General features: G+C 43.1%; 1 protein-coding gene across 1 annotated transcript; it reads left to right on the forward strand.

Moving 5' to 3' along the window:
- Positions 1–14,518: 14,518 nt before the first annotated feature.
- Positions 14,519–115,847, forward strand: CLIC5 (chloride intracellular channel 5; the record flags this gene model as incomplete). The annotated part of the gene is made up of 6 exons (XM_084258955.1): positions 14,519–14,581; positions 71,854–71,963; positions 76,906–77,031; positions 84,955–85,061; positions 109,535–109,719; positions 115,680–115,847. 6 exons carry the CDS (start codon positions 14,519–14,521, stop codon positions 115,845–115,847), a joined length of 759 nt encoding a protein of 252 aa, XP_084115081.1.
- Positions 115,848–144,179: the final 28,332 nt, after the last annotated feature.

The following is a 144,179-nucleotide window of genomic DNA, read 5'->3' on the forward strand; positions in this document are numbered from 1 at the left end:
AAGGAATTAAAATTGTGGGCTTGGCTTCTAGTTTGGGTGACTTGACAAATGATGGGAATAACTGCGGAAAATACAGGATAAGGAGAGGATTTGGAAAAAATTATTAATGTGTTTGGAAATGTTGACTTTGAGGAAACTGGGAGACTCAAGGGATATACTCAGCAAATAATTATATATTATTAGAATAAGGCTCTCGGGAAAGTGAGAGAATGAATATTAAGATCTGAGAATGAATGAATGAATTCAGGATAGCATTGGATTTCAAGACAGACCTTTATCAGCCTCACCCCTATCCAGGCTTAACTTCATTGTCCCTTTAAGGATCCACCACAATTGCAGATATGGAATGAATTTTAGTCTAAATCCTTAACTTGGTTCTTTTGATCCCTAACAGAAGCAGGGGATGCTCAGCAGTAGAGTCCACTGTTATTGAATGAGAATGAGCTAACTCCAATCAGTTGTTAAGGTTCTTGCCCCAGAAATCAATTCCACAGTCCAGAAGTAGTTTGCTTGTGCTAAAAAGAAAATTGGATTCCCTGATACGAGCTGCATGTTCTAAGCCAAGGACACTCTTCTTTGTAGAAAATGGGCTCCCTTGAATAACAAGATTGGGAAGTGGGATCCATTCAGCCCTCGCCTATCTCTGTATCAGCATAAATTAGTTTCATGTTTAATTATTTTCAGATTGATCATTTAGAATGACCCAGAACTTGATTGTAGGGGAAACATGGACAAGATAAAGGCCTCAGGATATATTCGGGAGGCTCTGGTGGCTCTGCTACTTTCCAGCTCGAGAATCTGTACATGTTTTTTACTTCACTGAGTTTTTTGAGCTTGTCAAAATGCAGATTACAAGAGAAATATTTGCTTTCCTATGTTTCATGGCTTCTGTTATAATAAAACAAGAAATAATTTTGAAGTCCCTTGAAAATATTGTTTGAATGTGACTGGCAGAGCTTGCACTAAGGAGACCTCAGAAAAAGTTGTCAAATAAAATGTACATGGACTACACTCATTCACTTGTTCATTTATTCAACAAATGCTCATTGAGTACCTACTCTGTGTGAGGCCCTGTTCTCAATGCTAAGCATCCAAAAAAGTGGATCCCATGAGAAGACATGGAGGAATGTTAAGTACATATTGTTTCATGAAAGAAGTCAACTGAAACAGGCTACACACTATATGATTCCAACTGTATGACCTTCTGGAAAAGACAAAACTATGGAGACAATAAGAGGAATGGTGGTTCTCAAAAGCTTTGGGAGGCAGGAATGAACAGACAGAGCACAGAGGGCAATGAGACTACTTTGTATGATACTGTCATGGTGAATATAAATCATTATCCACTTAGCAAAACTCACAGGGAGGCAGGGATGAACAGGCAGAGCACAGAGGGCAGTGAGACTACTTTGTATGATACTGTCATGGTGAATATAAATCATTATACACTTAGCAAAACTCACAGAATGTACAACACCAAGGATTAACCTTAAATGGGTGAATGGAGGAATTTTGGAGGATAATGAGTTGTCAGTGTGACGTCACTGAGTTTAATAAACATATCTCTCTGAAGCAGGATCTCAAGAATTGGGGGAGGTTGTATAAGTGTGGGGGCACAAAGTATATGGGAACTCTTATTTTCTGCTCAGTTTTTTTGTGCACCAAAAGCTTTTCTAAAAATAGTGTACTTGAAAAGAATAGAAGGGAGAGATAAATATTGAGAATGGATTGTGTATGCCTTATCAGCCTTTACAGCTTAATAGTAAGAAAGGAATGTGGCCAGATATTCAAATAGTGATCAATGGGAGGTGTAACCACACATACAGAGTGTGGGCAAGCTCCTTCCCCTTCTTTTTGTTCTGCTATTTTATAATCATTTGTGGCAGGTGCATATGGAGAGTCAGTACTGTTTGTTGTTCAGACAGGATCCCCTTATCCTTTATTCACTGCAGGGTAAATGGTCATCCAGTGGTGAGCAGCTGTGACCACCTGTGGCCTCTCAGAAGGGACAAAGGATGCTATCCAGTCAGCATCCACATGGCCAGGTGCACAGTACCCCTGTGACCAGAGGGAAGGAGCAGAGGAGTTGGCATTGACTGGTGAAGTTGGCCAGTTCACTTTGGTGTGGCTGTTTTGCATCCATCTGCCCTTTAATTTAATGACTTCCTGCAGGGAGCCTGGAGTATGTGAGTAAGGCAGAGCTTAGATCAGCAGTTACTTTGGCCTTAATGTTGGGAGGCTTCATTATGAGTATTAAGGCTGCTGTCTACTGATGCAGTTGCCCTGGACTGTGTTAATGGGAGATAAATGAATGGATCTATATTCAGCACTATTCATCTTGGGAGTTAATTTTATGAGAGAGGAAAAATTGACAGTGGTTGGAGTTACAAGATACAAAAAGAGCAATGTAAAAATAATGAATTTCAATGCAATTATTTATTTATTTTAAAGATTTATTTATTTATGCATATACAAGAGCTGGGGTACAGGCCAGAGGTGTGGGGGGTAAGAGGATTCACTGAGACAGAGTGGGGAACAGAACAGGAAGATTGACTGAAATACACTGCAGAGGGGAGAAGAAGGAGAGACAGGAGAGGTCTGCTGAGCTATGTGGGTCACCTCCCCTTGGTGCTGCAATGGCTGCGGATAGATTCACAGTGCTGCGACTTAAACCCTTGTGCCACCAGGGAGGTCCCTCAATGCAATTCTTTAAACAGAAAATCACTTAGATAAAAATATCAGCCCCTGGGAATAAATTTTGCCATTCCGCGCATGTCCTCCTCTACTGTAGGTGCGCCAATGAGCAAAACCAGGTTTAAGGTGCCTTGAGGTGAAATTGTACATTACAAAGGAGTCTTAGGCTAATGTCTGTCATTTGTATAGGGATGCATTGCAAACCTTGCCAAAATGCATTTCACTGGAGAAGTTATGAATAGTTGTAGAGCAATATAGAAGGTGATTTGCAACAAACCCAACATACGTTCAACAGTACCGACATTGGTTCTTTATGCTAGTAATTTTTGCTGAACGAAAACCCCTGAAGATCTCCAATGATGTAATGAAATTACAAAGACCCATAGTGTAGTTACATAAGAAATGGTAAAAATAGGATCCCACAATGTAGGCTTAATTGGGATATTATGGAGAAACTCAAGCTAGATTTACAATTGCTCAAGCATAAAGCACTTTGTCCTACCTCAGTGCCCTTACACATTCTGTTCCCAACTCTCTTCCATTCAGTCTTCAAATGACTGGTCACTTTTTATCTTTCAGGTCTGAACTTAAATGTCACCTCTCAGAGAGGCTTTCTCCATGGACACCCTATAAAGGAATTTCCCTCACCGTGCACTATAATTCTTTAGCATTGTATCCCAGATTCTTAAATACTATCACATTTTAGAATTATGCATCTCTTTGTTTACATGTTTGTTCTCTCTTCCACAATGGATAGCATATCCCATCAGGCAAGGGCTGTTCCCACCATTTTATTCCTTATGGTAATCAAGTGTCTCCAAGTGTGTTTGGTGTATAATAGGCGGTAGTAGATAAGTGAAGGTGAAAATGATGAACTAACTCTGGCCATCATTGTCCTGGTGGAAGAGAAAACTTTTGTGAAGCAACTAACATAGAACTAAGTACTATCCCATCTTCTGGGCATGGAAACATAGACAATGAACATCTGTTTCAGTACTTTGAGCTTTATTTCAGTACTATTTCCCTAAAAGCACATTGTATTTTCTCAGTTAGAAATTAGGTGAAGTGGGGAATATGTGTTTTGCTTACTGTGAACTTCTCGTGGCAGGAGCTGGATCTTAGTCACATATTTATCCTTGGCATTGAGTAACAGCTCTCCAAGGTAGGTGTGCTGAATTTAACCAAAATGAGATATTTCAAGTGCTTTCTACTTTTTCCTGAAGGAAATTGAAGCAATTTAAGGTAACACTCTGATTGTCTGTCCACCAAGAATTGTAAGAGTTGGGTTAATCTTCCTGGAAGACCATAAAAGATTGCACAGTTAGAGATAATATATGACAAAAATAGAGTGAAACTTCCTCCCTGAATATTAAGAGCACCAGTTATTACAGTGCTACTGAAATAAATCTCTCTTGATCTACCTAGTTATGACTAGGTGAGCATGTATAGAACTATTTTATTCTTTTTCTATGAGAGACTGAACTGGAGAGAGAGAGCTATTCAAGGAATATATGGGAGGGAAAAAAATCTCAAATACAAACATGTTCCTGGACTTCTGGGAGAAGAAAAGACTTACAATACATTTGCTACCCCAATGTTTAGGGTAGATTTTTAAAACATAATAATACAATTCCGGCTACATCAACTCTGTCTATTTCTAAGAAATAATTTCTAAATTTCCTCAATATTCCATGCCTTTCAGGAAGTAATTCTGCATGTAGCTCAGGGAACTCCAGCTATGAAAGGGAGACAGCCAGGTACAGATGGAGATCACCAGTGTTCTTGGTCATAGAGGATCATGTACTCCATTCCTCACAACTTACTCAAATGGTCCAGTAGATGAGCTTCAGCCTTCACTTCCAGGCTGAGCCTTTATTATCTCTATTCATTAATTTAATTTTCTATTCATTTAAGTGCATTCATCCTAAATAATACAAACCATTGCTCACTGATTGAGATCTTTAAAAGCAGACATTTGGAAGTCAAACAGTCCTGGATTCAAACCCCAGCTGTAGAACTTTCTGGTTATTTATCCCTACTGACTAATTTGTATGTTTCAATTTCCTCATCTGCAAAACGGTGTAATGAAAGTAGCTTATATGTAGGATTGCAGTGAGGGATTAAGTGAGAAACCGTCTGTGAAAGGCTTTGCACCTTTCTGTATTTGTCTTTATGGACCATTGATTGTCTTCAATGCATTGTGTATGTTTAATATTTTTTAAACTTTACATGACCTTCAGGAAAAGTACTATTATCCCCACTTTATGAGTAAAGACAATGAGGCTCAGAGAGGTGGTAACCTTGACTAGGTTACAAGATAGAAAGTGTCAGGAACCAAATCTTAAATACGATACTTCTAGAGCCAAACCTAGTGCTATTTTCACTATGCTATAAGGGCATGCTTTCTGGGGAGAAAATCAGTTCTTGGAGATATTGTTGTATGACTTTTCATTTTATTCTGTAGCTAGGTAACCATCTTTAAATCACCACAGATAGCATTTCCCTGCAACTTTGTCAATTTCTGAAATTTTTAAACTTACATTTTCTATATTAGTTCATGAGCCTGAAAAGACTATACAATATTTATATAAGGGTATGGAACTTTAGAAACAATGTTTTTTATTCATCTCAGGACATGACCACCTTTTTAAAGTATATCACTGTGTTGTGGACACATGTCCACCTTACAGTAGTCCTGTGATAGATTTTCTATCAGATGGAGCATCTTTTGCCTATGATTCTTTGTTCAGTGGCAGTTCTAACTATAGTGGACCTGAATCTCCAGTTGCAGACATCAGAAAACCTGACTCAAGGTAGTCTGACCCAAAAAGGGATTTTACTGACCATTTGGACAGGAAATTCTAGGGGCATCAAGCTTCAAAAACCAAGAGACCTTGTTCCTCAGACAATACATCAGAACTTGGGCTTCCTCTCTCCATATCTTGGCCTTCGTTTACTCTCTGTTGGCTTTACTCTCAAGCATGCTCTCTCTACTGATGACAGATACTGCAAGCATCTCAGGATCATATCCTAGTTTCTCCATAAATCCAGAAGAAGGAAAATCATCTCTAAACATATTGCTAACAAAATTCCCAAAATTGAATCTCATTGGATCCAAATTGATCTTTTGTCCATTTTGAACCAATCACTGTCAGAGGGATTTGGTACTCTTATTGGCCAACACAGGCCACCTCCCCACCCCCAAATTGCCATTTGAAATCAGTAGGCTATGAATAGAGAAAGCATTGATTCTCAAGGAAAGGTGGGAACCCTTCAACAGAAGGGAGAATGATTCTAGTTGTTGATCACTGTAACACTTCATTTGTCATTTCAGAAGTTAATCTGCTAGGTCATGGGTATTTGTCCATTTTATTCAAAACTTTCTGCATCCTGCTTCTGCCTGTATAGAATGCTGATTTCCCATCCCCAGTGATCTTCACTTTGCTTCTCCCCTATCCTGGTTCTCTTTAACACCATGCCTTATTTTGTCTTATTTTGGATTTTTTTAAATTAAAAAATTACATTAATTTCACAACCCTTTTTGAATTATTAAAGGCCATCTGTGGTCATTTGGTAAGATGAGCCTGTTGGCTAAGAGAAAATCAGATGTGTGGATAAAAGTAATATGGGTCAACAGTTTTGGAATTTTGTTACATGCATTTATCTTGGACCCTGTTCAAGGTTTTTAAAAATATATTTGTGTATAGCTGTACTTTTATGTGATCTTTCTGTGATTAAAGTATGAGTTTTGCCATTAGTAAGGGCAATCACTAGAGCAGTAAATGCTGCCAAAAATGCATGGTGATGCAACAGAACATGACTTCAGATCACTTCTTTCTTCCATAGTTTTCTTTTCTCCAGGGGCTGGTAATTTTTATATTTTTGTGTGTCACCTCTTGGTTTCTTTTCTCAACTCAACTCTGGTGTCTCTTAACTAAATAAAGGAGCATCCCAGATTCCCCAGTCCAGCCGTTCCTTATCCAAGACCAGTCATTCACTGATTGCACCAGTTCGATAAGCTATCAGCATTCCAACTTCCTTAAACCTCATGCTGCTTCACACACACAGTAAAACATAGTGGCTAGCAGATGGGCTTTAACAATGGGAAGACGTGGTATTGTTTATAATTACCCAAGCAAATTTGGACAAGTTACTTAACCTGTTTAAGCCTTTGCTCCCTCATTTGTGAAATGGTACTAACAGCACTTGCCTCATTGGGTTATTACGGAGATAAAGCAAGCTAAAATTGATTAAAAGTTCTTGACATACAGCAGGCTCCTAGTAGATGTTAGCTATTGTTGCATAACCCTTTCCTATGTTTTAGTTAAGAATCTTTATAAAACCCCACACTCAGCCTATGAGTAATGTAAAGGCAGAATCCCTCATTGAGGTGAAGGCTGTAAATAAAAGAGGTGCCAGTTATTCGTGAACTGATTCCATCAACAGTTATTTATTGAGCATGTGCACTGTACTAAGAGTACTGTTGATTTAAATGTTTGTGTACATTTGATAGCTAGGGACTTACATTTTATGCATCATTCAAAAGAGACACAAAACTGTATGCTATCCTCAAGAAACTTAGTCTTGTGGGAAAGATGTGACTAAACCCATGAAGGAATAACACTTGAGCCAGGGCTGCTCATCACCAGGAGTTCTCAGAGGGTTCTAACAAGAGCATAAGCAGTGACCAGCACACAGTAGGTACCCTCAACTTGTTGGCTGAAAGAAACAGTAATGGGTGAATCAATGGAATGAATGATCATTGTTGACAAGCACTTGTGGCTTCAATTCAGTCCACTCCCAAGACCTCTCCCATTGCTAAGCACAAGTAGGCAGAATGCAGTGGGGACAAAGATCACTGGTAATGTTGGACACACCCAAAGACACTTTATAAAAATATAAGTATAGGCAGAACTAGCAACCCACTAAAACCCCCTTGCAGCACAACCTGTGACCTCGTATTGGTGTGAACCATCCAGGGCTCACTTCCCTCTATCTGCATCCACTTGGTTCTCCCACAGAGACACAACATGACTGGTGTCTCTGGGGCTATCATAAATATCTGCCAGTCCCCTCAGCTTGAACCTATAGCCCTTAGTGTTATCCAAGAGATCATCTGTAGAGAATGTCAGAACAGAACAGCCTAATTCCCATAGAAATAGCTGCCATTCTGGGCAGAGTGAGTGGGTTCAACTAAATATCATTAGGGATATAAAGGTTGGAGCTTGTAATTAATGATACGCTTATACTCCAGGACTGGGTAAGATGAACATTTCTGGGTGATCCCCCTCTAAGGATAATGATTATTTAACAATAAATATCCTTTTGTCATGTATACCCACCACACTCTTTTTCAGTCTAAATATGCTAATTTTGCTTTTTTGTTTGTTTGTTTCAATAACAATTTGTTCTACCTTATTGACTGGCTATACTTAGGTGCAGGATGGCTTGAGGAATAGTAATCTGGTTTATATTTCTGAAGTTAATGGCAAAATGAGATCTGATGTTAAGGGTCTAAAGCAAAATTTGGAAAGGGAATGTGGAAACAGAACTTAGTGACTTTACATTTTTTGAAGTTTATCAAGCATCTTGATCATTAAAAAAATTATATACAGAAAATTTACCTTTTTTGCTATATAATTCTAACAGAGAAACATTGTAACCACCTCACAAGCAGGATGCAGAATAATTCTACTGTCTATAAAAATTCCTTTGTTCTACATTCTGTAGTCAAGTCCCCTCCTACCCCAACATGTGGTATCCATGCCTATAATTTTGCCTTTGCAGAATGTCAGAAAAATGAAACCACACAGTATATAATCTTTGAGACTGACTTCTTTCACCTACTGTAGTTCATTTGAGAGTCATTTGTGTTTTGTACCTATTAATAGTTCCCCTTTGTATTACTAAGACATATAACAATATATGGATGTACTATAGTTTGTTTCTTCATTTGCCTATTGAGGGACATTTGGGTTGGTTCCAACTTGGGCAAATTATGAATTCTGATGCTATAAATTCTAATGTACAGAATTTTTGTCGGAACCTAAAATTTCATTTCTCTCTGGTAAAACCCAGGTGATAGAAATGGCTAATATGATAAGTGTGTAATCAACTTAATATGAAATTGCCTATTTTTTCCAGAATGTACAGTTTTGTATTCCTACCGGCTATGTTTGGGAGTTTTATTTGTTCTGCATTCTTGGTAGTATATGGGATTGTCATATATGGTATCTCTTTTAATTTACATTTTTCTATTTGATAATGCTGATCATCTTTTCATGTGCATATTCACTGTCAGTATGTCTTTTTTGTTAATGTCTGTCCAGATTTTCTGCCTGTTTTTTAAAATTGGGTTGTTTTCTTATTTTTGAGTTTGAAAAATCTTTACAAAAATCCTTACTTTCCTCTGCCTCTCATTTCTGGAAGAGAAGGCAGGGAATTGGTATTATTTCTCTCAAGTATTTGATGAAATTTATTAATGAAAACATCTGGGTTTGGAATGCAACTATGAATTCAGTATCTTTAATAGACATGGAGTGTTCACGTTACCTGCTTTTCTTTTTTTACTTTTCATCTTTCAAGACTTGATTAATTTTATCTAAGTTTCTAATTTATATGCAGAACATATAAATTCTTGTTATATTCCCCTATTGTTCTTTTTTTTCTCTGTAAAGTTTGTAGTGTTTTCCCATTTTTCATTCCTAATATTCTTAGTATGTATCTCTTCTCTCTTTTCTCTTGGAAAATATACCTATAAATTTACCAATTTTATTGATCCTTTATAAGAATCAGCTTCTGGCTCCATTGAGTTTTCTCAATTGTTTTGTCTTTCTTTAAAATTTATTAGTTTTGTTCTTATATTTATTATTTTACTCCTTTTTCTTGATTTGTGTTCAGATGGCTAATCTTTTTCCTTTTTCTAGTTTCTTAAGGTGGAAGCTTATTTATTGATTTGAGACCTTTACTATTTCCTAAAAAGAGAATTTCACATATAAATTTGTTTCTAGGAACTATTTTACTGCACCCCCCAAATTTTGATATATTGTATATTCATTTACAGTCAGTTCAAAACATTTTCTAATTATCCCAGAAATTGGAGGTAAAGAAATTTCTTTACCAATGAATTTTCCTTTCTTTACCAATGAATTCTAAAAGTATGCTGCTTAAATTTCAAATATTTAGAGGCTTTCCAGATACATTTTTATTGATCCAAATGGCTTATATCATGTTTAGAAAACATTATTTCATAAATGTATGGAATGAATTATTTCATTATTTTTAAATTCTTTTGTGACCCAGAATGTGATTTATTGTGGTGAATGTTCCAGGTATACTTGAAAAATAGTATGTTTTCCATTGGTATTTGGGTAGTGTATTCTATAAATGTTCAATGGGTCAAGTTGATTGATAGCATTAAGTATTCTATATTGATGATTTTTTGCATACTTGCGTTATCAGTTACTGGAGTGTTGTATTCTCCAACTATAATTTTGTATTTGTTGCTTTCTCCTTTCAGTTCTATCAGCCTTCGCTTCATGTATTTTAAAATTGCTCTTCTTAGGTACATACACATTTAGAATTATTATATCTTCTTTTCATGTTGACATTTTTTCTTATTATTATGCAATATCACTCCTTATCCTTGATAATTACTGGAGTCTATTTTTTTCTGATAGTAATTTGCTAGTAACTGTATTTTTATTAGAGTTTGCACAGTATTTCTTTTCCTATCATTTTACATTTTATTTATCTATATCATTCATTATTTGAAATGAGAATCTGTAATAACATGTTTGGAGCTTGCTTGTTTTAATGATTTTATCATATTCAGCAATCTCCAGCTTTTAATTGATGTATTTAGGTCATTTATATTTAGTGTAAGTACCAACATGGTTGGATTTAAATTTGTCATTTTATTATTAGTTTTCTCTTTGTTCTCTTCTCCATCCATTATTCTTTTCTGATTACTTGAATATTTCTTGTTATTACATTTTAATTTATCTTTGACTTTTTACTTTATCTCTTAGTATATATTTTATAGATGTTGTTTAGGAGGGCTATAATATATGCATCTGTCTTTTTACAATCTGCTTAGAGTTCATAGTTTACCATGTCAAATGAGGTAACAAAATGTTAAACTACCTAAATCTCTTTATCTTCACCTTTTTATGCTATGTAATTGAAACAATCCCAGACAGGTTGTTATTACCACACACATGTTGTAATTTTTTTAACAGCCATATAAAAGCATGGATATTATATAGATTTGTGTGTAATCCTTTTATTAGAACTATGTTAATATTTTCTGTATTGTCCCAAGTTTAGTATGTGTGCTCTCAAGTACTAAATATGTTTCTGAAATACCTTCCCGGTAAATATTTACCTAAAACTTGTTCCAAACTTGTGAAATGATGATTATTAAAAGTATAATAATGAACAAGATAGTATTTTTCTCTGGACAAAGTTAGAAGTGATTCTAGCTAATTATACTTTGACATTAGAGGACATAAAATGAAGTCTTTTTTCTTAAACTAGAAAAATGCACAGAAATGTTTTGTCACCAAAACAGACTACTTTCAACTTGAAGGTTTATAATATCTAAACTATCAGTTATCTGCAATGGTGTTCAAATGGGAGCTATTATCTAGAAATTGAAAAGGAAGTTTCATTTTCCAGTAAACAGTAGATAAAATGAAAACTAACTCTGCTAGGTGTAGACTAAAGAAAATTGAGATCATTGTTTTAAATCATAGCTAAGAAAATGATCACAAGTGTAAAGCATTTTTCATTTTTCATAAAAGGCATATGTATATAATTTTCTTTATCTCTGCTACACTGATATCATAAATATTATCCACACTTTATAGCAGGGAAGTGATGAGTCTGTGCAGCATGTGGTAAAGGTACCAGTCTCCCTCTGTAACCTTGTCCTTCCCAGAATATGTAGTCATTGGCTCGGAATGTGCAGCTGTGAAGGTGACTGTTTCTCTGAAGGCTTTGGTGATGTAAGCCCAAAACTAAGGAGGAGAGGGGGAGAGTAATTGTGCCTCACTTTGATTAACCTATGGTGTGCCATAATGGTTGCAAGTTGGATTGGTGACTTTTTTTCACAGTGAAAAGGAGACATTTGCATTTGGGGGTTGTGGGGAAACAACAAAAGGTAGCCAGAATACCTTGTCTTATCTGCTTATCAGCTTCCTAAACATTTGGGAAGATTCAGCTGAAGCACCTTCTTCTGCTTTAGCAGGCCTTTTCCTCTACCTACTCCAAATGTGGTGAATAATGTCTCTCCACACTAACTTATATATCCCCTTCCTCTCCCCAATTCATAGTGTTCCTTTCATGTGAGTATTATCCTGAAATGATTTTAATCTCTATAAAGACTAGAGCAGGGTCTTTATTTCCCTAAACTGACTTACCCAGTGTGTATTAAGTTTGAGAGAGGCACTTAGTGGAGTAATTGAGAGCAGAGGCTCAGTCTGTTTGGGCTCAAATCTTGACTCCACCATTTCCTAGCTGAATGACTAAGGGCAAGTTATTTAAATACTTTATGTCCCAGTTTCCTCAGTTATATGATAACACTATTTTTGCAATCTTCATATATTAAACAAGTTAGGGCATGTAGAATGGGTAGCATTTTTACTTGATACATAATAAATATTTTTATTGTTAAGTGTTTTATTATTTTTTGTAAAGCTGTGAAACAAATATGTATTTGCAAGTAAGGTAAAACAGAACACAAATATAATTAGCTAAAAAGAAGCCAAAAACAAACAGAAATTGTCCAGAATCTAGAGGCAAAAGATTTATTGCCTATTTTTGAAAGTAGTGAAAGTTGGAAATCTAGATTGGTAGAATCACTTTGGAAAATCCTTTACCTGCCAGTGTTAACTCCAGAAGACAATTCTCATACTTTGTAACCTAACAATTACATTCCTGAGCCTATAGTCCACATTAAAATGTCCACAAAATACCAAAGGATGTATAAAAGATAGAATGTTCATAGCAGCAGTATCCATGGTAGTCTTTAACTGAAAACTATACACATGTTCAAGAGAAAAATGGATAAATATATCATGGTAGTGAAAATAGATGATTTACAACTACACAGAAGAATGGATAAATGTCACAAACCCTAACGGTCAACCAAAGTGGCTAGAAGCCAAGGAATATAAACTGTATTTACTCTAAGATTTCAAGCAAAACTAACTTGTGCTATTACAAGTAGGGGTAAAGGTTATTCTGGTCTAGGAGAGTGATGCTAGTGAAAGGAGATAGAAACGAGTGACCAGGAGTAGTTTCTGTGACCAGGATGTAGCTAACGTTTTATTTCCTTATCTGGTGCTGGTTTCATAGGTGGGTTCAGTTTGTAAAAATTCATTCAACTACCTAGGTGCGTATTTTTTTTTCTGTGTGTATTATGCTTCACTAGAAACCAAAGAGAAGGATAGACGTGAAATAATAAGACAGAAAAGAAAAGTAAGCAAAAGGAAAAAAGCAGAGAAAAATGACAGAAGGGTAAGGCCGGGGGGTTGGGGGGGGGAGAATCCAGATGATTTCTATAAGTGGAATATAGAGAAACCAAAAAGAAAGTTCAGAAAAATATGAACCTTGAAAACTGACCTTAGATATGAGGCATCCAGGAGGGGATGGGAGAGGGTAAAAACAGCAGGGGGAGGAGCACATTGGACTATGAGTAAGGCGACCAGAGTGGGCATATGGTAGGGTGGGAGCAAAGGGGCCAGGGGGTCTAATGGAGGATTCCTGGGGCTTCAGTGGTGGGTGTGGTGAAATAACACAGGTGTGTAGAGGTATAAACCTATACCCCTAAGACATATACCGTGATGTAAAACAACATTACCTCAATAAATAGAACTTAACAACAAAAATCTGAACTATTCTGAATTTAGAACTGACAAGCAAACAAAAACAAACCCAGAAGTTTAAAAGACAAGGTCCTTTGCTTTGGGGTGCATCTGACCTGGTTGGTTCACCCCTCTACCTTACTGACCACTCCAGCTTCCCCCTGCCCTGTTTAAGGGTCCTTTCTTCCACTCCCCAGCTCCCCACAGCGCCTCTCCACTCTGAGCATTGCTAAAGCAGGATGGAGCTTTCCCAGTGGGAAATGCTGGTAGTAGAGCAACTTGGAGGAGCCAAAGATTCGTTAATGAAACATAAGACCTAAAGTCATCTCTCCCTCTTGACCTCTCCCTTTGCCTGTGCACCTCTCCCTCAACTCCCTCCTCCTTCCCTCTTCTCTTTCCCTTTCCCTTTTCCCCTCCCCTGCCCCTCCCCACCTTTCCCAGGACACCCTCTCTTCCTGAGTGGCTGTACCTGGCCGGTTGGGGTCGGCGCCTCCCGCCCGCCAGGATCACACGGGGCGGGGGCCCCGGCCACAGCCTTGCAGGGTGCTCGCGGGGTGCCCCTCCCGACCCAGCCTGGGCTGACCCCGCCCCACGGCCTCTGGCTATTTTGGGCGCGTTGGCGGAGGCTGCGGGATCGCGGACAGGATCCTGTGACACCTCCCCGCAGCCCGGCACTTGTTGCTCCCGGGACCGGCTGCCATCCCCGAACCCACCTTGCCCCCGCGTCCCCTGTCCCCAGCTGGCTTCTGTCCTTTCCATGCGATCACCCGGGACGCCGATCTCTTAGACGCCGCTGTCCCCGGCTCGAGAAACAGATTTAAATAAATAAATAAATAAATAAGCGCCTCGCTGGGTAGGGGCCCCGCTGGGTAGGAGCAGGAGCGCGGAGCGCTGGCCCGGGAGCCGCAGAGGTGGCGCCTCCACGGACCGGAACGGTGGCCCCGGGCGCCGACGGCATGACGGACGCGGCGATGGCTAACGGGGACGGCAGGGACCCGGAGATAGAACTCTTCGTGAAGGTAGGTCGGCACCCTGGCGCCCGCGCACTGCACCTGCTGCGCCTGCAGCGCGGCTCCGGGAGGCTCGAGCTCACGTGCTCCGGTGCGGATCGCGCTGGGACGCTGGACGCTCCCCAGGGAGGGCGGCTCAGCCCTGCAGTCCCCTGGGTGGCCGTCTGCAAGGCAGGGCCTCGCTCGGGGGCTCCCGGGCAGGAGGGAGGCAGGTGAAATCTGGCAGGTGTCTGTGTGTTTGGAGAGTTGGTGGGCAGTTCGTCGAACCCGCGGCAGGACAGGCAGTCCCGGTGGCGGATGTCTAAGCGGCTCCTCGGCACTTTGGCCTTGTCGTAAAGGGCATTTTCAGGTGTAGGGACCTGGGAAGAACCTGGCTGGACCCTCGAACCCTTTCTTCGGAAATGGGCTGGACAGGGAGCAGGGGGCTTGGTAGGGGAGAAGAGAGAAGGGGGAGAAAAGGGAATCTTCAGACAAATTTCATTGGCAAAGCAAAAATAACAATTGTTAAATCCCCTTTGCCTGGCTTTAATTCAGAGCTACTAAAAGAAAAAGCAAAGGAAACAAAGATGTTTTCTTGCATTGTGATCTGAAAAGCAGAAACAAACACTTTGTTCAGACATTATTACTATTGTCAAAACCTGGATCCAGCAGGGTAGTATCTGGAAATGCTAACTGTTGCCACAGGGAAAAATTGGTTCACCTGGGACAGACTGGGATGAAGGGGAACAGTGCAAAATTAAATGAAGTGGCCTTGCTTCTGGGGGTGCAGGAACAGTCTATTGTCAAAGCTGCTGCCCTTCATTTCTAACCTGTAGGAGGAAGGATGGAGGTAAGGCAGCATTTCCTGGTAGGTCCTCTGGTGTAACAAGAAAGAAACATTTGATCAGTCCTCTTCTGCTTCAGACACCACAGAGGCAGAGAAACCTGAGGCGTCAGGAGAATTGCCTCCAGGGCCATGCAGAAAGAGTGGCCAGGACTTGGGGGAGGGGAGCTCTCAGGCTGCCCCAGCACCCAGACCTTTCACAAAGGGGGGAAGAAGGGGAAGAACCTCAGAATGCAATTTCCCTAGAAATATGCAGGTAACTGGGAGGATTGAGTCCTTCATGGACCTTGTGGCTGAATTTAAAAGGCAGATATGTTCCCTGGAATGGGAAAGTTGTTGTTTTGTCCCCTTAATTATCTACGAGCTAATTAAATAGAGAGATTTTTGAAAAAAAAAATTAAGATCTATATATGCCTTGATAATAGCCTTTTGGCTTTGGTACCTGCTGATGTCTAAAAATTAATAAATTAATTGTGACTTCTTTTATACCTGGGAAGTAATCTGTCCCAATTGGCCCATCCTGCCACAAGGTTTGTTAAATTTCTTCATCTGAGTGTCATGTTCTTTGTGTTACTTTTTCCAAATTATCCATAGAAATGACATGTGTCATTTAGTGACACTGGTTTTCCTTTGTCTGGTTTTCTCTTCTCAAATGTGGTTTTTGTCACCCTCAGGCAGGATTTCCAAGTCCTTTGACAGGCCCAGGTAATGCAAGAGGTCATGTCTCCCTGTCACCCAGACCCAGGCTGTGCAGTGTTGAAAGGAGGGCCAGGAAGGGGGTTCCCTGAAGCTCAGCATCCAGGCCTGCAGTCCAGGGAATGAATAGGGAGAGCTTTAACAAAGCCTTAAGTCTTCTGCTCTCCTTGAAGAAAGCTATTCTAGGACTTTCTCAGATTCCCTGAGAGCAGGTAGTTTCACAGTGTCAAGTTCCTTAAAGATATTTGAAACAAATCAACCCTTTGGAGCCAAAGGAGCCCTTTGCCCCACTCTTAGGCATGGACAACATTCTACCTGCACCTTTGGAATTTGATGTTGGCAGCTTTGAAAGTTTTCTCCATTTGCACAAAAGCTCACTGCACAGCCCCCAATCCCCTCAAAGAATTCTAAAGTGGCTGTACTGTCATTTGTTTTTTCCCTAAAGTAAAGCAATCCATGAGAGCCAGATAGGCATCCATGGTTAACTCAGAAACTAGATTGATGGGGGAAGAAAAATCAGAGATAGCAAAGCTCTTTGATTCCCTTGCTCCCTTTTGTGTTTCTGGTTAGTAGTCATCATTTACAGGAACAAGTCAAGGCTGAAAATATTCTGAAATAAAGATGTTGCCGAGCCTTTGAACTATTTATGTTTTATGGAAGCAATGTCCTGATTTACAGAATCAGGCATTTCCAAAGTTTGTCATTTCATTATGTGATTCCCTGAAAAGGAACTGCCTTCTTGGTGGTGGTGTCAGGTAACTGAGGTGCTTTCTGCAAGGCAAGGGGTTGGTTCGTAGAAAGCCTTCCCTTCAGGCTGGGATCCACCCAGTAAGAAGTAAAGATTGGGCCTCCCCTGGTGGTGCAGCCTCTGCAGCTCTGGTTTGATCCCCAACCGCTGGGGAGGGTCCTACATGGCACGCAGACCTCTCCTGCAGTTCCCGCTGCGCCCCTCAGCAGTGTACTTCATCGGTCTGCCTGTTCTGTTCCCTGCTCTGGCTCTGGTGAATTCTCTCACCCTCCCGTGCTTCTGACTGTACCCAGTGCTTATATAAATAAATAAATCAATCAAAGAAAAAAAGAAGAAGTAAAGATTGTCCACTCCCACAAAAGGACCCCTTCCCAACACAGGCTGTCTACTGGGGGTGTCATTCAAACCCTTGGTTCCCCAGGGAGTTTCAAGGACATGATGATTCTGTCTACATCTACTGATAATCATTTCTGTTGCTACTGCCGCTACTAGTAAAAATAATAAATGGCAGTATTTCAGGACTTAGGAAGCACAACCCAATACCATCCCATTTGCTTCATAGTATTCTTGCTCCTGAGCCTTGGTTCACTCATGTGACAAATGAAGGAAATAAATAAATGACTCACCGGGATCTGATGCCTCTTGTTGCTGTCAGAACACTCCATGAGCTGTAGGTTGCTCTTCTTTAACCACCCAGGGGAGTGAGAATGATGATTAATCCCATTCTCTGACTGAACAACACTTGTGCTCAGAGAAGGTATGTGAAATATCCTCAAGTGGACTGTATGCAACATTCAGGTCCAGTCCTCAAATCTATCAGTCTAGTCTAAATTTCTCACTCTTTCTCAAAAGCCCATATGTCAGCCCTTGTACCTTCTTTTGTCTAGTTAGGCTCTCCAGTGCTATCAAAGATGACAAATATTGATAACTTATAATCCATTCCACTGTGTTCCTACGATGCTCTGCATTCCAAAGACCCTTCCAGGGAACATTTTAATAGTGACTTTTATGCACCTTTAATTTCTTTATCTGGAATAAGAAAGATTTGAGTTTATCAGTTCTGATTCTAATGTTCCATGATAACGTGGAGTGGGCAGAGCTTTGCAAACACAGGGCCTCAGTTCAATTCTCGCTTTTGTCTCTAATTAGATGAATGATTGAATAAATTAACTTCTGTGATCCTCAACTGCTGACAAAAGTGGTCAATTGGCTGGTGGTGGATGCTAACTAGACCTTTGGTGGTGGGTATGATGTGGTAGTGACAGCTGTCAAAGTGGGAAGTCCTACTCCTCAAGCTTATACAATGTTGTAAACTAATGTTACCTCAATGAAAAATTAAATTTAAAAAATCCCAAGAGCAGAGCATGGTTATAGATAGGGTGACCTTGTAATTTGTTGTCCAAATTAAAGCATTTGGTGTGAAAGAGGAAGGGAGTGCCAGCCATCATTAAGCTGGGACAGGTATCACCTGGGTTGACTGGGGACAAATCAGGAAGTGTGGCCACCCTGGTAAGGGAAATCCTGTCACCATAGACTTGCTGGGAGGAGGCCACAGGAGCCAACAGGTGAAAAGCACTTGGTCAGCTGAAAATTGCTCTAAACACATTGGCTTCAATAATGATATGGATTCTGTGGCAAGGACCTTTCTGTATCTGTAGGGGTCTGATTTGCCTTAAGGAGCAAAGGCCTTCTTCACTGAAAATGAGATCATGTGTGGTTTGGACTTTGCTCACAAAGGGAGGACAGCAGGTTAGAGAACTGATAGTGGTTGTGAGTGATGTTTATTGAAAGAAAAAAGAGCAGTGCAGTAAAAGCCAAAGGGGAAGTGATTTGGAAAGACCAATACAGGAAGTGTGAGGACATTAGATTAAGGTATTCCTTTCACTTGTGTTGGCTTCCCCAGCCCCGCCCTTAGCCCCAGGCAGAAAGCCACCAAAATGATGTAATGGTGGTGGATCAATTTGTTACCACTGTCTCTTGGGGACCTAGGCATGGGTTTCGGCAGAAACAAGTGGTTCTCCACCCTGGCTACATAGCCAGATCATTTGGAGAGATTTTAAAAGTCCTGATGTCAGGCTGATCCCCAGGCCACTTATATCAAAGTCTCTGTGGTGTGGCCCAGAAACAGTATTTTTACTCTCCTCTCCCAGGTGACTCCAGCTGGTGGCTCTGGGGGAGAGTCACTGAGTCATAATCAGAGGCAGGTCTCCTGGCAGGCAGATCTGCCATTGCTGAAAAAAGTGACCTGGCTTGTGCAGATTAAAGTCCAGAACTTAATATATATACATATACATACATATACACATATACATATACAAATGAATCAGTCACTGCCCTAAACAGATTATAACTGTTAGGCCAGTTAACCCGCATCAACCCTGGGAGGCAGAGATACTCAGTATCTTTGTTTTATATGTAAGAGAATTGAGGGTTTTTGTTGTTTTTTTTTTAAATATTTATTTATTTATGCATACAAAAAGTGGGGTACAGGTCAGAGGTGTGGAGGGGGGGTGAGAGGATTCACCAGAGACAGAGTGGGGAACAGAACAGGCAGATCCGCTGAAATACACTGCTGAGGGGAGCAGCGGGCGAGACAGGAGAGGTGAGTTGCTCCCTGGCTGGGGGTCAAACTCATGCTGCAGTGGCTGTGGATAGCTTTATAGTGCTATGTCTTAACCCCTTGAGCCACCAGGGAGGCCCCAAGAACTGAGGTTTTCAGAATTATTTCTAGCGTATCAGATTTTCTGATGTTAATGGTGCCGAAAGGGAGAGAGAATGCTATAAGGTATACAAATGGAAAAACTCCATCTCCCTCCTGTTTCTCTTGTACTGCTTGCACAGCACATTTAATTTTTGGTACTTCTAGTCTCTTCCAGGGAACTAGAAGTGGGTAGTTTCCCACTAGAAGTGGGTAGTATTCCCATCCACTTCAAATGCCAAGAGGAAGTGGCAGGTCCCAGGCTAACCCACCACTTCCTGAGGACTTGGTTACATATTGGAGGTTCCATGAGCCTAGGGCTCAATTATTTGCTCGAATAGCTCATAGAACTCAGGGAAACACTTACTTAACGTTTACGAGGTAATCAAAGGATATGATCATGGATACAGATGAACAACCAAATGAGGACATCTATAGGGTCTAGAAGGCTCCTGAGAGTCGGTACTTTGGTCCCCATGAAGTTGGGTGTGTCCCTCTCCCCTGTAGGTGAATGTGTTCACCACTCTGGAAGCTCTTGGGACCAAATGGTATTGGGTTTTTTTATAGAAGCTTCCTTATGTAGTCACCCTCAATTACTAACTCCATTTCCTGTCCCTTTTTCTCTCTTAAGGATGATGGGCGGGGGGTGTGAAACAGAAAATTCCAAATGTCTAACCCTCACTCTTTTCAGTGACTAGCCCTCCTCCAGGAGCCTTCCAGGAACTCACCCAGAGTCACTTCATTAGGACAAGATGACCCTAGTGCTCTTATCATGTAGGAATTTACAAGGGTTTTGGTATCTCCATGTCTGGAATGGGGGTGGGAGTCAGAGAAAGTGTGTGAAAAATAAATAAAGCCCAGAACACGAAGCACCTCCAGGCATCACGATCAGGAATGTTATCACTAGAGTTTGCATCCAGCCTGTCCTCAGTGAACAGATGCTGACAGACTATAAAACCTTGTCTATGGGACTCCAGAACAATCAGGGCATGGAGTCAGTCTAGTCAAATAATCATCAGTTCAGTGCTGGAAAATGGAGTCCTGCTGATTGTCTGATGGAAGTGACTAGTTTCATTTACTGAGTGGCACAGAAGGCTCTGCCAGTGGTGCAGGGCACAGTCAGTCATGGGGGCCTAGGGTGTGGCCATCTGACTTCCAGAACAAACAGGATCCAATCTCATGGTGCTCCCTCTCCTATCCATTTGTCCACTGGCTTCCTGCTCACCCTGGGCTGCTCAAAACCATGGAATCATAGGTTTTGTTCTCTTCAACACATTAAGCAACAGTTTCTCTGAATCCAATAAACAATTTCAGCGACCTTGTTAGGTTAGTGAGTATGTATTTCCTGCTGACAAGGCCTTGGAACTGCTAGGGTCACAGGTGGCTGATGCACATCTAAGGAACCGTGGCAGCCAGTGGAGTGCGGACAGAGGGTGTGCAGCGCCTGAGATCCACTCTAGCGTGACTGCCTGTCTTCCTGCCCTGTTTCTCTTAGTATTTATTGGCATTCTCCACCCAGATGGCAGAGTCCTTCCATTTAGTCAGTCAGATCAAAAGCTTTTCACTTTTGGTTTCTTTGAATTGCCAGGTCCTGGGGGCCATGTTGGCAGTGGCAGGAGGGGCAGCAGAAGAATGTGGGTTTGGGTGCCAATCGTGTGGACTAAAGCAGGATGCTTGGCCACTGTGAGCCATAGTTTTCTTATAGTGCAATGCTGATAATGATTCAGTGTTGGTGTAAACCCTGAAGTTGCTGTGTGTAAAGTTGGGTATAAGTATAGCCTCCTCTGTAGGCTCCGGATAGTCCAAGTAGTGAGAAACCAAAGTTCTTGTATTTCCCTGTAACTCTGACCCTTAGATGAGAAAGAAGTTTGTGGAGTCCAGATTCCTTAGTTCAAGCGAATCCATGGGCTCCCTATGACAAAATTTCCCACTCCATTCCCAGCAACTTCCCAGCTCTGTCTTGCCATCAAAAGATAACACATCTACATGTATTATCTATCTCGATTATATGAAAAACATAATAGACTTTTGATGCTTGGTATCTTTTAAAACTCTCACCCAGGGGACATTATCAGCTGTCTTTGGCAAGAAGGCTGGATGACTGGAATGAGCAAAAAAACAAAGTGGTCAAGTATGAGTTTCCTGAAGATGTGTCTGTAAAAGGGCTCTCTCCTCCCCAGGGCATCTGCGATCTGACCCTGCTTCCATTGTGAGGAGTCAGTTCCAACTGTTGGGGAAAAGTCTCTGCCAGCATCTTGAGTGAAAATCTACTTTGGAAATGCACATATTTATTCAAGGAGTATTTTAGTTTTGAAGTTCTTTCAGGATTAATGAGATAGTCTTCTGTCAGAATTGAAATGAATCCTTTCTGGGAAGAAGAGAGGAAGGTGTTAACCTCTAGGACTCCCTTCTAGTTCTGCTGCTGGTCTGGGAAGATTCTTTGGATTGTAATTATTGCCACACTCATGATGAATAATGACTAGGCCAGCCAGTGGCGCCTAGTCCTTGGTGCTTGTAAAAGTCACAGCAGAGTTTCTTCATGTGGATTTGTTTGTGCCCTGTCCCCAGAGATTCAGATTCAGGAGCTCAGGGTGAGGTGTTGATATCTGTGACTGTAGCCTTAAAAACTACCACTGGATTTTGAGAATTCACCAAAGATAGGACCATGGGTGCAAACCCTGGGTAAATAGGGTTGAGCTACTCAGTGGGGCATCCACAGGGCAAGATGCAGTCCAGTTGCTACTTGCAGCAGGCATCACATAGGCTGGCAGAGGCTGGGGGAAATGTGATTGCTAGTGTGACTCACCCCAGGCCGATCAGATATAAGCCAGGAAAGGAGGTGAGAAATTTTCTTGACCTTTCTCTTATGACTTAATTCTTTGTACTTTTAAAATTGATAGAGAAGTAAGGAGTATTTTTAAAAGCTAGACACGAAGGAGATACTCGTAAGATAAATTGGGTACAAGGGGTCAATGTATGATGACCAGATTTTAGTGGTGAATTTATAATGGAGAAGATATACCATATAAAGATGTTGATTTATAATGCTGGACAGCTAAAGCCTGTGCAATGTTGTAAACCAATGTTACTTCAATAACTTTTTTTCAGAAATAAATAGGTTAAAAAAAAACTCTTAAGGAGTCAAGGAATTGAAAACAATCTATCAACAATGAATGAATGAATATATTTATGGAGCCATCTGCTCTGTGCCAGGCTTGGTGGAGGTTGAAGAAGGGGGGCTGGAGATCAGAGAAGCTGGGGTCCCAATAGTCCATGAACTTGAAGTAAAAAATGCAAACAAGCATCTGTGCTGCCTGGATATAAGAAATGGAATGGAGTGCAGTTAAAGGGACTGATATGACCCAAATAGGTCTTCTGCCGTAATCTGAGGGGGACTGGGAACTAAGTTATGACTTGAAGAATGGAAAAGATTCACAGAGCACCTCGGAATGGGAATAATTGTGTCATCCAGAAACAGTGTGGACTGGAGATGTTCAGGTGGCGGAAATCCAGGCTGACTGGAGAGAATGACCTGTCAAGGGTCAATGTTGGAAATAAGACAGAAAAAAAAATGCAATAAAAACAGTAAGAAGGGGGCCTCCCTGGTGGTGCAAGGGTTTAAGACACAGTGCTATCAAGCTCTTGGCAGCCACTGCAACGTAAGTTTGATCCCCAGCCAGGTAGCTGACCCACATGGTGCAGCAGACCTCTCCTGTCTTGTTCACTGCTCCCCTCCGCAGTATATTTCAGTAGATCCATCTGTTCTGTTCCTCATTCTGTCTTTGGTGAGTTCTCTCACTCCCCGCACCTCTAGCCTATACCCCAGTTCTTGTATGCATAAATAAATCTTTGGGAAAAAAAAGTAAAAAATAAGAAGGGATTTTAAATGGAAGGCGAGTAGTTTCTGCTTCCTTGTACATAATGGGGAGTAACCAGAAGTTTCTACACAAGACAGGAGCTTGATTTGGTCTCTGTTTAGAAATCTGTCTATAACACATTGTGTGAAGGTTAATAAAGTTAAAGTAGGACGACCTGGGTTATGGAAACAGCTCTGCCACACACTGATTGTGTGACTTTCTTTAACATCAAGTTTCCTCTTCCGTAGAATGGTACCAACAGTCATAAAATCATAGAACATCTGACTTGGAAACATAGAACATCTGACTTACATCTGACATAGAACATCTGACTTAGATGTCATCTAGTAGTAGATAAATACACAATCTGACATTTTGGGATACATACCAGATGAACTCAAGGAAGCAAAGTGAGATAAAAATGGCTGTTTTACTGGTGTTCTTATGCCTGTGTTCACGTCCACCACGTTAGAATAGAGACAGCCTTGAGGCTGAGACCACTTAGTAGATGCACAGTGTTCCTATCAGGGGGTAATAGTGAGGCTGAAGGGAAGAGTATTCTGTAAACCCCAAATCGAGCACAAGCCTGGGAATAAGCTTTGTATAATTTCATGATGAAGACAACTCTGAGGAGATTGGTTTCCATATTTGGAATGATGAGACCATTGATGGGCTTAACTATTCTTGTGAAAGGTGCTGTAAATGGACTGAGTGCAGAGAAGCTAAGTGAGCCTGAGCTATAAGGTCCCCTGACATCCTAGGACTCTGCTAGAAATAGAGCTGTGAGGAAGCAAGTTGATGGGAATGAGAACCAGCTTCTGCTTCTAGAACTGTTTCATTTGAGGTGAGAGCTGGCCAGTCAAGTGCAGATATCCATTTGCGTGGTGGGGAAGCAGAGCTAAGGATGAGAGGAAGGTCAGGGTTGTGCAAGTGAATTAGAACTCTTGCTTGGAGCTGCCCTTCAGGGTATTCCTTGAAGGGAAAATTTCCCTTGAGGAGGGAACATGGAGCAGGAGTAAAGAAATAAGGACTGTTATTTTAGGAAAAGTCCATTTGAGAGGGAGGAATGAGGCACGGGAAAGTGAGTTAAGATGATGGAGAGGTAAGCAGAGGCTGGAAACACAAGTAACATCCCAGATGAAAATGAGGGGGGCTGTGTGAACAATGGCTTATGTGGTAGCAAGACGTGTCGGGCCGCATCCCCAAGGGAGTAAGACTTCCGCTAGGCTGCTGCAAAGGGAGTGTGATTTGAAGGCTGGAAGGTGGACAGAAATGTCATTTATGGTTAGATCATGAGGCACCTCTGCTGGCAAACTGAGCGACTTGGACTTGTATTATAATTGTTTGGGGCAATTAATATTGTATTACAATTGTGTGGGGCAATTCTATTTTAAAAGAAAGAAAGTTCTTAGTTATCTGCAGGTGGTGAGCCAGACCCTGTTACCTCTAAGGAGAGTTGTTTTGAAGTGGGGGGACTTCATGGTGTGTCTTGGGTCACCCACAGGCTGTGGCTTGTGGGAGCTTGGTGCTGGTGACCCTACACCTCATATTAAATGGAAGGCAAGTAGTTTCTGCTTCCTTGTACGTAATGGACTTTTGTGTGTCGTTGTTTTATGATAATGGGAGAGAAACAAGTATCAGACTGGAAAAATAACACAAAAAGTGAAGAAGAGGAGGGTATATAGTGGATGAAATCCAACTGGGGAGCCATTACCTGGAATGAAAAGAAAGTGAAAACCAAATCCCAGTTACTATCTCTTAAATATCCAGGGTGAGAGGTTGGCATGGCAACAGCCACAGGCTTTGATTTAGGCCAAGGCTCCTCTCTGCTGCATGCACACCTCTGCTGCCCAGTGCTGACAGTGAGCAGAGGCCCAGGAAACCCTGCAGGTATTTTGGTAGTGGGAGGGAGGCAGCCTTACCAGCCTTTTATTCATTTCCATATGTGGATTTTGGGGCATTTTATAGTCATATAAAATCTCATATCTATAGCATCTCTGTAACTTGCCTTAGAAAGCAAAGGAACCCTAGGTCTGTGTTCCTTTGTCACAAATGCTTTATTTTTCCTGTGTGGATAAAAGTTTCTGGGCAGGACTGGACCACAGAATGCCGGGAGAGAGAGAGATGTCACAAGTGGGAAAGTAATGTGACCTCTTCTTCCTTTGGTACTTCACAAGTGCAACAGAGATCTGATCTGTCCGGCAGGATTTTTATAAGGGTCAAATAAGATATCGTAACCCCCTTTAGTAAACTAGAGTTTTCAATTTTCAAATGCAAAGCATCATGTTGGTCACTGTAGCCCATTAGCGTTCACATAGCAGCTCAGTGCAGGGCTTGGTGGACAGTTTTCCCTACCAGGTGCCTTCCAATCTGTACCCTGCCATGCCCACCCCCACGCCCAGGCTACCAGCTCCTCCATCGCCCTCTGCAGTTGGCCAGCACTGGGGAAGACTGAAGGTAGAGAAGCACAGGAAGGTTTGCAGGATTCCTGCCTGGAAGTGGCCAAGTTACTTCCACTCACTTTCCATTGTCTCAGACTCCTTGGAGCTGTGTGCCTAGGAAAAGGGAGGAAACAGATTTGGCAAACAACAGATCAGTCTCTACCATAGGAGGGATTTCTTTCTGCGTTTCCACAATATCACCTCATCACCCCAGAGGACAGCATCCTGCCTGCTGCCTCTCTCACCTGCTGTGCAAAATACTTTATCCACTAGCTCGCCCTTTCTAGAGCACTTTCCTCATCACACCCACTTCTCTACCTGCTAGCACAAGTTCAACTGCTTCACCTTGACATTGAAGAATGTTCCAAATACACATGCATCCCCTGCCTAATCTTAAAATGATCACTTACAGCTTTTGAAAAAATTTTTTTTTCTAAATTTTATTGTTATATTCCCCATACAATTGCAGCCCCCCCATTCTGACCCCAATCCCTCCCCTCCCGCCCCCGCCCCCCTAAAAGTGTCTCTGGTTCATAGTTTTTTGTTGATTTTGATTTTCACTTTCTTATAGTTATTCATTTTCCTGGTCCCTTATTTAAGTTTTCTAGATTCCTGCTATGAGTGAGACCATCCGGTATTTTTCTTTTTCTTTCTGGCTTATTTCGCTGAGCATGATCCCTTCCAGCGCCATCCATGTTGCTGCAAATTGCATGTGTTTATCTTTTTTGAATGCTGAGTAATATTCCATGGTATATATGTACCACATCTTCTTGATCCAGTCATCTATTTTTGGGCATTTGGGTTGTTTCCAAAGCTTAGCTATTGTAAACAGTGCTGCTATAAACATAGGGGTGCAGGTGTTCTTTGGAATTGATGTTTCTGTGTCCTTTGGGTAAATACCTAGGAGTGGAATTGCTGGATCATATGGAAGCTCTATGTTTAGTAGGTCCAGAAATCTCCACACAGCTTTCCACAGTGGTTGGACCAGTTTGCACTCCCACCAACAGTGTAGAAGAGTTCCTTTTTCTCCACACCCTCGCCAGCATTTTTTGTTGCTAGTTTTTTTAATATGTGCCATTCTCACTGGTGTAAGATGGTATCTCATGGTAGTTTTGATTTGCATTTCCCTGATGGCAAGTGATGTTGAACATTTTTTCATATGCCTGTTGGCCATTTGCATTTCCTCTTCAGAGAAGTTTCTTTTTAGCTCTTCTGCCCATTTTTTGACTGGATTATTTTCTTTGTTGTTGTTGAGTCTCATCAGCTCTTTGCAGATTTTTGTGATCAGTCCTTTATCATTAGTGTTGGGTGCAAAAATGTTCTCCCAGTTGGTGGGGTTTCTCTTTGTTTTTGTTATTGTCTCTTTTGTTGTGCAGAAGCTCTTTAATTTGATGTAGTCCCAGCTGTTTATCTTTGCCTTCACTATCACTGCTTTGGGTGATGTGTTTGTAAAGATGTCTTTGATGTGCAAATCACGTAGTGTTTCGCCTATATTTCCTTCTATATATTTTATGGTTTCAGGTCTTATGTCTAGTTCTTTAATCCATTTTGAGTTGATTTTTGTGTATGGTGTGAGGTAGTGGTCAAGCTTCATTCTTTTGCATGTAGCGACCCAGTTTTCCCAGCACCATTTATTGAACAAACTTTCTTTGCTCCGAGTCTTCTATCTGATTTTATCCTCATAAAGTTCTTTCAAGGAACGAAGAGATTTAATCCTTATCACAAACAAGTTTACCTTCTAGGACCTGCATACTATGTTTGTTTCCTGCACAAGCTTAGGGGGAAACTGCAGTGCCTGACTCCAGACAGAGCAGTCCTCCCCAGAATGGGGTTTCCCACCCCTGCAACATCATTAGAACATCCTGGGACGCTTTCAAATTCCAGTGTAAACTTATCAATCAGAGGCTTCAGAGGAGGTGGTCCAGACAGCTGTAATCACATAGGCCCAGTGACCCCGGTGCATATTCCATTAGGGAACTCTGCCCATAGCCCCACAGGGGCTCAGTGATTATCCTCAGCCAGAGAAGTGAGTATAATGGTGGAAATTTGGATCAATGTGACTTGCAAATACAGTACAGAAATTTACAGGGCAGGTGGATCTCCTGGCTGCTCTTAGGTCACCCTAATGTATTCTAAGGGTTGCCCCTGACATTACACTTTACTCCATGGTCTATGGAACTATAAAAACAGTCTTGGGATTCCTTTTTTACACAGCCACCCACCCCTATTCCCAGAGGATAAGAGGTTTGAAGTGAAAAAATGCTGGGAAAGAGATTGGCAGGATGGCAGCAAGGAAAGGATGTAAGAGACAGAAGGGGAATTGATTTGACTGAATTGAAGTAGAAAAATCAGTCCTCATTTCCTGGTCCCCTTTGTTCCCATGAATCTCTGCATTTTCGGACACCAGAGAGTAAGTTTGAAAACAGAGTAATAATAACTGTGTCTTTGTGCTTGAATTCTATGGGTAGGTCCTGTTATTACTCCCAATTTATAGATGAGAAAACTGATGTTCAGAGAGCCTGACCAAGGCCATAGAACTAGGGTATCATAGAATCAGGCCGTAAGCCCCATCCCCTGGCTTTGGGTTCTGTGCTCTTTATGGCTTCATTCACCCAGACCTACTCAGTTGTGTTTGTGCTGAAGCATGAGATACACTTTTATAATGAGTAGCTCGAGTAGAAAGGCTTTTCCCTTCCTTAATTCCCACAGGTCACAAAGAGTAGTCTAAAGGCCAGATGAATCTCCTCACTTAGTGAAACTAGGTAGTTACCAAAGCCACCGAAAGATCCTCCTGCCACCCTCATGGCTCCTTCCCATTTCTTTGCCACAGTGACATCAATTCCTGCATTTTGATGAACCCCTTTGTTTTAAGGTATGTTTCCTAGAGGTCCTCTGTAAGATGTGTTACCCAAATGCATTTCATAGCATAAAGTAACTCAGCTACTTCATCAGGTAGGAGGCAGGAAGAATAGGAGAGGTGGAGAGCGAGTAGGAGTGCGCTGGGACATGGGGCTAGCCGTCTGCAGGGAAGAGTAAAAGTAGTACCTGTTGTGTGACGTGGGGGTGACCACCAAAGGCAGATTTTGTCCCTCTGTCAATTTTCCCAAAAGCTGGGAAGCAGCTAAAGTGCTTCAGGATTCTAGGATAAGCTTTGGAACTCATCTTTGTAAGGATAAAGCCCTTGTCTTGAAAGAACTTTGTGTTATTCCAGTTGGCACCTACTCCATTATCAAGAACTAGACTCATTTACAGACATATAGATAGATAGTAGAATCCCACAATTAAAAAAAAAAGTACAAACAATTTGCCAAGGCACATTGTAAACATGAAAACTAATAAGAAAAGGAAAGTTAGTAATAAGAAGTAGTAAGAAACAAAAATTAACAGTGTTATTCATGGAATTCAGTGGAGTTCAGTTGAGTCCTCACAGGATGAGGATTCCAGCAGCTTTCAAGGGACCTGAAGGACATGGAGACCTAGAGAGATTGGCCTGTTCTAATGCCACAGAGCAGACTGAAGTTAAGGTGGAGAATAGATCCACTGGCTGTATTCTCTCCACAGGAACCACACTGATGTTTGACTTTTTCTAAATCATTCTGAGACATAGAACATGGTCAAAAGTAGCAAGGCCAAGGGGGCATTATAGTAAATACAATTGAGGGGGGCATGTGTTCTGCATTAGAGGTTGTGCTAGCCGCTCTATTTAATTCAGTATTCCCAATGCAACAATGCTACGGAGTAGGCAGGTTGTAACTGACTATCACAGATGGGAAATCTGGGGCTCAGAAAGATGAACTGTTTACTCTGGATCCCATGGAAAGTGAGAGAGTTGAGATTCAAAGCCTGTCTCTCTCCAAAACCACATCTCTAAATGTTCATCAATAATTGAAAACAACAAAATTAAAGTCGAAGGTGCTTGAAATACTCTTTTCCATGTGGCAGCTGTTTATCAAGGCCTACCAGGTGCCAGCTTCTGGGCCTGGCAGATTATAAGGTGTGCAAGGCAGATACAATCAGCACCTGGCAGAACGTGCAGCCTGGATGTGGAGGCAACAGGGCAGTCACTGGACATGCAGGGAGACAGACTAAGGGCAAGTGCAAGGCTAGGGGCGCTCAGAGCAGGAGGACCGTATCAGGAAGACACTCAGCAGAGTTTCACATCACAGTCAGGGAAGGACCAGGGTGTGATATAAGGGGAGGATCCCTGCTAAACCAAGGCAGAGAAAGAAGGAAACCATATCTGTCCCCCACCTGCAGACCTGTTTCTAGGGCAGATTGGAAGGAACAGGTGATGGAGGGACCCCGAGTTTTCCATCCCTTTCAGGCCTATCAGGACCCCAGGAGCTTCCCTTAACAGAGAGTAAGGAGATCACTCGAGAAAATTCCAGGGACTGTCCCTCTGCCCCTCTTCCACTTTGGGTCACCTTAAAGGACAATTTGAAGCTTATCTCGACCTAATGCTCTTCAGAAAACATTTTTCTACCTGGGTGCCAAGAATTACACCTATAAGGGTGAGGCACTGTTCATTCCACAGTGCGAGATAAAGAGCTCTTAGCGGCAACGCCTGCATGTTCACATTTGGGAGAGAAGGAGCACCTCCCAAGGTGCAGCTGGACATCTGTCAAGGAGGGGAAAGGAGTGGTGATCAATCAGAGGCAGCTAGTGAGGAAGGGTTTGCCATGTGGGGAAAGGATGGGAAAGAGGCCAGAGATGGAAGACAGATACCACTGGGTTTCGTGCTGATTTCCTTCCTTAGTTCAAGCAAATAAGACCATAACTAAGTGACAGTGTTACCTTGGTGGATCATAGATGGATCCTTTCCTCAGGGTTGGCTGTTTTCTAGAAGGGGCCATGGACACCATCATTTTTCCATTGCTCTGTGTGTGTGTGTGCGTGTGTGTGTTTAAAGGTTTATTTATTTATGTATATAAGGACTGGGGTACAGGCCAGAGGTGTAGGAGGTGAGAGGATTTACCAGAGACAGAGTGGGGAACAGATCCACTGAAATACTCTGCTGAGGGGAGCAGCGGCGAGACAGGAGAGGTCTGCTGCACCATGTGGGTAGCTCCTTGGCCAGGTATCGAACTCGTGCTCCAGTAGCTGTGGCTACCTTCATAGGTTGTGTCTGAACCCCTTGCACCACCAGGGAGGCCCATATATATATATTATATATATATATATATATATAAAATATATATATATATATTTCACATAATGTACATTACATATATGTTATATTTATAGTGTTTGGCACATACCATATGCTCAAATAATGATATTGCTGTACAAATCCATACATAGGTTTGCATTTATTCCACATTTACTCAAAAATGTATTGAGTAAGAACAATATGATAGAATCTAGGAAACTTGATTTTTGCTTCTGTTTCCTGCCTTTCTATTATTATGGACTGGTTGCTTGAGTTTTTCATCTTTAAAATAAAGGGGGGGGAATGATATCTGAGGTACCTTTCAGTTCTTAAAGCTGATTCATTGGTTGTACTGTGTAGTGAGCTCTGTGTGAAATCCTGTGGGAGAAGCCCAAAGGACTTACTCGAGCATTTTACTGTCGAGTGAAGGTTCTTAGAGATCCCATAATCTCCATTGGGGTCAGCAAACTTTTCCTGTAAAGGGTCACATAGTAAATGCTTTGTTTGTAGTCCATAGTCTTGCAGCTACCCAACTCTGCGTTGTAGATAAAACATCCATAGTCAATACTTTCTCTCACTGTCCCCACACTTGGGGTGTTGCCCTATTAAATGATCCCCTTGATGTTTACTGCTTGGCCTGCCTCCTACCCAGCCACGTGCTACTGACACATGCTTCTTCTCTGGGCAGTTCCCTGACATCTGTGTTCTGGTCTACAGCCACTTGGCAGTAGGATCTGTCCAGGGACGTCCCTGGGTGAAAATACAGTGATGATCTCACTTCCAGACTTAATTTGCACACTAAATGAGACAGGTAAGCAATTCAAACAGGCAAGCCATTCCTGAGAAAGTAGAACATCTTATAAGGCAAACATTGTTAATGGTAAACACTTGGAGTGGTTTATGCATTTGACTCTCCTGTGCCCTCAGCCTCTCTGGGCAATTTTTCAACTATGAAATAGATGGAACAGCATTCCTAGGACTGCTGGTTCTGGCCTCAATTCAAATTGTATAAATTCATGGAATCCACTTAAGAGTCTCTGGCTGTTGTTTACTTATTTTGGTTAACTTACACACTATCCAGTTTCATTGTGTGTGTATGTGTGCATGCACACACTCGCGTGTGTGCACCCCATGTGTACGCATGCAAGGGCATATGTGCTTGCCTTGTTTCCTCATATTAAACGTCTTTTTTTTCCCCCAAAAGTCTCAGATATGACCTCACAGAAAGTTAATTCGTTCCTATGCTAGAAAGTAACAACAAAGAGTACATTTGCTCATTACTCATGTTTATATTTTGGATATTGCAAAAGCAGCATTTCAATATTAGCATGGATAGTAGATGTTATCCTACCTCAGTGTTGCCCAGCAGAATCTGAACATGCTCCTTATGGGAACTGCTTCTTCAAGGCAAAATCCAGAAGTGACTTTTTAATGCAATTCCCTTTCTGTTTAAATTAGCTAGAGTGAGTTCTACAGTTCACAGTAAAGAATCCTTATTATTTCCTTAGGGAAAAAAATTATACAACAGAATCTTCTTTGAAATCTTGTAGATCCTATGACATTAATTATAATACCTATTGTGAGTGCTTAGAAGTCCTATTAGAATATTCATCACTAAACTTTTGTTTTATAATGTGGGTAAAGTTTTTGGGGGGTCAGTTTAGCCCCCAAAGGTATGGATAAAGAGGTAGGTCCAGGATTGTATGCTGGACCTGTTAAACAGAGATTTGATGATTTCCACAGGGCTTGATGTAGAAAAAAGTGTCCATGTATTTGGACTCCACATCATATTTAACACATAGTAGGTGTTATCAAACAGCAGCAATTGTTAGCATCTGTCCCCACTCTAGTTCATTATTTTAATCTTCTTAGTTTATAATTTCACTGAAAAGGATGAAATTGGTCAGTAACTCTATTAGGAGAAAAGCTTGTGAGGGCTAGTAATGTTGCTGGGATGAGGTGCTCTGCATTTCTGCAGATCTTCAAAGGAGCAGGACAGTGACTAGCCCTGTACCGTGGTTGCTAAAACTCACATGAGGGTTGAGGTCCTTATATATTATATCTGTCTTAAATTACAACAAAACTTGGCTGTAAGTCATTTGAGGACAGTTACATTGACCTTTATTTACAGATTCCTTATATGCCTTCTTACAAAGCTAAACATTTAGCAGTTACTCAATGAGCTTTTCAAAGATTGATTGATTGTTCAATAAAATCTTGCCTATGCTGGTGATGAGATCTACAAAATATTGTATATGCTGACGATTCTCTTTTGTCCGAAATGTGCGGACAAAATGTAAGCTTGCTATATCATAGCGACACTGTAAAAATCAGAATTTCAGAAATTCTGTTATCACCAGGGTGAGCAAACAATTAGCTGTTTTCTGCTCGTGTTGCTTTATAACACCTCTCTGAACACTGAAGGCTTGGAAACCAGGTCATGCATGCCCAGCGAGTTTCAGAACTGGCTAGAATTTCCCCATTTTCTAATTGCTAGCATCTATTCCCTACAACAATCACTGGACCAGAGCTGCTCTTCTGGTTGGTTGTGATTGTGGGGAGCCTCTCCTCTAAGGCCACACAATGTTTTACAGGTCTCTCCCAGGAGTCAGCTGGCTTGTATGGGGTGTGTGTGTGTGTGTGTGTGTGTGTGTGTGTGTGCGCGCGCGCGTGCGCACAAATGCACATCTAGACCATCATTCTCAAGAGACTGATATCTACCCAAGGGAATTGAACTACGTCTTCTGGGGTGAAAACTTACTCTTTTGATATATAAAGCACAAATACACATAAATAGAGGTGAGGAGGGAAAAGTTTCTGAAAAGGTTTATTGGAGGAGATAATAATGAAAAAAAGTTGAAAAACACTGATAGACAATTACAGCATGTATGCTGACATTTGCCCTTGATGTACAAATGTACATGGAGTTTACATTGTGTCTATTAGATATAAACACCTACTATATAGAGCAGGTTCACCAAGAAAATCAATTTGATAGTCTGGGTGGGACTAAATTCTGTGCTCTTTCTGAAACTTTCTGAAAATAAGACTCTCCCCATAAAGGGCTCGCTTTCGCTTTCATGTTTCCCAATAAAGACCTGATTTTTCATAAACTTCCATTCTCATTTGAACTTGTGCACTTCAATTAACATCACCAACTGACGAAAACACAGATGACCCATATTCACTGTCATTCTCTGGAAAGGCTGCCAGGTCGACAATCTATTTCACCAGACATATGTCAAGCACCTGCTTGGTGAATGTGGTGTATCCCCATGGTGTGCAAAAATGGAGGACAAGACACTTAGGTCAGGGAACCCAAGGCAAATTTGGGGCTAGGGATGAAATGTACTTGCATGAGTGGCTGACACTATGCAATGATGATTGGTGACTAGAATAGGCTGAGAGGGGCAGGGGGCTAGCTTCCATCCTCTGGCACTCTCCACCCAATTTTCTCTGACATCACTGCTCTTTTATCAACCTTATTCTGATGATCATCTCTCCTCCTGCTAATTATTTTTCCACAATCATACTTTGTTTTGATTTAGAGTGCCCTTAAAATTATTTTAGAAGTAGGCGTATGTATAAAAATCCATAATACAAAATTAAAGTCTCTAATTTTTAAAGAGCTTTTTCAAATTTAGTTTTAAACAATCCCTCTCTCAGACCAGGCTGTCAAATATCAGTGTTGAATTTCTTACACTACATCATAGCAACTTCCTTTGCCCTTACACTGACCCTCTGCTCAGCATAGCCCCTCTGACCTTCACCCAGTAATCTCAACCTTCCTGAGAACATAGCTGAGGAATGTCAGCAAATGCTCGTGGCTGGTCCCACTCCTGACTAGCTAAACAGCCTCTGAGTTTGGGGCCAGGCCCTAGTGCCTGCATTTCTTACAAGCTCCCAAGATGATTCTCACATGCAGCCAGAACTGGGTGTCATGGTTTAATCTGCTTAGGTCTCCCAACTGACCATACACCAGAACCTTCCAGGGAGCATCTAGACACTACCAGCCCCTAGGAACTTGGATAGGGAAATGCAAATCTGTATTTACTGTTGCCTTCGCACCAGTTTCTCCTTAAAGCCTCTGGTCTCTGGGTGTGCCATTTTCTTTCCTCGAAATGCTCTTCTCCCTCTCCTTTCCCTTTACCTCTTAGAAACTAGCTCAGAATTTCATTACTTTAAAGAAAGCCCCTTTCTGGTTGACACACATACACTTGTGTATCTCACTGGCTTTTGTTCCCTCTGTCTCAGAAAATAGAACATGGATTCACATAGACTCCTTACATTTGATTAAAATAGGTGTGATTCAGGCACACAAAGAAAGCTCCAGGTTTTTTCAAAAGGTGCAGCTGCCCTTTGGAGGCTGAAATGACTACTAGAATATTTTAGTGTGAGTGAAGTCAGATGTGGTGTGGGGGAAGGGTGAGGGGGCAGGTCCCATGAAGATGGGTGAGGGAAGTAATTACACAGTGATAAAACTAAGCAGCTGCTCTGCGCCAGCACAGGACCCGAGATGAAGGCCAGGTCCCTGCCCACATTGAACCTGCTCCCTGTGAGGCCTGGACACACAGTGCCTTCCTTGGGGGCTTATTGGGAAGGTGACATGAGTTATGCATGTGAAGTGCTTACAATAGATGCTTTGTATATAGAGACAATAGATGTCAAGGAGTAGTACTTGCCTTTGTGCCTGGCTCTGTGCTGTTCTCTTATCTACAAAGCCTGATGGTACTTCTTAAGGGTTTCGGTTTTTATTCCCTCAACAATGCTTATCTTGGTATTACATCGTCTGTCAACAGAGGCTCACCAAGCACATTCAATATGCCAGGTTGTTGCTCTGCAGGCTCAGAAATGACAAAAATGAATCAAGGTGCCTTGTGCTCTTCCCACCCCTGTTTTGATCCTACTCTCTCCTCCTCAAGGAGAAAAGACACTTCATACAAAAATGAAGGATGATGTAAAAAAAAAGAATCAGGGTGTCTGCCGATGATTAGGCTGGAGGGAGAGAAACCACTTCCTCACATGCTTGACACCCAGGGTGGAGAGTGGCTGCAGCCAGAGAAAGGCCATGGAGAGAAATGCAGGACTTTAGAGGGGGTGCCACTTCCAGCTGAGGAAGGCTGCACGGGTGCCTGGCATATGAGGGAGCGCCTTGGAAAGAGCAGGAGCCCTAATCTCAATGGCTGTGCTTTGTCATTGCACTGAGAACTGTGCTAGACACCATCAGCTTGTTCTTACCTTCTGAAGCAGGTCCTTTCAGAATTCTCATTTTCAGGATGGGGAAACTGAGGCTTAGAGAGTTGATCCCCAACACCAAGTACCTCAGAACTAGTGGGGATGTGGTTAAGTAGGAGTAGTAGAGGGTAGAGGAGACATTTGAGGCAGAGAGATCTGTGGACAAGGAGTTAGAACATGAAGGTGTGGAGATGGGCTGGGGGGTGTCCAGTGTGAAGCCTGTTTTGGCTATGCCCAGGGGAGCACTGAGGATGATACTTAAAGAGGTTGAGTGTTCAGATAATAATCAAATGTCCTAATGTTTGGCATACATCACCGCACTGGGGCAAGGCCTGGAAGCTCCCACCATTCTTGTCATTAACCCATTAATGGTGGGTGCTGGCGAAATTCAGAAGAAGGTCTTTTTTTTTTTCCCCCTGAAGGTACTATTTTTTTTTAAATATTTATTTATTTATACAAGCACTAGGTACAGTCAGAAGTGTGGGAGGGTGAGAGAATTCACCAGAGTCAGAGCAGGTAACAGGACAGGCAGAAGGATTGAAGTACACTGCTGAGGGGAGCAGCGGGCATGGCAGGAGTGGTCTGCACACCATGTGGGACCCTTGCCTGGCGGCCGGGGATCGAACCGGCACTGCAGAAGCTGCAGGCAGCTTTGCAGCCCAGCGGTCAACCACTGCGCCACCAGGGAGACCCCAGAAGAAGGTCCTGAATGGTGGTATGGTATTCTAGAAGTTACTGACTAGCCAGTGCAGATATTTCAGTACTTAAATAACTAGCACAGTCTAAACATCCACTTGTTTGTGATCAAATATACAGTTTAGAGTTTGTTCTGTAGACATTTAGACATTCTGTAGACACACAGTTTAGAGTTTGTTCTGCAGTTTGATTAATTTTAGGCTTTAAGTTATAATTATTGTTAATTATTTTTGTTTCGATCATAGCTTGTTTTGATTTTAAGTGTCTCTACAACTTTTGGGGGGAGTTGGTGAGATATATAAAATCAATAACATGAAATGAAAGATTCATCTTTTTTAATTTCTTGGAAAATACGTAGTTATTTCTATTTAGCGTCCAGTTACTGAGACCCAAGAGATATTGAACAGAATGCTTCTCCCTTATGTGTTGGAACAGTTGTGTTTCCAGATTGCAGTAGAAGACATCCTTTAAGGAACCAGAGATTGTCCCTCTCCCTCTCAATGTAAGAGTCACTGTCATTCTCTTTAGCTTCTAAAAAGCCTGTTTACACAGCAATGACTTTATTTTACCCTCATAACGTCCTTCTGAACTGAATAAAGCTAGTGTAATTATATCCATTTTGTAGACAGGGGAACTAAGACCCTTGAAAACAACTAAGCTTAAGAAATGAGCCCAACTTTCCAGGATAGGCAGGTGTCCAGAGCCAGATGGCCATTGGGCAGCCTCCCAGAGACTTAGGAGTGGCCAGGGTGGCAAGGGCCAGGGCTACACAAGAGGGCATCTCAGCTGCTGCACCAGACTGAGGAAGAGAGACCAGAGGTGACTGAAGAAGCTGCCTGTCCCTTCCCTCATCACTACATCCACATCCAACAGCTCAATAGATGGGATAAGGACAGATCCTGTCTTCCTTTAACCCAAGCCTGTCTCTAGGGAATTATTTTTCAGAAGTGGCAGTTTTCTATTGTTGTGCATCAATCTGACACAAATTTTGTGGTTTAAAACAAATACATTTATTATCTCAGTGTTTCTGTGGGTGAGGCATCTGACGATGGTTTGGCTGGGTGCCCTTCTCAGCACCCCATGGGACACTTGGAGTCCTTTTCCAAGCTCTCATAGTAGAGTGAATTCAGTTCACCCTCAGCTTCCAGACATCCCTTATAATTCCCTACCACATGTCCTCTATGTAGGCAGTTCCCAGCATTGTGGTTTGATTCTTCAAGGCCACCAGAGGGTCTCTCTTTTACAAGCTTTTTCCCCACTAAGTCAAGTCCACTTAGGGTAGCTCCTTTTGATGAACTCAAGATCAACTACTTTGAGACCTTGATTACCTCTGCAATATTCTGTCACCTTCACTATATTCTGTTAGCTAAAAACAAGCAAAAGATCCCATCTACATTAGAGGAAAGGAATTATACAGGAACATGAATGACACGGTCATGGGGAGTCAAACATAGGGTCCAGCGGCCCATATAGATTGAGCTAATTTTCCTTTATACACAATAATAGTGGCTGGGTACTTCAGAGACACTGTCATATCATTTCTTTACACTGAGAATCAGAGATATAGTCTCTTTTCTAAGGTCACACAGCTAGTAAAGGAAGAACCTGATCTCAGAGCCAGGTTTGTCTGACATCAAACCAAACAATCAACAATCTATGTGCCTTTAAGGGAGCTGACTGTATTAAGTACTCAGATGACACCATAGTAGTGGAAAATAAAGTTTTACTTTGACCTTCTTGGATGCTCACCAACATTCTATTTCTGCCCAAGCTTAGATTAAGAATACATTTATGGGGGCCTCCCCGGTGGCGCGGCGGTTGAGCGCTGGGTTGCGAAGCTGCCCGCAGCCTCTGCGGCGCCGGTTCGATCCCCGGCTGCTCCCTGGCCACCGGAGGAGGGTCCTACATGGCGCGCAGACCCCTCCTGCCGCCTGCTGCTCCCCTCAGCAGTGTGCTTCGGTCCTTCTGCCTGCTCTGCTCCCTGCTCTGGCTCTGCTCTGGTGAATTCTCTCGCCCTCCCACGCTTCTGACTGTGCCCAGTGCATGTATAAACAAACCAGCAAACAAACAAATAAATGAATAAATAAAACATGCCTCTATAAAAAAAAAAAGAATACATTTATGACCTTGCATCAGTATGATTTTTGAGGGAAGACATACACTCTTAGCATATAACCAGAGTTTTCTCATATATTCCCTATATTCTGCAATGTGAATGTTATTAGCCAATATTTCTTGCTATGAATAAACTCACCTCCAAACCCAGGGAGTGCATGTGAAGTGTCTTATGGTCATTGGAAGTCAGGTGTTAAATCTACCATCTTTCTCTCATGACCTTGTTCCACTGAGCACTTCGTGTCTTGTTTTCTAATGTTTTCTAAAGCAAAAAGAAACAGAAACAGAAGTTAAGAAGGACATAGTTTTTTGTTTGTTTTAGGAAGTTACATTTTTAGCTGCCTCTTTAACTCACTGACCTATTGCTGGAATGGAAACTTAAACTTAACTAGTGACTTAAACATGAATGGAAACCACGTTAAAAAATAATAGCACAATGCTGGTGTCTCCCACAGTGAAACAGAGGGTGAGGTTTTCGGAAGAATGCAGGGAATCTGCTTTGCTTCAACTTGATGATGATGACACCATTGATTTGGAAAACTGAATATTTGCAGAATTATATAATAGAGTTGTCTTGACAACTCTGTTCCATGTCCCTATTCTATAGATGAGGCAAAGTGACAGGGGAGGTTCTGTGTCTTGCCTTCGGTGCAGTGTGTGAGGCAAGGGAAGAACTGCTCAAACCTTTACTTCCCAGCTCTCTGTCTACATTCCCCCACCCCCCACCCCGGGAGCAAAGATAGGTACATGGGTGGAGATAGCATCAAAGAGAGCTTATAGATGTGAGATGAATATAACTTTAGATAAGCAGAAGCATCCAGACATTCAGTCCAGAGTTCAGCCCTCCACATCCTGTTGGTGAAGCTCCTCAAACCACTAGCCCAGGACTGGCACTTTGGCTGTGGTCTCCCATCTTGGAGGTTGAGGTGACTTGCCCTGAACTCTGCCCCTTGGGGATTTTGGTGCCTTTAGTGGGATCACTAACTTGTTTAAACTAACTTTTTGGGTGCACTTTAATATATCCCACCTGCAAAATAGAGCCAGGGCACAGGTTTATAACTGAGAGGACCAGAGAGAACTTTCTTATTTTCCATTCGGGTTAGACTGTGCCCTGGTTTACATGCTCATCCACATTGGTCCACATTGTGAGTGTGATGTTATGAAGGCAGCCCCAGGAGTTACTGCTCCTGCACAAGAGTGGTGAATTTACAAAATGATTCTATTCATCTATATCTTAATCTGTGGATTTCTTAAATTCTTTCAGCAAAATTTCAGAGCAGTCCTGAGTTTTTCCAATTAAAATGATCTGTCTTTACGGGGTTGTATCAGGAATTAGGAGATTTATAGAACAATACAGTTGGAAGAGGCTCTCTGAGGTCTTAGGGATGACAGTCTGGAGAGGGGACACGGTTCATATAATTAACACCTGGAAGCCACGGTAGGAACAAGGAGACTATTTATGGTTAGAGCCAATCAGGCTATGTGTTCCCTCCTCACCCAACATTTTGATAATGGTGAAACAGGATTCAAATGCATGTCAAATGTAGCCCAGGAGGGCAGACCAAGTTCCACATGTCAGGTCTTCCTTCTACCCATCTGAGCTGGAGATTCATGTTGCTACCCGGGAAGCAGAGCACCTTACCCCTCCTGATCCTCTGTCCCCTCAGCAAGGGTCTTTAAGGATATCTCTGGATAAGGTTGATATTTGAATCAGCAGACTGAGTAAAGCAGTCTGTTTTCCATAGTGTGGGTGAGCTTCAGCTAATTAATCACAGACTTAACTAAAACATGGAGGAAGTCCTTCCTGTATGACTACCTTGAGCAGTTACATTGTTTTTTCTTGCCTTTGGACTTGGACTGAAACATCAACTCATCTTGGATCTGAGGGTGTTTGCTTTCATACTGGAACTTATACCATAGACTCTTCTGGTTCTGACGTCTTTGGATTTGGACTGAACTATGCCATTACTTCTCCTGGGATGGCAGATATTGAGACTTCTCAGCCACCATAATACATGTACCAATTCCTTATAATATCATTATAAAGGTTCTTTCTAGAGAATCCTGATCCTGTTTAACAAATAAGTAAGAACCGGAATGGTTGTAACACTAGAGAGTTGGTGGAAAGTGAGTAAGTGAGTTGGTGGAAAGTGAGTTGTGAAGTTATACTCCCCAAATTATATAAACTAGTGGCAAGTCAACACAAATTGAAAAAAAATTTCAAATCTTGTGAGTTGAGACTATTAAAAAAAAAAACTAAAAACATAGAGGCAGATTTGGGAGAGCCATGGGTACTGGGTAGAGGCTGGAAGGATTTTGAAGTGTGTCTGCTAGAAATGCGTATATTAAAGGTGATTCTGGTGAGGTCTTAAGTGGAAATGAGGAGCAGTTTATTGGAAACTGGAGGAGAGGATCCAAGGAGATCCTTGCAAGCAGATCAGCTGAATTGTGCTCTAGGGTTCTGTGGAAGAAGTGTAGATAGGATATTTAGCAAAGATTTCTAAACAAATTATTAGTGGTATAGGTTGGATTCCCCTTACTGCTCATAGTAGAATTTGAGAGGAGAGAGATAAATTGAAGAAGGAATTATGAGGCAAAAAGGAACCAGAATTGAAGATTTGAAAATTCCAATTTATCCATATTGCAAAAAAAAAAAAAAATAATAAGCAAGAAAGCTTGTTCTAAGAAAAGCCCTGAGGGTGTGTTTCAACACACATTTGATAAAGAGCTCGTGGATAGACTCATGGACCTAACCAGCCATCTCAGCAGAGATGGAATTAAACTAGTAGTGTAACAGGGTGGTCCCCAGGAAAGGGGGAGGTTCCCTGCCCCACCCAAGGGAGGGTGGAGCTGAGCAGGAAGAGGAGAAGCTGCAGAAGAGACTGAGGAAGGAAGCAGGATGGAGCCAGGAGGCCTGGAGGAGGCGCATGGAGTCTAGAGACACGTGAAGAAACTGCGCTTGTCTTTTGGTCGTGGACTGGGTGACACAGATGTGGGTGAGACCCGTGGGGAGGTGACAATGGCAGCTTTTATCTTGATGTTGATTTTGCTCTTTTCCTTCCGGGCTTGTCTGGTTGTTTCTGACTCTTTTCTGTGGGTCCCCACTGGAAGATGCTTTAGACTTGTGGCAGGCTTTGGGGCCTTGCTCTGGGCCGATCCCATATGGATGGAGTTTTACCCACGAGGGGACGGGTAACTTTGGGTGCTTCATTTAGAAACTAGACTCTTTGCCTTACCTGTATTGTTTCCTAGTTTTTATTAAAGTTCCTTCCCATTAAAGTGTCATATGTTTTGTGTTGATGCGGCGGATGGCAGAACCCATTTAAAATAGGCAGGTTTGTGGGGTTTGGGCTGCCCCTCTCCCTGTCCTATAACAGTAGGAACATTTCAAAGGAGACTACAGAGGACAGGAAAAAATGAGACAAAATTGAAGAAAGCTACTAGACTTTGAAGATCCTTCAGGAAAAGACTGTAGAGCTGACTCACATTACTCTTTGCTGAAAGAAAAATGACCCTTAAGAAGGAAAAAAGGAAGAAGAAGCATTTTATAGGTCCCTTTCTGGTGAACTTTTACCACCAGCCAAAAAAAATCAATAAACACTTTATAGTTTCATCTTGTATAGGGCACTGCAGAGAATGTAGAAACATAGTCCTTGCTCCAGTGGAGACTACCACTTAGCAGAAGAGATACGTGGGCATGCACCCCAACAGCCTTCCCACTTCAAAGGGCAGCAGGAGACTCAGAATGATGAATTTTGAAGGAGGAGCCATGACTTTTGGCAGGGGAGTCATCGAAAAAATTTGGTAGAGTAAGAATGTTAATACATGTCTAACAAATAAATGTTAATAAACTTTCTGCAGATCTCCCCACATAGCGGCCAAGTTAATGGGGTCAAATGCTTGGGTTAAGTCCATAGTGCTACTCATGTTGCTATTCTCAGCATCTTCCACTGGGCTGTCCATGGACGAGTATCAGATCTCCAGTTTCATGGACAATCCAGGAGTCATGCTGACTTTCATGGGAGACACAACTGCCACTGATATATATGAGTCAGTGGGAAATGCCTCAGGTTAATGCCCATTCTGACTGAGCACAAGCAATAAAGCTTCAAGTCGTGTGTCCCTGGAGTAGCCTCCTATGCTGGGTGAGGCACAGTTACTGCCTCTTCATAATCTAAGCAATTAAGTGATTCCACACATGCTGGAGCTGCTAAACTGGCCACCACACCTGTGGATTGTCGTGGTGATCAGTTGCATCCTTACTGGGTTCTCTACCCGATGAATGAGCAGAGGGAATATCTCAGCTCTGAAAATCAGAAAGGACATCACAGCTTCATTGAGCCCACTTTTCAAGTATTTCCAGGTGGCAAGGAATCCTTTTTTGTTAAACTAAATCATTTATGGAACTTCACTATATAAAAAAAGAGGTTGCTCTGACTCAAACACCCCACCTCCAACCCTGAGGTACCTCCACAGAAAACTGGGGCTCCAGGGACCATGGTCCAACACCCCACTTCATGTCTACCACTACCTTTTATTCTTAAGCAACAAAGTCCTTTTATCCAAATTAATGCCTGGCAGGATCTTTAATTCTCCCTGAGGTCAAATAGCTGCTCAGGGATTGAGATGGGGCTGCAAAGTGGGTTTCCCTACTTCCTGTCAGTGACCCCCACCCCTCAAGAGGTCTTGCTCAGGGACACTAAGGATTCTCCTGTTCCATAGGAAAACTCAGTGACCCCACAAGACAGTGGTGGTGTGTCCAATAGTGTCTCCATGGAAACTATTGGCACCTCAAACCAAGCACTTGGAAGAGTCTAATAAAGGAGTGATTTACAAAGGCATGAGCAGGGTTTAGAGACATCGTCAGGAGATGGAAGAGAAATACATCTGTGGGAACAATGTGAAGGACCCCTTTATACAGAGTCTTGGCTTAAACCCAGAGAGTTATTAGAAAGAGCCTGTCACCTGCAGAAGGGTGCAGCCCATGCAGAGTAGTCCAACAGAACACAACTTGGGCAATAGTACCCCCAACTTTACACTCCTGAAAATCTCTTATCTCCCTTGCTGGTCAACCCCATTCTGTACATCCAGTGGTGAGGGAGCACCTTGGTAATGGATCCAGGCTGAGTGGAGAGGGTAGCAAGTGTGTCTGGAAGCATCCTGTCACTGTGCACTGTCTCGTAAAACACTGAGGCCACTTTGCTTACTGCAAAAAGGTAACACTGGGAAGAAATTAACAAGGGGATTAAATATGCCTGCTTCCTATTCTGCTTGTACTAAATGGTGTGGTCACTTCCAGATTCTCACCTGCAAACTCGTCTGCAAAATTAAAGCCCTAAGTTTTTTCTCTAGTCAGAGTGAATTGCTTCATAGTCTGCTCCTGTTGGCTTCTCTGTGATTTATTATCCAAAAGGCAAGGTTTTTTTCCATGGCTACTAAGTTCTAGGCACTATTCTAGGCACTAGATTACAGCAGTGAACAAAGTAGGCAGCGTTCCTGCCTTCATGACGTTTATATTCTAGTGGATGAGACAGACAGGACAGAAAGAAATGAGTCATTTCGGGTTATAAGTAGTGTTAGGATGGAAATAAGTAGGAGGCAAATTTAGATGGGAGTGGGGAATAAAAAACCTTCTGAGAAAGGCACTATATTTTAATCTCTTATGCAAAATGTAGCCCTTACTAAGGGCTGAGGAAATATTTGGTGAATGAATAGATTAAAATGGATAAGTGGATGAGTGGATGAATGAATGAATGCTTACTTGCTTGTTTTCCCTAAAAGACCTTGACCTCCTGTTGCCTCTTCATACCAGCCCGTCCATACCTCCATAACTACTGCTGCCATGTGGTGCGGCACACCCCTGTTCCCCATAGCTTGCTGTGGCGAGCCGCACGCACAGGATCAGTGCTGGCCCCTGCCAGGCTCTGTGAGCACCACATTGGACCTCGCAGCAGGCTGTGTGGAAACCTAACCACGAAGGTATATGGTGTGGCAAGAACTCTTCCTCCTGCCTTGACATCACTCACCCAGCTCACCTCACTCAAGAGGGTAGAACATCACTCTTTCAGCGACACTTTGGTGACACTCATGACTGCACACACACTTTCCCAGGAAGTGTGGATTTTTAACCACTTCCTAATAAGTGTGCTAACAAAGCCCTGCCCAACCATTACCCACACCTCTCCTCCCTGCAATGCCCTTTGAACTTCATTTTGGAGCTAATGGGATCAAACTGTGAGAAAGTCTCTGGGGAGACGTCTGAGGCTAAAACAGATTCATTGAGAATTATCTGCTCTCACTGAATAAAGCCACAACCAAATTTAGTTCCTCTGTTTTATTGGTATTCCATTTTCCTCCATTTCCCGGAACGTGCAGACTTTTCTCTCAGCTGCCCGTAAAATTAGGCAGCTAGCCTCAGTAATTCACCTCATGCTCAAATCATTCCTCACCTTTACCAAGGCTACTTCTATTTCTGGATTTATCATTACTCTTTTTCAGTTCTTACAAACTCCAATTGCATGTCATTTAGACTGACTCTTGGACAAGAGATAAAAGTGTCAGTCAGTGCTAAAAGCTGATCATTGACTTCTTAAGTGTCCCTTATTAAAACCATTCATCTATGCAGCCATGTAATTTGAGACAGAGTTGATCCAAGTCTTTATCTCTATGTGTGAAATCTCTTGTAAGTTGGGGAGCTTATATACAGCTTCTATATGTGTATGTGATGGCAAAGACTCATCCACTAAAAGAATTACAAAAGCCTTAGGGATCAACTAGTTTAGTTTGTAAGGAAACTGAGTCTCAGCAGGACCAGAGGGGCTTACGTCAAGTCACCCAAACTGGCAGTGCCACAGGACAAGAGTCCCTCTGTGGCCCTGTGTTGTTTCACTATTGCTAACTGCTGATAGCATAGCCACCTTGCCTCACACCACACTTCCTCCCCAAATGCAGCTCCCTCAGATTTCCCATACTCCCCTGGGCTCTGGGTCTCCCAGTGTCCTAAGTGAAGTCTCAGTCATCACTGAGTATTTCCTGTGTCTCCATCAGATACCCAGTCATCCTTCAGAGTGCTCCCCTTGGCTGAAGCCCACAAAAGTGAACAGCAATACAGAAGTGCAGACTTCTTCCCCGACCCAGGCCTCACCCCATGGGGCCCACAGTCAGGGAAGTGCTTTCTGCGTCCCATTCAGGTATCAGTTGTTTCTAGGATAGAAATGGTATACAAATTATGGCCTTTGATTTTTTTCCCTGCTTCAACTTCTCCCTGGTGATAAATCATGTCTTTGAGAAGTGACATGACTTCTTCAAGTGTTTAGCAGCTGCATTATGTAATTTGTGAAATTAAAATTTTCAGTTATTTGTGGTTCCCTAATGAGCTTCTAAAAGGTTCAGAGTGTTAAGAAATTTTAGAAATGGGGCCTCGTTGGTGGTGCAAGCGCTTAATACGAAGCACTGTGAAGCTATCCACAGCCACTGCAACATGAGTCTAATCTCCAGCCAGGGAGGTGGCCCACATGGTGCAGCAGACCTCTCCTGTCTCACCTGCTGCTCCCCTCAGCAGTGTATCTCAGTCTATCCTCCTGTTCTGCTCCCCACTCTCTCTGGTGAATCCTCTCACCCCCTGTACCTCTAGCCTGCACCCCAGTTCTTGTATGCATAAATGAATAAGTCTTAAAAAAATGAAAAGACTTTAAAAAAAGAAATTTTAGAAATGATGTAGGACAAGAGGGTTCTACTTGTCTAAAAGTGAAAACATAGGAAATTGTAAGAGAATAGAAAATGAAAATAAGTACTCTATAAACTTGCAATAAGAGTTAAAATAGCTACTGAAAATGTAACTCAAATATGATTTTGAACTTCTTGGAAGGCAAGGTAAAAAGAGAAGATAATCAATTACAGAATTCTCTTTTTGAGAGAGTAGAAGCCATCTAATTTCCTGCAGGAAATAAAATTTCCTACCACTGAGCAACTTTGAAAAAAATGCCATTTTTTCCTATTTATAAAACAATTCATGCACTCTATAGAAAATCTGGAACAAATAAGTATAAAAAATATCATCCATGCTCCACTACCCAAAGGTAACTTCTCATAGCATTTTGCTTTCTTTCTCTTCATTCCTTTTATTTTTTTAAAGGTATTGGGATAATATCACTTGAAGTTTTGTGGTGTGTCCTATTCACATGTATTATTATTATTATTTTCCCTCAAGATTATCTTTTAAACTGTGACACTAGATTCTAAGGTCACTTTTCACGTGGTGTTTTATGTAGAATAAGCAGGGAATACTGAGAAATATGAACTTCGGCTTTTGTTCTTAATAGCAAATGAAAGTGGAAAACTTTGTACACTACTGGGATTCTTCTAGTGACACCAATAAACACTTGGCCAGGACTTTAAAATGTAAATCAGGGCCTCCCCGGTGGCGCAGTAGTTGAGCACTGGGTTGCGAAGCTGCCCGCAGCCTCTGCAGCCCCGGTTCAATCCCCGGCTGCTCCCCGGCCACCGGAGGAGGGTCCCACAAGGTGCGCAGACCTCTCCTGCTGCCCGCTGCTCCCCTCAGCAGTGTGCTTCGGTCCTTCTGCCTGCTCTGCTCCCCGCTCTGGCTCTGGTGAATTCTCTCACCCTCCCGCACTTCTGACTGTACCCAGTGTTTGTATAAATAAATAAAAAATAAATCTTTAAAAAAAAATAATAAAATAAAATGTAACTCAGTGGCACAGGGGACTGAGGTGATGGTGCACGGGTGAATTGGTGGTGGGAATTTCACAGGGACAATAACAGAGATGAGAAAGCGTATAGTGTAAAAAATTGAGGAATGATGTAATAAATATATAAAGTAAGAAAAAATGTATAAAATAAAATAAGTTGAGAAAAAAATGGTCTCCATAGTGCTCATCTCAGGCTATAGAAGTATTAATTCTCAATCCAGGGTGATTCAAGAAAAGGAGGAAAGAAGGAGAGAAAAGAAGATACCACAGTCACAGACAATACCAACAGGCATTTCAGACTGGATGTAAGGTCACAATATAAGTAATGTTTATTGAAGTCTGATTTTTGTACCACAATGATCCCTAAATACTTTGCACAATATCTTATTTAACCCTTGGCACAGGTAGTACTACATTATATTCCCACTTTACAGATGAACAAACCAAGGCCAGAAAACTTGCTAAGACTACCAAGTTGGCAAGAAGCACAACCCAATGAAGTTCCAAAGTCCAGGAACTGCCCAGCTGTTGTACTTTGCCTTCACCTACTATGTCTTTCAGAGAACATCAGTACATCAGCGACCACAGGAAAGGATGTGGAGATTCGTTGGGCAGCTCTTGCACAGAGATCAGTACCTCGCACTCTGTTGATGCCCAGCTTGGATGATTGAGATGAACTATTCACAAAACAATTCTAGTAAGAGTGGACAGAAAAAACTTGCCCGGGAAGATGGCATCTGAGTTGGTATTTGAGAGAGAAGGAAGAGGGAAGGACCAGACCAGAAGAGAGGAGGGTGTGCACAAAAGTATAGTACAGCAAACAGAGCGCCAGTGAAAACGGTGGGCAGACTACCTGCCAGGAGGGTGGGGAGGCAGAGGAAGAAATTCTAGATAAAGCAGAAAAGAGTGGCAGTCTCAAGAGGCAACTCAGGGAGGTTGGATTTTTATCCTGTTATTAGTGAAAATTGTTGGAAGGGCCTGAATATGAACTCCAAAGAGCCAAGGAAACAATTTAGGATGTTTCTGCAAATCTGTCCTTTTTCTTCAATTTCACAAATGACAGAGGAAATGTCAGCTGGATTACACAGCTGGGGAGGTTTGTAGAGAAGGCAACAAGAAAATAATCTTTCCCCAAAGTCACATAAGCACTTTGATTCATTACAGTGTGCGTGCAGTGATAATAATTACATTATATGTGTGTTAAAACTTACAGTGAAATTTGATACAAATGAGGTTTTTCATTCATAATAAGATGCCTGGCATGGTGTCATTGGAATGAAGAATACAAAATCTAAAAGGCCATAAGCCCAAAACAAAGAACAGAGAAGTTGCTGTCATCCCTGATATTCAAAGGTAAAATAAAATCAATGACCCAATTCTATTTAAAATAGATATTTATCACAAGTGTTTATTGTAAATAATCATATAGCTTAAACATGGCTTCTTTGCAAAAGACAAAGCTCTGGAAAGAAGTAGTTTCTTTGTTGGTCCATGGGTAGATTTGCTTGAACAACACTGCCCATTCAGCAGTGAAAAGTCAAACAGTGTAGTAATACAATATGCACCTTGCATACACACAGCACACACATAAATTCAACCCCAAAAGAGAATCAAAGAATCAATAATACCTCTTTGCTATTGTTGTTTTCCCGGTTAGTTGCCTTCTATCTGTTCTTCATTTTAGGAAAACACATAGGTCTGAGTCACCACTAATTACAGTGACTATTATCCATTAAAATAGGGTCTAGAGTGACTATTAATACTGAGAATTACTACATTTGATCCAATGGAGGACAGCATTGTATTGTAAGGAACCAAAGATAATCAGAAGTGATCAATTGAAATTTTCAAGCTCCTTGGCAGTGAGTGAACTGTCTGTGCATAGGCATTGTGTGAATGAACTTATTAAATGTAACCATCTATTCTTGGTGTCCACTTAAATCTTCTTTTGAAAGGAGAAGTGTGCATTTGAGGGTTGTAAACTCATCCTAGCTTGGCAGGGACTTTTCCCATTTTAAGCTCTGACAGCTCTGCATCCACGCTGGGGTTCTTGGTTAGTTACCTCACACATTTAGCAAACAAACAAGCAGATGTAAAACAAACTTGGATAGTAGAAGATGAAAATAAAAAGATGGTTTCTCATTTTCCCTCTCCCAGAAGGAAACATTGTTTCCCTGCACATGTAAAAACATTACCAGGACTTCTATTTACCACTTATTCCATTCTGCCTTGTCTCAACTCTTTTATGGTCTTTGTAATAATCTTTGTCAGAAGCTGGAAACACTTCCTGGCTTAGAGTGCTTCCTGTGAGGGTCTCAATGGATGGACAGGGCAGGTATCAGAGGCCCAGGGGTGCACAGTACCCACTTCTAAGAGGAGCACCTGGATCAGAACCTAGGATTTTTGACTCCCAGTTTGGCAGTTTCACCACCTCTGAATACTTAGATGCCCTTTGGGACATTTAGCCCCTGTTCTTCACTTCATAACATAGAGAAATAGGCCATTTATAACTTACTGTGTGTATTAATTCCGACAGTTTCTAAGTACTTTTTAGTTTAATCATATACCTTCCAGAGAAGGGTCGTGAATGGTACTGCATCCCTAGCTCATTGTTAAAGAAATGAAGGTTTCAACTGCCTTTGTGCAGTTAAGACAGAATTTTCAGCTTGGAACTCGAGAGTTAAAATATTGTCTTCTTTTTTGTGATTTGATGTAATTAGATTCAGGCCATATTTGGGGATATTTTTAAAATCTACAGCTTACCTGTATATATCTTAAAAGGACTCAGGCAAAAGCGAGAACTTACTTCCCCCAATGAAAATGTGCAATCATCTCTAAATAGGTCCAATGCACTCTGGGAATGCCTTCTATATATATGTTGGACATTCTCTGTGACCTCACACATTATGCATTTTAACTTTGAACAAATGCTTTTGATTCAGTTCCATATTGAATAACAGGAGCCACATAGATAGCATTTTTAAGAGATGGTTACTCTTCAGCACCTATGTTATTTTCTATTTTGCTAAAATTTATTTCATCTTATGTTTTATTCTCCTGTGTCCGCTACATAGCAAGCCAATGGACTTGAATTTGCCAAAGGTCAGGCCCGTTCTTTACATGTATTTCACAATGTTGCAGCCTCAGTTACTCTCAAGTTCTGAATCTGAACCCTTTGGAGGCACTAGTAAAAGTTCTTCATAGTACATGAGAAGAATTTTCCCCTTAATTTTTTTTCTCATTGTCCTCTCCCTTTGTTTTCCTCTATTTGTTTTAAATTCCAAATGCATGATCTTTGTGATAAGTCAGACTCTAAAGAGAGGTATAGACCCGAATTCTTTGCCTGGAATCCTGAAATCCAAAAGTTCTGAAAAGTGAAATTTATTGTGTAAATTTGTGGCAAATTCATTTGGAGGCAAGACTGAGCAGAATTTTTAGAGGCTTTCTGTAGTCTCTATTTGTCTCACTTAGTACTGCAGGAATGTTAATGGACTTGATTAAAAAAATAAAGCAGTACCCCAGAGTCTGCTGGGAAAGAAGTGGGGTGACATGTATGTACCACATAGCATGTCAGGTCTCTACATTCCAAAATATTTTGAATTTTGAAACATGTTCATCCCCAAGAGTTTCAGATATTTCCTAAAGATAATATTAAGACTCTCTATTCACACGTCTATTAAGACTTCTACTAGAGAAACCAAAGTTTCCGTATCAAGTACTGCTCTTAACTCTGTTTGCTCATACATACCTATTTATACGTGCTCATATATAACACTGGGGTTAGTTTTTAAATAAAAAAGGATCATATTATTCAAATTACTTTATGACTTGCCTATTTTTCCTACTATGACACTCCAGAAATATACTTACTACAACTCACTATTTTTAATAACTGTATAATATTCCAGAACAGGGCCATATCATCCTCTAATCAACATTTCTGCTATTGATGAACATTTTTTTATAGTATTTTGCTTTTGAAAATCAAATATTAGGGGCCTCTCTGGTGGTGCAGGGGTTAAGTCTTAGCATTATCAAGCTAAGACTTGCAGCACAAGTTCAATCCCTGGCTGCTAACCCACATGGTGCAGCAGACCTCTCCTTCTTGCCTGCTGCTCCCCTCAGCAGTGTATTTCAATCCATCTGCCTGTTCTGCTCCCTACTCTGACTCTGATAAATCCTCTCACCCCCCACAACTCTGACCTACACCCTAGCTCTTGTATGCATAAATAAATAAAAGTAAATCTTTTAAAAAAAGAAAATCAAATATTAGTGATTATAAAAGAATAGTTTACCAATAGCATATAATTTATTTTATATATATTAGCAAATCAGTGGCAATGAAACCTTTTCTCTCCATTATATACGTAGAAACCCTAAGGCAAAGAATGTTTTAAAAAGAGGGGTGTTCTGGGCCTCCCTGGTATTGCAAGGGGTTAAGCACAGCACTATGAAGCTATCCACAGCTTCTGCAGCACGAGTTTAATCTCCGGCCAGCCAGGGAGCTACCCACATAGCACAGCAGACCTTTCTTGAATTGCCCACTGCTCCTCTCAGCAGTGTATTTCAGTCAGTCTGCCTGTTCTGTTCCCCACTGGTGAATCTGTGAATCCTCTGGTGAATCCTCTCACCCCCCCACACCTCTGGCCTGTACCCTTGTTCTTGTATGAATAAATAAATATAGCTTTAAAAAGAGGGACATTCACTGCAACATATTGGAGTTCTGCTCTTCTGCAACTTTCTATGCCTGGGGTTAGCAGCAGGTAGCCTGTCAGGCATGGCACTGCACAGCACAGCACAACACAGCACAACACAGCACAGCACAGCACAGCACAGCACAGCACAGCACAGCACAGCACAGCACAGCACAGCATAGCACAGCACAGCACAGCACAGCACACCTTCAGAAAGCTTTATTCACTAACCCCAACATGTCATGTTTCCATTAACTTAGCCGCTCAGGCCAGGGCCCCACATCTGATTGTTCCCACAAACAAAGAGGCAGGTGACTTAGGGCATAGAGAATGGGGTCTGTATAGGATGGATATGTCCAATACGTAGGCTCTGCTAGCTCCTAATTGACAAGCCACATCATGGAATTTCAATAAATAATTTAGCCCTGTCTCCAGTTTCAGCCTCAGTGTTCACTTTCAGCACCAGACTGCCATTGTTATTTGCAAGCAGGTCCCTCCCCCACAGGAGGTAGGGAAAGTTGGCTGAGATTCACTGACATTTTTAGATGCACTCAGTCCAGATTACTGTGCACAAGAGATTTTTGTTTTTCTAAATAGGAGTTATTTGAAATTTAGTTGTGCAAAGATGTACCTTTTAAAATAAAAAGGGAAAGCTGAATGTCATTGACCTAGGTTTTAGTCCCTAGGTTGTGAAGGTCTTTGTATGATTGCTTATGTGGCCTTTGACTTCCACAGTTCTAAAGACCAGTCTCCTCAAATACTAATAGGTATAAACCACTAGAGATCTTCTTAACAATGTAGATTGTATAAGTCTGGGATAGGACCCAAGAAACTACATTTCTATCAAACTCCTCAGGGATACTGATATTGCTGGTCCATGGGCCTAGCATTGAGTAGCAGACTGTAGGCATGCTAGAATTTCTTTCAGGAAACTTGTTCCTAATAGGGTTATTACTGGGAGTTCTAGAGAGTGATAGAAAACTCTTCATGAGAGGTTGAGGGTTAGGCTCATGTTAATTTTGTTAAGGGAACTCTAGAGCTGAGGAACATATTCTAGCTATAATTTTAATCCTTTGATTAAGGACTGGATATGGGGGTTGAGTGTTGTCATTGTGCCTTATCCCTTCAGATCATTTGCATGTGCATTATCTCCTTTGATCTTCAGAGAAAACTTGTGCAGCAGGTCGACAGCTGTTATTCCCACTTACAGAGGAAAGAGAGAATTTTGAGGGCAACTCAAGCCATCTCCTCCTTCTCCCCCTGGTGAAAAAATTGAGAGATGGAATAGCTTGCTTAAAGCGAGTTACATAACTGCAAATATTATAGTGTAAAAGCCCTTGATAATCACACACATGCTTATATTAAATTTGCTTTGAAAGCTGTGTCTCTTCCACCCACGACATGTCTCTGATGTTGTGGTCTTTGCATGAAAGCTACATTTTTAATAATTGGAATAGGTCTGTCCCTGACCTATTGTCCCAGAGCAGAGAAGAGAAAAATAAAATAGCACCTTATTTATGACTTAGTAGAAAGAAATTCTATCAAAGAAGGTGTGAGAAGGACAAATTGGGAGAACACAGGGGAACATTATGCTACTCACGGTAGACTTGCCCCATTTCTTCTGCCTCTTCAGTAGGCCTCGTCTCTCTGTGTGGAAGTGTCTGCAGAATTCCATGTAAGGTTGATGCTGTAAATAAAACATGTAATTGCCAAATTAACGCTGACATTCTGTCCAATTGAGCCTAGTTGAGACCTCGGAATTTTCTATAACAGAATTTTCTATAACAGAAGTTTCTTCCAGCAGCTTCTTCCTATAGGTAGGAGATGAAGTACAAGTTAAGTGCAAGTCTTTGTCATTCCTAAGCCTCCATCTAAAGATGATTTAAAGGACTGATCCTAAACATTAGATAGGATCTAGAAGCTTATCTGCTTGAAGGCCTTGCTTAACATTATCTATTCTAAACATAGCTGGACAATAGCAGACTTCCTTCCTGAGATAGTTCCTGAGTCTTTGATTTGCCCTGGCTTACAATTCAAGTTGGGGGTTGGATTTTAAAAAACGTGGTCACAGTACAGTTTTTAACAAGTCAATGCAACTGCTCTATTTGGTACCTTCAAACTAAATGGAGATACAAATGATATACTCTGATGACTATCTACAGTTCAGTAAATTCCTACTCCAAACCTCTGGATGGAACAATCTCTTTTAGAAGTGGAAACACATCTCTTCACATCTTCTGATGCAGAATATAGCTGATTTGAAGATTCCTCCCTTTGGGTCTCAGTGTTAGGGTGCAGAAACCAAAATAAAGATTTTTGGTGCTTGTGAACTTGAGTACCCCCGGGGCATCATACTAAACTCTGAGACGTATAGACAGGCCCCAATATAGGAAGAGAATAATTCCTGCGTTGCACTTACCTTGAAGTCTGCTTATTTTATGGGAAGTTTTATGTCTTCATAATGACCACTTTTAGTTTCTTCTCCTAGTCATAAACTGGAGAATTTATATTCCAGTTCTCCACAAGTGTCGTTTGTGATTTATTCATGCCCAGTTAATATTGTCCTACAAGGAAGCATGGAGAGAAGCAGAGAATTCAGAGTTAGACATCACTTAGATTTCCTTTCATTTTACATACAAGGAGGCAGAAGTGACTTGGTGGACATGAGTTCCTCAAGGCATATTTATCTTATAGAACACAATGGGAGTAGGGGGAAGGGGTGACCAGTACACAGGCTTTCTCACTCTGACTGGCTGGACAGAAAGCAGGGTGGGCAATCTGTTTCTTGTAACTGTAGAGCTTGCAAAACAAAATATGGTAGGTCTTGGAAAAATTCGCTTTCTATAGAGAAACGCAGATTCCATCTCAGATTGTGGCTTCCTGGGTGATGGCCTGGGCTATTGTGTGTGAGGTAAAATGACTGAGGTTAAGTTTATTTTTATTTATGGGAGTACAATAAATAGAACATTTCCTGCCTTAGTCTGCCTTTTGGAAAAGCTTTTCATTTCCCCTTTGGGCCTATGGGATTACAAAAAACAGACTCCTTTTCAATTAGGGCTCAACCTGAGTTTGAACATATAACTCAGCCAGAAACAGGCTCAGATTGAGTTTTTTAAGGCTGTAAAAACCAAATCAGGTGCTCTGACATAAAGTCTGAATCAATTTCTATCTGTAGCTGTGAGGTTGTTTTTAAAAAGACTCCTCTAAAGTAGAAGATACCATCATCTGGGATGACCATTCTCACAGTGAGTTTTATAGGAACCAGAAAGAAATGAATTGGGGGGACCCTACAACAGGGGGCAGTTGGCTGGCAGGAAGATTGCCCCATAGCACGATGATGGTGGCATAGAAGCTTTCCCACACCTGTGGCCTTTATTGTACTAGTTTGGGGTATTGAGAGGGAAGAACGAGAGACAGTGCGAGAGGCAGAATGTCAATGAAAACAGCTGCCATGGGGTGCTTGCTCTTTCCCAGACACTGTGCTTCCATTTCACTTGTGTCAGGAAGAGCAGAGAAGATGAATTTATCTGCACAGCACTTCCCCTATACTGCCCGTGCAGCCTCAGGAATGTGGTTAGGAGTCTGGTTTCCTGTCTTGACTCTGAGCGAATCCTCCACATTAAAGTAGAATAAGGGACCAGGAAAAAGACTAATTAATACAAAGGAAAAATCAAAATCAACAAGCAACTATAAACCAGAGAGACACTACTGGGGGGTGGAGGAGGGGAGGGGAGAGGAAGGACTAGGTCAAAATAAGGGGGGGGTACAATTGTATGGTGAATAGAACCAAAATGAAAATGTATACATTATGCAAAAATGAAAAATGATGTAAGAATTATATAAAATAAAATAAAATAAATAAAGTAGAATCAACCTACCTTGATTAAAATCTGTACGCAACAAGAATCAGAATTTTTTTCCCTGTGTCTTTGACATTTTGCTTTAAGAGAGTAAAATGACCAGTGAACAAGTACTAGCAGGAACATCTCTATGGATGACTTTTAAAAGGATTTGATCCTCACAGCTTCTATGACCACATCTAAATTACATTGATAATTTTGACTGAGCTATCAGCCCTCTCCCCTAGATTGCCAACTCCACTCCCACCAATTATATGTGTGGTCTTGGTCACAGACCTCTTGGGCCTCAGCTGGTCTAGTTTGAAAAGTGAAGGTTTAGGACAATGCTTGGAGGGGTCTGGGCAGGGACAGTCTTCTAAAGGGATGCTTTTTCAATTGATTGCTATGGTAATGTGCCAAGAATATACAGAAAAATATGAAGGATTGCTGTGAGAAGGAAAGTCTTGGAGCTTGTGATGGTAGTCATTAGTGTTTCTTGTTTGACATTCATTTCCCTTGGAACTCACAGTGCTGGCCCCTGCTTGTGGGTCCACTGGTCAACCCACAAACTTCATCCTCTCAGCAAACTTTTTAGAGAGATGTTGCCATGAGTCAAGGGTGGTGCTGGGATGCGGGGGAAAGGGAGGAGCTGTGCTAGCTCTTGGAGTTGCTCTTCAGTCCTTGGAATTCTTAGAAGGAAGTAAGAGATTCATTGATATTCACCTTCTTTCTTCCACATTTTAGAAATATTTTGGGGTGTCTTTAAGGATCATCTATTTTAATGTATTCACTTTATATATAATAAAACTAAGACCCAGAATAGGGAAATTATGATGCCCAAGATCATGCGATTTTTTGTGTGAAACCTAGGTCTCCTAGTCCTCTGCTTTCATTACACTATCTCTTTTGTTAAAATAATAATAATAATAGTAGTAGTAGTAGTAAATAAAGAAGGGGGCTCTTCAGGAAATTCATCCAAAGGGCCTGAAGTTTTTCTGCACATCTATAAGAAAACATGACTATCTCAAATTCATGACTTGTGTTAAAGCTCAACATTTCTATACTCTCCAACCACCAAAGCAATTCAGAAGGAACATGTTATTGTTTTTAAGTCTTGTCCATCCAGCTAGCCCTGAAGTAATTTTAACTAGAAAATTTTAAATGGAAATGAAAGAAGCAACTTTGTGGTAAGAAGAGCTCCCGTGTGGCCTGGGCTGGTTATGGATATAGTCCTTGTGACTTGCAGAGGCAGCAAACTAACTGCATCTCACACAGGATAGAACAAGTAAAAGCTCACATGCTTGGTTTCAAGATTCCAGGAAGCTGCTGTTAGTCGCCTTCTTTTTCCAGTCCCTCACTCGTTACAGACAGAGTGGAACAAAAAATGATCATGGTTGGTACAAAAAACTAGATCAACTCTGGTTCCCTACACATCCCATGTTGTGTGATCAAGCCTTCAGAGTCATGGTTATGTCGTCACTGTGCTATGACGTTCTTGCCACTGCTTTGCTTGACTAAATCCTCTTATTCTTCAAGGCTCATCTCAAGGATCAGTGCTGCTCCCAAACCTTCCCTGAACGATCAGGTGGTCTCCTTCCTTCTCCTGCTCCACCCTCGTTATATCACTATTGCCTCCTCTTATGACCTAGACATCACCCCTTTACCTTTTGTTGCCTCCATGTGGGCCAACTTCTCAAGGAGAGGGACACATCTCATTCTTCATGCACTCTCAAGCTCTGGCACCCAGCAGGCCCATGGTGAAGATACCTGTCCTGTGTGGACCCACTCTGCCCAAGTGGATGGGTGACTGCATATGGTTCAAGATGGCGCTAAAAGCTCTTAGTGCTCCATACGGCCAGGAAAGCAGATCGTAGACCTTTATGGGGCCCCCCAATATAGAAGCAAAATGTCTAACCACTGCTGGCTAGAGCATATTGCCTGGGGACAGTTAACTTGGTTGAATGAATTATGATCACGTGGGTAGGTAGGATTTCTAGATCCCATCACAGTGCTCTCTGTCACCCCCAGGGTGCAGACTCCAAAGCTCTGAGGACATTGAAGGCAAGTAAAGCTTCTGGTGTTTATGGTTGTGTCAACTTAAGATTCTCCATATGTCTTTGTCCAAAATGTGCTGTTCATTCTTTAAATGACTCAAAATGGTGCACTTTTTTCAGGGGCTAAGCAATATTTGAAAATGGGGAGCAGCAGCGGTAAAAGTGGGTGGGAGATGGGTGGGGGGGGCATGATCTGGAGGATTTCCCAGGTGAGATAGAGAAACAGGGGACTGAAAGATCAGGGAGGGTGCCTCAAATGTCTCCTTGAGGCTCTGACTCTGTGAGTTTGCAGTTGGCTGTGGGCATTCTCTTGTGAGTTTTCTTTTTTAAAGATTTATTTATTTTTGCATTCAAGAGCTGGGGTACAGACCAGAGGAGTGGTGGGTGAGAGGATTCACCAGAGACAGAGTGAGGGACAGAAGAAGCAGATTGACCAAAGTACACTGCTGAGGGGAGCAGCGGGCGAGACAGGACAGGTCTGCTGTGCCATGTGGGTTGCTCCCTGACTGGCCGGGGATTGAACTCATGTGGCAGAGGCTGCAGGCAGTTTCATAGGTTGTGTCTTAACCACTTGTGCAACCAGGGAGGCTCGTGAGTTTTCTTTTTTAATGTGTTCTTTTGGTGAGTCTATTGTGCATCTCTAATGCGAGCACCACGAGGTCAGAGGTTGTCAGGCCTGGTTGAAAATTAGAATCATCTGAAGGGTTTTTAAGGGGGAAAAAATTTTCATCTGAGTCCTACCCCAGATTAATGAAGTCAGAGTATTGAGTGAGGCCTGGGCATAGCATTATAAATGAGTATTAAATGACAAAGTATAAGCATACTTTGTCAACATAGTGTAAAATACAAATTTTGCAAAATAGTTTTCCAGAAGATCCAAAATTTAAGTGCCCCTATTTTAATAAATCTCATATTCAGATATTATTTCAGTTCCATAAGCTTTTAATCTGTCCTATTTGGGAGTTTGGGGTATTCGAGAGCTTACTGATCCCAACTAGGAGGCAGACAACAGATTTTGTGATTTCTGCAAAGTCTTTCCAGACCAACTTGTGATATTAAGATGCTGTATTGAAAATCTAATATCCAGACAGCCAGAGCAGAGGGCAGGTTGTATAACCATGGAGGAGTCTCCTTTATCACAAGATCCCAAACACCAACCTTTGTGGGAAAGGCAGAACTCAATGTCAAGATACCATTGCTTGCTATGAAGATTATAGGAATTGCAGGCTTAGTCCAAGAATGTAAGGGGAATGGATTCATGATCAAAAGCTGGAACTAATTTTTGTAGCATCTTGAATAACAAATAAAAAATATGTCAGTAGGCCACTTTCGACAGTGGCCTAATTAAGTGGAAGGCATGTTTCCTCCATTAGGATTGGTATTCTCCAGGGAGGCTTAAGTGAGAAGACGTCTTCTTCAAATTAAACCCATGTGGGAAGGAGATCTGTTTATTTGAGGGTTTATTTGAGGATGTAGATGAGTATCACTCCACTATTTCCTGTGCTGTGCTGCATTTCTGAGGTGGAAGAATTCCAGTTTTTAGCTTTCCTCATTCAAGTATTAAGAGCCATTGCCAGGGCTAAAGAATAACATGACAATCCTGTAAATATTTCTGACCAAGCTTCCTGGAGGATGAGAGAACACAGAGACTTCCTCCACACTTCAGCAGCAACCCACCAGGATTCTGTCACAAACCTGATTCCTCAGTTTCCTCCATCGAACCCCCTTGAGTTCCACTTCTCATCTTTGTCTCCTGAACCACTTGAAACAATGGTTGGTTGGAGATTGTTGATCTGCACAGAAATTCAGTAGATAACAGACAGGCATATGCCCATGGTTCTAACGCAGTTAACCAAACATGAGGCCTGTACCCTGTTGCCCCTCAGCGTGAGACCACCCTAGATTAGAACACTGTTCTCCCGCCAGTGGGCCATGGCCATAGTTCTTCCCATGTTTACTTTCTCTATTGACTGTATTGCTCGACACACAAAACCCTGAACGCCAAGGTACCATTGAGGCTTTGTGCCGTCAAAGAGAGTTCTATTGACGCTTTACTAAGGCATAGCATTTCACAAACAGGGATGTTTAATTAGCTCTTCCTTACTGTTTGCCTTTTGTGATCATAGTGACAACAGCTGTAAAGTTATAAAGCAAACACTACTCTTCTGTATCTTATCATGCAGTTATAGAACAACCCTACGAGATAGATATTTCTGCCCGTATTTTGCAGATAAGGAACCTGAAACCAAGTGAGAAACTATGTGTGAGTTATCTGCTGGTTAGCAAACTGCCCCAGAACCTAGTGACTTGAACCACTGAGAACATTTATTTTGCATTTGAAACTGCAGTTTGACCAGCGCTTGTTGGAAAGATGGGTTTGACTTCATCAGGGGTCATTTGGGACAACTCATCTGAGATCTTACTCATTCATGTGTCTGGTGGTTGGTTCCACCCATCAGCTGAGAACATAGCTGGGACTGTTAAATGGAACTCTACACGCTGCCTATGCGTGCACCCTGGGCTTCTTCACAACTTGGTGGCTGGGTTCCCAGGGCAAGCAGCCCAAAGGAGAGGGAGTCAGGCACAATCAGTATCACCTTCTGTGACCTGGTCGCAGAAGTCACATTCTTCTATTCATCTAGGCAGTCACAAAAACCCATGCAGTTTCAAGAAGAAACGAAATATAGACTCCACCTCTGGAGGGCAGATGGGAGTGGAAATAGTCACTTTGTGAAAAAAAAAAAAAAATCTGCACATACAGTTGGTTGGTATCAGGGCTGAAATTTGAACCCAGGTCTGCCTGACTCTATACTGTGCCCTTTACACTGTTTCTCAGAATTCTGTGAAGTCAAGGACACAAGCCTGCCTCTAGTGCAATGGAATTTAGCTGTTAGATACTGCACGTGGGGTTGGTGCATCCAAAAGAGACAAACCAAAAGAGAGAGGGCTTGGACTTTGGTGCCTCCCAAGACTTATGATGATAGGAGAGCTGTTCTACCTTCCAAAGTGTGATGGACTCACTTGGAAGACATACCAGAGCCACTGAACATACAGTTCTTGAGCACCTACTGGGATTCATAAAGTGAAACAACCTAAAATAAAATAAATAAACAAAGTAAACCACCATCTTACATCCCTGTTGATGGAAGGCTTACCTACTTGGAAAGGATGGATCATTTGGTATTGAAAAATATAGCAAGAACAGTGTTTGATTTTTACTCATAAGAAAGTCTCAGGTAGGTAATAACTGGAAAATCATTTCATTGAAATGAGGCACAAAAATGTATAACATTGGAGTGAGAGGGCACAAGAGATAGAACTAACAAGGCAGATGAACAACCCATCAGGCCCTACAGTGCTCCAATATTTTCTCGTTGCTTCTTTCCCTCTGTGTTTACTTTTACTTTTTAAATAGCATATATATAGATCTAAAGCTCAAAGTTATTGCTGACTTGGGGAGAATAATCAGGTTCTCAGGAGCAGATGAGAGTTCTCCTCAGGGCACGAAGGTGGATGTAGAAGAACAGTTAGTTAACTGAAATGGCCAAAATAAGACAAGGGGGATGTCAGCATGAAAATAAGATGTCTACATGCAGGGCTGGCTGACTAATTTGATGAAAATGAGAGACCCTTTATTCAAAATGATTAAGAATTCCAAGACAGCAATAGTAGAGCATTAGGCTAAGTGTGGGCCCTCTGAGCACTGGGACGGGTGAGTGCACAGAGAGCATGCCCAGTACATCAGGCCCAGCTGTGCAGTAGGCACCAGGTGATGAAGCAGGCTGTGGAGGCCTGAGCTTGAAGAAGGAACAATCAAAAGTTCTAGTTATAGGAGAAATGTCAAGTAGGAGTAAGTCACAAAGAAAGAATTGCTTAGGCCCAGAAAATAATTGAAAGAGAACATTTTTGAAGAGGGTGTTAAGTAGAAGCAGGACTGGCAAGAGTTTTAAAAGAGAACTATTCACTTATTCAAATAGTTGGGACATGAAAGAACAGGGAAAAAAGAGGCATGTAGGAGTAGAAAGAAGAGGCTAGGAGAAGGGTCATTGGTGTTGGGTTAGAAAGGGCAGCTCTTTCTCAGAAAGTTGTAGGAGAACAGGAGGATGAATCCAGACTCAGTGCTACGGGACAACAGAGCTCAAGGTAGGCCAAAGTACTCTCCCAAGAGCTCTCAAGCACAGCAACATTATGTAACATGTAATGTGGTAGGCGGCCTTGGGCCCAAAGCTACTATCAGACCAATTTGATTACTCAGGGTCAGCAGTACCATTGGACCTTACTCTCTTAGTCACTTAAATTGAGTAGTTTTTTGGCTATGGACCCCACAGTTCCTTTGACAGGGGATATTTGCATAACTATATTCAGTGGTTCATAATATCATCTTGAGCTCATCTGAGTGAGCTCAAGTGTTTTTGACAGGTACTGAATTGATGGGTTATTTGTCTCAGACAAAATTTTTAAATGTGTGATGTTTAATTGCGTGTCTCAGTTTGGCTGGCAATAGAGCCCAGCTATTTGGTTCCATGTTATTTTCAATGTTCAGTGCAGATTATCTTGGGTGAGATTAACATTTTAAATTAATGGACTTTGGGTCTCCCTGGTGGTGCATCGGATTGAGCACAGTGCTGTGAAGCTGTAGGCAGCCTCTGCAGCGCGGGTTCGATTCCCGGCCGGCCAGGGAGAGTCCCACATGGCACAACAGACCTCTCCTGCCTTGCCCACTGCTCCCCTCAGCAGTGTATTTCATCAGTCTGCCTGTTCTGCTCCCTGCTCTGTCTCTGGTGAATTCTCTCATCCTCCCGCACCTCTGACCTGTACCCCAGGTCTTGTAAAATAAATAAAATCTTTTTTAAAAAATTAATTAATTAATTAATTAATGGACTTTGAGTACAGCAAATAACCTCCATAATGTGGGCAGGCCTCATCCAGTTGCAGAACATAACACAACAAAGACTGACTCTCTCTGAGGAAGAGGAAATCTTGCCAGCAGACTGCCTTTGGACTCAAACTGCAGCTCTTCCTGTGTCTCCAACTTGTTCCATCAGGTTCCATTATCATGTGAGCCAATTCATTAAAATAAATTCATCAATCCATTGATCAATCATCAGACAGATAGATATACATCCACACATATATACACACATCCTACTAGTTCTTACTACCTTGCTAGTTCTGACTAACCCGCAGTTTTCTGCATAGAACTGATTCAGCCTTTAGAGCCAACGTTAGATAAATGCTGAGAATCTCTGAAGCCTCAAATGTACACTTGTCACCTGACTTCTTATTGAATGAAAAATACCCAAATGACTCCGGTGAGCTAAGTCTTTTTAGCTGCTGAGAAAAAGAAAGCTCTTCCCTCCAGGATAGAGCTCCCTACCTTTATGTGAACCACAAACCACCAAGTCAATTCCTTTTTTTTTTTTTTAAGATTTATTTTTATTTATTTATACAAGCACTGGGTACAGTCAGAAGCGCGGGAGGGTGAGAGAATTCACCAGAGCCAAAGCGGGGAACAGAGCAGGCAGAAGGACCGAAGTACACTGCTGAGGGGAGCAGTGGGTGGCAGGAGAGGTCTGCGCGCCATGTGGGACCCTCGCCCAGTGGCCGGGGAGCAGCCGGGGATCGAACCGGCGCTGCAGAGACCACGGGCAGCTTCACAACCCAGCGCTCAACCTCTGCGCCACCGGGGAGGCCCCAAGTCAATTCCTTTTTAAAGGAAGGTTTCTACCAACCAAATTATTGGAAGGACAGGTCACCTGGTATTTTTTAAAAATGGTCATACCAGAATTACAAAGACAAATACTGGCCATGTAAATACATAGTTAATAAAGTCAAACACTTAGAAAACTAACAGACATTGAGAAACTCCATAAATGCTCTGAGATCATGTAGTGGAAGGGAAAGGAAAGGTGGGTCATGGGGATGTAGGGAAGGCTGGTAGGGGACAAATTATAAGAAATTGAATTGATTCTCTAGGAAAATAATAAGTAGGAATGAATAAATAATAGTCCTAAGGATTCTGATGAAGCTTTACACTGGTAAGATAGTGGGCAGCTCCAAATATTGTTATTATAATGAAAAATTCTCTCCATGTGATATGAATCAATTCATGTTACCTCAATAAGTCACTTTATTTCCAAACAAAGTCCTCTTCCTGACCTTTGTCATTTCCATTTCCTTCCTGTCAGATAACAACCAGCCTATTACACTGGAAATCGCAGAATAGGGAAGAGAAACCTTAGCCCCAATTTTGCCGTGGGACCCGGCATCTGTGTGCAAATTGTCTCTACCAGATTAAAAAAAAAATCGCAGGGACGTATCACTTCTTAGTTCCAGTTCCACTGTAATAGACTTTTTATCATGAAAAAATCTTTAAGTCAGTTGAGTCTTTAGAGACAGTTTCAAGGCCTCAAGCAATAAAAAGTTGAAAGGTGACATAAATCATCACTTAGTTAACTTTCTGGAGAAAACTATGGTTTCTTTCTTATAGGAATTCATTTAGAACTTAACCTTGCCAGATTTTTTAAGATGAATCAAACAAAGAAGAGCCTAAAAATCTTGCATACAGCAAGACATTTAAGCATCTGTAGTAGTCTGTGTCCAATCAAGAGACAGAAAACACACAGTAATTCAAACAAGAGAAGTTTAACCTAAAGAAGTGTTAACTATGATAAGAGAGCAACCATAATACATTAGGAAACTATGTATGGTACCTTCGAGATGAAAAGAATAGCCAAGGAAGGACATACGTGGAAGGGTGTTCGAAGCTCAGAGGAGAAGGGATGATGAGCTAAAAGGAACACATAGGAATTCACGGCTTGATTGGCCCAGAGGGATGCTGTGGACCATGCCCCAGAGGTCAGCAGTGGTGGGGTAGGCATACAGTGGGATCCAGGGAGCCTTCAGAACCCTAGGGGTTTACAGAGTAAATGGCAGATCTGTGTGGACACTCTGCCCCTAGGAAGGCTATACACAGACTAAAAGGGGCTCTGGTTTCTGTGTAAGAGGGCTGCAGAAAGGTTCTCACTGGGCAAGATGCCAGAGGAGGGACCAGAGGAGGGACTGTAGCAAAAGAGCAAAGGCAGGCCCTACTGGATGTCCTCACACCCACACCACCAGCCCGCAGGCCCACACCAGAGAGAGGAGAGCATCTTCCTCCAGCTATGTCCCTCCAGAGCTCTCTCCTGAGGAAGCCTAACCTCACATCTCTTTAGGAGTCCTCCCCTATTCTGACAGTTATGGAAGGGTATATTCCAAGCTAGATTTATAAATAATAATTGATGTGATAACATATCTGTCATGGGCCTCCCCTGGTGGCGCAGGTGGTTGAGTGCCGCGCTGTGAAGCTGTCCGCAGCCTCTGCAGTGCTGGTTTGATCCCAGCCAGCCGGAGAGGGTCCCACATGGTGAGCAGACCTCTCCTGTCTCGCCTGCTGCTCTCCTCAGCAGTGCATTTCGTCGGTCTGCCTGTTCTGCTCCCTGCTCTGTCTTGTGAATCCTCTCACCCTCCTGTGAATCTGGCCTGTATCCCGGTTCTTGTATAAATAAATAAATAAGTCTTTAAAAAATATATTTGTCAAGGTTAAATGTCATTTGTCCACTTCCTGTTAGATTTTGTGGATCCCCTGTGAATAATTCTGGATCTTGGTGACCTCCTTTTGGACAATTACCACCTTCAACTCATCTAGAGATGAAGCTGTATGTGTCTGGTATGTGTCTTAAACCAACAGTTCTCAAAAGTTCTTCATGAACTCCTGGGATCCCAAGAGCCTCTCAGGGGACCTGGGCAGTCAGCCCTATTTTCAAAGCAATAGCATCTCTCCTGGAGTTGACATTTCATGGGTAAAGCTGCTGGTGTTTTAGCATGAATAGAGGCAGTGGCATAAAGGCACCAAGAATCGCTCACATGCAGAACAAAAGGGGTCAGTTTTGTTTATGAATATCCTTGATGAAGCAGTGAAAAAGCGTATAATGCAGTTAGATCCCAACCCCTGAGGAAATGTCATTTAAACATTTTGACTGATAAAATGGGAAATGCAAGTGAAGCTCCAGGGATACAGGTTGTCTGAGGAAGAGACTCGTCTAGTGGGTCCTGAGCTGAGCCAGTCACTCCTCTGGCAGAATACAATTTTCACTTGAAAGAACAACTGGCAGACAAACTATGATTTTCCAGACTTGGTATTTTGCCAGACATCTCTTGGCAAATCAATGAAATGAGTTTGTTGTTGCAAGGATAATAACTGACAGTATTTATTGCCAGTGAAAAAATACAAGCTTTCAATGGAAAATAAGAACTTTGGAAAACATGTATCTGCCACCAGGAGCTTGAAAGTTTCTCCTAAACTTTTCTGAAGAGCTTGGTGGTGATGGGAAAGAATGAAAGATTTGGATATTGAATGATGAAATGTGTCAGCATTCAGAAGATCTGAGTAACTCAGCGAAACACAGTTTTCCAAATGACAAATTTGGGATGTTATAAAATCATTTCTGGGCAAAAGATCCACTCAAAGTGCAAGCTCGATGAATGGGTTTTACTGGGACAGAACTTTATTGATAGGCTTTCAAATTCCACCTACTATCTAGCCTTTCAGTAACTATCGTTTTTTGAATTTCAGTATGGTATTCAAGATAAATGCCCATAACTATGTGAAAAAGCTATTACATTACGTCTCCTCTTCCCAATTCCATATTTGAGTGAGGCCAGATTTTCTTTTGATACTTCACCCAAAAGGCAAAAGATTGAACACAGAAGTTGTCTTCTATTAAGTCAGACATTAAAGATTTTGCAAACATCAAGCAATGTCACTCTTCTCAAGAAGTTTCTTTCTTTAAAATATAGTTCCCTTATATTAAAATGTTATTTACATTAACGTGCAATGTTTCTAAGTATTGTTGTATTTAAAGGAATAAGTATGTAATATTTAAAACATATTTAGCCTTCATTTATAATGCTGTAAATACCGGTAACTTTCACGTACATAAAATAAAAGCTCTTTGGGACTCCTCAACTCTCTGAAAGCATGTAAGGATTCTGAGACCAAAAAGTTTGAAAACTGCTGTCTTAAATAAATCTTCATTAGCCACTTAAGTTCACAAAGTCACGGGAAGTTATAAATGCAGTGATTACAGCCAAGAGAGGGGTGTGACTGCCCTAGTCAAGGTCACAGTGGGAGTTAGCGGCAGAGAAGGGTCTAGACCCATGATCTGTAGTGTGTTATATAACCTAAGCTTTTGTCTCAAGACACTCTTCAGAGTGCCAACATTGGAATTTTCAGATAGTTGAGCCTTAGAAATGGAGGCATATCACCCTCCCTTTAATACACATTTGTTCAAACAGGCACTGTATCAACTCAGTTTCAGGCCCCTGTGCTTATTGCTGTTGAAGGCAAAGTCAATAAAAACATGGCTCATGTTTGGGGGACAGCCAAGCTCACCATAAAGAAGGAGAGAATACCTGAAAGGCAATCTCCATCCCATAGCATATATCATGCTGATTTACTCAGAATTTGATATATAATGTATAATCACATAACCTATAAAATTAGACGATGCTATTATTATCATTTTATGTAGTGTTTATACCGCATAATATTTTATAACATGTTTTATATACTGTATCTAGGGAATAGGAAGTACTTTGGGGTCATGGCTGGCTAGTGACTCGATGCACACGCACTAGGCTGTGGCACAACAGCATTGTGGACGAGGGACATTGTCCATTAGCTGTATCCCATTCTCCTCCTGACACATTTCTGTTGGCTGTCCAAGGACACTGGGACTGCCATAACAAATTACCATAAACTGGGTGGGTTATTACAACAAAAAATTATTCTTTCACAATCTGGAGGCCAGACCTTTGAAACCTAAATGTCAGCAGGGCCAAGTTCTCTCCACAGGCTGTGGGGCAGATTCTCTTCCTTAGTCTCTTTCAGCTTCTGGCATTCCTTGTCTTGTAGATACATTACTCCAACCTCTGCCTACATCTCCACGTGAACTTTTCTGTATGTCGTGTCCAGATTTCCCTTTAATTTTAAGCTCAGCAGTAATAGTTAGGGCCCAACCTAGCCCAGTAGCACCTCATCTTAACCGGATTTCATCTAAAAAGTCTCTACACCCAAATCATGTCACATTTACAGATTCTAAGTGGACGTGAGTTGTGAGGGAGAGAAACAAACTGAACAACTTAATAGTAAAAAACAACCTGATTGAAAATAGGGTTAATGGACATTTAGGCTTGAATGGACATTTCTCTAAAAAATCCCAGTGTCATTGATCAGTAGGGAAATAGAAATCAGGGCCATGGAGATATCACTGCATACCTGTTAGGAGAGTTATAATTGAAAAAAAAAAAAAAAAAAAACAAATGACAACAAGTATTGGTGAGAAAGTAGAGATATTGGAGCCTGGAGGCTGTTGTGAATGCAAACTGGTATGGCCACTATGGAAAACAGTATAGAGGTTCCTCATAACATTAAAAATAGAATTAATATATATTTCGTCAATCCCACTTCTAGGTATTTATCTAAATAATTGAAAACAGGATCTCAAAGAGAAATTAGCACTTCAATGTTTACAAGATGACTGTTACAGTAGCTGAGATATGGAAAGAGACTAATGTCCATTGATGAATGGTGAATGGATGAAGAAACTGATATATACCATAATGGAATACTATTCAGTCTTTAAAAAAGAAGAGAGTTCAAGAATATTGGACAACATGGATGAACTTCAAGGACGTTATTCTAAATGAATTAGTCAATCACAGAAAGAGAGCTACTGTATGATTTCACTTAGATGAACTAAAATAATCTGAATCACAGAATCAAAGAGTGGAAAGATGATTGCAAGGGCAGGGGGTAGAGGAAATGGGGAATTGCTAATCAATGGGATAAAATTTCAGATAAGCAAGATGAATCTGTCTTAGAGGTGGACTAAAAGGTGGGCCATATGCATAAAACTCCATTATATGGATCTGGAATAAGATCTGGAACTGGATCTGGAACACGATCACCTAGCTGCAATCCCGCTCTCTACCCTTTGGTTAGTCATTTCCCTCTCTGTGCCTTAGCTTCCACGTTTATAAAAGGGAGAAACATCCCACTTGTCATCTGAAGAAATGAGCTGATAATATCTGTAACACAGTTAGACAATGCCTAACAATACAGACATTCATTATTATTCACATTATTATCATTATAGGATTTTTTTTTTTTGTCCAGTGAGTAAGAATTACAAAACTTTACTAGATCTGCCTTTGATTTTCTTCTGTCTCTCCCCTTAGCACCAGAGGTAAAAACATCTACAGAATGTAGATGTGGCTTTTGCCTAGGTTTTTGTTTTTAAGTCTCCACTTGTCACTTACATTATAAACAGTCCTGGAGAAAAGTTCTATTGTCAGTTTATGTTTAAGGACCAAGAACCAGGTACCTGTCGAGTCATTCTTGGGAAGGTCTTAGGGAACTGACATCATAAACTGAAGGTTAGCACCAAGCTGTTATTAAATAGTAGTTGCCTAACTGAGTGTGGTGTTATCTGTAACTTGAGCTCTGAGGGCAGGTGTGGTGCCCACATCATGCCCTCCCACCTTTCAGATTTTGTGTAAGGGAGCCCATGGTTTCTCAACTGTGGAGGGGTAGGTCTATTTCCAGCAGTGAGGAAAAGTAAGAACTGAATAGGAAAGGGACGCTTGGTGTAGTTAAGAGAAAGGTAAAACAACTATAATTTCATAGCAATTACCTACAACCAACACTGTCAAAGCGCCAGTTTTCCATTATAAATCTGAGCCTCTGTTGGCAGCGATTTGCAAGGTAGAAATAAGCACACAATTAAGCTCTCCCATATGAAAGAAGGCATCGCTACTCCCTCATTCAAAACCACTGCAAAACAAACCTCAAGGGGGAAAATAATCCCTAAGGGGGGAAATAATGGGCTGGGCTTTGGGAATGCACTTTTTTCTCCATCTCCAAAAAAAAAAAAAAACTTAGTAAACCCCTTTCCCAGCATGTTGGTTGGTTCGTTTGCAGCTTTACAAGTAAATCTTTGGGTCTCCACTCCCCAGGCCCTCCTTGTCAGTGGTGCCTGGTTGCCCGCCTCCCCCAACCCACTCACCCAGTAGGGCCCTAGTTTCCAGAGGGAACCAACAGCCACTAGAGCCCGTGGGTGTTTCCTCCCTCTAAACTGGGGACAAATAAGCCTCTTGGTGGAAAAAATTATCCCGAGATCAGTTCCCCAATCTTTTTTTAAAAGTTTGTTCATGTATTTGCTGAAAATTAATTCTATAAAGGTCATGTCTTTGCAGCCCCCTCAAAAGAAAATATAAATTTGCATTTCAGATGTTTATAAAAAAGACACATACTTTGAGGAGGGTACTGAAAAGGGGACTGTAATGAGCAGAAGTATACAAGCACTCAGTAACGCTATTATATTATATATGCCTTTCTGTCTTCACCCACCCCACAGAAGGCCATCACCTTCTGCGATCCCTTTTTGCAATTTTCTCCAGTGCCTTGCACATAATTGATAGTCCATACATGTTACTTGAGTAAGAGGATAATTTAAAATGAATGGCTTATTAACACGGAAGGTCAAGCATTAGTCAGAACCCAGTGAAAACTGAATTCTTGAGTCTGCTGACTCATCTACTAGGAAGATGGGGTCAGAGTCTGTACTTATGACATCCTCATGGAGCAAGGACCAAAGAGTGGGTGGATGAAGGTGAACTACAGATGAACATATTTTGACTAGCAATAGCTAAAGGAAAGCATTTCTTATTGCTAAACTATCCTTAGAATGGGCTGCTTTGAAAGATATAAATTAGGGATTGGTGGAGGTATTTAGGCTAGACTAGATGATTTCTTTTTTTTGTTTAAAGATTTATTTATTTATTTATTTATTTATTTATTTATTTATTTATTTATACAAGCGCTGGGTACAGTCAGAAGCGCGGGAGGGTGAGAGAATTCACCAGAGACAGAGTGGGGAACAGAACAGGCAGACTGACGAAATACACTGCTGAGGGGAGCAGCATGCGCGGCAGGAGAGGTCTGCGCGCCATGTGGGACCCTCGCCTGTGGCTGGGGAGCAGCCAGGGATTGAACTGGTGCTGCAGAGGCTGCGGGCAGCTTCACAGCCCAGCGCTCAACCGCTGCGCCACCAGGGGAGGCCCTAGATGACTACTTCAAGGTATAAAAGTTAGAGGTCCAACATCATTTGTTTACATTATGACATCGGAGGTCTCTTTTTACCCTGAGTTGTTAGGGTTCTGTGATTTCAGAAAGTTATGACTATGAAATTTGCATGCTGGAAACTCAACTGTAGCTCAGGATGTACTCACTGAGCCCTTGCCCTGTGCTCAGTTTAGTCCTGCATAGACATTAGGAAGACAATGATGAATAATATAGGGCAACTGCCTTTTGAAGTGAGATTGAGACATGGATAAAGTCAGTTCTCAAACTGATGTTTGGGCCTTATAATCCTATATTTCTTCTTGTGAATATGCACATGCCAACTCAGGACTCTCTTCATTCTAGGCTGGAATCGATGGGGAAAGCATCGGCAACTGTCCCTTTTCTCAGCGTCTCTTTATGATCCTCTGGCTGAAAGGAGTCGTGTTCAATGTCACCACTGTGGATCTGAAAAGGTAAAGGATGCTGTAATAACAAGGAATGTGTTTAGCTGCAGGAACAGAAGACCTTCCACGAGGGAGGGCAAAAACCTTTCCCTGGCCCTCAGTAACCTCCTGTTTACACCTCACTAGGCAGATGGTATCTAAGGGCACACCCCTATAACAGAGTGCTTTTCTCACTTGGGGCTGTGGGATTCGCTGCCTACGTGAGCAAGGCTGCATTCATAAGGGAGGAGGAGGGAGTGGACACTGGATGTACAACTGAGTGTGTCTGGCACAGGGATGGGCGCAACCACATGAACATTCAGAGATGGCTATCCCAGTGGCATTGGGCCCCGTCCTGAGATCCCTCCCTAGCACATCTTCAGGTGTGAGAACCTGCATTCCCAGGAGTTGGGGTCCAGACCGTTTCCTCTGCCATGTTCTCTGGCGGGTTTGGGGTTACCGACTGAGATGGAGAGTCACTAGCATTCTGTTTTGGAAATGCAGTAATAATGGCTATTATAAAAAAGCAAGCATCATTCACCATCAGGAGCCACCCTCTTTTCAGCCGTTGTTGTGGCTCCTCTCTCCCACTTGACCTTTTGTTACAGAGCAAGCCCGATCTAAAATGGGGTGCCTGACTGTGGGTCCTCACCTGCATGCTTAAAGGGGACGTATTAATGCTAAACTTCAGACATACACAAACGGTTGATAAAAGGTTTATTTACAAGGGAAGGGGAAATGAGGAAATGTACAACTCCATGAGGAAAGAGGGAGATAAATTCTTAAATGTGTCCTACTCATTTCACTGACCTGGAATCCCAATGGCACGCTGAGAGCTGGCGGAGAGCCAAGAGCTGTGAGGCCAAGAGAGAGACCCAAGGCCCACGTCAGTCTGGTTTATACCAAACCTGGGTGCTTAACTCTGCCCTCAGGTCCCAGCCACCCTCCCTTTGATGATGATGGGATTTGTCATTTCCAGTGTCTTGATAGCTTTGGTCTGGAGTCAGGGTGGGGTCCACAAACCTGTCTGGAGTTTGCTCAGGACATCCTTTCCCCCTAACACTTTTAACTCAAGTGGAATTGTTAGGGGGAAATGATGTCCTGAGTTAATCCCATACAGGCTTTGTGGACCCCACCCCCAATCCAGACTAAAGCCATCAAGACATTGGGAAAGACAAATCCCATCACCACCAAAGGGAGGGTGGCTGGGACCTGAGGGTGGAGTTGGGCAGCCAGGTTGGATATAAAAACCAAACATGTGGGCCTTGGGGACTGGCTCGCGATCGCTCGCCTCCTGGCTTCATGGCTCCTGGCTTGCGGCCAGCTCTCAGAGCGCCATTTTGGGGATTCCTGATCGGCGGATCAGGTAGGACTCATTTAAAACTTTGTCTCCCACTTTTCTCACTGAACTGTACATTTCCTCATTTCCCCTTCCCTTGTAAATAAACCTTTTATTAACCTTTTGCGTGTGCCTGCAGTAGAGCATTGATAAGTCCTTTTAAGTGTGCGGGTGAGGACCCACAGTCAGGCACCCCGTTTTGTGTCGGGGTTGCTCTACAACAGTATCTCAAGCTTGAGGTTCACTCCCTGGATGTTTCTCTTCTGCCTCTATCCTCTTCTCTGGTGAGCTTAGTGTGTTCTCCCTGTCATCTTTATTCTATTCCCACAACCCTGCTCTCTTCAGGATATTTCCATTTGTGTTTTCTGTTATCACTCTAAAATCTGTATGTTGAAATTTGTATTTGTCATTTTTCCTTTGAGTTGGGCTCCCCTCCTGAATTTCTTTAGTCTATAGAAACAGTTCCAGCTCCCTTCTCTTGCTACTTCCATTGCCAGTCTTCACTTTCAGGGCTCACCCACTCCGCTCTCTTACTTCTAAGTTCCATTCTCAGAGCCCATGCCGGATGCAGGTCCCACCTCTGCCAGCCAGGGTGCTCCTGTTTTTCTGTTCTTCAAACTGATCATTCTTCAGGCACAAGGGCCCTCTCTCTCTCTCTCTCTCTCTCTCTCTCTCTCTCTCTCTGTCTCTGTCTCATCTCTCCCTCCCCACCTTCTGTCCCTCCCTATCCCCCCATCCATCCTTTGTATTTTCCCTGTTGCCTTTGGAATAAATGCAGTTGCAGCCTCCTTGTTTTCTCCTTTGTTCTTCCCAACATGATCTGCCAACACGCTCACCATGATCCAACTGGTGTGTGCTTTCCCACAAAAAAATCACCTAACATATAACCCTGTAAAGGAGGGCTTCATTCTTCATTTTTTACACAATGAGACAAAGGCCAAGTCTTTAAAGACTTGCTCCAACCCCGCCATCCCCGCCATTAGAACTGGAGGCATGGTCCAAAGACCATGCCTTGAGGACATACAGTTATGGCATCTGTATTGTCTTTCAAACGAGGCCTTAAATCCCTCAAGGCCAGGCTGGATCACATTTGAAGGTTTTTTAGAACATATTCACCATTGCAGTTAACTCTGTCAGGCTCCCAAATAGTATCTATCAAACAAATGATGCTCATCTGCAATGCAGTTATTGCCTGTGACAATTAAGACAGCAGGAGACTTTCAAGCAGTTTGAAAAAATAGCTTCCTCCAAAGGAGAGATGACTCCCATGTAATTCCAGCGGAGAAAATGGGCTTGTGTCTTTGCTGGAATCAGAATGGGAGAGGGAACCACCCAGCATTCCAAAAAACTTACCTTTCTCTTTCTTATCTGTTATCACATTTGATCCTGCCAACAAAAACCCTTTGAGGTAGGCCAGGCAAGTATCACACCTCCAGATTTATAGATAAGGAAGTGCTCTTACTGCAAAAAATGAAAAGACAGAGAAATATATATTTCAATATACAAATATGTATTTATGTAATAGATACACTGAATATAAATGTCACATATATTTATATATTTATAAATATGCATATTTATATGTATTTATAGAAATATACATATTTACAAGGATTGCATGTATAAACATATTTCAGTATATTTATAGAATCAAGGAACATTTTTAAAATGTATGATACAATGAAGTTTAGCAATCTCTTAATTCATTTTTTTTTTTTTTAAGGATAGATGATCTTTTATTTTTTTAAAGATTTATTTATTTATTTATACAAGCACTGGGTACAGTCAGAAGCACGGGAGGGTGAGAGAATTCACCAGAGCCAGAGCGGGAAGCAGAGCAGGCAGAAGGACTGAAGTACACTGCTGAGGGGAGCAGCGGGCAGCAGGAGAGGTCTGCGCGCCATGTGGGACCCTCCTCCGGTGGCCGGGAGCAGCCGGGGATGGAACCGGGGCCGCAGAGGCCGCGGGCAGCTTCGCAACCCAGAGCTCAAGCGCTGCGCCACCGGGGAGGCCCTTAATTCATTTTTTATACTGGTACCACCACTCCTTGGCTGAGTGATCTTGAGCAAGTTACTTTGCTTTTCTGAGCCTCAGTTTCCTCATCTGTACACTAGAGGTATAAGTTGTGCCTCGTTTATAGGGTTATTGTGAGGATTTAGGGGAGCAGCATGGAGAGCATCTACGTTCAGTATTGATCTGATTCATCACAAAAACCCCACATGTGCTGGATTTTCTTAGCCTCAGCCTCATGGTCAGAGCCAGGGAACTGCTAGATATCACATAATCCAAACCCATTAGACGTGGCAATGTGTAATTAAATGTTGATTACATAAATCCAGCTATAAATGCTGCAGAGGACTAACAGAAAGGGAGGGCTGTAACTGACTGGGCACCCACTGGCAATGTCCACTGACTTCAGCCGTTGTGGGTGGTAGTGCCCAAGGGTGGCAGATTCCAGAGACCATTATTCTCTGGAGTCACAAAAAACAAAAAAATAAATTAATTAACATCAATTTTTCTATCTTTAAACAACAGAGAGATTATTGCTGAAAAATAAAATTAGTTTAGATTTCCCCTTCCAGCTGCGATCCCAAGCGTGCTGCCTAGTGTTAGCCCCAGATCTCAGGAGAAAGGAAAGAATGTTCTTTCGTGGTCCAAAATGAGGGACACGTGCAATGTAAACAAATGGACTCAGTAAATTGGATTTAAAAATACTTCCAGTCTCCCTGTCTAAGGAGTTTCAAGTGCCCCAGAATGCGGCTGGAGACTGTGTGTTTGGGGAACGCTATGGGAGTAACACCGTAATTGAAATTCTTCCCTTCCCCTCCCTAACTGATTACGCCAGGAATTTGTCTCAGGGCAGACTCCTTTTCCTAGTTGTTTACTTTTTCCTTAGTTCCTCCCTCTCATGGTTTCCAAGTGTGACTCCCACAAGAAGTGCTGCATTCTCAGAGAGCTTTTGGGGTGAATCCGATGTCTCAGCCCAGTCTATTGAGGTCTCCATCATTATTCCTCTTCTTTGCTTCCTGTTTCCTTAGCAACACTCTATCCGCGCCCCCAACCCCCTCCAACCCTCTCCCCCTGACTTTGCTCCATCCTCAACCTCATTCTGACCAGCCGGAAGCACAGAAGCACATCTTGGGGCACGAACTGAATCTCAGATCACACGCAGGGCACTCTCTCCTGCCTGTGGCACACCCCCTTCACCATGCGGAAGGTATTTCTTAGTATAACACTATAATTGAAGCCACTAATTTTGAAAGTTTAGAATTCTGCCTAGTGTCTTTTTGTTAAGTTAAATGATGGGGAAGATTTTGAAAGCAAAGCTCAACCTTTGCCCTGGGTGTTGAAAGCTTGGTATTGATTCAGATAGTGGCCTGATAGTTCTCTCTGCTCTTTGAGTGAACAACATCTCATCTCGGCAACATCTCATCTCTCTGATATCCTGTGTTACACCTTGTCCCTTCAGTACCTTCTCCAGTCTTCCCCATCCTATGCCTCATGCTAAAAATCTGATTTTACTGATGGGCATGTTGGCTAGCAAAGGGAGCCTGATTTGTAGTAAGCCCTAGGTTTGCCTGAACATGAAGTGTGCTGTTGTAAACTACCATCTGAATTTTGCTATCTCCACAGAAAGCCAGCCGACCTACACAACCTGGCCCCTGGCGCCCACCCGCCCTTTCTGACCTTCAACGGGGAAGTGAAGACAGATGTCAATAAGATCGAGGAGTTCCTGGAGGCGACTTTGACCCCTGAAAAGTAATGAACTGCTTATTTTTTCAGAGCCAGTGTCAGGGAAAGGCCCGTGTTGGAGGTCGAAAAGCATTGTGTTAGCTATGAGGAGGCAGATTTGCAAAGAAGCCTCATCAACCTAGTGCAGGATCCTCTTTTCAGAGAATCCAGGACACCCCTCCCCAGTTGCAGAAGAGCTGCTAATCTCAAAACTGCTTCACAATATTCAATTCCAAGAGCAGATAGCCCTATGAAGACATCTAGTCTCTCCAAAAGTGTGAATTAGGAAGGTTGACACCCTGCTATCCCTCTAACCTAGTCCCCTGTTCAGTTCACTGACCTGAAAGACCTCCTGGTGGGGTAAAGTCTGCTTCAGGTCAGAGGAGAATTGAAGGGCTGATGGAATGAAAATAAGCCAGCACACCAAGGTATGAATAAGAGTTACACATCTGAACAAGGCAGGAGGGAGCCCATGATTTCGTGAATGAAAAAGTTAAAATCGGCCCCTCTTCTAAAATGAGCACAGGGAGGGGGAGACTGGAGGCCTGGAGCTTCTGGTTGGATAGATAAGCCACAATGGATGGACAGTAGGAGTAAAGGCAAGAGGGAATTCTAAATGTTACTGGAAACTGGCCTTATTTATGAAACTACATTGTAATTGGGGATTAAAGCAGTCACATTAAAAAAAAAATTAGGAAAAAATATTACAAGTATGACATGCATAGACTTTATCTTGTAGATGATGGCCACTGAAAACGTTTTTCTTTGTTTATTTATGCATAAAAGAACTGGGGTGTGGGCCAGAGGTGCAGGGGGAGGGGAGGCCAAGAGGATTCACCAGAGACAGAGCGGGGAACAGAACAGGTGGATTGACTGAAATACACTGCTGAGGGGAGCAGTGGGCAAGACAGGAGAGGTCTGCTGCGCCATATATGTGTCAGCTCCCTGGCCAGGGATCAAACTCAGGCCAAAGTGTCTGGCGATAGCCTGATAACACTGAGACTTATCCCCGTGCCACCAGGGAGTCTCCGGCCACTGAAAAATTCTAAGTAAAGAAATTGGAAATTCAGTTTTCACACTTACTTTGTTTGGTGGGGGGAAATAAGGAGAGCAGAGGATGTACAAAATGAAGGTGGAGAAGTCAATGGGGAGAAGTCAATTGGTGACAGTCTAGGCAAGACAGAGGGGAGGGCTGAGCTAAGGCAGTGACAGCGAGACTGGGCATCTGGGGCAGGAAGAAGGATTTAGGACATAATAGGTAAAATCAGTGAGACTTGACTACTAAAACCTACTCTTGCATTATTTATTAACAGCCCTCCCCACATACCTTCATGTACCACAGCAGATAGGGACTATTATTTTCCTCATTTTACAGTTGGGGAAACTGAGGCATCAAGTCATTTGTCAAAGATCACGCATCTAGCAAATTGCTATTAAATTTAAAATTAGCTTAAAATTTCCAGCCAAGCTCTGCTCAGGCCTGGGGCATTTATATGTTCTTCTTTAAAAGTATTTTCCCCATCCACGTTAGGGTGGTTTATTTCCCCACTGAGACTAGAAAGCTGCCTCAAGCCCATTGGAAGCTGCTGAGCATGTAGACTTTAAATAAGTCTGTTAATTTTGTCATTTCCTTGGTTTTGTTCCTCTCTATTCCACATGTGAGTGAAATCAACCAAAAGCAATCCTAGAAATCTGCCTGCAGAACTGAAGCTACCAGAGGGAGAGTGTAGGGGTGGGAGCCGAAGAGGGAGGGGCCCAAAGAACTGTGGTGGAGAGTTATGGGTACCTGGGTGGGGGCATGATGTGGTGACAGGTAACTGCAGATCTGTAATCCTATACTTCTGACTCATATACAACATAATAAGCCAATGTTACCTCAATTAAAAGTACTAAATAAATAAATGCATTAATCAAACCAGCTGGACAGCCCCACCTGTCACATCCAAAGCAGCCACCACCAAACACATCTCCCAACAGGATACCAGTCATTTTGCTGGAAGGATCCTGAGGAGCTCAGACTCCCTCCCATTCCCCTGGGGACTCATCTCTTTGCTGGCACTGGTTTGAAATCCCATGTGAGAAAATAAATGATGTTTTCAGTAACTATGGTTTAGACCTGGTCTGAGAGATCCAGAAGGGAAAGTCCTGGGTGAGGTTAACATTTTCCCTGTTAGAAGTAATTTCGACACTCAGGAGGAATTGCTTCTGTCAGAACCACTGGGGAATGGAAAATTGAAGTGGTGAGGAGCTGAGTGTCCCACCTGGTCCTCTGCCAGGTCAGTGGATGGAGGCGTGCAGGCTGGGCTAAGTCAGAGGCCAGAGCTTCTGGCCCTGCTGGTGATTTGCTTCAACCCCAAGAACCAGCCTCTTCTTCCTCTTGGCCCCAGTGACCGCCCCCATGAAAGAGCCTTGCCTGCTCTAAGATTTTTCATGTGCACCTTAGCCAGACTCCCTCTGCTCCCAACTCGGCTTTTCCTTCCCCTGCTGTCTCCCTTGCAGGGGTCTCCCCTCTGCATCCATAGGGGGGCTAGTGGGGCCCCTGAGACTCCTGGATTGGTCTGCCCCTCATGTTCAAGTACATTCTTCTAGAGGACAACCATCATCAGGTTATCATCGTCTTATCAGATCCTGAAAGATTTCTATGATCCAAACAGCTCATCCGTGTGGGATGCAGAAACTCCCTCCTCACTTCCCTATTGGTCCACATTGCCTGTCCTGAACTCTGCTTCCTCTGCCTCCATCCTTTCCTAGAGGCAGTGGGGTGTAGGAGCTTATACTAAGTATGATCCTGATGTGTCAGTGACCCTATTATCAATCATGCCCAGATCACACAATCTCAAAACTGTTAAGATGCAGGTCTTCAGAAGGCACTGAGGTGGGGACTATATTGATGAGACCATCAGCCATTCCAGACCCCCAGGAGTGTCCCCAGATGCTTTTGCATGGGTCAGAAAGAACAGGTGCCACAATTGCCTTCCCATATGTGTCACCAAGCCCTGGGCTTGGTCCCGTAAACGGAGACCTGCTGTTCTGTCCACAAGCCACCAGCTGCCCCTGGCCTCCCACTGAGGGGGCCAAGAGGTCTGGCACTGAGACCCGAGGCCCGGAAAGTGCAAAGCCTGACCTTCTGGATCTCTAGGGGGCAGCAAAACCCCCCATAACTGTTCACAGAACACTGGTCGGCCATGTGTTTCTCATCACACTGCTGTTTGTAAAAGCTGCCAGAGAGCCAAGAAATTGTGGGAGACTTTTCCCCCTTAGCTTTATTTTTTAAAGAAAAAAAAAACCACATACAAACACTCCAACAATTTTTTTAAAGTCACATTTGGTCCCACAAAGCATTTGGTGTCAAAATGAGGAATCCAGGAAGTCTCAAGTAGTTTCTAAGTGAAACAAACTTCCATCTCATGCCTTAAACTGACCCAGTAGCACCCAGCAGGGACGGGTTGGGATTAGTGCTGGGATGACTGGAGGCTCGGAGCAGTCTCCACAGAATGAACAGTGTTAACAAGATTTGAAATTGAGCAGTTGGAGACCTGACTGTGGCCACTTTCCTACTGGGTCTGTCACATGACCTTGGCAAACCTCTCTCCCTCACATCTCTGCATCTCTTGATCTCTAAAGTCCTGTCATCCCATGAATTTCTCCAAGTGCTTTTCCAGAGCTGGTTGTTTTAATAAATAAGCTTATTTTAATAAATAAGCTTATTTTAATAAATAAGCATGATCTGATAGGAAGTCAGGAGGATAAATTGATAATGTAATTCATTATTTTATTAAAGGCATAAAGATAGCTCACTATACAAAAATACAAGATTTTAAAAAATCTTCTAGAAGGCAGGGAAATAGCCTCAATACCTCCAGGACGATGACTGAGTGTATAAGGCTTGCAGTCAACATAACTTGGATTTTCATCTGTGCCACTAGCTTGTGCTACACTGTCCTGATTAGTCCCAAAATCTCAGTAATTAACAGAATAAGGGTTTATTTTTCATTCAAGCAAAATCTGCGTGGGTAGCATGGCCCACTTCCAACAGGGAGCTTTTGGAATATACATCTGTCCCAGGTTCCTTAGCAGGGACAGAAGGGATCATGCATAGTGTTTTAAGGGTCAGGGTTGTTAGGGTTATAGCACTTCCCCTTCCATCATATTCACCAGAATCCAGCCACGTGACCCCCACCTAACTGAGAGGGAGAAGCTGGGAATTGCACGTAGGTTATGAAGTGAGTCTGAGTGCTCTCTGCTATAGCAAAATTCTTTTTAAAACTCTAATCTTTAATTCTCACATCTATAACATGATGACCACAATGGTGACCTCACAAGGCTACCCTGGAAGATAACACAGGTTAGCCTGGAGCCTGGCACAGAGTAAGAGCTCTTTAATTGACAGTTAGACAGAGAGCTCTGTGCCCCTTTTATAAAAGTCACCCAGCTGCAATCATAAGGACAATTGGCCACTCTGGGTCTAAAACCATAGATCCTAAGGAATGTCTTTACATGAGTAAGTCAGACTCTATCACCTCCAAGTATCGGTTGCTTGAGTAGCAAGACAAGACAAGTAAGCACACTGCCAAGGATCAGGGCATTAGCTTTCTCAAGGGAGAGTCTGGTGAGGCGAGGAAGCAGGAATAATGAAGGGAGGGGGGATGTCCTTTACTCTGCAGCTCGTTAGAAAAGGAGAGTCAATATTCAAGCTACCAGGAGATCCCCTAGATTCAACTAACGTCCCTTCATCAGGCGGAAGGACTGTCTTTTTCTCCAGTGCATCCCATTGCCTGTCCTATGGTGGCCTATGAGTAGTCTGTGACAAGTCATTTGGAACTCTAAGCCCACCAGAGAACTCTATCTGCAATACTATTGTTATTATTCTGCTATTATTTGCATATATATATATATATATATACATTTTTTTTTTTGGATGAGAGGCCAATTATTTTACTTCTTAGAATGAAACTCAAATGTAGGACTACAATTACTACATTTGAAAGAAGCTATCTAAAAGTAGAATGTAGAGAAGATTTTGTCAATTAGAGGAGAGGTCAGCACACATTTCTGTAAAAGGCCAGATAGTAAATATTTTTGGTTCTGTATCATAGCTATGCTGTGTAGTGTGAAAACAGCCACAGACACTCTGTAAATGAGCAGACTTGACTCTGTTCTAATTAAACTGTGTGTGAATACTGAAATTTTGAATTTCATCTTATTTTTATAATCAAGAAATCATTTTTTCCAATTATTAAAAATGTAAAAGCTATTTTTAGCTCAGGGGCTGAACATAAGTAGATGTTGGGCTGGATTTGGTTTACGGCTCATAGTTTGCTAACCCCTGAGTTAAAGAATTTACCATCTCTTTGATTGTTATCAGACCACATCACAATCTTATTTCAAAGATGTTTCTATGAATTACCACTATTTGCTAGCCTGTTAGAGCAACAGAATGGACTCTATTTGCATATTTAAAATATGGTATAAATATGAAGCTAAAATAATGCACTTAATAGCCTGTGTAGTACATCTAGTTACCAACATCTATAAGATTAACATTTGAAGACTTATTTCCCAGAAGGACAAACTTCTAGTGGGACACTGTGCTATACAGGAAAGACTCAGCAAGTCTCAGTGCAGCGATCCATTTTCCTGGCACACATGACTCTTTGCTCCCCATCTCAGAGTCAATCCCCTCATTCACATCTGACTTGCCTTGGTTGTGAAGAAGTGGTCAAATTGCTGGATGTCTGATCAAAAAATTGCATAATGTAAGACGAAACATCAAATGAAAAGGTACTTTCCAGGCTAGTTTCTCTTTACATTCGTACCTTAGCTAGCAAAAACAAAGAGATCTTGGTATTTATTAATAATACATTGAGGCAATCAGTTTTAAGTACAGGCCAGATTCTAAGTGAGAGGCTCAAAATAAAAAGAAACAATTCTAAATTCCAATGTCTTGGCAAATTGATCAGCATCTTGCAGGAAATCCTGTTTTGTGTCCCTAGTCAGAGCAGATGAATTTCCTAATACCCAGTATCCTCAGGAAGTAGAGTCTGTGCAGAGTGCCCCCTACTGGTGGATGGAGAAAGTTCACCCATGGCATGCAGCTGCTTCCAGCAAGCGTTTTGGAGATTTGAGAGTAAACAGCTGAGTGAACGAGAGACCATAGCATAGAACTTCAGAGCTGGGCTTCCCGCATGAACCGGACTGATTTGGAATCCTGGCTCTGCCATCTGTCTACTGTCTACATGACCTTCAAGAAATTGCTTAATTTCTCTGTACCTCATTTTTTTCATGTGGCAAATAACAGTGCAGATTAGAGGCGTATATGAAAAATACATGTAAAGGGACTAGAATGGTGCCTGCTAAATAATAATAGGCTCTCAATACAGTTAGCTTTTGCTGATGTCAGTGAAGTGATGACCTAGGAGGAAGAACCAGGTTCTCATGGTCCCTCATATTTAGCTGGTTATTATCTGTGGGCCCGTAAATAGTTATGTAACTTCTCTGGCCTCCAGCTGCCTTCACTGTAAAATGAAGACGATGATGCCTCTGTATCTGCCTGATGACAGAGGGCTGGACCCAGTGACCTTCTGAGGACTCTTCCAATGACAAAATCTAAAATTCAATAGCCACTTAACATGGCCCAAGAGTAGACAGTTCTAGCTCATGGCCCAGTTGAGGAGCAAAATAATGGAAGCTAAACAACCCATCTTTAAAATCTTTTTATTCAAGTTATTTAAAATATGAAAACAAACCCCCCAGCAAGAAATATTTACCTGGAGATCACAATAAACCACATTACGGATAATGAGAACCCAGCAATTGCCTCCATCTCCCCCTGCCCCTGCCTGACCATACAGGGAAAGAGCTTGTGAAATGGTATTTTTCAAAACCAGTATTGCTCATTAGAATGGGGATAAGGGGATCAGAGTGATGGGTCCTCACACAAGCGTGTTTTCCTCATTCAGTCTCAGGGTGATTAAAAATAGTCCTAATGTCAGTCTGCTTCTTACATTCTTTTTTTTTTTAAGATTTATTTATTTATTTATACAAGCACTGGGTACAGTCAGAAGCACGGGAGGGTGAGAGAATTCACCAGAGCCAGAGCGGGAGCAGAGCAGGCAGAAGGACCGAAGTACACTGCTGAGGGGAGCAGCGGGCGTCAGGAGAGGTCTGCGCGCCATGTGGGACCCTCCTCTGGTGGCCGGGGAGCAGCTGGGAATCGAACCAGTGCTGCAGAGGCTGTGGGCAGCTTCGCAACCCAGTGCTCAACCGCTGCGCCACCGGGGAGGCCCCAGTGCCTCTTGCATTCTTTTGATTCAACATGAGATAGTGCAAGAGAGTGGGCTAGACCGAGCACATCTATCTGCATGCCTGGAAATCAAGCAATTAAAACACTTGTCCTGCTGATGAGGCCAGTAGCTCCTGCCTCCTGGTGTTGCATGCAGATAAGAAATGCATGCAAAGGATATTTCAGAAGAGGACACTTTCTTTCGAGAAAACGGTTTTGAGGGCTTCGTGCCGAGATGCCCAGTGCCTTCTCACTCCCAGATTTAGCTCTGTGCAGCTAAGATTACACTCGTAGGCCTGGCAAGGGGGTAGTTATTTAAATGTGGGTTGGGAAAATGCCTGAGATAGAGGCAAACTCCTTCCAAATTTTGATTAGAGCCTTTTCATTGTAGCATCATTGTTGGTGGTCCGGGTAAGAGGCATGTCCTGGACCCTCCAAATGGCATTCTGGTTCCCTGCCCGGGACCGTGTCCCCCAGGCAGCTCTCCAGCCTCTCTGGCCTCTGTTTGATGCTATCGGTGAACTAGGGCTGGCGGTGCCCACCATCCCCATATGGTGGGGATTGGAGATCCAGCTAGAACAGGAGTGTTGCTTGTAGTGATGGGGACAGGCACTCTGTTAAAGTGCTCCAGATTCTCACTGATCCTAGAACCCTGTCTTCTATTCCAGGTACCCCAAACTGGCAGCAAAACACCGAGAATCAAACACAGCAGGTATCGACATCTTCTCCAAGTTCTCCGCCTACATCAAAAACACAAAGCAGCAAGACAACGCTGGTGAGTGACTCCCTTCCATCGTGAGCCCCTGGCAGCACTGTCCGTTGTCCAGGGCACCTTCAGTTTGCCCGCAGGCATGTCAGATATGCAGGTCAGAGAAGCCCCTAGAATCAAAGCTACTTGTTATTCGCCTAACCCATGACACAGGGCAGGGGCTTCTAGCTACTTCTCATTGGCTAGTACAGAAGAAAAGGCTATGGGTCTTTTTGCTGAACTGGTGGGACAGATGAATTTGGAGTTTTGATTCAACATGAGACGGTGTAAGAGAGTAGGCTAGACTGCTCTCGTTGCCCAGGGTCCTGCTTCTGTTGTACTCCTCTCTGCTGGTCCCAAATGTACACCCCACCCTGTGTTTGCAGGAAGTCCTGATAGAAACAACCCATTTCAACTCTTTCTTGGTGCCCGAGAGACTTCTAGGGGCTCATCTATTGGTGGGACCGTGCGGTCATGGTGGTGAATGCTGGAGGCTGACTCCAGCTGCTGCCTTCTCCCTACAGCAGGTGCAGAGGGTGCTGGGACAGCCACTCTCCAAACCTGGCTCCTCCTGCATCTGGCCCTTAATTTCTGGCATCGATCACAGAGCTCAGGACGTGGTTATCTCTGTGCACCTTCTCAGAGATGTTTGCATGACTCCTTCACATTCACAGCACTTTCAGTACCTCATTTGGCGTTGTCCTTTGAGATTTCACTGGAACAATTTGAACAGATCTGTCCAATTGAGCATGTCTAGTGCTTGGGAGAATGGTGTTGGACCCTAGAAGGAAAAGTAGGGAAGGTGACAGAGTTTGCTCATCCTTTTAGCAAGAGAGTGCCACTCTTTTACAGACTGAAGTCTGAAGTCCAGTAAAAGCAAGCAGAGTAAGTGCTTCATGAAACCTCATGACTAAACAAGTAAGTGAGTGAACATCAGTCATGCAACAGACCAGAACAAAATGGTACATTCTAGAGTCACCAAAAGGTCAGAAGAGAAAGGCAGCCATGCAGGAGGTAAAGGAGAAGAAATTTTGACAGGAACGTAGTCTGTGCAGTGGGGAGTAAATAATTTAGAAACCCCTGCTAAGGACTTTGTTGGCCACAGGAACTTTGTTGCCGCTTTGTGATGGGAACACAATGAGGGACACAACAGTCGTGAACCAGTTTTGCAAGGCAAGACTCTGCTGCTTGAGCATAAGTTCTTGTGCCATTTATTGAAAGCATACAGGCTAGTAAAAGCTGATCATGCAACAATGGTATGAGGATTAAAGTCCGGAGGGTGGGATTGGAATGGGGGAAAAGTTTTACAAGGAACAGAGAAAGGGACATTGTGACCATATGTCAAGAGCCATTTGTATCAGCAAAAGATTTGATGTTATCAAGAGCAGAGTTATCCCGAGACCACCATGGAGAGAGTCATGTAATCAGGTCAACAGTGGCCTAGGTGTCCCTGGGGCCTGCCTCGTGATATGAACTATACTCCATAGGTAGTCAAGGAATGCTCTGATGTGATTTGTAGATAACAAATAGGTCACAGTTGCCCATGGGTGGCCAGCTAGTAGCCAATTCATAGGAACCTACAGAGGACCTGAACGATGCCAGGCACAGAACTAGATCTTAGGAAAAAAAAAAACAAAAAACTTTCCCAGTCTGTAAGATCTGGCTGACCTAGAAGAAAAAGCTTAAATTCACAAAAAGTCCAGGAACAAGATAAGAGAGCAAATGATAACTTGATCAAAGGGAATCGGAAATGCTGCTTAACGGTCATTAAGCAGGTGTTCCCTGCAGGAAGCATTTACCTCTAGGCACTTTGATAAAGCTTCTGTAAGGGATTTCATTGGGTTCATAAAGATTAAGGGGGTGGCTAGTCGGTGGCTAGGAACAGAGGGTGGAGATCACGAGAAAATTCTAGCAACAAAGAACAGGAAGAGTAGGCTGCTATGCCAGCGTGGCAAGGACAGTCATTAGAAATGATAAGGAGGCATCATCATAAAGAGATGTCCTTTAAGGATGAGAAGAAGAATGCAGGAAATATTTTCAATATGTTTTGCTCTTGCTTGCTTCATTGCTCTTGCTTGCTTCATTGCTCCTGCTCTTGCTTCATTACTGTTTGGACCTGGTGGTGGGTTGGGTGGTGTCACACATAAACCCATGTCCATCTGGGACCTCAGAATGAGATCTGATTTGGAAATAGGGTCTTTGAAATTTGTTAGGGGTCTCAAGATGAAATGATCCTGGACTTCATGTGGTTCCTGGGTGCAAGGACTGGTGTCTTTATAAGAGGACCCACAGGGACATGGGGGAGAAGGCTATGTGAAGACGGAACAGAAATTGGGGGGATGTAGTCAGTCATAAGCTAAGGACTGCTGGACTCCCAGAAGCTGAAACAAGGGAGGATTTCTCCCCAGACCTTTGGAGAGAATGTGACCCTGCTAACACCTAGATTTTGGATACGGCCCCCAGCACTGTGAGCAAGTAGATTCCTCCTGTTTTTTTTGTTTTTGTTTTTTAAAGATTTATTTATTTATTTATACAAGCACTGGGTACAGTCAGAAGCATGGGAGGGTGAGAGGGTTCACCAGAGCCAGAACGGGGAGCAGAGCAGGCAGAAGGACCGAAGTACACTGCTGAGGGGAACAGCGGGTACGGCAGGAGAGGTCTGTGCGCCACATGGGACCCTCGCCCAGAGGGGATCGAACCGGTGCTGCAGAGGCTGCGAGCTTCGCAGCCCAGCGCTCAGCCACTGTGCCACCAGGGGAGGCCCAGATTCCTCCTGTTTTAAGTCACCCAGTTTGTGTTCCTCCGTTGCGGCAGTCTCAGCACCTAGGCAATCCCTCTGAGCCATCGTGGGAGGGGCAGTGACTGTCACCTTCCGGCTGAGGACACAGAGGCAAAGGAGAGGACCCGTGGCCTGTCCTCACCCGGGGGCAGAGCTGGTTTCCAACTCGAGTTTTTGGATTCCACACCCTGCATCCTTTCCTCTCAGCCACAAATATCTTCCTTCATACTTATAAAGCACCCTCAGAAAGATTATCCATTCTGAGCTTTCCAACTTTTTAAAGTTAAAAATGATATTTACATATTATCCCTATTTCACTGCACATCATGTATCGTATATCAATTTCTTATAAACTTAACACTCTCCAATTTTCATTGTTTCTGCTTCTTCAGTTTCACCCTGTTTTTCTCTGTCATGGGTTTGCCCTTGTGACTCCTTCTCCCCGAGCTCATTTGCACATTCCAAAGCTCCTGCACTTCTGCTTCCCCAAAGAGCCTGCCCTCAGCTCCCTCTCCTGGCTTTTAAGGAGGCACCGCACAGCCATTTTTGTTGTTGTTGTTGTTGTTGTCGTCCCCTTATCATATCTATAGCTTGCCCCTTCTCCTACTTCCCCTTCAATATTCCTTGCTCCCTCACCAACCTCCCCCACCCCCCCTTACAGCCAGCTGGCCCCACAAGTTCTGAGGCTCAGCAGCTAGGGGCCAAGGCACCTGTCCTTGTGCACCATGGCCCACCCCATACAGTTGCTCACCCCGACGTTCTGCACCCTCTCTCTGCTTTGCCTGCACCCCACCCAGGCCAGGCTGTCCTTGCAACAGTATCAGCATTGGGCTCAGGTTCCACTGAGCTGTCTTCAGACACGACCACCCTATTTTTCCGTCTGAATCTTCAGCTCTGCATCTTCTGCACTGTCCTTTCTTCGGATTGTCACTTTTGTGTTTTCAATTGTTTTTTTGTCTTAGTGGAGCCCTCCTTCCCTACCTCCTGCTACCTCACCACCTAATGGTCCCATCATACAGTGGGCATGGCCCCTTTCTGTCCTTTCAGCATCAAATAGTGAAAACACCCAACACTGTGACAGAGTTCTGCCTGGTGGATGATCTCTCCACTCCCATGGTGGGTGCAGAAGCCATCTTTCCAAACTTACCTTTGTTCAAAAACCTCAAGAGTCCCAAGCTGCTGGAACCCAGATCCCATTCTGGGATCCACTCCCAAGTAGCACATAAGAGAATTGTCCATTAGTTTGGATTACCCTGTTACAGTTTGTACATTCCATTATTCAGTCAACAAACACAGATAGCTTGGAATGGCTACAAGTCTGAGTAAATGGTTAAATGGCATTTCCTGTGTCAAACACCATGCTAGGTCCTGGTGCTGCCAAGACAAATGGGACAAAATATTTGCCCTCGATGATCGAACTATCTACAGGGCACTGTGAAACATACGGACAGGCCATTATAGGCTGGGTTTGAACCCCAGATGTACCACTTGTAGCTGCACACTTTGCCTGAGAGACTGATTCTCTCTGAGTCTCTGTTTCGACAAAATTTACTAAATACCATCAATTTCTTCATCTAAGGTTTGTAATATTCAGTTATTTTATAAGTCAATGCTGTAAATCCCTAAGCATGTATGTATGTAAATCCATTAGCTCATGTGTATGCGTGTGTATTATACATGTATATGTTTATGTATATAGTTTACATTGTTTGTATTTTGGAAGTATAGGGTCCTCCCTTCTGGTGCTATTACAATAGTGCTCCCCTCATCGAAGCCCCATAGTTCACCACCATGGCCCACTATGCTCCCTCCCCACTTTGTGCTTGCCTGTCTCTTCTTGCCCCACCTCTGCCCCCACATATCTCAGTTCTATAGTCAGCTTTCAGGGCTACTTTTTGAGTTTGGTTGTATCTGACCCTTTGGTTTCTCTATATTCCACATAGAAGTGACACTATCCTGTGTTTATCTTTCTCCCTCTGACTTATTTTATTTAGCCCTAATCTCTTTTAGCTCATGCCCCAAATGGCATGAGTTTATCTTTTTGACTGCTGAGTAGTATTCCATTGTGTATATATACCACATTTCCATCCATTCATCTGTTTGGGGCACTTGGGTTTCATAATCTGGCTATTGTAAATAATGTTCAAATCTTATTTTTCTACCCTGCACCAACACTTTCAAATCTCCTATATTTAGTCTTTTCTTGTTTTCCTTGTTTCTTGCTCTCTTGATTCATTTGAAATGTGTACATCAAAGGCCTATCCCTGACTGTCTGCCTTCAGCATTGTTACATTTCTCTTTCTCCCCCAAGTTATGCTGCTGGCCTCCATCTCTAAGGTCCTTCCATCTTAAACCCCTCCCCCCTTGCCTCCTGCCACTGCTCTACCCACCTTCCTCTGAGATGCCCCTGGGGCACTCAGGCTGGGGCTGCCAGATACCCACCCACCCTCCTCAGTCATTTCCTAGTGGGATCTGGATTTCTGTCTCTAAATATCCATCATACACTTTCCATTTCTTACCCTCAATGCTGTTTGAACAGATTCTGCAAACCTCTGCCAAAACCCTTGGCTTTCAAGAACTTCTTTTTAACTATTTCCCCTCATCTGAATATCAAATACCATATTTTACTTTATTTTTCACAATCCCTCTTTTTCCTTATGCTTCAGTTCCATCTGTTCTACTGATTTATTTCACTTTTTGTTTGTATTATGTGTTCCAGGCCATTAACAGGGGGCTCTAATGTACATCTTCAGTTTTCTATCTTATTTGCTATTTTTTAAAGCCTCTTTTAAACTTCACTCCTGCCCTGCCATGTTACCCCCAGACACAGCTAACATTCCTGCCCAGCATTGCCATGTCATTGTGCCACGTTGCATGTTCTCCACACTTTTTCCCATTTTCATTTTGGTCGGAGAGGAAGTGAGCCTGTGTGTGCATGTGCACCAAGGCAGGAGCCCAGCACTTTCCTACTCTATTCGCATTCGCACCTCCCAGCCTCAGTCTTTGGCATAGGCCCACTTCCACCCGACTGTCTCTTTCCCCCATTAGGAGGTATAAAGTGTCCCAACTCCAGTGTCTATGATCTCAGCCACCCACCCTGTACAGCAGGCTAGCTTTTCCTAAGCACATTTTCCCACACACGTCTCAGCCTGCCTGTACTGAACCTTGCTGTGTAAATGGTACTTTTCCCAACTTGGATGATTTTGGCCTTTCAAGACTCCCTTAGAATCCATTTCCTCTGTAAGTGTAACTTTCCCTCTTATTGCCACCTCCACGCCCCTCTATCTTGAGGGCTTTACTTCTGTTTTAAAATGTATAGCCCACTTGTTCCAGAAATACTTGATAGCCACACAGCAAAGCAACATACACGAGGAGGGGGGAAGGCAAAACAAGGGGTGGGGCAGGCAGGGACTCTAAAATGGAGCTCGGACGGGAGGGCCTAAAACACTACAAGCAGCTCCCAGAAGAGCCTCAATGCTTCACGCAAATGGGAGACCACAAATTTGGCCCAACACTTCCTAGTGGACCCAGCCAGAAGGGGCTCCTGGTGAGCTGCAGTTGGTTCTCCCTGGAGATAAAACAAACCAACCTCCTCGAAGAGTAACAAATATTCTTGATGTGGGACTGTGGGCCATAGGCACGAAGCGACTGCTCTTCTCCGTTTCTCTGACTTCTGGGGCGTCCCTTCCCTTTGTCTGCAGACTCAGGCTGACTGACTTCAGGTGGAAGGGGGTTCTCCCTGTCTCTCACTGCCTCCCTGCCCTGTGCTTTTCACCTGTGCCCGCCCCAACCCGGAAATCCCAGATTCTTCTTTTTTTCCCCATCTGCTCTTGACGACCCATGAGATATCTCTGCATCCTCAGGCCTGTGTCACTGATTTTCCTGTTGCTCTCTGTCTTTTCTAAAACTCACAGCAGCCTGCCTGTGCCTGTCTCTTTCTGCCATAACAGATGGCCCCTCACTGTGTTGCAGAATGTGGCCCCTGACACTAACAAAAGACATGACGATGTCCTGCCTTAGCTGTCCCAGAATACTAATCCTAATGAGACACTTCCAACTTCCCAAATAAAGGCCTCCAGGCCTTCTGGGGCCTTTGTGCTCAGGGTTAGGTGCTTCGAGTACCGGTCCCAGGCTTAGGTTGAGTCGTGCCACCAGCTTTTACCCTTCATTAGTTATGAGCATGGCGGCCATGTTTTCCAAGCTGAAAATCAGATGTCTAACAAATTGCCTTAATGAAAATAATCAAATCATAAGAAATGGGTACTGTCGCAGAAAATCCAGGACACATGTCCCCAAATGAAAAGCACCTGGTTGGGGCTTTGCCCTCTGCTGCTCCCTCCCTACTACAGTCAACCTCTACTCCAGTCCACAGCCACCCTGGCTGTTGCTGCAGAAGGAGGGTGACTGTGTCTCAGCTGCTGCCACGTCCTGGCCCCAGAGCTTTTGCCAGAACAAATGGGTAGACATGGATCACCAAGTTTTCTGAGCAGTTCTGGTTCTCTTTCCAAATGTGGGTATAGATTTCTTCCTCCCTAAGGCTGGCATCAGTGGCTACACTTCCTGGAAACTGGAAGCAAGCAGTGTGCTCCCAGGTTTATTCTGAGAAAACTGTTCATCAGAGCCACGTACCATGAGGAAGACTCTTGGGGGATTCCAGAAACCTCAGCCAGCTCATCTCATTGGGAGGATCTTGTGTACCTGGAGAACTGCACTGGCTGTTAGCATACCTCCGTCACTCTCATGCTGCCTGTCTCTTTACTCTTTATCATTCCCCAGAGCCCTCATGCCAGGCAGCGTGGGCACCAGCTACACTGCCTGCTTGCTCCTTCCTCCATCTCGGCCCAAATCTTCAAATCATTCCTGCTTTTTCTTTTCTAAAAGGTGTCCCTATATTGGACCATGCTCCTGTTTGATGCTGATAAGAAAAGACTCTGTAGCTCAGGCAGTCTTTCTTTCTTTCCCCACCTGTTCTAATTGTTTGTGCCCATACAAGCTCATTCCTGACCTTCCACCTTGCTGCCAGCCTAACTGAACTGCACCCAGACTGATTCCCCGTGCAGCCTGCTCTGCTCTACACTCCCCCCGCAACCCAGGAGTTAAAAGACCTTCTTCCTAATGTAATCTCCTTACCCCTTTATTTTTAATTTTTTTAAGATTTATTTATTTATACAAGAACCGGGGTACAGGCCAGATGTGCGGGAGGGTGAGAAGATTCACCAGAGACAGAGTAGGGAACAGAACAGGCAGACTGACGAAATATACTGCTGAGGGGAGCAGTGGGTGAGACAGGAGAGGTCTGCCGCTCCATGTGGGATTCTCGCCGGCCTGCCGGGATTGAACCCGCGCTGCTGAGGCTGCAGACAGCTTCACAGTGTGGCACTCAACTGCCTGCGCCACCAGGGAGGCCCTTCTCACCCCATTAATAACATCTATAAAGCCTTTAAATAAAATGCTAAATAAGACCAGCCCATTTGGCATATAGAAAGTTGAGAACCATAAACTTCAACTCCGTGCTAAGCAGATGTTTCCAATGAAATCTATAGTTGACAGTGAAATCACAGAAGCTACCACCTAAAGAAGGAGGTGTCACATGAATGGCAAAGAAAGAGGCTGGACCTCTGGGACTGGGACCTCCTCATCTAAGGTTGTCTTCTATTTTAAAACATTGTCATTTACTATTATAAAACCAAAAAAAATGCTTTCAAGTACACAAAAAGCTTTCACCTAAATTATAACATTTTGTAAGACAGCCTGATTTCAAAGATGTCATACAGGGAGAAATGTACATCTTAGTCTTGATGAACTATGCTAGGCAATTCCCAAAGCCCTTTCCACATCGAACATTCTATTACTTCCCAGGAACTGTGCAGTGAGTTATAAGCCTTCCCTTCTGCTTGATGTTGAGCTACCTTGTTGGAAAGAAAGAAAATAGAGGTCCACGTGGCTTCCAGATCCCCCTGGGATTGCTGTCCTAACTCCACAGCCAATAAAATGTTAGCTCCACCCTCTGTCTCTCCTGTCCGGAAACAGGTAGCACTTATCTCTTAGGTTACAGTAAAAGGCAGACTTTTTCTATAGATGTTCAGATAAAAGATATTTTAGACTTTGTGGGTAATGTGGGCTGTTTCAACTGCTAAGCTCTGCTTCTGGAACTATAAAGCAGCCACCGACAATATGTAAACAAGTGAGTGTGGCTGTATTCCAATAAAACTTCATTGTTGGATACTGAAATTTGAATGTCCCATCACTTTCATGTGTCATGTAATATTATTCTTTTGGCTTTTCCACAACTATCTAAAAATGTGAAAACCATTCTAGAAGGCAGTATAAAAATGCACAGTGGGCTGAATTTGGCCCTGGGACTATATCTGTTGATCTCTGTCTTTGGAAGTCCCAGGCTGCAACAGCAGTAGCAAAGTATACTTCTATACCTCTCACCTCTTCATCTCTACTATAGAGATTTTAATAGCACCATTTCTTGCACTGTCACATTAATTAAATGAATTAATGTATGAGCATACTTAGGATAGTTCCTGGCATACAGTAGGCACCAGTGTGTGATAGTTATTGCTACTGTAGTGTTAATTTTGCAAATCCTTCCCCAAATTCCACAACGGTGTCCACCCTTTGAACTGGAGGCCCAGCTTTCTGTGTAATGAAGCGGCATGTGCTGCCCTCTTCTGGCAGGTAGAGGAATCAGCACTAGAGACTAATCAGTTTTAGCCTGAGGATCAAAGCAGCTTCTAACTAAACACTACCCAGACTCAATTTTGATTAAGCTTTGGCTGGGGCTTCCAAAGAGTCCAGCTCTTCTTCAGGGCCTTGAAGACGCCTTTGGGGCGTGTCCGCCAGCACCATGGGCCCTCCAGTAGTTGTTGGCTACCTGGTGACAAACAACTTGGAGCTGCCTCTTCTCCCTTCCATCACCTCCAGTCTGACACACTTCCTTGTCCTAAAATACAAAAGCGTCCGAAAGGACTCCAGATGGTGTAGGAAGGCTATTAGTCTGCACCTAACAAGCCCCTTACTATCAAAGGCCCTATGCTTTATCCCCAAGTGTCATGAAAGCTGACTGTTGTTGGGTGTAGGTGGGAGGAGAGTGGTGGGCAGGCGAGGTGGAACATTCTTCCAGATTCCCCAGGATGTTTCAAGCCATGTTGCAAAAAAGACTGTGTGTATTTATTATTTCAAACCACTTCAAGCACCAGGCGCCTGTTTCCTTCCCCTCTCCCTCCCTCCCAGCCCTCAAACCCCTGTCACAGCCTTTCCAAGGGAAGAGACGTGGTCCCCACCTTTCATTCACACACATCCACATATATTTCATATATCTCTTACACATATCATATATATCATATACACCTATATCTCATGCATCTCGTATATTTCATATATATAGTATTCACATGCACACACATTCACCTCGTGCTCTGAGGTGAAGATGAGGCACTCCGCGAAAGCCATAGCAATGTGAGTTATAATTCCCCTACTCGGAAACAGAAGTCACTGAGGTGGCGGTGGGCTCCCATAGCTTCTGTTGGGAACAACCAGATCTTTTGGAGAAGCACAGCTGTGTCCCGACTTGGGATGACAGGTTCCCGGGATGAAGACCTCAGCCCAGACTGTTATCATGACAGAGCCCGTGGGTGGTCCCCAACCACCGCACTGGTGAGGGTAAGGAGGTGGCTGTTTTGTTACCTCCTCATAAGGCAGTGTTGCTGTCCCCTTCCATAAAGGAGCCCTTCAGGCTGCCTTGGCAACCCCTGCAAGCCAAGAGCCAACTTGGGGTATTTTGTTTGTTTGTTTGTTGGGTTAAAGTTTTGCTTTGCTTAGCCTTCTCACAAGAAAAAACAACGTAGGCTCGGTGGGACCCACCTCTGAGGTTTGGCATGCGCTCAGAGATGCACATCTTCTAGGCGGAGGGTCCTTGATACTGAGGGCATGAGGGAGGAGGAGCAGGGAACATTCCCTTCTGGCACCTCCCAGGAGTTGCCCAGGGGATTCTTCCAGAGGGTCTTTGATTTGCTTCATTTGCGGCGGATGCTGGCCATTTATAATTGAACAAATCTCGTTCCTGAAACAATCCTTGGGCAGACATAAAGAAAGCTTGGTGGCTTGGGTCGTGTTGAAGGGGGGCAGGAGGAGTGGAGGAAGGGGAAGGAGGTGGAGGGTCCTGCATGGGTGGGCGCATTCATTAGTGGAAGGAGCCGGCCTTAGCTGTGTGGGCTCCGGGCTACAGCGCAGCAGAGACCACCAACACCATTCCATGTGGTGGAATTTCCCGCTGTCTGACCAGAACCAGTTCTCCTGCCCTGATCTGGATGCAGATCAAGGCCTGGGGAATAAAGGAACATTAAATGATTAATTTGAACACAAGTTAAATGCTCTTTCACCTCTGGCTACTGTTACTTCATTCTGTGCTACCGACACCTCTTGTCTTTGTGAGGTCTGCACAGGGAAACTAAGTACATTTTCCCTCTTCCTTTCTCTCTCCCTCGTGTGTGTGTGTGTATGTGTGTGTGTATACACATACATCCACATCCACACACATCCACATCCACATATATTTCATATATCTCTTACACATATCATATATATCACATATATATTATATACATCTATATCTCAAGCATCTCATATATTTCATATATATATAGTATTCACATGCACACACATAATAGCTTGTGAGTATTCTGATATTTCTGTGAACAGGGTCATATATCACATAATAAAAAAAAAGTGTTTCTTACATAAGTCACAGAATACGTGGGTCTCGCATTTTTACCATGAAGCATAGCGGTGCTTATACCACAGCAGTGCAGTCATGTGTGTGTGTGTGTCTGTCTGTCTGTCTGTAATTTTTCTTGTGTGTGTATATGTCGGGTGTGTTTAGTTCGTTTATATGATGACTATACTCATCTATGATTAGAGCATAGCTTTGAGGGAAAATTCTCCCTCTTCTCTCTTGGCTTTCATTGGAGATGGACGTTGGGTAAATTGGCAGGCAGAATGTTTCCCTATTTTTGGGAGAGCTGAGGATATGAAATCCATGTCTTCTTGAACCTTCTAGCAGAAACTATGCCCCTCCATCCCCATTAGAAACTCAATTAAATTTGTCACCATCTGATCCAGGCAGGATGGGCAACATTCACTGATTTCACACCAGAAAATCTGAACTTTCAAAAAATTGTTCAGAAGACATAATGGAACCAGTGATGGACACAAGATAGAAGCTGACATTTCTCAACTTTTAAATACTTTTGCTACAAACAAAGTAACACTTATTTTTTTAAAGATTTATTTATTCATGCATACAAGAATGGGGGTACAGACCACATGCATGGGAGGGTGAGAGGATTCACCAGAGACAGAGTGGGGAACAGAACAGGCAGACAGACTGAAATACACTGCTGAGGGGAGCAGTGGGCGAGTCAGGAGAGGTCTGCCGCACCATGTGGGATTCTCACCGACCAACCGGGATCAAACAGGTGCTGCAGAGGCTGCAGACAGCTTCACAGCGCTGCACTCAACAGCCTGAGCCACCATGGGAGGCCCCAAAGTAACACTTAAACATAAGAATTGAAACCAGGGGTTAAATTCAGTCTGAATTTATTTGCAACTTAGGAAGATAGACTTTTGGAAAAAGAGTAAGTTCCTGTACAAGACTCTGACTTCTTTGACTTTAAAACCCCAGTCCTTTTTTTTTTTTTTTTTAACTTGCTTTAGAGCAGTCTTTTGGGAAGGCACCCTACCCACCTAGAGCCATGCATGAGTTCAGCTTCAGTAACCTCATTAGCCAAGGAGATGCATATGGTCAGGATTTAGAGGTCAAGTGGCACTGCATTCTGCTTGCCTTGTTCTTCAGTCCATGTTCCAACTTAAATGCACAGTTGAAAGCAGACAGAGGTCTTGATAAATGCAGGTATTGATGTGGTGGGCTTGGGATGCCACTCAGAGCACCCGGTGGTGCTAATGCCTCTGGTCCAGGAGGATGCTTTGGGGAGGAGGGCTGGAGGCAGCAGTCCCCATGAGCAGACATATATATGTGACTCATTCATTATTATCACCCTGGAGGCCAGCTCAGCATCTGGTCAGTGCAGGTGCTTCATAGACATTTATTCAATGAGTGAATGAACCATATCCCAAGCACTTCAAAATGCCCTGCCCTGTCTGCTCATTTACCTGAGAGATGATGAAAGAGTCTAACCTGACACACCAATGTCAAGAGCATTTCCTCCAGGCCACTTCCTGTCCCAGCCTGTCCTCATTTTCAAGTCTATCTTATATTGCTTATTCTCCGTTCTCTTGATCTTTGAAATTTTCCAGTCTCCAGTGAAAGTTTATGATGATCTATGACTAGAACTAGTTTTCAACAGAAAACATAATGTTCATATAGCCTCTGCTATATAGGATCAATCTACATGGTGAGAAAATGAAAAACTAGAGTCAAGTAATAGAAGAATGAACAGCTCCCCTCATGAACTCTGTGCCATGGTGGTGTTTGTTTAAATAGTATTTTTCTTTTCACCCTTGCTTTTTTGTAACTGTATTCAGTGAATATTAGATTTGGTATTAAAGGTAAAGGTTCACCAAAAACCAAAAGAAAAAACATAGAAGACTAAATTCCAGTGCTCTTCTAGCCAGAAACAGAGGTCAAATAGTGTCTTTAGGGACCCTTGGTTGAAGAAGCATTTAATGATCTGGAAGTCAGTTCTCTGTGCTTATGTCCAGAACCCCTTCCATTCATGACTATCCCAGGGAAGGGGGTTGAACACAGTTTCTCAGACCTCCACATGCAGCTTGAGCTCTGACTATGCGTGCCCATCGATGTTTGCGCTGTGAGTTACCCATGTGCTGTTTCCGTTGTGGAGACCTCAACCCTCTGCCCAGGTCTGCTGCTGGCCCCAGTTCTACCCATGCCATCTGGCAGAGAGGTACCGGTTGGTGATGACCCAGGCCCCACCTAGAGGGGGCCATTCCAGACCAAACAAATAGATCCCTCTACCCATCCCCTAGAGACCAAGCACTATAATTACTCAAAGAAAGGGAACCATTTCAGAGCTTCTAATGAGTTAAAGGAAGTCACCGAAGCATATGAGACACATGTGAGAGTCGCTCACCTTTTCTTCAACTCTAGCTCATTCTTTCAACAAATTCTTAGTACCAGGCACTGGGCATGGTGCTAGGACAATGATGTAATAATGAAATATTGGCAATACCTGTGTGTATTGGCAAAGGTTGTTTGGCTACATATAAGTAGAGACCTGATTGTGGAGGCTAAAGCAAAAATTGATTTTATTTTGCTTAGCAGAAGTCTCTATAGCATTTTTCTGTGTGCTATGCCCTGCTCTAAACACTCTTTTGTAATGTTTACTTCTTAGTAGGAATATGCTTTTCTCAAATAACAAAAGTCTAGAGAGTAGAAAGTTCTCGACGATTGTAGTTGCTTAAAGAAATCATGGATCCAGTTCCTTAAAACAGCTGATTCTCCATTTTTTAATGTGTGACTTCCATTCTCATGTCACCAGCACATGTTCCACTTCACCTTATATCTGAGGACCAGGCAATGCCAGCTCCATCTCTCTCTCTCTGTCATTTCCCAGAAATCCATCCTGTTGTTTCTGTTGTCCAGAACCCAGGCTATTGGGCCCCTATCCATGAAAGTCTGGGGGTCTGGAAAGATAAGTGTTACTGACTGGGTACAATTCTGAGTTTCGTTAGTAACAAAGAAAGAATAATTCTTATATATAATTCATTTTCAAATCAAGGTGTTTTTTTACTATAGTGAAAACATCTGATGTAATCATCACGAGAGAGAGAGAGAGAGAGAGAGAGAGAGAGAGAGAGAGAGAGACTATTTCAAATTCTCTTTTGGAGTTGACCAAATCTGAACCATTACCCCGCCTAGATTTTAGGAGAGAGAGTGTAAAATTGCACACTTAATATCTGCTGCTTTCTTCAAACTTTAGAAGATGAAAGACTCATCCTGCATTTCCCTCTCCATCCCCCCATACTGTGATCTGTGTTGGGGCAAGTAAGGGCCCCAGAGAGCTTCTTAGAACAAGGGGGGGCATGTAATTGTGGCATATCTGGGAAATTCTGCAAAAATATTGTCACCCCCAACCCCTGGTAAGGTTCCCCAAGTGCATGACTGTTAGGAAGAAAGCAGGCTCTGGTGGAACTGCGGTCAGGTGGCAGAGTCAGAATGAAAGGACCAGCTGAATACTCAAGAAAAGGCTCTGCATAATTCATCTGGGGGACTTCTTCAGGGTGGAGGACAAAGCAAACATGATATTGATCATGCAGATTTTTTCTTGCAACTCTAAGAACTTTTCACTTTTCTATAGCTTTGATTCTTACATGTGAGACTCACTCCACATTGTACAGAACAACCCTCCATGGCAAGCCAGTGAGTGCTCTAAGCCTTTTTAAGGGCATCACTATAACCGTGGAGGTGTGCCAGGTTATGATCTCCATTTTGCAGATGAAGAAACTAAGGCACGAGCAGTGAAGCAGCCACCCAAGCTAGTATGTGAGAAAGTCAGGACCACCCCCCGCAGCTGTCCCATGCCCCCTGCTAGGGACTGTGTGCATTATACATTTAATAAAATCCGTTACTTAAAATGCACATGGTGCTGAGGTTTTAGATAGCGGTATGTCTTTCAGGAAACAGACCATATCAGTTCATAAACCAACAAATACTCACTTTCCCACTACCGAGCATGTTTCCCAAAATGCACTTAATCCCACTTTCACCCCTAGGGTCTGACTCAGGACCCTGGGAACAAAGAAGTCAAAACTGTGGGTGCTCAATGATACCTGTTTAACAAATGAAAGAAAGGGCAACTGAGGAGAATTTATAGGATAATCGCAGAATGACTAAAACCAGTAATTATGTAGATTAGAGCTGTGGTAGCAGCGTGGCAGTTTTTAAATTTATATAAAAGATGTGGCCATTGGCGGGTGAAGCAAGACAAAATGTGGTTAAATCACTTCAGTCTGAGTGTTTGGAGGGAGGGCATGTTGAGGAAGAAAGTTTCTAGCAAAACACCAGGACAGATGACCCAGAAAGTTTAAATCTTCCTTGACCAGCTGATTCCAAAGGTTTGACCGTCAGCATTAACCCTAATCTATGGCTGCTACTTCAGAATAACCTGTTCTAAAAAAACCATAAAAAATCTCACAGTTTTCAGCCTGACTCAGTCTGCTGCATAAACTACAACCAGCATTAATAGCTTCAGTCAGCATTTATGTCGTTCTTTCTATTAGCACAATGGGTTTTACAACCATTTATGAGTTTCTGGAAAGCCTAATAGAAAACACACATACATGTTCTCTGTGAGAGACAAGACTCACAGGCTTTTTCTTTGCCCAAGGACAGGCCAGAAGGGGTCGCCACCGCCCCATTGCTGAAGCAGGCCCAGGCCCCTAACAGAGAACATTCTTTCCCAGTGGCTCCTGCTGGCTGGCACTCTCCCTGCAAAGTCTCTGCAGTGTCCTTTGGAGCTGGTTCCATTTGGAGTGAGGCGCTCTCTCCTCCTGTCGATAAATAAAGGTTTGGGAAATGTGCACAGTACAGATATGTACACAAAAGGAAACCTAAATTTGAAGTCCTACACAATAATCTTTCTGCAAATGAATGTGGCTTTTAGGAGATTTACAAAATGATCCGAATCTGGAATTTCTAGATTTAACCTACCTTCTTCACAACTTGAAAAAAATCTCAAGAAAGGCATGTTGAAGTTTTCTTAAAATTTTTACCATGCTGGTGTTCGATGTAGTCAAATAATTGCCAAAGACAATACTTGTCTTTGTTACAAAAATAATTTTTGATGTTGTTATTTGTTGTTGGGAATAATAATTTGTAATATAGGGCAAATGTAAGATCAATTTATGGAACTGTATAGAATAGGTTTTTTTTTTTTTAAAGATTTATTTATTTATGCAAGCACTGGGATACAGGCATGGGAGGGTGAGAGAATCCACCAGAGACTGAGCAGGGAGCAGAACAGGCAGAAGGACTGAAATACACTGCTGAGGGGAGCAGCAGGTGAGACAGGAGAGGTCTGCGGTGCCATGTGGGTTTCTCCCTGGCTGGGGGGGAATCGAACAGGCTCCAAGGAGGAGGCTGCGGATGGCTTCAGAGCGCTGCACTCAACCTGCTGCATCACCAAGGAAGCCCAGGATAGATAATTTTTCACAATTATCCCAGGCAGGACCTGGGGAGGGAGCTATGGGGCGACGATCAATTCCATGAATCCTTCAGAAACATATCAGTGTGTCCCAATCACCCACAATTCCGTGACAAGGGTGAAGCTGTCGGGGATGTCCAACAGTGTCCTATATTCCAATCCACCATAGTTGTAAGACTTGAATCTTGCCTTGGGAATAAAAAGATTTCTACTGGCCCCTTGCTGGAAGGAACCATAGGAATTTACCATTCAATTTACTTTCCCATGGAAGGCTGGGCTTCTTTCTAGAACAAACAAATAATGCCCCCCGCAGCAGGAGCTGCAAACTCTTCTCCAGTCCAGCTGAGCTGCATGAGGAAACAGTAGGGAATCTGTTGAAGTTGCCATTGCATTTTGCTTTCTCATAAACTGCTATTTGTCTTTCCACCTTTCCTGTTTTCACCAGTGCCTAGAAACAAACTCCTAAGAATTGCTTCCCACATGAAAGCCCCTGGGTATTTCACAGCCAGAGCCAATTTGACAACATCCTCTTCTTTGACCTTGAGGCCAAGTCCAGTGTTCTTGGTCTGATGGCAGAGGTGGGCATGAATTCTCCAAACTATCAGACCAACACATGTGATGCACTCATGCAGCCTAGAGAGAACAATGCCAGGCCCAAGGCAATGATTCCAGGTGACTTGGGATTCTGACATGTGAAGCAATCAAGTGAGAGCATCATCCTCTGAGTTCTCCAGGGCCCTCCTTGCACCTGGGGGATTCCAGATGCTCAGATAAATTTCACTTCACACTGAGCCTCTGTCTTGAGTTGCTCTCTTGTTCTCTAGTCTTCCACTCAGTCTCTGTCCCTCCCATCCTCTTATACATTTAAATTCTGTATCCATAATAGCTATCTTTCGTTAAGTTCCAGCAGGCATTTGGCTCTAGAGAAGGTGCTACAATAATTTTGAACAACTATACCCAGTGGCAGGCTTCAAACCCAGATCTTCTGGAGGCCAGAGTAGATGTTCCACTCTGCTACTGTCCATTATCACAAGTCCTCCAGTGTGGCCTGGCCCACAGCTCCCTGATGTTGCTCACCCACTTTCTCTCTGCACCTACCCTGATGACATCTGTAGCATGCTCACCTAGCCAGAGGGCCCAGGCACAGCAAGGAGGGCCCACCCAACCTGAAAGAGAGCCTCATTCATCTTGTACAACCCTGTTGCCATGGCTGCTTCCCCACATTCTAAGGCCATCAAGAGACAGAGGGTCCCTGGGGATCAGCCTGACCTCCATGTGTTCTAGAAGGTCACTGTGGATCAAAGGGCGTGGACCCAGTTTCCACTTGCTTTGTAATTTTGCCTCTGTGTGATCAGTCATACTCATGTAACTAAACTATAAATGGGCCACCTTACTCTCTCTTTAAGGACTTTTACAAGAGAGAGGAGCTACATGACTAATTCCCAAAACCTGAAAAATGAATATGATCTTTACAGAAAGTTTCTTGGGGTTGGTTGGGGGTTGGGGGAGTTATAGTGCCTATCACAAAGTCAAATGTCCTTAAAACAAACAAACAAACAAACAAACACTTAGATCATTTTAACTCTCCCTCCTGTGCTCTGTGAGGAGATAGCATTGACATTTCCACCCACCTGGCCAGCTCCTCCTCTTCCCCAGTCCTCATAACTCTCTGTGACTTGTGATTGCTCCAGCCCCCTGCACTATCCTGGATTATTGCCCTGGGCCTTTCTCCTGTAGAGTAATTTGACCTCTCTTGGGTTCTAAAGAAAGACTTCTTCCTCCAAACATGGAAGGGAGAAGGTAATGTTAAATTCTTGTATTTGATTTTTCTGGTTCTTCCTATGTTTTCATGTCAGTGAGGAATGGTCATCTTTGTATTTTCAGATATTATTGGGCTTCCAATAATATCTGATGGCCAGAGAAAGCTCCACTGTGGTCTCCTTCAAATATAGCTATACCCCTTGAGGAGCATCTTTTGATTCTACTGATGTGATTTCAAATGAGAAGATGAAAAGTAAAAACTTCATTCACTCCTCCAGGTATTTCTCAAGATTTGTATATTCCTTTCTTCATATCAAAACCCAAATTGACAGCCTGCTTTTCACTGGAATGTTTCATTATCACACAGAGGGTATGAGGGCATTGGTCCCAGCTATAGGCAGAATTGGTATTTGTTGCTTTTAAAAAAATTTTATTTTATTTATTTTTTACATCATTCTTCATTTTTGTACAATGCATGCTTTCTCATCTCAGTTATAGTCCCCGTGGAATTCCCACCACCAATTAACCTGAGAAATAATGTGAAGGGTCTTACTAGACTCACTACTAAGAAATAACTTCTGAGCAGTGGTGGCCATTGAGCGTACCATGCAAAAATCAAGCCATTAATAGAAGAATGTAAATGTGTTATCAAAACAGCTGGTAGGTAGGGCCTAAGAAGAATCTGAGAGATTATATCATCATAACCATCCTCTTATGGGGGAATAAGGATGTGTGAGAAAAATCAGCAGCATGGAAGAAAGATGGTGGGTTGGGTGGACCCTCAAGAAGCAACGAGCCAGTCCTTGACATCCAGAGACTGAATTGCAGAGTGAAAGAAGTGGAATCCAACAGCCTGCTTCTAAATCCTGGTTTTGCTCCTTACTTATTTAAAGGGCTTCTATTTTGAAAGCATTTTTCTCTTCCCCTTTCTGAGTACGTGATTCTAATCTGAACCTTGGCATCCATCAACCTATGAGCAATGAGGATTTCTATAGAAGGAATTTTAAGGAAGAAAAAGGAATTCATATTTAATTTTTGATTTACTGAAATAGCATTTCCAAGAAGACATTAACCTCGCAAGTCTAGCTATTGTCTCAAAATATTCTAAATTCCTTTCTCTCTCAATTTTAGCTCAAGGACCATGGAAGACTCATGTGGAACTCAGCTATAGGGAGGCTTATTGCTCTGTAATTGTAGACTGTTTGACTTTGGAAAATGGAAAGGGAAGCCCAGGTGGTTGGGCAAAGAGGGAGAGAGAAAGGCAGTGGAGTCAAAGAACCAGAGACAGGTCTGGGGAGCCCCGAGTGCCACTGTGCTTGGGTGCATTTCCAGGCTTTGGGAGGGAGGCATGCAGCCTACCTCAGGCACCACCAGAGCATCAACGTCCCCATAGTTATTCCCGAAGAAACTGGAGGTTCACACACCTGAGAAGAGGGATGACATGGGACCTGTGTGAGTTCCCCAAAGCCTCCACCCCATAGATTCCAGGACTTGAGTCTCCTCCGTGCCATGAGTCACAGGCTCCTCCTGCACCACCCCCTCCTATGCAGGGCAAGAGCAGGAGGGAAGGAGGCTGTCTGAGAAAACCAGCACTTTATACAAAAGACAGAACTCTCAAGAGGGCCTATTTACATGATTACATCAGACTAGGTTATAATCAGGAGTGAACTAAATTAAAGTTATTTATCCCATTACTCAAGGATTGAGAGCTTGTGAGGAAGGCTGCAGCAGTTAAAAACAAAGCAAGGTACATTTTCATTGCACATTCCAGGAGTAATTTGGACAGTTTGCTTGTGTGTATGCCTCTTGGATAAGTCCGAGATTCAATTTCTTGATCTGTTAATTGGGGAATAAATGATAATCCCCATCTCAATAGCGTCTTTGTATATTTACATGCTAGGTGGTATAAACATCTCTGGTCCACTTCAGAAATCTAGTGAGTGTTTCTTGCTGATGCTGGGGAACAGGATAAGAACAAAGAGGAACACAGCAGAGCAGAGTGATCATTTGGGACCAGTCCCCTGTAGCTACAACTTCTTCTTCATGGGAGAGTTAAAAAGATTCCCAATCAGGCCAGAGACTATGGTCAGAGGTGGGTCTCTGGCTCTTATCTCTGCAAGTTCTTATCTCATGCCAGAGAAAAACCACCCGGAGTAAGCCGAGAGCACAGCAACCTGAGCCCACAGAGCTGTCCCTGTTCTTTCAAAGACCACCTTTGACATCTGGCCCACCCCAAGTGAAGTTTGAGCCCCAAGGGGTCTGCATGGCTGCTTGCTTGTCAGCCCCCTGCCGCACACAGCACGCCAGCAAGCCAGGGCTGAGCCGTTCTTGCAAGAGCCTTGCAGGCTGAGCTATAGTCTTGGCTCCATGATCCCCATTCAGCCTCCATGCCCTGCTAAGAGTGTATTATTTTCTTAGCTCAAATTGCCGTTTCCAAGTCATTATTTCTCTACGATGAGAAAACAATATTGGGTCTTATGTAATATCAACCTCAATGAATCTGGAAGTGATCATGGAATGGGTGGATTTTTTTCCTCTTTAAAAAAGAGAAAAATAAATTTGAGATTGTTTGCATATGGCTGAGAATATTTATGAACTATTCCCCTTGTTTCCTCATCACATATTTTACCCAGTGCATTTGTGTGTGGTACAAAATAAATCTTTATGGGGAGGGTGGGTAGAGAGGAGAAGAAAGCAGTAAAAGGACTGGGTATCCATCACGTGCCTGGAACATTAGTGATCCTTAGTCTTGGGGTCCCCTGACCTCAGACTTGCTTACTGTGGTCTGAGGGTTACCCCATCCTGCTACCCAGGGGAAGTTTTTTGCAAGGAGGATTTCACTTGCCAACAAGGAATTAACATCTTGTCACTCCGGTTTCTTTCACCTCCCCCAGAGCAGAAAGTTCAGCACCAGTGGATTCACGACGTAGGTGCCGTCAGCCAAAAGAGATAATTAAATTCTATGGATACCATATTGAGCCAAGGTCAGGGGAATGAGTTGGCAGGTAGGAAGGAAAAGAACTGGCAGAAAAAGTATTGGTGCTGGCATCTGTTATTCGATAATATAGTAGTACTATGTAACATCAACCTCAGTGTGTGCGCTGGCACAGGCGCGCTGTGACGGTTCTACTCTGGCTCTGCCTCTCAACACAGCTTGTCACCAAGAAGGACACTGAGGGGGTGTAAGGGACAAGGCTGTGGCTGTACATTGAATCAGTAAGAGAAGCCATTGATTTCCTCCTCTGTGAACTAAACCTCAGAACTGGAGCTTTTCAGACTCTCATTCTCTGCTTCATCGTGAATCTTTGTGGAATATGCTGACCAAGAGTAAGGGCAGGGGCCAGAGAGCAGGATGACCTCTATCACAGGCCGTTATGCAATAGCAAGAGCATCATTAGCGGATGCCCCAGTGTGGCCAGGCACTCTGGGAGGCGCTTTCCCTGTATCATCTGAGTTTATCCTCACAATGACCTAATGGAAGTTAGGGATCTTGAGTCCAGCCATTGAGATGAGAAACTGAACTTCATTGAAGTTGACGGAACTTGTCCAAGGTCACAGTCAGTAAGTGCCAGGATCAGGATATTTCCAGGATCCATTGGGTTCAAAGCCAATATAATAAATACAAAAAAAGGAATTTTAAAAATCAAGTTCAAGGCTTTGGAAGGGACCCATGCATTTAAGGGACCTTGAAGCTTTAAGCCTCAGCAGCTTTGCAGAGTCAGATTGAAACACAGAGTTAGCTCCAGGCCACAGGGCCCTTCCACGCTGGCTCAGTTCCTCCTCTCCATGATTATACCAGCTGTGACTTTCACTTTCCTGATCAAAAATACACAAATGCCAGTGATGAAATGGACTAATGGAGGATATCTTCAGGACATGTCTACCTGTATGTCACATGGCATGCAGGGCCATTGCCAAACTTTACACTAGAGAGATTGCTGAAATTTATCCAGAAGCTCCTGTGCTTCCAAGGAACTTCAGTTGCTACTCTAGTTCCCTTTATCCATTTCATGATAGTTCCCAGATTAGGTGACTTGGACACAGATTTGTGCAGTGATCTCAGGTGTCTGAGGGGCATTCAGAATTAGAACCTGCAATTGTCTCATTTCCCATCATCTCTTTCTTACCCTAGGATGATATTAGTTGGTCAAATTTTGACAGGCACTCTATCTGATTTTTCCTTTCTCCATTATAATCAAGATTTTGTCATAATCCCTACAACTGAAAGGGGTAGAGCAGTTTGAGGAAGCAAAAAAAAAAAAAAAAAAAGAAAAACCCTCCAATCTAAATCACAATGCTTTGTTGGGGGTGGGCAGGGAAGAGTATAATGAGTATTGTTGAGTACCCACCCTCTGCTTTGCCCTTGAATAGGCTTGCAACCCCATCCCAGTCTAGACAATTATTAAGGGGAATACAAGCATTTTTTCCCAGTCCTGCCTGCTCTATTCTTCCCATCTGGAAACACAAAGCAGATGATGAAGTACAAGTTCAAATGCCACACCAGAGAGAAGGCAATATTGGGAAACTGTGTCCGACCTCCAGCTTGTTTTCAAACATTCTATTAAGCTTTCAATTGATTTATCTTGGGCTGGTGTTATTTCATTGTCTCAAACAAAAGCTCTTCTATGAAATGATGAACGTGGGTTATGTGGGGAGTGTTTAACAGAAGGCACATTTGGGAAAATCTGAACAAGAGTAGAGTCTCCTGGGCTCTTCCTTGAGGGTCAACAGCCCCCTTCGAACTGCTGGAATTTACATGAGGGCTGATTCCCATTATATCTGGGTCAGGCTCTAAATCAGAGTCTGGGATCAATAGCCCTTAAGAGTGGGGCTGATGGGCAGCTGCAGTGGTCAAAGTTCTGGCCAGTCACTTCCTCCACCTCTGTTCTCTGATCTCAGGTGGAGAGTTTCAGTAGAGTTCTGGGACTGTGTGGTGCCTTGTGAAATGACTCTGAATGTTGGTGACTTCCAAACATTGTTCTTTGGAGTGTTTTGCTCTTTTCTTATCAAATAAATGAAGTATTTGATAGGCAAGATTGGAAAAGTCCCCTGCCATATAATCTTCCTTTGGATGTTCATTCTTTGAGCTGTAACCATGACAGGTTTCCATGCAGCTGTGATTGTTCATATAGGGTGGACCCTACTGCCTGTTGCACAGGCCCGTCCATTTTGGATAGCTCTGACTTTTAGAACAAACTTCTCTGGTTTAAACTCAAGTACTTCTTTGATATCCATTGGTTCTTTGGGGGCAACACCAAATGGGGCCACCTGCTTTCCTTTGCCAGTTCCTCCTATAAGCCATGTCCTCCTCAAATTGGGTTAGCCATAGTTCATGCTTTCACAATATCTGTTGTAGACCTCTGTCCCAAGACTGCTATGCTATTGTTGTTTACTTATAGTCCTATCTTTCTACAAAATGATTATGTGGGTTAATTGTGGAATATTGGCAAAATATAAATAAGCAAAATAAGAAGAGAAACTTTGACTATTATTATTGCATTTTCTGGAGATAAATGCTATTAAATTTTTGATTTCTATATATTTTTTCCAAAAAGAAAGATGAACTAGTGTTTATTGTTTGGTCAAGTTTTGCTTTCTCAGACCATTTAAACCCTTCTTCTGTATGCTGCTAATGGCTCCCAGGTGTCCCATAATGGGTAGGGAGCCTAGGTGCAAATTGAGAAATACACTGCTTTATCCTGAAGACCCTGTGTCTGTATCTAGTGGCAAGAAGTTTGACTAAAGACACTTCTTTTGCTGTTCTTTGCCAGCCCTTGAAAGAGGCCTGACCAAGGTGCTGAAGAAACTAGATGACTACCTGAACACCCCTCTGCCAGAGGAGATCGACAGCAACACTTTTGGGGACGAAGACAAGGGGTCACGGCGCAAGTTCCTAGATGGGGACGATCTGACACTGGCCGACTGCAATCTGTTGCCCAAGCTACATGTGGTCAAGGTAAGAGAACTCTAGCCAGGTCACTAGATCTGACTCCATCTTAGGCCCAGGTCATGCGTGTGGACATGTCAAGGATAGAGCCACATATTGGTCAAGAGTTGAGGCTCTGAAGTCACACGAATAAGGACTCAAAATCAGCGTGCACTCCCTGCTGAGTGTATAAACTCTGTGGGTTTCAGATTCACCTGTAAAATAGGCATATATTGCTTACTTCCAGGGTTGTTGGGAGGGTAACTAAGGTGTTAAAATGCCTGGTGTATTGTAAGGACTCAATCTCTAACAGTTACTAGTATAATATCATATATAGTTCTATATGGACTTATCACTCCAAAGCCTTGCCTCTTTCTCATAGGTTTTACCAGCCACAAACCCACATCTCTATTAAATATTCCCTCCTAGGAATGTATTATTTGTGCAATTAGCCCCCTTCTCATCCCTCTAGCAGCTCCCTAGGTTAGGCAGGCAGGTATCACCTTCTCCAGCTATCAGTGGAAGAGGTAGAGGCTGCAGAAATGACACCAGTTTTTTTTTTGCTATCATTGCACTTACTGGCCTCTCTTCCACAGGCAGTGTAATCCTTTCCCATAGGAATCTTAGGCTCTGAGAGTTGCAAAGAAGGGAATTCCGAGGTCATCTGAAACAATCTCTCACTCCAAACTGGGCCACCTTCTCTTGGATCTGTGACAGCTGGGATTGCACCATCTGATGATGAAAAGCCCTCTGCCTAAGCAGCCAGTCCTTCCACTTTAGCTGGCTCTGATTATTAAAACACCCTTCCTTATATTGAGCCCAAACATGCCTTCCTGCTACCCTTTGCTCTCTAGAGCAACACAGAATGAGCTTATTTGCTCAAGCTCTCATCTCTTTTGAAGACTGCAGTTGTATCATTCAAAATTTCTAAACTAACACTTGTTCTTACATCCTTCCCTGACCTCACCAGTCTAGAGAGAAATACCATAGGGCCATACACTGTTATCTGCTTTAACAGGTGCTTATATTTAATTGTCTCAGTCAGAGAGTAAGTTCTGTGAGGACAGGGCCTTCTCCAAGTCTGATGGTGGTACATGGTGGCCCTTTAATACAAATTCTCATTCATGGATCATTTGATCACCTAGCTCATGTCTTTTTGATTCCCAGTTTCTTTCTCCCCTTCACTGAGAAGAAACATTTGTTAGCTGGATATGCCTGTCTTTTTCATCTGGAGTTCTGGGTTAGAAATGCAGGCTTCTTTTCAATCAAAGCACACACCAAGTTAATTTGAAATCACCTACCTGTGTGTGTGCTGGTTCTCCTGCGGTCTCAATCAGAACTGAAGACTGGAGAGAATCATGCATGCTGGTGCAACTGAGTTAGTCACATAAGATTTATGAATATGAAGACACTCTGGGCTTGGGGCCAAGCCAATGGGTACTTGTAGGCCCAACCAAGCTATATCTCCCACTACCCCCAAACTTCTTTTATTCTCTTTAAAGAATAAGCAGCACCAGCAGGGACAATATGATTCCAGTTCACTCACACTGTGTCAGAGTTATAGAATGGAAAGACCATTCTAGAAGTCAGGAAATCTAAGTTCCCAACCCATATCTGCCACTGATTATCACAGATCATTTAGTCTTTCGGAACTAATTTTCCTCCAGCCTAAAAGAAGAGAGTGGGATTTCATTCTTCCTCTCTTTTCATTTCTCTCTTGGTTCTCATGTACTCCAACAGGTACTGACTACCCTTCTGAGAATCATTTATCAAATAAGCTGAACAAATGGATCTCCGAGATCCTGTGCTTCATCCTATGATTTTGCCAGCTCCATCCAGGCCTAAACAACTGAGTTATGCCTCTGGCCTTGGATGTAGTTCAATGTGCTGTTGACTTGGAGAAGCTGGGGGTCAAAGGGAGGATGCCCTGCAAGGGGAAAAAGGCAAGACCTAGCCTCTTGTCTCCTTGGATTTCTGCTGATCCAGTTTATCAGATTCCAGAGACCTGGCAAACCTGCAAAGTACAGAAAAAGGGAAGGAGGAGCCAAGTCAGGCTGTAGTTTGGCTTCCAATGCCAAAACTTAGTCTGGACTGTGGGAGCTAACTGTTTTCATATGAAAGAGCAAATTCAGAACATGCATGGAAGTTCCTGCAAATGTCAGCACTTCATGTGCATCCTCGCCCCCTGCTCAGCTCATCCTCCCTCTTTCTCTCTCACCTGGCTCACTTTCAGGTTCCTCTTTATTCTGAGAAGCTGAATTGCTTTGGCCCAGGACTCATGGAGAGCCTGGCTTAAACTTTCACTCCCTTCTAGTGTTCATCGATTGCCCCACATCAAGTGAGGAAACAAATGTGAGGAAACAACCAGGCCCGTGGCCAAGGCTCAGGGTGAGCAGGCCTGTGCAGACCCTCCTGGACCCCTGTCTAGCCCAGTAACTCGTTCAGACTGTGAAGCAAGCAGAAAAGTTGATAGGAACTCAAATACTTATCATGTACTGCATTGTTTTAAAACTCATATTCTTAAAAACTTGAAAATAAATTCCACCACGGAGGGACTGACTTGAGGCTTCTCTCTGGATTGATTTGTAATTATGAAACATTTTCTGGATTGATTTGTAATTATGAAACATATTTTGATTGATGCCTTGACCTTACAGTGGGCCTTTTTCATCCACTCTGGCAAATTACAGCTACTTCCCTTTGTGGAGCTACCACCACTACATAGATTTGCTCATTAACCAAGATGGCACTGGGAGTTGACACAGTCTATGCTCATGGCTCTGCACAGGGGCTCTGACACCATCACCTATGGTTATCGGCCACACCTAAGCTGGGCAGAACATTGTGGCTTCTTTGTTGACCATACCAAACTCAAGTCCTTTACCGGAGGGAATTTATATAAGTGCTATGTACCAACGATCTAGAAAGGTGAAATATACCACCAGTTTCCACCTACAGAAGGCAGCTACTGCTCCTGGGGCGGGGGTGCAAAGGGAAGGGGCTGGAATTATCAAAATGTAGAAACCTAAATAAGACCTACCTGCTACCCCTGCAGAACACTGAATCTCTGAGAGGAGCTGCTGCTCAGCTGGTGCTGGGGTCCAACTTCAGGGGAGATGCTCACAGGGGGCCACTGTCATGTGCTGGCCTCTCTGAGCTGGTATGGTGACACTGGTTTTGCAAGTGTTAACAAAACAGCAAACTGGATTCCACTGCTGCTGCAGAAGCAAAGGAAACTGAGAGGCAGCAGCATAGCCCTTCCCCTTCCTCCACCCTTGTAGGCGCTCTCTAGCGCCCCCTCTTGGTAGAGCCTGCTAGGAACTCCTGCCCCATCCCCCACCCCACATTGGTAGATGATAAAGCAGTGTGTGGTTTGCACAGTCCAGACCCCAACATCACAAAAAAGCAAACAAGAGGGCAGATTTGGAGATAAGCAACAATAAAAGGCACAGAAGGGATTCTGAGTGCTCCTGTGTCATTTACATAGGGCTGAGTGGCAAAGTAGGGAGAACTGTGAGTAAAAGGCAAGACTAATAAATATTGATTGATTACACAATAGATATTTGTTCAATTAGTTGATTTCCTGTGTCACGTTGTACAGGTCACTTCATCTCTCATCGATCCAGTTTGCTTGTTGCTAAAGAGCTTCTGTCTGTAAAACTAGATGATTCTATTACCTTTGATACTAAAGGCAAGGTTGTGGATATTAGGATAACAGAGCATGGTCAGGATGATAGATTCCTGTTTATCGAATCTATTTATTTACTCACCCTTTGCCTTACTTTTCTCATTTGTAATGGGAATAGACACTCTTCCTTATGCAGTTATTTAGAGACATAAGTAGCTTGCAAAGTGTGTAAAGCAGTACCTGGAGCAGAGCACATAGCAAATAAATCAATGTTGGTTGTTGTTATTACTCTTATCAATAGCGTAATGAAGGCAGCTGGGGTCTCTGTCCTTATACTATCACAAGCTAGGAAATAGAGAACAGACATGCAGATTAACTGTGATTCAGAATAGAATATAGCTTAGTGTTATAATGGAAGTTCAAAACTGGCGTAGGAGAATGGAAGAGAATAAATGCATCCTCCATGGAGATGTGGTTGAATCTGTGTGACTGGGCTTTTCTTGCAATAGGTCATCATTGTCATTCACTCAGCAGAGCTTACCAGAGCTTACCAGAGCTTCTTGGTAACCCTATCACTGGTACCAAAATGAAGATAAAATCCCAGCGTGGCTGATCTGTTGGGGAGGTTCTCTAAGTGGAAGGTTTCCAGGAGCCAGTGGTGTGGGGTCCTCTCAAAAAAAGAAAGCAAGAGAAGGTATTAGAAGTCAGTTCTTTAGGACACAGCTACTCTTTGCTACCCCAACCCCAACCTCTCAGAGCTAGAGGCAACTAATGCATGAACCCCAGTGCACAGTAAAGTAAAGGACCTCTTATTAAAAAAGTATTCAGAATTTCCATACATTGATAGCAGAGGGTGAAACCAAAAGCAGGGTCCTTCTGAGTGTAGGTTCCATGTGACTGCCCAGGTCACCACCCGTGAAGGCTAGAGAGATTTTATTAAGGAGACTACCCTGTCTTTACCTAGGAATGCCGGCAAATGGGCAAAAGCTGGGTCTCAATAAATTATAATAATAGGTAATATTTATTGAACATTTAGTCTGTGCCTCATGACTCTCTAAGCATAGTGTGTTAACTAATTTAGTACTCTAGATAGGTCTTATTAACACTTCTATGCTAGAGATAAAGAAATTGGGACTCAGAGAGGTTAAGGAAGTAGTCCAAGGTCACACAGCTATTACATGGCATCAAAGACTATGGAACAGCTCCATTGGAATCAAGAACCCATGCTTTTAACCACTATGCTACTATTTCTCCACTTCTCCAGAACACTCAAGTCCACAGCCCCCAAGTGTGGCAAACTGGGGAGAGAATAGAAATCACTATTTATTCACTTTCCATCAGACCCTCAATCTACGTATTCATTCCAATGACTAACTCACCGTTTGTGTTTTGCCCCCTTTATAAAAAGGATGCTTCTGTAAAGTGGGTAAGGGAAAAAAGAAAAGCATTGTCTCTAATTCTATCCATCAGACATAAGCAGTGGTGATATATTGTTTATATACTTCTGGCCATCATATATACAAATTCTCCAAAATTTGTCATACTTTATTTTCAACTGAACAATCTTGAAGAATTTTGCATATCACTGGATTTTCTCCAGATCACTGTGATTTTCCAGATCACAGGATCATTTTGATGGACTCCAGGGTGCAGCTGTAGCCACACAGTATAATGTATTATTCTGTTCGTGGACATTTGTGTTCTGTCCCATGTTTTGCTCTTCCAGATAGTACTGTGATCATGCTTGTGTAGCAAAATCTCGTGGACATCCATCATTATTTTCTAAGGAAAAGTCCCTAGAAGCAGAATCATTAGATCAAAGTGTCAATTTTATTTATTAAGTATAAAATGCTATCAAATACCAGTTAGACTTGGTCATAATAAGGTAAACATGAAAAAAAGGAAGAAAAATGTTACCATTTTTAAGGAAACTGTACTTTCAAAGTCTTCGTTATAACTCTTTTCTTTTACTGTGATCCTGCTTCATTCAGTGCAACATGGGCCTGGGCGCTTCCACCTTGCCTGGGGACAAGCTTGGGGCTCTGGATGTCTGTAGCGCCCACTGTACCTGAAGTGAACTGAGAATAATGAATTATCTGGTGCTGTAATGAAAGTAATTTCTTGTTAATACCATATACTTTCCTTCCCTTCTTAAAATACCTACATATAAATATTTTAGAATATATATATAAAATATAAAGTCGGCAGCACTGCCACCTGACGTTAAAAAATACTGACTGATGTCTGGGTGTGAGTCCTTGAGGGGTGTCCTGCTGTGCATACACAGGAGGTCATGCCTCTGATGTCTTGTTGATGTGTTGTATGCCCTCATGCCCTCTCGGTCCTGCTATCTCTGTTGTAGATTGTGGCCAAGAAATATCGCAACTATGATTTCCCAGCTGAGATGACAGGCTTGTGGCGGTACCTCAAGAATGCCTACGCCCGGGACGAGTTCACCAACACCTGTGCAGCTGACCAGGAGATTGAGTTGGCCTATGCGGATGTCGCCAAGCGCCTCAGCCGAGCCTGAGCACAGCCATCTTGCCCCACTGCTGCTGCGGGACTCAACCTCTCCCAAAAGATCCCAGCTTCACAGACTCCTCTTCCACATTGCCTCGGGAAACTTCTTTTTAATCAGACCGCATCTTGCTGACATCATCAGAACTCGAGGCTGCTATCTTCTTCGAAGGTCAGCACCGTCCCCATCTGATCATGCAGGAACCCACCTGCAGAAATGATAGACCGTCAAGCTCTCAGCCTTCGGACCATGTCTGGGTTCAGTGTATTTGGGGGGCAGTCCCCTTCTGCCAATATCAAAACCACACCTCAGACACACCAGAGACATGCAACACTGTGTCCTCTTCCACCTTCCTCTTTGGCAGTAACTCCCAGGCCCACAAGAGATGCCATCTAAGTTCTTAGTGGAAAGAAACCTGCTGCTGTGTTAGGAGAGCTGGAGTGAGTGAACAGAGGAGGATGGAGCGGGCTGTGGGATTGGCATCCGGCAAATAAGCTCTCGGTAGCTTACTCTTCTCACACTCCTGTTCTGGGGCCCCCTGGCCACGTTGGAAAGCCTCTAAGACACCATCTCCTCGACCACATGCTGTGAATGTTTCACACCATCACGCACCTGGCTGTGGCTGACCTCTGTTTTTATGCTGTTCAGGCCTCTCCAGGAGAGGAATTTGGCATGTAGTTGCAAACTGGGTGACTAGAAGGGGTGGGGAGGGGAAACAGTGTCAATGCCAAAAGGCCCACGGGGGTCTACCAGTCATGGGATTGCTTGCTTATGGGTAGTTGTTTCCTTGGAGATTGCACGCCTGGGTTAGACTGTTTATTCATGAGTGAATTCTGTTCTGTGAGAAAGCAGATGGGAGTGGGAGGTGGAGGGATGGGTGAAGATAAAGGAGGCTCGATATTCCCTGGGAATCTTTTGGTGAGTCTTCTCTCTCATGATCCAACTATGTCTTGAATTGGTGATGTCATGGAACTACCAAACTTATAGCAAAACCCCAACAATTGGTCAAAAATCATTCTCCACTCTCTTCAAGTTGCTCTTAGAGGCTGGTCAGCTGGCTGGTGCTTTCAGGCTACTGCTACTGGCTGAGTCCGCTTTGATCTCTGGTGGGTGAGCGATGCATTCAAGAGGAGACAGGATCATGGCAGACCTTAGGAAGAAAGCCCATGGGCCTTTCTGACTGGGAAACCATGTGATTTGAACTCCATGAAAAATATATACCATCTGGGTTAATTTTCCTGTCATCTGACTCAACTGCCAGGAAAAAGCAAAGGGTAAAATAAGTTTTAGCTAGTATTTTGCTCCTTAGTCATTCACTTTGAGTTTCACCTCCTTAAAAACTTATCCGGCTTGAGCGTGGGGACCTGTGTATGGGGAACCAAGAAACATGAAGTAATCGTCAGCTTCCTCCCGCAGTGAAGGCCTGTGAGAAAAGTCACCCACCACCTTTGATAATCCCCCTTCTATGTCACTTGCTGGTTGTGGGTAAGGCCCCCAGGTGCCGGAAAGCCACAGGACTTGACTCATTTCTCAGTGAGGACCAGACAGTATGGGTCTTTTCCATGGAAACATCAGTAAATTTCAACCCAAAGTCTAACCCTGGGTCCACCTGCCTCTGGGAATCTCTAAGGAAAAAAAAGTGACCCACTGATCAGAACAGAGGGAAAGCAGGAGGTCTCCTCCATCACTAAGGAAGGGAAATTTCTCAGGAGGATGTTTTATGAGCCCAGGAGTTTGAACAAGGCAGAAAGAGTTGATTGACTTCCTCTTCTACAGGAACCTTTCCACAGTATCCCTAGAATTTCTGTCCTTGGACTTGTTTGTAAAGGAGAAGTGGGGAGGAACCAGTCCTTTTTTACTGTAGGAAAAAGCCCCCAATCGGCCTTCTGGGAGACAAAAGCTTGAATGATCCCAAAGGCCTTTTAATTGGTGTGAAAGCCTATTGTACTCAGAAATCCTGCCCTGACCCTAGCAGCACAGGTCAGATGGCCTAAGTAAGAGGCAGTTTACTTTCCTGAGACCCACGGGGGCATTGTTCTTGAAGCAAGTCTGTGAAGCACAAGCAGCCCCACCCACCCCAAACCCCAAGACTCTTCTCATTCCCCTCTGACCCCTACTCCCCCAGGCCTCCAGAAAAAAAGAAGGATGCCCAGGTGGGGCAACTCTACCCAGAGGCTAAAGACCCCGAGTTGATATTCAGAACTCACCAATCAGTCCTTATTTAAAGACAAACAAGACAAACCCAGTTTGTTTTGTTGTTTCTAGATTTTCCTTCTGTGGTTGAGTCAGTTTTATCAAAGTAACAATAGTAAGGCACTGGGGTGGGGTGGGGCAGTATTCTGATCAATTATCACCACTTAAAAGAAGGGGAGGAGTTAGAGAGAGAAGGTACTTTTTATTTCAACAGTAGATTATCATACAATGCAACTGACTATTGACTTAGAGCTTTAATGTCTCAAGACCAGATTTATCAGAGTATTCTTAAATAATATTTTTTTCTGATTTTTTTTTCCCAAAAGAGATTTTTTTCTTCAGCTCCTCAGCTATGGCTGAGCTATGGCTATCACTTTGTCATATACAAATCATCTCCCAGCAACAATAGGGTGAGATCCTTGGGTGTCCCAAGAACCAACTGAGGGAATGTTTGACACCACACTCCAGAATTGTAAGATAGGAGATAACCCTTGTCATTGGCCTTGAATTATTATTAATGCTTCAGAAAACACCGGTGGCACAGAACGGTGATTTCTTTGAGTTGAGATCCTTCTTCATGTCTGTCCTTTGACTTTCACATCACTACTTTTTTTGTGTGGGGTAGCCTAGCAGCAGAGGCAGAAACAAAAGTCAAGTCAGAATGACTACATTGAATTTGCCATCCACTCAGCACCAGCTACCTCCCAGCTTGGGCATGGATTCAGCTCGCTACCTGGCACCAGACTCCTGAGTTGGAAAGTGAAAATCATACTCCATCAGTTTATTTATTTGGTCACAAGATCTCAGACCAATTTCAGCTTCCTAGGAAATGGCTCCATCCACAGAGCTCACATCCACTGCTGGTGGAACCAGAGGGAATCTTGATCTTTTCATTAGAAAAAGGTAACACCATCAGCAAGGTTTCCGGGATCTAATTTTCGAGCATTTGTAAAACAAAACAACAGAAGCTGTGCACAGTGCCTGTGCTCAGTGGACACTCCGCAGCAGCAGGAGACAGACAGACAATTCCAAGCATCTTAGAATGGTCGCACAAGGGTTCACACCTGGAATAGACCTTAGAGCTCTAAAGGTCTAAATTAAAGGGATGCTGAGTCAGGAAGGTGCAGGTCTCCCTAGTAAAAATCTTCCACCAAGAGAAAACAGTGAGAGTCTGTGTCTACAGTGAAATGGGTCTAGGGGCAGCAACTCTCCAGGTATGTCTGTGCTGACCCCTCTCCTTACTGGTCGGGAGTCATTTCAAAAGCAGAGTGTATCAGGATGCTGGGGTCTCCTCCTTGTAAAGATTAAATATATTTAAGTTCCTAAGCGATCACTTCCTTAATTTTTAGATGATATTAAAAAAGAATCTTAAGTCTTAGAGAAAGAAGAGAGCTTGTGAGGCATCCCAGTTCTGATGTTAGGAGAAGAGATGAAGTGATCGCAATTGATCTTGGGGCCCTTCTTGCCCCCTAGACCCATTGTCTCCAAGCCACTGCTCTTCAGCACCCAAACCAAACCATGTGTGCTCTCCAAAGGAAGCCATAGTCCTCTCTCTTTCTTCATACTTTCCTCCCAGCTTAGCTTCAGAATACTCTGATTTTGTAATTAAGTATGGTCCCAGATGTGCGTAATTTTACTTAATGTTACTTAGGAAAATGGATCCATACTCCCCTCCTCAACCAATAATCCAATGAAACATTGTCTCGTGCGTGATACAGTTTGGAATAAACTGTGCTTCAACAAAAGCAATCTGGCTTTTCTTGGTAAAATACAATTTTAGGTTCCAATCATCTAAGGTTTTTTAATGTATAAATAAAGATTTCACACTATTAACTATGCATACTTTTAAAATATAAAATACCCAACTGCTATTTGAATTTTCTTTATTTTCATGACCGCCTGATTGTCCCTTTTATGAGCTGGGGAGTTAACTAATTTAGCAAACGATGCCTAGCTTTGATGAAAGAACAAACACTTCCTTTTATCGAGACACTCCAAATGACGGTTACTTGATTTTCTCACGACCTTTAACTGTGTTGCTAAAATAACAGGACTTGCTTTCAAGCCTTAATAAATGTAAAATGACTTTTAATGAACATATTGCTGAGTGTTTTCCTCATGAATCTGAACCAGTTATAAATTTGTTTCCCAGTCTTGATTGGTATTGCCTGATTCAAATAAAGTTGGTTTATTTTCAAATATTACAAAACAGAACACCAGACTTCTTATTTGTGGTGGGGATTTCTTTTGTTGTTTTATTTTTTTTTAATTAATTTATTTATGCATACAAGAGCTGGGGCACAGGCCAGGGATGTGGGGGGTAAGAGGATTCACCAGAGACAGAGTGGGGAACAGAACAGGCAGACTGACTGAAACACACTGCTGAGGGGAGCAGCTGGCGAGGCAGGAGAGGTCTGCTGTGCCATGTCGGTTGCTCCCTGGCCGGCTGGGGATCGAACTCGGGGATCGAACTTGGGGATCGAACTCGTGCTGCAGAAGCTGCGGATTGCTTCATAGTGCGATGCTTAACCCCTTGCACCACCAGGGAGGCCCCGTCCTATGTTGTTTTCAAAGACAAGTGTAAAATACGTTTTTTTCCCCCAATACAGATTATCTTATTGCCCCATTTATAAAAGCAAACACATTCATTTCTCTTAAAAATCAAAAGCATATACAAAGAAAAGGAGAAGGAAGAGAAGGGAAAGCAAACAACTAGTGATCCAACCATCTAAAAGCTGATTTATATTTTACCAAGGCTAAAAATTCTTTCATAGTACATGGGTTAGATTACAAAGAAAAAAATGAGAAACATGCTTCTTCATGTTTCTTGTTTCAATTTCCTATCTGTATTGTCATACCTGGGGCTAGCTAGGTCAGTGGAAAAGTCCAGATGTGACTGAAGTAATACCTTAAAATACTAGTCTGCTTGCACCCAGAGCTGTCTTTTGGCCCTTGGTGGCTCACCCTACCTGGATTCCTAGCTTGAAATTCCTGGCATTAGTAACACATCACTGGCTCTGGATTAAGGTCCACAAGGTTCCGTAAATTTCACCTGAAGCCAACACTAACACCTGACGAGGGCCTCTATAGCGTGCATATTGCTCCCTTGACATGGCTGGTTTCAGTGTGGGCTCCTGACCAAGCAATACCCAGGACTGTGAGGGGAAATTCGTTCAGGAACCACTGAGAAAGACCCCCTTGTTCTTGAGAAAGTCACTCCTTAATTTGGTGACTCTGGCTCTGCCTCTGTGTGTGCGGGTGGGTGGGGGGGGGCAGTGGGAGGTTGGGGGGAGGCCCAGAAGTGCCGCCACCCTCTAGAGACCATGAGGGCTGGGCCAGTGTACTGCCAGTGTAGTATGTAGCAAGAGCACAGAGTGCCGGGGTCCTGGTGGGATTGCTAAACTGCTGGATTGGTAAACCCTGACTCCCATTCTAATTCTGTATCACTGGCTTGTTTGGGAGTGTTTTTTGACTGTTTATTATTATGAGTGGCATCCTAAGTGGTGTGTTATCCATGATTGTTGTTAATAGCTGCTTAGCTCTCAGGTTGTTTACCTAAGAAGCATCCCACGTTTCCATTGCTTGAGTGCAGAAAATCTGCTCTACAGGTTACCAAGGGCTGGGAGCATAGGAGACCTCATCTCTGCTTCTGTGCTGTGGAGAAATCAAGGATCATCCAAGTGGCAATGACTATGTCTGACATTGAAGAGAACTGAATCCTGTTTTAGATAATCTCCCAAAAAGTGAAGTTTATTCATTCATTCATTCATTCATTCATTTTTTAAAGATTTATTTATTTATACAAGAACCGGGGTACAGTCCAGATGTGTGGGAGGGTAAGAGGATTCACCAGAGACAGAGCAGGGAACAGAACAGGCAGACTGATGAAATACACTGCTGAGCAGCAGGCGAGACAGGAGAGGTCTGCTGCGCCACGTGGGTTTCTCCGCAGCCGGCCGGGATTGAACCTGCACTGCAGAGGCTGTGGACAGCTTCACAGTGCAGCGCTCAACTGCCTGCACCACTAGGGAGGCCCTCTTTTATTTTTATGGTAGCTAAGTAGCTAAGATCCCCAAGTAGCCAGTCAGTTTTATCCTGTAGGAAAAGACATGGAGTATCAGACTGGAGAGGAAGAAAGCTCAAGATCAGAATTCAAATCCTATACCCCTCACTAATTTGCTATGTGGCCTTGAGCAAAACCCCTTTTTGGATCTCATTTTCCCTAAGGGTGCATGTCTGGTGGCGGTGCTCTCTGACTAACAGCTTTGGAAACATTAATATTAGACTTGTGAAGGACTCTTTTCTACCAGAAACATCTACCACAAATTTTCACAATTCATGGAACTTTTGACCTTTGGAGTAAAGTCAGGCCTGCCCTTAGGGAAGATGAATGCGAATAAAGTGGAGAGAAAAATGAGTTGGCAGGCCTTGCACTGGGATTTGTGTACACATGACAGGAAAGTGAAGGAAGAGAATATGAAATTCAGATTTGTATTTCTAGGGTCTCCAATGAACGGTGGCCTCCAATTTAAGATTCAAGATACAGGCACATCTTTATAAATCCTGGATTCATTAATGGGCAAAGAAGACTACATTCACCTGCAACCAAAGGACTTTTGGAAAATGGTGGTCTTCAATCTTTGCTTTTGCCCCCTCCCCATTCTCATACATCTCCTGCATCACAACTCCTTTGAGCATGTATGACAGTGTCAGTGATTATCACAGGGATTCTCTAGTAATCAAACCAAGATGGCACTAATTATCTGGCCCTTAATTTATCAAGATGCCATGTAACCTGAAAACAAAAACCAGGATAAAGGTGATGAATGTGAAAGAGCATGGGACTCCAACTGAACCACCACATAATAAAGACCACAACAGGGCCAAGTTCAACATCTAAAAGAGACATGGAGCCCCAAAGCTATCATGTGGTTATTTAATTCTAGAAAAGGGAACTATATGAGGGTGTTGAGGGGGGTAATGAAAGGAGCAGTTAAAATGTAAATTGCACACTAGAGACTATTTTAAAATGCTTTTTGGGAGTGCTTTATAAGGAGTTCCAAAGTCAATAATAAAAGACCCTATAAATGCATCAAGGCAGAAAGCCAACTAGATAATCAGTGAGACCACTTGACCCAGAACTACACTGGGAGATGGAATGGAGTGAATATAGAGAGGCAGTTTTTCTCTTTTCTTCCTTTTTTAACTTTGTGAAAATGAAGAAAAACGACATGGATGTCCTCACTTCCTCTTTTGAAAGATGCTCTCATATATCATAAATATACCTAAATGGACTGAGGCAACAGATGGCAAGAGAGGCATCCTGAGGGGGAAAACATTAGATAAAATTCATGGTTAAAAGATAGGAATTGGCTTCCCTAAGAGGGGTGTAACATGCTCCGTGCAGGTAAGAACCCAATCTACATTGCTCCCACAGAATAATGAGTCTTTGAATGACTGGTTCAAGGTTATTATGGCCCCAAAGAACAGCCAAATGTTGGGTTTTCTCTGGAACAGCCTTGCCCATGAAACATAACACCTGCCTTTTCTGGTGTCCAGCCAGGATGTGGTCCCTCCTGGCTACAACTCCAATTGTCCTGTCACAAAAGTATTAATGGTAGTAAGAGTCACCAAGAGAATGCTTGCTTTCATATGTGTGCATTACCCGAAATTCTTACAACATTCCCATAATGTGTTCTATTTTTCCTTTACAGAATGGTAATCTTAGGCCCCAGCAGTGAAGCATCTGCTCATGTTTATAAGCCACTAGGAGCTAGGATTTTAACCCAAAAGACAGATGTTAAGTCCTAATGGCAAAAAAGAGAGAATAAAATACAATCAATCTGAAATGTAGAGATGCAATATGATCAAACTTAAAGTAATGGAAAGCATTATGAGTTGATCACCAGGTAAAGTGGTAGTAGGGTAAGAAATGATACATGCAACCCTACAACAGCTAGGAATAAAAATATAAATTGCTTAACCAAGTATCTTGAAAATTGTTCTGTAGAAGTTAATAAAGCCTTTCCTCAACTGTTTTATTTGGATTATAGGTGCACATTTTCCATTGTTTGGCTGCACCTTTATTTGCTAAATTATTTGTAAATAATCTAATTGAAAAAAACCATACCACAGTAAATGAAAGTCATACAGATCAAAGGTCACTACAATGAAAAGTAGGTCCCTTTCCCACCCCAAACACTACTGTCCCCTTTCCAAAGGTCACCACAATTAACGACTTCTTGTATTTACTTCCAGAAGATTTCCATGTGTAACAGAGACACACCACATCACATTGTACATGCATATTCTTTATAAATTATAACACAGTTTACATGGGTGTATATGAATGCATCACATTTTTTAAATATTTATTTATTTTTGCATACAAGAACTGGGGTACAGTCCAGAGGTGTGGGAGGGTGAGAAGATTCACCAGAGACAGAATGTGAAACAGAACAGGCAGATCAACTGAAACACACTGTTGAGGGGAGCAGTGGGCGAGTCAGGAGAGGTCTGCTGCACCATGAATGCATCATATTTAATCAAAAGTGAGACTGTAATTTTTTTAATCTTACATATTTTTACTTACTTTATCTTTGAGAGCTTTTTATTTCAATATGGGTTTCACAGTCTTTGTAATATCTGCAAAATATTTCACTACATGAATGTAACTTAATTCATTTACCCAGTCTACATTTGATAGACATTTAGGTCATTTCCAATTTTTTGCTGTTGAAATAATGTTGCAGAAATATCTGTGCAAATATCTTTGAGTATGAGTGAGAAAATATTTGTAGGATAAGTTCTTGGTGTATGATTGTCAGATACTGAGAATGTGCATCTAATTAATTTATTTTTAATTTTAAATAGGAAATAATTTGCAAGTTCAAAAATTAAATACCCTCCTGGAAAGTTTCACAACCCTCCCTTGTCCCTGATCATCATACTTCTTCACTATCCTTGAATCCATCCAGATTGTTCTCTATTCAGATACAAGAAACTGAGTATAAATATATTTATTTTTCTCTTTCTTATGAACAGTCCATTCTCCATACATTACATATTTACCCAACCTGTCCTACAGATTTTTCCAGATAATCACAGGGATCGTCCTTTTTTTTTTCTGTCATTGCATACAACTCCATAGTGCAAATATTCCATACTTAATTAGTCCCCTTTTGGTGGACACTGAAGTTATTTCCAAATTTTTGCTACCACAATGCTGTAATGAATATTTTATACTTGTGTGGATAGATGTAGAGAAATGCATATAGCCGACTAAAATTTATGTAAAAAAAAAAAAAAAGAAAAATACAGAATTATGCCTCTGTGTAGGCAGGAAGATATGTAATAATGCCTTGAAAGGATAATCAAATAAATAAGATTCCTTTATAGGAAGGCTGGAAACTGAATGGACGGAACTCAGGTAGGAAGATTTTTCTTTGCACCCCTTTTCATGTTATGTTATTTGAGTCATGTGAATATGCTACATATCTATTTTGTAAATTGTGTAATATGTTTTAAAATCTGTGTCTGACAGCTTCAGATGATCTCATAGTTTTCTTTTTTTAATTTAAAAAAATTGGCTATTTAGGGCATTTGCAGTTTCTTGAGCCATAATGCTTCTCTTCTTAATTCACCCCTTAGTGCTCTACCTGGCTTATAGCATAACCATAAGCATCAATTCTCATTTTCCAGGAAGTTAGTTTATATCGCTAAGCATTATTTCCTCTTCCCAAAAGCCTGGGGACATTAGAGATATGAGTTAATACCCCTTTCCTGCAGAATACATTAAGAAATATACTCTACAACAAATACCCCATATCACACACAGACTCAATATCAGGCCAAGGACCTTATCTGATTGTGGAGAATCACCGGCCAGTGCAGATTTGCAAAGCCCTGTTTGTGGGCCCATGTGTGAAGCCCCAAATCCTCGGCCTGGAGGAACGCTCTGAAGTGCTCTCACCTCAGTTCCCTTCTCTGAATTTCTACTTCTGTGAACATCCCACAGTTTCCCACCACTTGGATCTTCTAGAAATTTTAGGACCACATACTAACTAATTTGTTAGTAACTAATTCATTACTTTTTCTTTAACCATTCTCCGTCTTCAACTAGTCATGCTAAAATCACCATGATCTATGGAGAAATTCAATATTAAGCTTCAGTGATCATTTTTCTCCTTCTTTGCAATCCCTCAACCTTTTTTTTTTAAGATTTATTTATTTATTTATGCAAGAACTGGGGTACAGGTCAGAAGTGCAGGAGGGTGAGAGAATTCACCAGAGCCAGAGCAGGGAGCAGAATAGGAAGAAGGACTGAAAACACTGCTGAGGGGAGCAGCGGGTGAGTCAGGAGAGGTCTGCTGCACCATGTGGGGTTCTCCCTGGCCGGCAGCTAATCGAACTGGTGCTGCAGAGGCTGTGGACAGCTTCGCAGCATGGTGCTCAACCGCTGCGCCACCAGGGAGGCCCAGACCTTTTTTTTAAAAAGATTTTATTTGTACAAAAACTGGGGTACAGGTCAGAGGCATGGGAGGGGGAGAGAATTCACCAGAGACAGAGCGGGGAGCAGAACAGGCAGATGGACCGAAAGCACTGCTGAGGAGAGCAGCGGGCGAGACAGGAGAGGTCTGCCATGCCATGTGGGTATCTCCCTGGCTGGCTGGGAATCGAACCGGCACTGCAGAGGCTGTGGACAGCTTCACAGCGCTGCGCTCAACCTGCTGTGCCACCATGGAGGCCATCAACCTTTTTTTTAAATCCCTCTTTCTCATCTAAGACTACTTCATGTGACAACAAAGTCCCCAGAGACTTCTTTGCCCCTCAGGCTCACAGCCTCCTTCTATATTTGTATTATAATTTGATTATTATATATTATATTACCTCATATCAGATTATCTTTGTAGAATTAAAGCAAGATATAAAAAATTCATTGACTCTTTTGGAGGATAAACTCTAAGTTGAAGTGACAATAGACCCACGATCCCACAAGCACTCCAGGTATTCTCGTATGAATGGTGACTTTGCTTTCCCACATGCATCAGGATTGAATTATGCCCCCCCCCAAGATATCTTGAAACCTTAACCCCCAGTTCCTGTGATTGGGACCTTATTTGGAAATAGGGTCGTGGTAGATATAATCATGTTAAGATAAGGTCACACTGGAGAAGGGGACCCTAATTTAATACGACGGGCATCTGCATAAGAAGATGAAAATTTGAGCCCAGACAGACACAGAGGGAATCTGGCCATGTGAAGACAGAGGCAGGAGTTGGAGTGTTGCCTTCACAGTCACGGAGACACCTGAAGTTGCCGGAAGTGTGAATTGATGAGAAAGGATCCTCCCAGAGGCTTCTGAAGAGCCTGACCTCACCAACACTTTGCTTCTGTTTTTCAGAACTGTAGGAGATCCCATTTCTGATGTTATAAGCCATTCATACTTCATTACGTAGACCATGTGTTTGCCCATTTCTAAAAATGGCCTCCGTGTGTGTGTACCCCTTCCTCAATCTGTTCACACATAATCTTGGCCAAAATAAAATGGCATTCAAGCATCTTCATCCAGGTTATCTGTTACATCACAGAGGGATCTCAACAACCCACTTGTAAAGGCAAGAAGGACCACTGAGCAGGTTTTCTAATCCAGCAGACCGGGTAAAGGAGGAGTCAGAGTCCTCAGTGTTTTTTTGCAGGTTTTTTTATTGGGGTTCACCAGGCATACGGCAGGCAGGGGTGCTGGGGGGGCTGAGAGGCCTCCCAGCTCCCAGAAAGTCTTCACTCTATCTGGGCTTTCCAGCCTTCTCTGCTTCTCTCTGGGCTTCTGCTCATTCTCAGCTTCTTGGCTTCTGCTGGCATCCCCATGACGCCGCCCTTAAAAGCCCAGTCTCAGCGCAGTGAATCCTATCTACCTATGCCCACACCCTACTCCAGGTGCCCGCCATCAGGCATGCATTTAGGACTGCAGGGATCCATCATCTGTCCTGATGGCGGGAGGGCAGAAAAGCCCGACCTTTTTCCTTACCCTACACCACTGTAACCTGAAGTCTGAGATCAGGTGGCCCATTTGTGCCACCTCCCTGACACTTAACAGGACACAGGTAAGGACCAGGGAATACTCAGGAGACCAGAGGTCTGGCTCCATGTCTTTATTAAATGTAATCCCACATCCCACCTCTGTCCCGCCTCCGCTCCAGGCATCTGGAAATTGTCTTCCTTTGCTTTTGCTTCCCTCCTTTTCAAGAGAGGAGGCACTTACCAGCTTTGTCCAGCCCAAATGCCTTTGAGTTTTGCAGTACCAAAGGGCAGAAAAGACCCGTTTTCAAAGTCTTTTGCCTGAAGAGCACCTGGAAGACTTATTTGGCAGGTTCTTCCTTCAGATTTCCTTTCAGGTGATCACGGATTTGGCAGTAGGGCACTTGGCTAATCCTCAAAGAACATAAATCAAAACGCCCCGTTCTTCTGCCCCATAATTACGTTATCCAGTTACTCCCCATGAGTCCATGATAAAAGGAAATCTACCGAGTGGGTGCTCGACAGGTGGCCTTAAAAGGTTTAAATTGCCACTTGAAGCTGGGCTGATGAAAGGGGTCTGCGCAGGTGTGACTTTGGCTGGCGAGGACAGGACACACTTGTTCAGGGTGGGGCTGCTTAGGGCACACCCAGCATGGAGGGTTAGGCAAGTGTCTCCCCAGTGGTTTACCTTTGGTTACTGACCCCAATGCCAAGGCTACAGCGTGGGCAGTCGGGACTGCAGGCCGCTCCTGAGACAAGGGTTGAGGATTCTGCTTCTCAGGCCATGTGGTGCCATCTGCTATCGTGAACCAACCCGTTTCAGCATCTGTTCTGAAGAGACCCAAAGGAGCCCCTTGGGCAGTTTAGAGTGTTCAGAAGCCCAGCTCATTTGGGGATTAAACTTTGAGATAGTATTTCAGCCTGCAGTCCCACTCCTTGGAAACCTCCTTCAGCCATGATCTCCAACCTTCATCGTGTGGAAATTTGCTTTGAGTTCTTGAGCCTTTGCTGCCACACTAAGTCATGTTTTTTGTTTCCAGAATATTGAGGGTTCCCAACCTTCTTGGGCAACTTTACATTGAAACTTCTTGACATGGCTTCATCTTTATATTTTTCTCTGAACTTGAATATGTCTTTCTCAAGTTTACAAAGACATCCCTAACGGTTTGTGTTCCTTTAGCTGTTAGACACCTAGGGAGACCACTTTATCCCTGGGCTTCTGTGAGTTTCACTTCATCACCTTCCCCTGTTTGAAATGACAGAACCGCAGAGCGCTGAATGCCTCATCTTTTTCTCTTTTCTCTGTCAGATTTGTGTCCACATTGGAGATGCACCCTAGGTGGGGATGCAAGTTCCACACCCTTCCACTTTTGGGAACTGACTCTTCCCATACCCTTTCAATCAGACCTATTTCTTTGACAGGGACAGAAAGATTTTCTGTTGCTTTTGTGGGCATCACATGACAAAAATATTGAGGGGAAGGCAATCCTTGAGTTAGATAGTGAGCAAGGGTGGTGTAGGAATTCTCTCAATTAGATCTCTCAACAGGATTTTCTATTGTTTTTACCCTTGATGAAAAAGTTGGGATTTTTGAAAACCTATTTAATGAGGCACACAGCATTTTCATGCACTTTTCACAGTTTATCACATTTGGAGCAGTTATGAATCATTATTAACCTCTAGCGAGATGGAAGAATGGGGGGGTACATGATCCCCAATATCCCTTCCCTCCCCCAGGAGGTTCAGTTCAAAGCCCCTTTCCTCACACAGGAGGCCATCTTTTCATCTATAGTTACTGGCCACTGGGGCCCACACGTATTTGAAAAGTAGTCTCCCAATAGTGACCAATAACTACTAAATTTCAACGCTTAACAAAACAAATGATTAATTTGTCACTCAGGTCACAGTCCAACTACAGTGATGAAATCCTAAGTGGCCACAAGGCTATTGTTCTCCTTTGCCAAGGATTCAATTTCTCAGTCTTCCCTGTGCTAGGGTGCTCCTGTGACCAGTTTCTAGCCAGCCAGAGAGAAAGTGAGGCTTCGGAGCTTCCCAGGAAAACTGTTCTCCACAATAAAAAGAAAGCACCTTTTTCTACAGCCTCCTTCTTCCAAGTCCTGCGAGGGCTCTGCTGTCAGCAGGCAATACCATTCTGCCTAGATCATTTTAATTCTAGACTGTCTCCTGTTCTGGTCTCTCTTTTCCCAACTCCGCCTTTCCATTGCAGCCAGTCACTTATAAAAACACCTGTCTGATCCTATCGCTTCTTGGGAAAGTATCTCAGCTTTCCTTGCCTACAAGGATAACTCCAAATGCCTGCATTTAAGGATAAGACAATTCATCCCTGAAAAACATGCCTGGTTCTGTGGCTGCCACCTGTTGACGTGAGATGACAAGCAAGAGGATAAAAAGGCAACACACTGACGGATAGCCAAATAGAGGGATGGAAGGAACCCAGGTCCCTGGAGGCATCACCAAGCTCTCGAGCCAGTCTTAGACCCTCTCATTATGGACCTCAGACTCCTTATTATGGAAGATAATTAAGTCTCTCATTTTTGTTGTTGTTGTTACTTGCTGAGATAGATCCCTCATGGTCTGGCCCTGGTCTCACTAGCCAACCTCAGTTTCCTCCCTTCCTCACAATGTATCTTGCCCTCCTGCCACCCCAAGCTATTTAAATATTCTCGACTTTTCTTCCTTGTTTATGCTCCTTTTCCTACCTAAAATGTTCTCCTTCTGTCTATGTATTTCACAAGCAGATATTTATAACCTTCTTCAAGATCCATTTCTGAGGGTTCCTCCTACATGAAGCCTTCACTGATTTCTTCCTGGCATGTTTAGTCTCTCCTGTGCATTTTATTTCTACCTCAGTTACGAGCCAAGGACACACATTTCTGTGACTATTGGCCAATATTAGAGTCTCCATGATTTGGAGCCTCTTGAGGTTAGGGGCAATGATTTACTTATTTCTGAGTTCTGGGTACCCACCATAGTACACTATATTTATGTGATTAAAAGTATGCTATAGATACTTAATATAGACACACCTTGGAGAAATTGTGAATTTGGTTCCAGATCACAGCAATAAAGCAAATATCACAAAAAAGCAAGTTGCAAGAAGTTTTTGGCTTCCCACAGCATGTAGAAGTTATGTTTACACTTTACTATAACATAGTAATTGTGTAATATGTCTATCAAAATGTACATACCTTGGGCCTTGCCAGTGGCACAGTGGGTTGAGCACTGCACTGTGAAGCTGTCCGCAGCCTCTGCAGCGCGGGTTCGATTCCCAGCTGGCCAGGGAGAAACCCACATGGCGTGGCAGACCTCTCCTGTCTCGCCCGCTGCTCTCCTCAGCAGTGTCTTCGGTCCGTCCGCCTGTTCTGCTCCCTGCTCTCTCTGGTGAATCCTCTCACCCTCCCGCGCCTCTGACCTGTACCCCAGTTCTTGTATAAATAAATAAATTTAAAAAAATGTACATACCTCAAATAAACATTACTTGGGGACTTGAAGTGAGTACATGCTATTGGAAAAATGGCGTCAGTAGATTGGTTTGATGCAGGGTCACCCAAAACCTTCAGTTTGTAGAAAGCAAAATAGCTGTGAAGTAGGATAAAGCAAGGAGAATTAAAATAAGGCATGCTCATTAATGTTTCTTGATTGATCAATCGATAAATGTTTTCATCTCTGGATGACACGCCCCCCAGCCGGAAGCCTATTACACTGTGACCACAGCTCAAGTCACTTCTCTAGGTTTTCTTCTCTCCCACAATACTCCATGTTACCTTATGAATTTCTGGAATGCTAGAGTTGGAAGAGACTTTTGAGTTTTTCTAAGATTTTTCAGCAACATCTATTGAGTGAAATGGAGGATTCTAGAAACAGATATATTTGGGAAACAAGTTAAACATTTCAACAAGTTTTCACTGTAGATCGCCTCAGAGCCCATAATATGCTAATATGTGTTGGGAAACTCTGAGGAAGAAAATGGCAACATTTCATAATGCCCGTCCCCACCCACACCGTGGCACCCTGTCTTCTCAAAGCATTCCCCTGGACTCAGTGCTGTGGCACACACCGTGGAGACTATGACCTACTACCAGCCCAGATTCTACAGGTGAGAATTTGCTTCCCTGGATCAAAAGCCAAGCCAGCAGTGTGGCTGCCTGCCTCCTACTCGGTCTCACCATCTCAGCCTTTGGCTGCACCTTGATTTTCTCTATCACTTTCTAGCCACACCACTAACTTAGCACTTTGCATGGTTGGTCACGTATGCACTTATGTCTAGAACTGAATTATAATTTTCCAAAAGAGAGGCGCCATCTGAACACCCTTCTAACTTCCTCCTCACTGTACAAAGAATAGCTGCAAGTGGTCAATATACTCCCACAGCACAATGAACAGGGAGGTAATGAGTGAAAGTTCATCACAGCATTTTGAAAAGTGATCACATATCTCTTTGGGGACTAGAATACACACGCCATTAATTATATGTCCCACTATAAAGGGAAATGCTTTCTATGACCTCACCACAATACTTGCTCATCATCAATTGTAAGAAGTGGTTTGGGGGTGTTAAAACAAAAACAAATGTGTATCTTAAAAATAATGAAATACAGCAAAGACATTTACTCAAAGTAAAACACCTCCTTCCACCGAAAACTCATTTCTAAATTGCCCAAAGCCTCGGAGTAGGAAGGGAGTGGGAGAAAAGATTCAGAGTCACCAGGGTAAAGAACTGCTAGGGAACCCTGCCAGAGCCCAAGTGGTGAGTGCCTTGAGGTTTTGGTGGGCGGGGGCTCCAGCTGAAACCCTACAGGCAGGGCACACCAATGGCATGAATTAATCTGAGATTGGTAATGACATGTTTGTTTTGGATTGAAGGAATGCCATTGTGGCTTCAATGGAGAGGTTGGGTCATTGTCGATGAGGGTGGGGACATGGGTGTCTTGGACATGCCATGGCTTTTGGGAGACATCCAAGGTTTTTCCGGGGTGTTTTTTTGTTATTGGGTGTCTCTAAGCTGTCTCTAAGGTGCCTGGGAATCTCTGACATTCATAGGATGTCAAAGAAAGGCAGGAACTATGCATTTTGAACTTGCGAACCATAGGCTAACACCTGCTGAGTCCACGGGCCATTTTCAATAGGCCTGCCTGGTTTGTGGATAAGAGCTGCAATACTAAGTTGTATATCTTCACATCTTTTTAATTAAGTCATTTGTTTTTAAGGAAAGTCTCTCTCTCTCTCTGACTGTGTAAGCACTGAGGCCAGGAGAAATCATTTTCCTATTGCCAGAACATAGTCCCAGTTCACGAGCACAACATTTCAAACCAGACCCATGCCCTTGGTGGTCAGGTTGGTTTTCCTTTGGCCAAAGAAATCTTCCACACTTGGAAAGGGCAGCTTGGGGTGGAAGGGCACTCACAGGCCTTATTAAAAAGGGCACCAAAGTCTCCTGGGAGAGAACAGACCTCTTTCCAGAGAAATTTTCATGATTAAGTGCAAATGAATCTGAAACACATGGATCAAATTTCCCTGAAATTACACACAGTTTTAAAAATTAAGGGGGAAAAGGGAATGGTTTTTCTGGTAACCCCAAAACATCTGAAGAAGAAACACAGATATGGGCACACAAAAATAAACCAAATATGGTTTCTGAGAGACCTCCTATAAATGCAGAGTCCAGCTGAGCTTGGCCTTCCTTGGAGACTGGTCTCCTCTCTCATCAGCTAATGGGGAGAATCTGTGCCTGAGAGGCCTTTCTCAGCCTCGAGACACTGTAATTTTGAAGAGGGAAGCAGGGCAGCCCATTTTCTGTCGGTTAAGCCTCTCCATTAGTTACCTTTACCTTTATGAATGCTGTTAAGATTTGGGCTTTAACATACATAACTTTAAATCAGTAATATCCTTCATGGTTCCATGATTTGTTGGCTCCAGATGTAACCTCTTGGCCCATTAAATTGGCTCCAACTCAAATCCTGTTCTTTTACTCTGAGCTTTCTTTTGGTTGGGAAGGGGCACAGAGCGGAGGAGGGAGCAAACAGAAGAAATGAGAAGAAGGTAGAGAAAGAAGAAAAAATGGAATTCCTTCTCCTGAAATTTCTAAATGTGGAACTCATTGTCTGCACTGACTTTGAGGCAGAAAAAACAAAACAAAACCTAAGAGTTTAAATATTTGTTAAAGTCTGGATTTCTCCCTGCACCCGTCCCCCCCATCCCTCTTATAAAATTAAAGCTGAAGCTAGCAGTTCACATCTAGCTCTTGAAATGTCACCAGCAACACTGCTATTATTCTGATTTTCTGGGCAACGCCCGTTGGTTCCCTGCTGTAGCTCAATTAAGCTAACTTGGCTTCTCGCAGATCAGGCCTGACAGCTGCATTGAATTTGGGTTCATTGGGTGATTTATCGGGCCTGCTGATGTACAGCTGCATGATTTAGGAGAGCAAAAAACCCTGGAATGCACCAAAAAGCAATATATGCATTATTGTTAATAATAATAATAAAGATAAATGTCAGCCCCAAGTGACTCTGGTGGCCCTTGCCACTCCATTTAACATTTTAACGGTGGCATGTGGCCCCTGCGTGGCACTTGGTTCTGTCTGGTGCCTTCAAGGAGGCTAAGGAAAGGTTATTTGTCAAATGTTGGGTCGGAGTTGGGGAGGGGGGATATTTTTAAAGCTCTAGGTCAGACCAGCCCAGCTGCATTCCTGTCCCTGTCATTGAACGAGCTGAACTTTGTCACATTATTAAGCTGTCAGCAACGCCAGGGCGTTGTTTAGATTTCTGGTGGGAACTCCTCACACATGCTCCAGGGCTCCATGGGGATTTTATCAACACCATTGTAAAACATGCACAAATGAGCTGTGCTGGAATTGCCCTGGGAAGACCCGGCTCACTCGGTCTCATCAGGCAGCAATGGAAATACCAGAGCTGGGCTCTTGTGCCACCCACAGGCACCCTCCCCAGTGCCCTCTGTGAACACCCACTGCATGGCGGGTCCCTGTGCTCGGCTGTGTCTCTCCTCCCTCGGTGCGGATGACGGCTCAGAGTCCTACCTTGACCTTGGCCAGACTGGATGCCAAGAAGCTCTGGGTTCAGATTCACGTGGAGTTGATGTGGTTGAGGTCCAAGTTCAGTCTTTCAGCGTCCCTGTTTATCCTTCTCTCCGCACGCAGTCCAGTTCCTCCCTCACCCCTGAGATCCAAATGTTCTCATATTTTTGCCTTCTAGGCTGGGAGCTGGGAAAACGCCAGGTGCAAACTAGAGAAGCCGAACCGTCAAGAATTATCGAGCATGCTATCTCCATAAGGAAGGCTGCATTTCGAGGGGCCTAGAATCAAGAGTCAGGCTTCAAATTCTAGTATCAGCAGCAAGACTTCCCAGGGGTCTCCGGCGGCCCTCACATCAGATCCCCGCAGGCAGCCCACACTTCAGATTCCTATTGAGCTGCCTGATCCAAGGGGTATAGGGCAAGGGGATGGGCGAAAACAAGTGGCAACAGGGACACTTGCGACACGGCTCCAGGATCCCTGAGGTCTTTGCAAATAAAGCTGGGAAAACAGTATTGCCACCCCGGACAGCCCCACCTCTGGAAGGGAGCAGCCAGACACTTGGGGTCTGTTCAAATATCAGGGCAGCCTGGAGCAGCGTGGGAAAAACCTTGTTCCCTCCGGGCTCTGTGATCTCAGGCCACACCCAGCTCTACAACGCACATAACAGAGCATGTGCCTGGTAGGCTGACGTGAGGACTGGGCCAGTTATGCAAATAGCAATGCCAAGTAAAGCTTGAGCAGAGCGGGCAACTTGAAACCCTTTTTCTAAAGGATGCAGAATCAGGACCTGGACACGCCTTGATCCCCTGGCTCCTTCTGCTCTGACTTGTCTTGTGACCATTCCAGGCTCTGGGCCCAACTGTGCCCCTAACCAGCTGTGTGAACTTGGGAAACACACAGGACCCAATGACTGGAGAGGAGAGCGTAGGGTTGATTCAGTCCTTCTCTGACTTCTGTGATTCTTTTCAAACTCACAAGATCGAAAACGGCGAAGGAGCCAGAGCCACTGTTCGGAATCCAGGGGCTTGTGGGACCGAAACAATGCAGGCAGTGACACTTACACAAATGAGCAACCCACACCTAAGTAAAAACACATGGCCTCTCCCCTTCCCCATTCCAGCACACATGACATGTGGGTGGTCCCTGCAGGGAAGTGGAAAAGATTGTGTACCTCTCGGAGCAGTTTTTTACCTAAGAAGAGATCCAGATCTTTCTCCAGAACTCCCACTATCAACAGTTTGGTCCATCACCCTGTAAAGAACTCCTTGTGGATGGGAAACTTCTATCGAGGCCCATTGTCCTCACCCCAAAGAGCTGGCTAATAAACTCACTCAATCAGCTCCACCCAGGCAGGACTTCAGGTTGGGTGATGTTCAGGGCACATCAGGTGGAAGCCACAGGCCTCTCCTGTGACACACAGGGCATCACAAGCTCTGCTTCAGAGTATGTGTCCAGGGACATTGTTCAAAACAATCCAGACGCTACTATGTTTGTGAGCAAGCAAGGCCAGTGAAAGGCAAGTCATCGCCCTTGAGGGGGAGACTCAGAGATGTTGAGACAGGCCACTGACAGGACACAGCTCAAACTCCAGATTTAATTGAGGGAGGCCAGCGACTCCACCATCATGTAATCCCCACAAGCCACCTCCACTCATGGCACCACCTCCTAAATTGTAGGTTGGGAAGAATAATGAATGCACCTGCTCTGCCTACTCCTTAAAGAACACAGAAAATAATAAATGGAAACGGGGTTTTTAACAATATCTAGTTTCAAGGGGATTCACTAGAAGAATGCAGCTGAAGTTCTTGCTGCAGAAGTGGGCATGCGGCCAGAGCACAGGCACAATTGCTCTGATAATCTGGGCAACCTCTTGCAGGTGTGGTTAGTGACAGAGGCTGAGCTGGATGCCACAAAACATTTATTTCATTTAACCTTCATAACTTAATGGTGGTGGTGTTACTTTGTACATGTGACAGGTGAGGAAACTCAGACTCCAGAGGATGAGTTCCCCGAGGACCTTTAGTCGGAACTGGTACCCACACACAGTCCCCCTCACTTCAAACAGGGTACAATTTCATTTCTAACTAAATGAAATGTGTGTGGAAACACAATACAGTTAATAACTCTTACTGGTATTTCTCTAAAGTCCTTTGCTTCCTAGTATTGTCTCTATCAGACCGCCTTTGGCTGCACTAATAGGATGCTCAGCTACCAGTGAACTAGATGATAAAGGCATTGTTATCTTTTTTTAAAAAGATTTATTTATGCATACAAGACCTGGGGTACAGGCCAGAGGTGCGGGGGGGGGGGGTGTGAGATGATTCACCAAAGCCAAAGTGGGGAGCAGAACAGGCAGATCTACTGAAGTACACTGCTGAGGGGAGCAGCGGGCGAGTCAGGAGAGGTCTGCTGTGCCATGTGGGTCTCTCCCTGGCTGGGGATCAAACTCATACTGTAGTGGCTGTGGATAGCTTCATAGTGCTGTGTCTTAACCCCTTGTGCCACCAGGGAGGCCCAGCATTATGTTATCTTATAGGAGCACACGAAAGGGAAGGTAGTTGTAGGGTTGGTTCAGTACATCTGTGAAGCCACCAAGGAATTGGCCGGACATTTCCGTCATTCTCTGGTCTTCCTCTCATTGCTACAAGATGACTGACTGCCAAAGGCCCAAATGTCACGTCTTCACACCCCCAGCATCTCAGCAGGGGAGGTGGGAGGACTCAAAAGGACTTCTCATGTATCTCCCTTTTTTCTTTATTTCTTCCTTTATTTTTTAATGGCATTAAAAAATTATATATTTTTGGCATCATTGTTCATTTTTAAACAATATTTGCTTCCCCCCAGCCCCTCAGGTGTAGTCCCTATAGTTTCCTTCCCCAATGCACCCATGCACCATCGCCTCAGTTCCTTGTGCTCCTCCCTCCCTCTGATCCCTCTCCCGCCTCCTCCCCTGCAGGATGTCTCTGGTTCATAATTGTCTGTTTGTTTTTGTTTTGTTGTTTGTATTGTTATTATTTTTCCCCCTGATGTCTTACTTGGTTTCCCTATATTCCTCTTATAAGTGAAACCATCCGAAATACTTTTCCAGAGGCCCCTTGTAAGGTTCTATTATGTCTTATTGGCTGAGTTCAGTCACTGCCAAAGGTGAAGATGGTGGCTACAGTTAAATGGATTTATCCTTTCCATCCCCTGGGACTACAAGAAGAAAATTAGAGTTCTGCTTAGCAAGAGGGAAGGGGATAAGAGGTTCAACAGTCAGTAATTCCTCCACATAGTGTTCAAGTCCCCAGTGCGGCTCCTCCCTCCCTCCCCTTCACAACCTGCCCTGCCATTGCTCCCCACTGCAAGTGCTCAGCCCCTGGTTTCCTCACTATGTGACCCACATGCCCCAGATGGGCCTATTTGCACTTTTTGCCTCTTGGCATTCCCTCTGTTTATAACACCTTTCTCTTATTCCTTTTGCCAGTGGTGATTCTGTACCATCATAAAGGACAATAATAACTCCTTATGACCTTTAATAAACACAATCCACACCAATGTTTCCTTTTTCTAAACTTGGAAGAACTCACAATGTGGATGTGATGTGGTCTAGTGTGGTGGGTAAAAGCCAGACACTAGAACCACTTTGTTGGTGATTGATTTCTGCCCATAATATCAACAAGATGTGTGACCTTGGGCCAATTGCTTGGTCTTTCTGAACCTCAGCTTCTGCATCTGTAAAATGGAATTACCTGCCTCTGAGGAGTGCCTCCTCCTAAGCTTGCTGTCAGGGCTGCAGGAGATGATGTTGGGTGACTTTAAAGCAGTGTCTGACACACAGAAAATGCCAACCCTTGTTTTATTATTAAACTATTCCTTCCCTTACTTAGACGCTAAGTTATAGGATTGAAGAAGAATCTCTACATCAGTCCATTCACATGGCAGTTATGAAAACTGAGGTCTGAGGAATTATGGACTGATTTTTTCAAGGTTGAAGGGCAATTTATGCACTGTTGGGAAGTCGTTGAATTATGGACACTGATATCAGAGGTGTTCTTTGGGAAACTTCTATGAAATGCTTAGGAGTCTCTGGATCAAGATTTCTCAAAACCCAGAGCTCTAGTATCAGAATCTCCTGACCCGATTTCTTGTTCTCTGAAGCAGGCACTATATGGGTGAAACTCACACCTGCTATTTGCACAAACTTCCCAGATGGTTGGTACCCATTGCCAGAGGGGCAGGCATTATGTCCCTCAAGCATAAGGCTCACGAGAACAATACCTAGGACAGGGAGAAGGAGGTCTTTAAGGACCAAGGGAGGCCTCCATGGGGACATGAATTTAGACTTCGGAAGACACAGGCTAAGGACTTTCAGGCTCTTGTTCAGTCACATCAATCATAACCCTGTAGGCTTTTAGAGACTGAGAAGTTTGGCCAAAGCTATGAAATTTCTTGAAGGAATCATGTTGAAAAAGGAGATAAGATGGGAAGGGGTAACTCTCCTGAGACCCAACCCATTGTTCAGCTGCCAATCGTGGGCATTTCTCCCAGGGCTAATTCCATTTTAAATGTCATTGGGGATGTCTGACAATGTGGGGGACAAACAGGATCAAAGGTCCCTGGATTCATTTGCTATGCTGCCTAACAGATTACCACAGGCTCAGCAGCTTAAAACAACATGCATTTATTATCTCACAGCTCCTGTGGGTTAGGACTCTAGGCACAATCCAGTTGTGCTGCTCCAGGAGCTCTGGCAAGAGTGCCACCAGCATGTCATCTGGGGCTGAGGTCTAATCTAAAGATTCTACTAGGCAAAAATTTGCTTTTGTGCTTCCCCAGTTGCTAACAGTGCTTTGCTCCTCATGAACTGTTGACTGAGGATCTTTTTCCTTGTCAACTATTAGCCAAAGGCTGCTCTCAGTTCGTGCTCATATGAGCCTCTACACATGGCAAGTTGACTTCATAACGGTCACCAAAGAAGTCTGCCACATGGAAGATGTGACAATCTTTTGCAACCAATTCAGAGAAATGCAACCTGGTGATATAACCTAATCAGTGATGGTATATTCTAGGACAAGTAGCAAGTTTCTCAAGGTAAGAAGATGATACTAGACCCTGAACCAGGACATAAGGATCATCAGGAATCATCTTAGAGGCTGCCTGCCTCAACTGCCATATTGAAATTCTCTCAATCAAAGTGGTGGAAAACCCTGAGGAGAGCTGTGGGAGAGGCAAATAGATTAAAGTAAAATCCAGGGCACATGGACTACATTGTACTAATCCATATATATATTGTCCCTCAAGCTACATCATTACGTTAGTCACCTCGTATTTATTCATGAACTATTGTCAATAACTGATTAGAGAGAGGTGTTTCTAAGCATATTAGATAAAAAACAGGGGACTATCCTCAAGAGATTTTTGGTCTAAAAGGAGAGATAAAGTATAATACCTGCTGTTAAATTTCTATTGCAAAATCCTTGCTCTGAAACCGCTGCTGGGATCAAGAGTACAGGATCTCTTAAAGGATCCTATTACACAATATATTATCTCGGGGTGAGCAAAGATCTGGCTGACAGTGACAGAACAGGTGTAAATGGAAACACAAACTCAGAGACTCGGTAGGGGTACTACGCCCCAGTCCTTAGAAGCTCATAGAAGGACCATAACCCCAACCCCCATGACTGTGAAGGGATGGTGGCAGAAGGTGCTGCAAGGTCTTAGGTAGGCAGCACCAAGAGGTATGCTCCACCAGCGATTATGCTGGGGGTGGACTTCAGTTTCTGCCAACAGAAAGTTAGCCAAAAAAGGTACTTCCTTGAACATGGAATCCTTTTGCCAACGTCCTCCACCTTAGAACATTATTAATGCAAAAGAAAGTTAAGAAAGGGGTCATTAAATATTTTTATGTATTCAGTAAGTGTTTGTTGAATACCTGCTCTGTGCACAGCACGCAGGCCCTATCTTTGCTCCTGTGCAACTTGCTATGGGGCCACGAGTGAGCTGACTCCACGCCCCCTTGTAATACACGGGGAGAATTATTCTACGGCTCGCATGGGAACTCAGCCAAGCAGGATAAAATATGACTCCAATCCTTTCACGGAGCTCTCCATGAGAGAACAATGAAAGAAACCAGTCTGACATTTATAAAGTGGGAGCCTCAAGTGAAAAGTGCTTCTTGGAAAGAGAACAAGAAGAGAAGGGCCCAGAGGTTTGGAAACAGCGTTTGATAACAAATGCTGAAGGGACTGCTCCTTTAGGGGATTGTAACACATTCACTGAACTCTGATTGGTGTGGGAGAAACTGGGGGCATAGAGATGAACAGACCCTCCATCGAAGGGAGGCATGGTGCCTGACCCCCAGGGCCAGACTGGGGCTGATGGGAGAGATCTCTAGCCGAGGCTCCTGTGTCCTCTGACCTCCAAGTAAGTGAAATTGGAGGAAGAGATGAGAGAATGTTTGCCCTGGGCTATCTCATTCTTGCTCTATATTAAGCCCCTAAACTTTCTTATGACCATTACAGGATATCGACCCCGCATACCTACTCCACAGCTAATCCTTTTTTGAACTTTACCTGTATTGGCTTCCCAAATTCATGACAGCTAAGGGAAGCCCCTTGGAAAGCCCCTTGGCGTGACCCTGACCGTGTCTGTGATCTAGATCAGTCTCCAGAGCTTGGGGTGATGCTCTTGATGGTAAAGGTCCTCGCACTGAGCTCAAACTGAGGAGCCAGTCTGGTGGATGCAAGCGAAGATGACAGCCATGTCTTTGCTGTCATGGGAACTGCACCCGGAGTGCAGTTCTTAAGGAAGAATTCGAACCTTTAACAGGGCTTCCAAACCTTGGGGTTATAATCAAAAAGCAAAATTCAGGGTCAAGTAAAGTGAGAATGTGTTTTTCGACAAGTGGCAGAGCAGGGTGGTTCTCTCAAGGGTGAATCTTCCTATAGAGCTGTGAGTGACAAAGTTGCATGGGGGCTGGGGGAGAAGGACCAGCTAACTCATGATGGGTCTTTTCCTGAGATTATGCTCCATACTCTTCCTTTATTTTTTGTCTCTATCCCAATTTACATAATTGTGATCTTTATGTTGTCAGAAAACAAAGACAAGGTAACGTGTCACCACTCACTGTGTTGAGTGTATGTAATATTATTGTTTGCTTTATTTCACATTTCTGATGTTAACTATCCCCTTCTCCCCCTCCCCCCTAGTTTTTCTTCTGGAACATTCCAACAGTTTATTAAGAATTGTCAGGCATGCTAGGAGTTCTGGGGGGAGAGGGTGAGGAAGGATGGAGAGAGGATACACACCTACTTCAAGTTTCCCAGCTGCCATGAAGCCATACTTAGACTTCAAGAAAATCAATCAGATTTGCAGAAAAGTTGCTGGAAAAATTAAGGAATCTTTGAATTTTAAAATAAGAAGCAACTTGGAAATCCTGTGCTCAATCCATTCATCTCAGAAAGCACAAAAGAGAAGGTAACATATTCAGGTCCTGACACACAAGGATGCAATGCTTGGGGGTCTGGTAACCCCAAGTCTGAATTCATTCTCCATGCTGGGCTGCTTCTGGGGAGCTCAGATATCAACACTGTGGAGAGATTTAAGCATCAGATTCATTTCGTCTTTGGCCTTTGGCAGTGCCCTCTTCCTATATCAATCTCTGCCCTGTCCCCCCAGGGGCTGTATGTCCTGATTCCTGTTGTGTCACTTCTCCAGTGCCCCTGCCCCTGCCCTATGCCCAGTCATCTTCTGGGTTCCAGGAGACAAGAAGGTGGATGTCCAGTTGGATTGAGCCCAATGGTGGGAGAATAACCATCTCTCTGTCATAACTTTCTCTATGATAATCTTAATCTTCTATAACGTCTGACAAAGAGAGTCAGAGAGAAACTACCAACAGTTAACAATAAGAATCTCACTTGAAGGAAATGTGAATATTTAAAAAGCAAAGAATATATTTTAGTTCCTGGAGCGAGCTGATCTGGAAATAATCTGGTTTCGATATGCCTCTAATGTAACCCTTCAAATATAAGACCCTTGCAGAACTCACTATCTCTAATTTCTTTTGTTGCAATTTTCCAATAAAATCTGGCAGTGGCCCAAGTTCTCAGAGGACTAATAAGGATAAGAATGTCCCTGATTTTCCTTTAAAATGAGAAATCATTTCAACGTGAGGAGTCCAGCCGCAACTGGCACAATCCCCGTGGGTCTCTGGATTTCAGGAAAGGACCCGGCCTCTCTCTGGCTATCCCAACAGCCTCCCAGACTTATAATTATTCAGTCAGCAGCCCAGAATTGTGGCCTACTTAGTTTTCTCTAAAAGCACTTAAGGACAGTTTAATGAAAGGAAAGAGCAGCAGAGAAAGGGGAAAAATGCTTTTTTTAGGAACAGAACAAAATATCATATTTTCTTCTCTCTCTCTCTTTTTTTTCCCTTTTTGCAATATTTCTCCTCAGAGAAAATTACAGTCTTTAAAGCCAGCAATGTGCTCTGTATGTTTTGCTTATTACAGTGGTTAAAATGAGAACCCTGGGTGATGGAGTATCATTATGACATTCCTGATAGCCTTGACATATTTGTGCAAACATAGTTGTGGGCGGTGCGTGCTCAGCGATGAGCCCCTGTTGTCTGGAGAAGTTTCTCCTGGTCTGTGTTTACGTGCTCGGCCTCCTGGTTTACGCTGGAATCCAGAGTTTTTGATGGGGATCCATAGTTTGTTTTCTGTTTCAGCCTCCCCAATACATTTTCTTCAACATGTCTTCCTTTCCACCTCATTCAAGTGGGGTTGAAATGTTTCCATGCCAAACTGGAAAGGAAATGGTTCAAGTTAGAAGTGGAGTCATGTGGAGGCTTTAATCACAATGTAGGATTTCCAGTCGTTACCACTTCATTCCCTTTTGTTTGGACTCAGTTCGTTCTCTATTTTCTCTTCTTTTCAGTAGGGTCCCAAGCAGAGGTTCCCCATTACTACACAGGGGGTCTAAGTGTCAAAATTTGTTTCAATACCTCAAAATGCCATGAATAGCAGTTTGGGATAGCATTGAGCTGTTTGCTGTTAAGACCAAAAGGAATGACACCCTTCTCTGCTGTCCCCTGATCT

Source organism: Talpa europaea, assembly GCF_964194135.1.
Source record: "Talpa europaea genome assembly, chromosome: 2".
Lineage (NCBI taxonomy): Eukaryota > Metazoa > Chordata > Mammalia > Eulipotyphla > Talpidae > Talpa > Talpa europaea.